A 144,179-nucleotide genomic window follows, 5' to 3' on the forward strand; every position below is an offset into this window, starting at 1 on the left:
TTTTATCCTGTGACCTAACTAAAGGAAATATGGAGATGAGGGAATGCTTGTCCATTCTCAAATAGCAAAGTGTGGCATTGAAATCATGTAGCTTCAGGCACAAAATTTGGGTACTTCATCATCCTGATCATTGCACAAACACACAAGAGATGGAGAAGAGGAGAAAGTTATAATGCTACATATACAAAATTCCTTAAACATTATCTCTATGTACATTTTGCAGTGATTATGATGACCAGTGGGCTATTGAATCTTGCTAGAGACCTCACCTGCCACATTTTAGTAAACTTAATATGCAAGTGTCTCACACAGGAAATCCCTGTAAGATTCTATGCACTCCCTGTGCCCTCTGCCAGTTGGCACCCAACAGTTCCTGGGTCACAGTAGGTCAGTGGGAGACTAAATCCCCCAGCACTCAAAGGGAAACTTGGCAGTGCAACAGGGCAGAGACACTCATCCATACTATTTAGTGCATATAATGCACACAAAGAGATGGGGCGTGGCTTGAGGACATGGAAGTGTGGCCCAGTAAAAAATCCTATGCCCTATGCCCAACACAGACATCTTCAGAGCTTCTGGCCACCCTACAGAGGCAGCAGTGTGGTCCCAGTGGTCATCGGGAATTGCCTCAGCCACTTTTGAAAATGGGATCCAGGTTCCTAAGTCAATAAGGTGCTTAGGATAATTTGATTTTTTTTCCCCCTTACATTTTCAGTGGTGCAAACAAGAGAAGGTGTGTTGAGTAGTTCCTTTGCTGAAACTCCTCTGGTCATTAGACATGACAGAGCTCAGGGAGGGTGTTTGTGAAACAGAAAAATTTACAGGAATTGCTGTTTGCAGGAAAATATCTAAAGCCTTGGCATTGTCTAGTACACACAGAAAGCTTGTGCTGCCCCTGGGAATCCCACCTTTTGGCCACCTGCTTATTTTGTGAGAGAGGAGAATAAACTAAAGCTCATTGCCTCAGTATTTTCCCTTAACAAGCTTCTTTTGCTTCCCCATCTCCCCCTGCATATAATAATGTGGACAGGAATGATTGAGAGCCTGTACCTGCAAGACACTGAATGAGTTTATGGCACTCACTGCCTCAAAGGGAGAGGGCTTGAATTAGTAGAGACCGTATATTCAAAGCCCATGAACAATCAGAATCCCACATTGCATAGGAGAGAGCTCTGGGAGATTATTATTTAGCCATTTCGCAATGGAATAATGAATAGGATTTTTTTTCTCCAAAATTCAGGCACAGTTTCAATAAGAGCAATGTAACCTGACCTGGAGGTTGTTACACATAGCTAGGGCAGAGAGCGTGCCTGGAATAGTCAAGTAATTGCTAGACGCCACAGAAGATTGATCAAGACTGAAAAGGTTAGCTGATGAGTTCTGTACCATCCTAAGAAATTACTAATTTTCTCTGAGTAATTTTTAAAGGTCAGTAATCAGAATTCTGAAAATAAGACCTCACTGTGGATAAGACATACAGAAGCTCCCCAACTTACAAATTCTGCGTAAGTTGGGAACGTATCTCCGACAATTACGCTTAAAAAAAAAAAAGAGCTTTCGGAACTTACGGAACTTTTTCCATAAGTCTGGATTTCCATAAGTCGGGTCTGTGTAACCCCGGGCAGCATCTGTAATCATAAACATATCGATGGCCAATTGCATGAGTTGGATATTCTGCAGAATATTTAGTGAAGTCAGATATATATTTTTAAAAAATCAAATCATTCTTTTGTGACTGCAGCGGGGCAGTTCCCCCACTCTGGTGGAAAAAGGCTACGCTGATTGGGGAAGCAGCCACTGCTGGGGCCACGCCCCAGTCAGGCCACACCTGGAGGAGCTGGGTGAGTTTCTCTCTAGCTGTGGAGAGAGAATAGGGTACCTGGAGCGGAGCAGAGCAGAACTGGGGAAGAGCAAGAGGAGCTGGGGAGCTCCAGCCTGGTAAACCCCCAGGCTGCAGGCCTTGGTGAAGACCTACAGAGAGGTACTGGGACTACAGAGGTGCAGCCCAGGGAATAGGCAGAGGCAGCTGGTCTGACCCCCTTGCCAATGATGAGTGGCCATTACAGACTGCAGTTTGCTCCAGAGAGAGAGGGCCAGGTGATGACTGGCAGTAACCACTGAGGCAAGATGGATATAGGGGTTGGGGGTTCCCCTGGGATGGGAGACCCAGAGAGTGGGTGTACTGTGGGGGGCAGAACTCCAAGGAGAAGGGGCCCTGGGGTCCAGGAGTGACATGGGGGCCTGAGGCAGCTGAGACACTGGCCAGAAGAGGGTGCTTTGAGGCTGAAGAGCTAATTCCCAAGCCAACCAGCAGGAGGCGCCGCACCAGTGAGTTGTTGCTCTGCTACAGTGACATTTAAGTTACTCTGAAAAATACTACTGTATGAATGGCATCATGGGGTTATTGCCTTCCAAGGATTTCCAAATCCAGTTAGAAAACCCACTTGTGAAGTGGACTAAGTATGAGCCGCACAAACTTATCCCAAGATCCGAAAAGACAAATTTGGTTCTTTCCTACTCACACTTTATCACTAGTCATAGCGATTCTGAGGATCACATTCTGCCCTCAATTGCCATTGCATTATCTTCAACAGGCTCATACGGGTGAGCCTGCAGTTGGAACTTAGTGAACTATTCTGTGGATGATACACAAGGAAGAACAGACTCCTACTCACTCTCCGTTGACTCTGCCAGGCTAACACAACAAAGAGCAGTAAAAAATTAATTAAGAAGGTGCCATGTTAACATCGACACTTTTCAGAACACAGTGACACTAAAGTGGCCTGATTTTTCAAGAGTGCTGAGCACCTGCAGTTCCCACTGACCTAATGGGGCCTTAGGTTGCTCAGAATCTCCAATAATCAGGCTATCTGAGTCTAATCAGGGAAAATCTGGCTCCTGAAGCTCTGAGAGCTGCACTGGAATCAAATCATGATTCAAGAACTCAAGTGATCCCTTCTATCCTTAATGCACTTCAGCTGACCACAGAACATGGGGACATACTTTCCAGTGCCTATAAGAGGAGAAACCCCCACATATATTGTTGAAGTTCTCAACTGAGATGTTCAAGAAAGCTGGGACAGCTGTAAAGAACATGCAGGCTCTCAAAAGGTGACTGTTATTGCTATACCCATTTCAATAAAGGACAATTGGAGAAAAAATGATTATAGTTTTAACTCTTAAGCACACAAGGGCCCTAAGAAAAGAGGGGCAAGCTTTTGTAGCCACCTGTTCTAAACTCTGCCCTCTGTTACACCTGCACGTCATTAATTTCAGTGGGGTTATGCCTGGGAGAAACTGAAGTTATACACTAAAGATCCACGGCTTGTCCCTTTAAGAGAATCATGGCAGCCAGTCTCTCAAAAGCGAGCAGAGGTTTTCAGCATCAATCTGTCAGAGCTCTGCTCCCTGGCATTTCTCCAGGCACTTACGCATGATGCTCTCCTCATTCTCTGACCAACGACTCATTGCGGCTAAGAATAAGGTGATCAGTCTTTTCTTGCTATCATCATTGCCTGCATCATTGTTAAAGATCAAGAGTCAGATACTCAGCTGGTGTAACTCAGCATAGCACTAATGACTTCAATGGAGCTGTGCTGTTTGACTAGCTAAAGAACTGGCTCGTGAGCTCATCTTCAGTTCCAGGGCTCCAGTTCAGTTCCTGGAGGTGCTAGCCTGGGACTCAGAGATCGAGATTTGATTCCTTGCTCCACCACAGGCAAGTCAGTTGGTGCCTCATTTCCCCCATAGGGATTAGAACACTTGCCTACCTCACAGGGGTGCTGTGAGAATACAGTGTCTGGTATTTAGATATTACAGTAATGAGGGCCACATATGGACAGCTCTGAGAGCAGTTCACAGCTTGCAGTATCCAGTTCTTCTGAGGAATTACCAAGACACTCTGAAGAAGAAAAGGCTGTACAGAGAGAACCTTGAGTTTCCCCACGCTGACATGAGAAAATGGTCAAATCTCTGCTCTTGTATCGGTTTTAATTTCTTGGGAGTCCTTCAGTCCTTTGGCAGCATACCCAGAGTCATGCAACCAAACTGCAAAGTCATTTCTGCTCCTCTCTCAACAATGGGATAACAATTGGCTCTAACTGGTGCCCCTTTTCTGACAGTCACAGGAAAGGTTAAGGATTTGCTAAATGAACATGGAGACTGAACTACCCTTTCATCCATGGGTACAGTTCTCTGAAACTCTAGCCATCCATGTGGCACCCACCAATCTGTGGGTGAATAGCAGTATGACATTGTCATGTATGTCTAGAGCAGGCTGTAGGCCCACTGAGCCCAGTTTACTAGGGGCGGGAGGTGGAAGCTCCATTGATTTCAGTGGAATTTGCAGTAGGACTTAATATTCTTTGCTAGGTCTTGAACGTTTGATGAGAACTTTGTAAAAAAGTTGAACGATGGGGATTAAACAAACAAAAAACACTTTTGTGCCAGAGGAGTGGGGAAAAAAAACAGATGCAAAAATCCCCCATCCATAGTGGGGCAGGCAAGATCACGGAAAGAGTTGGCTGCTCCCCAAAACAAAAGCTTAGTAATGTTCTTTCAGGGTACTAGTCTCATTCTACTCCCACTTAAGTGAATGGGAAAATTCCTATTGACTTCAACGAGAGCAGCATTAAAATGCTGAGTGCTTTGGAAAATCCCTTCCAGAGTATGTTCAGCTCTGTATAGTTGTCCAGTTTCCAACTTAAATATATTATTACTACATGAGTCTTCCCTTTCAACTGCAAGCTCACACCACTTATTCACCAACTGTTCTATAAACATCTCTCCTGTCATACACTCCTTCATCTAAAATTATTGCCCTGATTCTGGTCTGTCCAGTAACCTCAAATTGATCATCACGGTTGGTTTGATAATAGCCATTAGCAAGGCTAAAATACTCACCAGCCACTTCAATCATTGCTTTCCAAGGCTAGTGAATCCCAGTCTTGTTGCCCTCGATTTATACATAAGCCATTCCAATATTATAGTTCTGTGCTGTCCATTTCCAGCTCTGTCCAACTTAAATTGATGCTTTAACAAGGCCCAAAAAGCAAAATCACAGGGTTCAAAGGCAAACAGTAATCATCTAAATACAGCAGCAGAGCAGAAATCCCTATTTGTGTTAAACATCAGTTCAGTGTTGTCTGGTTCCTGTTCATGATGGAGAGGTGTCAGAAAACCATAACAATTGGCTCTAACTGGTGCCTCTTTGCTGACAGTCACAGGAAAGGTCAAGGATCTGCTAAATGAACACAGAGACTGAACTACCCTTTCATCCATGGGTACAGTTCTCTGAAACTCTAGCCATCCATGCGGCATCCACCAATCTGTGGGTGAATATGAGACTTCAGTTTCCAGGGCAGACAGTCAAGCCCCTTTCACTGCTACTAAATTCATTTTCACCAAACAATTCTCAGCAGCTCACGGACATCCTTCCCATTTAAAAGCACTTCTTGAAAATTTCATACCATGATTCATTCATTAAATGTAGAATTTCATAAGGACATTAACTAAAATGAGATTGGGTCAAAAACAATATTAGAAGTGACAACCCGAGCCTCTTTATACTGTTCCTTCATAACATAATACCGGAAAATGGGATAGAGCATATTTCAGTGCTGTACAACTCAGACAGTGCAATCCATTCATAATAAAAAATGTCTCTGTTAAAGGAACATCTTTTCCGCTGAAAGGAAAGCGGAGCAAGGACTGATCAAATTCAGTTTCACTTCCATGTTATCAGGTTAATATTTTTTATTCTAATATCAGACCTACAATTCTTAGTTTAATTTGAAAACAATATTAAAATCTTTAACATTTAGATAGTGTTTCAACTTAAGTATTTTAAAAACAAGAGATAATTGAGATTTATGCATAACTTTTCAAATATTAATTAATCTCCATGACAACGCTGTGAGATAAGCAAGTTAGTAGTAGCTTAATCTTCCAGTCAGGGAAATGAAGGCAGATAGGTGATGAGACTTGCTCTAAGCCACAAGGTGAGTCAGTTGTAAAGCCATATTTAGAAAACATGATCTCTGGACTTCCAAATCAGTGTGCATTTTTATTTATTTATAGTAGTGACTACAATGTGATGGGTACGTTCCTGACTTTCAAAAGGGGATGGTACTTGCTCTGAGATATTCACAGTTTAAGGAAAGACTAGCAAGTAAACAAGATATTGGGGAAAAAGGAACGATAGGATTTTAAAATGTACGTTAATTAGAACCACTCTAAATAACATGGAATCCAATTAACTTTTATTTTAAAAAAGCCCTATTTGTTGCTTCCCTGTCCTTACCTTCTGTCCACATCTGTCCTTAACCTCTGTCAACCTGTCATCAGAGCATTCCTCCAGACCGGGCTGGCTCCCAGATATAAACCTGGGCTGCAAAACTTGGACTCAGATCTAGATTTTGCACACACTAACAATTTCAGGCTTTTCAGATCTGGGGTTTTGGTTTGGCCCGATACAGAGACAGAGGCCAAGTGCATAATTTAGATCCGGATTTGGACTCTGAACCCCTCTACCCTGATTTCAAGAATGTTTGGAGCCAGGGTTTTGGTTCAGCAACATCTCTTTTAAAATAAAATTAAGAAGGAAATGACCTGACACACTAGAAATATTGATCTGAAGCTACAAAAGGTGATGGGAGGAACTGCCAGTCAACACTCCTTTACCCAGCAAGAATTCATGATGAGCCAGCAATCTTTCTATAATATTCTAATTTTGCTCTTTACCATTAAGTGTTACTTGCTCTGCCAAAAATTACCTCCTTCCTGCCAGCTCCTTGCAGTCTGTGACCTCTTCTATCCCAAAGAATAAGCTGTGATGGTAAAGCACTGCAGGTTTTCTGGATAATGGGAAGCACCACATAGAGTCAGGGTTCTGTGGATCAATTCTTTGTTTTTAAAGTGCCAAAGAGATGCATGCTGGCAACATCAGATTAGTGCATCCTGGACTTCTAATTCTAAAATTTATCTTTCAAGTTAATTTAGGTAGGAGCCAGATTGGCATCAGAGTCTGAAGGCCTCTGAATGGCCAGCAATGGTCCAAGCTTCTTCAGATAGCCAGCAGTGATCCAAAACCATGTCCTGGAAAGATCACCTCTGGTGAGAAAGAGTAATTAATTCTCCACTCTTAGTCTTTATACTAAAACTGACAACAAGGGTGCCAAGCTGCACCACTTCTACTGGTGGGTTTTGTGATTGGGACACCTGTCCACTAGGAAATGGACTGAGGCCATTGGCTCATTTCATGTAGGTCACTAAAAAACACTAAGTGCTAACAATGTTTGCTTATTAGCTGGTGCCTAATCTGAAGCAGACTCAGTTATTTTTAATTGGTTATGAATCGTTTGGTCCCTTTGATAGCAACTTCAGAGATCTTCCTCTGCCACAGCCAGTATTTTAAACAATGTACTTTAAGTTCATTTGCAGTGCTTTTTTAACATGTTATTACTGATGCTGGTTCTCAGGATGTATGGCTCATGTTAACAAACTATGCTAATGAATTTACAATTCTTATTTCACTTAGGGTCAGACCCAAAGCTCATGGAAATCAATGGGAGTCTCCAAATGATTTTATTGGACTCTGGATCAGGTCCTTACAGAACTGAGTACAGAATTCTGCAAGTGATGTACTCTGCTCTCCATGGGCTAGCTCCTCAATATTGAACATACTGGACTTTTGACAGCATGATTTCTTGCAATTTGTTTTTATTCATGCAGTGCCATGATCCTTAAACTTTTTACCCTGCTAGCAAGGCCAGCAATTATGTTTGTAACATTCTTTTTTGGCTGCAATGAGGTCTTCAGTCAAAATTTAAAGTAATGCCTAAAGTATGTTATTTTATGCCAAACATTAAAGGAAAACAAGTGTTATGGGGAAAGGTTTCTACAGCCAATAAAAGCCTTTAGTTCAAAAGGCATATAGAAATGAAGCTTATACAAACAGAAGTGGCTCACAGGCTGGTCACAAAAACATGATTATTATTATTTGTGAAGTGAGTAGTGCAATGAAAGCAAGGGATTGATCCAACTCCCATCACAGTTAATGGAAAGGCTTCCCATGAAGTCAATGGTCTTTGGCTCAGAGTCAAGGGGCTTGCTCCTGCTCCTGTTGAATTCAGTAAGAAAATTCATCAATTTCAGTAGTGCAGACCCTGGACCTCATTGCACGGACTATACTAAGGGCAATTAGGACAAGTGGCAGTGCACGTTTTCCATCATATCTCTGCTAAGACACTTTATCCTGACCTGCATCTCCTTCATTCTTCAAATCCTTTGAAATGCCCCAGTAGGACTGAGGGGGTGAGGGACAGGGGTAGAAGGTAGGCAGTTCAGGAGGCACAGGAGAAAGCAAAGGAGAAGAAACAAAATCCAAATCTCCTTCTAGCCTCTGGCTGAAACTGGGCAGCTCTCCTCTGACCTGGAGGTGTCCAACAGTGACCCAGCTTAGGCAACTGGGGGGCATAGGCTTAAAAAGTGCTTCTATTCCATTCTGCAGTGCTAGTCACTATTTCTTTCTTCTCATGGCCAGACCCTCTCCCTGTTGTTCCTTAGACACCCGTCTCCCTGGTATAAAACTCCTCCTTCCCTGCTCTGGAATTAACTCAGGAGTCCTGGAACACTGAATGTTTGAGCTGCACCCACCAAAGTCAGCAGAAAAACTCTCGTTGCATTTATCAGGGGATCAGGGATAGGGAGACCAACTATCTCATTCCACAGCCTTTCAAGGAGTTTCCAACTATCTTTTGCTTAAATGAGGCAGATCTGAATCTCATCAGGTAAACTTATTTATTGGCTTAACCCTCTCGGTCACTAATATAAAGCCAGAGAGCTTTCAGAATAAGTCTGCCACCTTGCAGCAGGGATGCATGAATGCACTTATATTTTTTGAAACCAAAAACAATTAGTCATTTCATAAAATGTAATTATTTTCCAGAATGGAGCTAATGGTTAAAATGCCGTTGTACAAAAATGGGTGCAGTGAACCCCATGCATCTGTTCAATCAGAAATGCTGTTACAAACCAAAAAAACCCCTGCAAATGTGTGATGACGCCAATAGCAAATTATTAACAAACTATAACAGGGAAGTAATCTCTAACAATGTGCTGTGCTTCATGAGGCTTATTACGTACTGGTGCTGGGTTTTAATATTAACATCCTGCCACAATAAATGATCAGATAGCACACGTGATGAGTGCATCATTTGTTATACTATCCGTCCTTTGGCTGCTAATTTTCCTCCAGTTATTTAGCTAAAAACTACAATTCGACATTTGAGCCAGAATGTTGTCACTAGGGCCCCTAAAGTTAGGCACCCAAATCCATATCTAGGTACCTAAATGCAAGTAGCCTGACTTTCAGAAATGCCATTCCCCTACACTTCCAGCAGAAGTCTAGACAGATTGACCACTAATGTGAAATGAGAACCGGGGATGAGCAGCACTTCCAAAATATCAGGCAACTTCTATTTAACTTTAGTCACCCTAGTATGAAAAGTCTGGTCTCATTGCATGTCTCCCACCCATTTACCCCAATACTAAAATCTACCAGGATGCTGATTTACTTGGGCTTTATGTGCTGCTCCATTCATTTATATTATGCAATCTGTTGTTCAAGGCAACGTGTTTTAAATTAGTGGGTGCAAACTGGTTTTTAGTAGTTTCAGCTAGTACTTACTGTTAGTATAGGTGCTATATAAATATAAATTAGCATCATTACTCAGCAATCCACCTCTGCCCCATTTAGTCATTTATCTAAATATGTCAAAGTAGTCAAGCTTGACTGGGAAGTGGATTGAAACCATCAGCTGATTTCCCATCAGAGCCACTATTTGGTAAGAAGCATGCCATGAGAATGAAAGGGATTCTACTTAAGTGACATTTTACTGGTAAGAATTTTTGAAAGCTCATCTGTCAGCTACTTGCTGAGTCATGTCCTTTCATCATGAACGGTGTGGAGAAAGTGAACAAGAAAGTGTTATTTACCCCTTCACATAACACCAGAACCAGGGGTCACCCAATGACATTAATAGGCAGCAGGTTTAAAACAAACATAAGGAAGTACTTCTTCACAAACACACAATCAACCTGCAGAACTCATTGCCAGGGGATGTTGCAAAGGCCAAAACTATAACTGGGTTCAAAAGAATTAGATAAGTTCATGGAGGATCAGTCCTCAATGGCTCTTAGTTAGGATGGTCCCCTGTTCTGTTCATTCCCTCTGAAGCATCTGGCACTGGCCACAGTAGGAAAACAGAATACTGGGTTAGGTAAACCATTGGTCTGACCAGTATGGTCATTCTTATGTTCTCATTTACGGAAAGATGCTGGAGGTGGCCCAATCAAAAAGAAAAACAAAACATACCTTTCATCTTGAAGATCCCAGAAGTGCTCAACAAACTATATACATAGAAGGATAATTGAAAATGCAGACTTTTCAGTGGCAGAATGCTGCAATTACTTTAATAGTGCTACACAACAATCTGAGAGGAAGAGGAATACCATATCCATTTGAAACAGCAGAGGAAATTAAGGCCTTGTCTACACAGGGACACTTAGGCCTGGGTTACACTATCGGAGGGGGGGGGGGTTCGAACTAAGATATGTAACTTCAGCTATGCTATTTGCGTAGCTGAAGTCAAAGTATCTTAGTTTGGCCATCCTCACTGCGGCGAGTTGACTGGCGCGGCTTCCCCATTGACTCCACTTACTCCTCCTGCTGAGGTGGATTACGGGTGTCGATTAGCAGATCAATTTATCATGTCCAGACGAGACACGATAAATCGATCCCCGATACATCAAACACTAGCCGCTGATCTGGCGGGTAGTATAGACATACCCTTAGAAAAGTTAATCCTAAGTGACTGGAAGTGAATTAAACTAAAATCAAATTAAGGCCACTCTAATTCTGAACAAGAGAGTCCACACAGGAGTTTAAATGCAGTTTAATTTACCCACTTTAAATTCAGACCATTAGTTAACTTGGATTAACTTTCCTGAGTGTCCCCATGTAGACAAGCCCTTAGTAGTAAGAAGGCAGAATGCATTACCCAAACTGGACAACCGGTTAAGATACCAGTGCTATGAAAAAGGTACTCTTACAAAAAGTGTCCTGGAAACAATGACCACACGTATGATCAGGAGGTCCTTGACACCTCATCTAAAAATTGTATCTGTCACCCTCGTCTTTCATACTTATCTAAGAAAATAAGTTGTGCTTTCAACAATTTTGTTTAAATAAAACACATGAAAAGTTAGTTACTAAATGACAGAAGGCTAGACCCCCAGCAAAACTCCTTGGAGATGCCGAGTTAAGCGTAACTGCATGAACAGAATGACCCCCTTACTGCTGGAGCATTGATCTACCACAGATTCAGAAGGCAGAATGCCCCCTGCAGAATAACCAAACTTGCCTCCTGCAGTACAGTGGGCCCAGTTCTCCACTTCTCACATCTTGTATGATCATTTAGACCTTGGTGGGCAAACTACGGCCTGCGGGCCACATCCGGCCCACAGGACCGTCCTGCCTGGCCCCCGAACTCCTGGCCAGGGAGGCTAGCTCCTGGCCCCTCCCCTGCTGTTCCTCCTTGCCCGCAGCTTCAGCTCGCTCACTCCACCGCCGGCGCAATGCTCTGGGAGGCGGGGCTGTGAGCTCCTGGGGCAGCGAGCTCCTGGGGAAGCCCAGCTGCAGAGCCTGGCCTGACCCAGTGCTCGGCGCAGCATGGTGGCAGCAGCATGGCCTGGCTCCAGCCGGACGGCGCGACTGTAGCGCCACCAGCCACCAGTGCTCCAGGCAGCGCAGTAAGGGGGTAGGGAGTGGGGGAGGGGTTGGACAGAGGGCAGGGGAGTTCAGGGTGGTGGTCAGGGGTGTGGATGGTGCTAAGGGAGGAAACGGGTTGAATGGGGGCAGGGGTTCTGGGGGGGCAATCAGGAAGGAGCAGGGATTGGACGGGGCAGCAAGGGGCAGTCAGGGGACAGGGAGTGGGGGTGTGTGGATGGGGCAGAGGACCCAGAGGGGCTGTCAGAGAACAGGGAGGGTTGGATGGGGCAGAGGTCCCTGAGGTTCAGATAGGAGGTGGGGACCAGGCCACGATCTCCTCCCCTAACCGGCCTCCATACAATTTACAAAACCGGATGCAGCCCTCAGGCCAAAAAGTTTGCCCGCCACTGATTTGGACCCAAAGGTCTTACTATTCTTATTTAGTAATGTTTTAGACCCACTTTGCACAGGTGTAGATGATCACACAAAGTGGAGGAGAACCAGGCCCCTTGTGTTTTTTAACTTGTAGATCTTCCTTCTAAGTACTGTACTGACCAGGCCAAATCCTGTTTAGCATTTGCTGTTTGAAATGATCACAGGCTGCAGTGGTATGGCTGCAGGCAAGATGCTTATATGAATACTGTTTATTCTTCCCACGTGAGGGACAAAGTGATGTTTTCAAAAGCGTCCCCAGGGCAGAGGCCCCCCAGAGAGAATTCTTTTATGAACCATTCCTGTTCCTAGTCATTTAAATTTATTTGGCTATTGACATTTTTTTAATTTTTACTTAAAAAATTACAATATACTTCTGTTGTATTTTGTACTCACCAGAATTGTTGCATATGGTAATATTTATGTTCCTCTTGTAGCACAACCCTATATACTGGTGTTGAATTGCAGTAGTAATTGGCAGTCCAATCAGCTGGCTGGTGCAAATCAGCATAGATCAACTGATTTCAATGGAGTTATATTGTATTCTTGAGGATATGGCCCCAAGTCTCCTGTGATTCATTGGATTAAACAACTTCTGAATAATCCAAAGCTCTGTTCCCTCTCATGCAGTCTAAGTCACAGGCACTTTGGTGTTTGGAGATATTTTGCTTGCTTGTATATTATAATGCCTCTGGCGTGAAAGCTAAGGAGAGAGGTTATCACACCAGTTACAAATCCATAGTTAGTGTATCAGAAATAATAGTAGGAGGAGAAAGAAAACCCTTTTAAACCAAGCAACCCCCGCCCCCGCCCCGCTCCCTGGGCTGACTTATAATAGAATTTTAATAGATTTCTACAGTGGTAAATGTGCAAAAATAAATATGTGGTGGATAGGATGATAGGGTTACTGAAGTCTGTAATTATAGAGGGATTAAAATGCACAGCTGTACATTTACATTTTGACAGAAAATTACAACCTCTATTGGGAAAAGGCACAAATAAAACCAAATAGCTCAGCTCTCATTTAAGTGACTACAGCTCCACTGCTTTCAAGGGAGGCAGGTCCGCTTACCCCACAGCTGAATTTGGTCACTTTTTATGTCCTAGCAGATATGAATTACCAGCTAACTTTTCCAGCAGACAATACCAAGTTAGGTATTCCATTGGGAAAGTCAAAGGCCTGGCTCTAATTCAGCAACAACCTTTTGATCCAACCTTAGCAGTGCTCTCAGAGTTCCTCCCCCCTCCTCGCAGATATCTGCTATCTTTTGGATTAGAAGCTAGAGCAGCATCAGTTCCTGACAGCAGTGAATTTACTACCAAGGCATAGCATGGCAGAGAGAACATCACTTATTCATTGCACTTTTCACTCCATGAGATTTGATGTTAATTAACAGAGACTGTCCAGCACTCCCTGCTTTCAAAATCATTAATTACCAGAAGGAAGAATAATTCCGTTAAATCCAAGGTGTAGGATTGTTGTTTAGCTAAAATGCACATTTGTTTTCATAAATACACACACAAGATGCTACACTGATTCTGGTATTCTTGTGCACCAATGCAGCTGACAAGCAACATACCAGGTCTGAATACTCAGACATGTTAAATAGTAAGATATAGCATAGGCTCTGTTTTGTCTCCCAATGCTTCCCTCACAAATACTTAGACAATTCGGCAGCAGATGAGAAGTAATATTTAATAAATGCATATGGCCAAGTTAAACATGGAGGCGCCTCTAGATTTAAAGTGTATGAATGGTAACTCTGGAGGATCAGTGCATTGTACTTAAAAAAAAGCAAAATCCATCCAGCCAAGTGCCAGCATTAGGAAAATTGGACTCAGTCAAATGTTACATTCATGATAAATTAAGGGTAATTTAGTTTAATTTTAGGAACTGCAAATTATCTGTTTTCTGTTCTACAATAACCGGTAGGTCAAAACCTGCTCTGATTTACGCCATTCAACCCAATGGGGTAGCTTGATAAACAGGGAAGAATTTGGCACAGTAGCCTGAAGCTAGAAGTCATGGATGGTGCGTGAACCACACACTGGGAGAGGCTAGCCCCAACCCCGCCCCTTCCACCTGAGACCCTGCCCCTTTACCCCCTGCCAGAGCCTAAAGCGCCCCCCACCACCACCACAGCCACCAGCCCCTGCCCCAGGCTAGCCTATCCCAGCCCTCCGGAGCACTCGGAGAGCGGCTGCACGGCTCCAGCCTCCCCAGCTCCTGAGCACCAGGATGGTGGCCCACATGGCTTAAGCCCCAGCTGGGGCCATCACAAAGAGGGAACTTCAGAGGGGAGCCTGGGGACAGAGCATGGGAAAGGCCATGCCTGGCTGTTTGGGGAAGCACAGCCTCCCCCAGCCTATGATACCCGTAGGGTGACCAGACAGCAAATGTAAAAAATCGGGACGGGGGTTGGGGGGTAATAGGAGTCTATATAAGAAAAAGATCCAACAATCGTGACTGTCCCTATAAAATCAGGACATCTGGTCACCTTAGATACCCGCCACTCATGCTACAAGTCCTCACTCAGGCTAACCTCACATGTCAACCATTAGTTGCTTTGCTTGGATAAGTGCTTTGAAATTGGTCCCTATGTCAGTTATTACAACGAAAGCGCTTTACAAGAGCTGAATCCTCCTTGTTTTCACACTTTGGAAGTCAGCATATGCCAGTGAATAGGGCACTGAGCTGGGGGCCAGGGGACCAGGTTTCTACTCCTGACTTTCCCAATAAAGCTGGGGAGGTATTTCCACCTCACTGTTTCCTCACCTATAAAATAAGAATAATGATACTTTCCTTTATAACGTGTTCTGAGCTCTATGGCAGAAATACTCTCCATGAAAGCAAAGTATTCAATGCATGCTCTGAAATGGACAGACTTTTTCCATTACGAATATCTATAGCTTTGTAAGTGGCCAAATCATGATTCCCTCCCCCACCACTTCCAGTCTTAGGGCCCAATCCTGCAGCCCTTGTCATGTGCTTACCGTAGCATTATTAAAGTCAAGCCAGAAAGGGCTGCAGGATTGGGCTCTTTATTTTATGTAGTGCTTAAAACCAATTAACAAGACATACATTGATGAGTAGAGAAACTCTATATTCCCTACACTGCCTCGCCAACATGCCTTGAAGGATGATGGGTTAGTCCAGTCCCCAGCCCAGCTCAATCTTAGAACTCAACCTTGTTGGCAACCCAGAAGTAAGCTATTCAGATGGTATTTCTTGTGCATTTGAATCAAGAATGAAAAAATCTAATAAACGTCTCACTTTGAACTCTGATTATACATGTAACCCCAGGGGAGATTTGAATGAATGAGTTTATGCAGGACTAGGCACACAGCATATGGTATTGATAGACTTGGGTACAACTCTAATGGTACAGTCCACATCATACCAATAAAAATAATATTCCAATAACATGTTAGTAGAGGATAGTGTTCTGTGCCAAGGGCACATGGCATTTCTGCTCGCTTACTGAAGGTTCGAATAGAGTTACTTTCCAGAGTTACTTTCTTACTGTAGCAAATCCTGAAAATAGATCTTGTTTAGTTTTGTGGCTGTCAACAATATAATCCTGAGACTGGAAGGTTTTCAGTCCACCTACACACAGTGTGTGAAAAAAACAATCAGCAATAACCTCAAGCTAGGAAAGACTCATACATGAAAAGAACAGGATCAATTTCACTGCTTCAAAGACCTAAGAGAATTTTTTCAACTATATGAAATATCAAAACTAAATCTAACCCATCTTCTGTGCAGACAGCAGCTTGCACCCAACTAGAAAAAGGGAGGTTACTCCATGTGTTACTGTTACATACACACAATGATGTTAACCTTATGTCTGTGAGACAGTGTAAACCAGCTTCCCATCAAACCTCCCGTCGGCCTTGACTCTGACCTCCATGTTATGGCTCTAAAAGCTAAAGCTTTGTAGACAGCCCTGGGGTTTAATTCATCTTCAAGATAATAAAATTCTGTCCTTAGATATATGCACATGGAACCTATTTAATTCAACAGTGGATGCTGTAATGGCATGTTTACTTGCATTATGTTATTCAGCCATTACACGTTCCTGTGTGTTGCATAGAGTTTCAGGCAGAATGTAATCCCTGGTAAACAAGACAGAGAAAGCTGGAACTCAAGCTGAGTAGAAGCCTGCTTGTTTGTGTTTATATTTTTAGTTGTTTTCTTTAATAAATGCCACCTGTTAAGAAGGACTGTAGTGCTATAAGTCTTAACATGGTACACATACAATGGCAAATTTTTGGCAAATTGTTACTACTGCTTGTGTTATGAAAACATTAAAGGAAATTAAATACACAAAAAACTAAATGAACTGACAGGCCTGTGTTCAGTTGTTAATTATAATCTATGATCTGGCAACATAAACAGATGATCATAGGAAACTAATGTGATTTTTTTCAGTGTGTCCTTGAAGCACAGTTCTACTGCAAAAAGTGGCTTTGTAAAAATGACAGTGGCATCGCAGAGATCCATATTTATTGTCTCAAAAGATTCTAAATCAAGTATACTCAGTTTATAAGTGAACAGATCTTGTTTCTCACTGCCGGCTCTACAAACTCAACCTGGGGTCTCTGAGTCAAGCTGGGTTCTTTCCATTCCACACCAGTAATAAAGGTTGTACAGAGCAAATTATGCCCCCGCTGTCACTTGTGCCATCATCTTCAGTGGGTTTACACAGGGGTAACCCACTGAAGCTTATTGAACAAGTCTCTTGCTGATACAAAAATAGAAATGGAATTCAGCTCACTCTCCCTTTGCTGTGTTTGTTCTCCAAGGCTAGCAGAAGTAAAAAGTAGTAGGATTCTGAATACTCAGGAGGTCTAATCCCTTATGTATAAGTAGGTGACATTTTTGCATAGTCACTTTTCAGAGGAGGACCATACTTTAAAATGATAGTCATTAAATTACAATAATGCTTTGCCCTTATATAGCACCTTCCATCTAAGGATCTCCAAAATGCCTTACAAATATTAGTGAATTTAGTCTCACAAGACCCCTGTGTTTCGCTACAGGTATTATTAACCCTATTTTGAAGATGAGGAAAGAGACAGTCACTCACTCTTCAGCATAACTGTCCATTTGTACAAGCGAAGGCACACATTTTTCAGGTGCAAGCTAAGCACCAGTGTTTGAAAACATGACCACAACACTTTCATAACAGGACTGTCAAATACAGGGGATGTTACTTCAGAACCGGAGAAGAACAGAGATGTTTGAGTGACAGTTTATAAAAAAGAAATGTCACTTTTGAATAGTGCAGTTATAAAGAGGTCAGTGGCAACCCCTTATATTCTTTGCACTTGATAGGTGCCATTTCCAGATGGTACCATGCAAGTTTTCCCCCTCTGACCTTAATACGCAGAGCAAATCTCTGGCAGGTCTGTTGCACATGAATCTTTCAGATATTAGCTAGAGTGCCGTCATCTAGCACAATACAAGCACACTGATTTTGGATTTATATGTTGTAATCTCCAGTGCTTGCTGTGAAATTTTTATTGTGCGTTGCAGTGAAATACCTCTAACTGTCAGGGATGCAAATAGGGGCCAACACTATACACACTGGCTAAGCATCTACTTTTCACCTATCACAAAGAAGATAGGAACAATTTGGGTAAAAAGAAGTGGGTAAAAGATTAGGAATATTTATAAGGATCTATGATAACAACAGAGCATTACCATATGTTAATTGCTTGTGACAGTGTATGTGTAAGAGATAACGATTAACATTACAAATTAGAGGTTCCACCCATAACTTTGTGGTACACTATGCACCTCCTCAGCTGATTAGATTGTTTTGCTTTTTCTTTACTGCTCCGGTATTTTAAATACCCCGCCCTAGGTTTCTGCACACTGCCCCCACCCCTCAGCACACTGCCATTGATCTCAAGGGGATTCCACATGCCCAGAGGGTTCTCAGAACTCAGATGGCTGACTGGCAGGTCTACTTTTGATGTTGCAAAGGAAGAGCTCAAAAAAGCCATTCAACGTGCCTACCTTTCCTTTACTCTTCTAGCAGGTATATAACAAGGATCTGCTCACTGCACAGCCAGCAGCCACGGAGCTGCTTAGAGAAGAAATGAAGCTTATGTAAATGAACATCATCTTTCTCTCTTCCTCCCACTCCTTGCTGGGTCCTGGAGATTACTGTAGACCTAGGCTACAGAGAGGGATGGAAATTGGGTTCCATCCACCTCTGAGCTGGAGCAATGACAATTTTATGACAAGCAGTTAGTTATACAGACTAAGATAAGAGTAATTGAATCTCATGCTTCATGGTGTAAGCCGATCTTTGAAACAAAGATCTCCTGTTGTTTAGGTTTTCATTCGTGTGTTTTTAAACAGAAGCAGCATTGTGTATGTTTTCGTTTTCTATAGTCAGTGAGAATGCACCAAGGATTAATCTGGCTTGTCTAATTTATGTTTTCATTTCTCATTTACAGACTGAATGCATTAAGAAATTACTCACTCATTCCTCATGGTTTTTAATTGAAACCCATTTTCACTGTACTAAAAAAGTGCCTTTCACTTTTCTACATGCTCCTTTTGGAGAAAGCTGTAGTGGCTGCTTGTTTAACCATGTTTCCAGCTCAATTTGTCACTAGTTTTATGATTTGGAAAACATCATCTGAAACAAAGGTTAACTTTTCACAACAGACATTAACTCATCTGCTGAAAATTCCCAGCTGATTTTTCTTGTGATGTGATTTTTTTAAGAGGCGGCTTTGAAAAGGTGAAAAAGTTAATGCACAGGACACAATAAATAATAAAAATCACAGTGAGTCAAATCCAGCCCTGATGGAAGCAAGTGCAACTCCAGTGACTTCAATGGTTATACCCGGGATAAATTTGACCCATCCTCAGAAAACATTTCTTAAAATACCCTGCACCTTTTTTTTTTCCAAGTATGAGACCTAACTGAAAAGTTTAATTTATTTTGCACACTGGATTATTTCTTACCGCTATTTACACATTATGGGAAAAAATAACTCCCTGACATCCTCAGCATTCCCTTCTTTTTCCACTTGCTTAAATATCAGTGTCTTATCATTAACTGGCAGATGACATACCTAATGTAAGGTAAATTGCACCAAGATCCTCCAAAGTAAAATACCACCCATCCAAAGCCACAGAAGCTCACCTGAAGTATATTTATTTATGATCCGCATCTCTGCTTTAGCATTCTACTGTTTGCCTTATTTGCCTCAATATACAAAAAGAAGAAAAGGCACCATGAGTATGTATTACTTTAAGTTATTAAAAGAAATACAGCAACCTAAGATGTCATTTTTATAGGTAAAATATCTGGCTTATTTAGTTATTTATTCTAAATTATTTTTAAAGCCCCTCCACTGTTTTGGTACTCTCGTGATTATTTAAATGCACACACACACACATAAAAAATCAATACCAGTAATACAACAGTTAGCTCACACAACTTCACATGGTCTGTTTGCCTTTGTCTAGCATCATGGAAATAATCAATATGTCCCAACACAGCCCAATAACCTTTGATCCACTCTCTACCCCAAATACCAGTATAAAGATACCAACTTTACAGAAGAAGGGTAGTTTGGCGACTAAACAACTAGCCTGGCACTTGGGAGATCTGGCTTCAGTCCCTTGTTGTCTGGCTTCAGTCCCCTGTTGTGTCACAGCCTTCCTTGTGTGACTGAGCAGTTATTCAGTCTCTATAGGCTTTCAGTCCCTATCTGTTAAATGGGGATAACATCACCTGCCTAGGCTCAGGTGTGTTGTCAGAATACATTCATTAGGGCTCAGACATTACAGAGCTGAGGGCCTAAGTAGACAGAAATAGCAGGTGTGGACACAAGGGGAAAGCATATTCCAGAGCTGAGGAATCAGCAGCCACTACCTTGTTCAAACTCTGCCTTCATCACTTAACTTTCTTGTTTATTTTAAAATTCATTATAGGTGCCAGACTGATAGAGGTGGAGATTCATTTTCTGCTTATCCCCAACCATATCAAGCAAGGACAGCTGCAGTGTAAGCTTCTCCACCCTGCTGCACTAGTGTGCCACAGCCCTTTTCTACAGGGATCGTCTTCTAGGATAATAGGGCAGATCACTTTTCACTCTCATTCAATCTCTGGCCTTGCAACAAGGGTGACAACTGTGATAATCACAGGGCCGCCCGGGGGGGGGGGCATGTGGAGCAATTTGCCCAAGGCCCTGGGCCCCGCAGGGGCCCCCACAAGAGTTTTTTGGGGCCTCTGGAGTGGGGTCCTTCATTTGCTCCGGGGCCTCCGGAAACCTCTTGCGGGGCCTGGGCCCCCAGAGCATCAGCGGCGGGTCTCACTTCTGCGGTAATTCGGCAGCGGGGGGCCCCCACCACAGGTCTTTGGGGCACTTTGGTGGCAGGTCCCGGAGCGGAAGGATCCCGTTGCCGAATTACCGCCGAAGCGGGGGCCCCCGCCGCCGAAGACCCCAGACCCCCAGAATCCTCTGGGCAGCCCTGGATAATCATACTGCAATGTGGAAACCGATCCAAGAGGAACTAGACAGAGCAGCAATTCATTTCACATAAACCACTGAACACACATCAGATCGTTACTTTTACTCACTACTGACCTGGGCTAGATATTGTCTGAACCAGTGGCCATGTAGTGAAGTGCTCTATAGCCTACCAACCCTTCAGCCACCCTGCTCCCTTATCTCTGATAATGATATAATGAACAGATTAAACATTTTATTAAAGTTAATATTTAAAATTAAATAGACACAAGTTAAGAGGGAAGGTACTGTACATCTGAGGTCAGGCTTGAGTTCTGAGAGATTACAGGTATTGGTTACAAGGATGAAGAGAGACATACATATCACATAACCAGCATAGACCCAGACTGGGATGCGGGAGTTTTTTGAACCTCAGTGGATAAGTGGGCTCAGGTATGCCACCCATGGAATGTATACAGAGTCCAAGTCAGTATCAGTGTAGCGAATAAGTACATGGGTGGGGTGCGTCCCTTGGTTCATCAGGGAAGGAAGTGGGTTATTTCCCTGGTCGGCGGGCTTGATTAAACTTTAAATTAAACTTAAAGCTATGTTGCCAGAGGCTTTGATCTTATCAAGATCTCTCATAAGCTAAGCAGCATCAACCAAGTCAGTTCTTGGATACTAGACCTCAGCCAATATGCTGTGGGTCAGGGCCGGCTCCAGGCACCAGCCCAGCAAGCAGGTGCTTGGGTCGGCCAACGGAGAGGGGCCGCACGTCCTGCTCTTCGGCAGCAATACAGCAGCGGGTCCCTCACTTCCTCTCCAAGCGAAGGACCTGCCACCAAACTGTCACCGAAGACTGAAGCGGCGGCGGTAGAGCAGATCTTTTTTTTCTTTTTGCTGCTTGGAGCAGCAAAAACCCTGGAGCCGGCCCTGCTGTAGGTAATTCAATAGGTGCAACTCTTCTCCTTAATCTGTACTGAGCCCCTGACAGAGAAGTGGAGAGCCCTATGCAGTATGTCCTAGCTGAATTTCAACTGGGAACTTACATTCAGGCTACCCAAAATTCCAAAGTAGTTTCAACTGCATAAAATGTCCTTCATCTTCTGTCCTGAAATGTTGCTGTGCACTGTTTACACACAAGCACATACACCTCCCACTATAGGGAAAGTGATCATTTTACTGGAGCTTGCAAAATTACTAATTACAAATAAACTATCAGATTACAATATAGCCCTTTTAGTCCCCCTTTATTCGCAAACTCATCTTATTTTCTGAAAAGGGATCCAGTATTCTTAAAGACTTGCCAAATAGTTCATGCCAACAAATTTCAGCCTTTGGGCCATTCCCAAAACATTCACTTCTACTATTTTCTATTCATGGTGTGCGATTGGTTACTTCAGTCACATGCTAGTGTTTCTGCTCTCTGATTAGATGTTTGAAATGTTTTAACAGCAAATGACCTCTTGTTTGAAAGCCAAAAACAGGTGTTTGTTCAAACAGGGACTCCCCAAATGCAGATGTTAATATCTCATCTATGTAGGTATTTGTGAATATAACTGTGGCTGAGTCAGCAATTCAAAATTCAAATCAGAGTTCCCAAACACATTTTTTACAGCTTTACCCTGTACAAAAAGTGCTGAATGAGTTTAGTCTTTGTATGAAAGATGAAAAATCAACAATAAGTCTACATTAGTAAAGATATTCATGATAAAATTATTCTAAGACAGAGGTGGGCAAACTACGGCCCACAGGATTGTCCTGCCCAGCCCTTGAGATCCCGGCTGCGGAAGCTAGCCCCCATCCCCTCCCCCACAGCCTCAGCTCGCTGTGTCATCAGCGCTCTGGGCAGCAGGGCTGCGAGCTCCCAAATTGCTCCCCATAGGAATGTGCTACTTATGGTGTACTAATTACGGCTGCCAGTCCTGGTGCTCTGAGCAGCATGGTAAGGGGGGCGGTAGTGGGGGATTGAGTAAGGGGCTGGGAGTCCCAGGGGGCAGTCAGGGGAAAGGGAGCAGGGGGCGTTGGATAAGTGTGGGAGTCCTGGGGGGTGTGGACTGTCAGGGTGCGGGGGTGTGGATAGGGGTTGGGGCAGTCAGGGGACAAGGAGCAGGGGGAGTTGTTTGGGGGTGGGGATTTTGAGGGGGGCATCTGGGGGCGGGAAGTGGGAGGGGTCGGATGGGGGTGAGGGCCAGGCTGTTTGGGGAGGCACAGCTTCCCTACCTAGGTGTAGTGTATGAAATTGCTCCCTGTAGGAATGCACTACTTACAGTGTACTACTAACGGCTGCCAGTCCTGGTGCTCCATAAGTAGCACATTCCTATGGGGAGCAATTTAATACCCTCCATACACTTTCAGAACTCCGATGTGGCCCTCAGGCCAAAAGTCTGCCCACCCCTGTTCTAAGTGCTAGCTTATAAGTTGGATACACACTCGTGCAGGGGAGTAAGAACTCACTTATAGTCTTAGATTTACTACGCAGACTTTGTGTGCAGCTATGCAGGAGTATGGTGAGATACATCCCACTTATTCTGGCCCCAGAGCAGCTAAGCAAGATGTGGGCAAGAATGGGTAGGTAATGGATAGACTCCATGCCCAAAACTCATTGGCCTATACAGATCAACCAATGTGAGGCGAAGGAGTGTAGTAATTTATTGGTAATATAGGCTAGCAGTAAGTTACTAGTGCCAGAAGCAAGGGGGAAGCAGGGGAGAATTGCAACTCACTGAACTACAATTTCTCCTCTGGGAGGCTCCTGGAGTGTGACATCTATATGCTGCCACTTACTATGGAATGAGTCCTTGTGTCAAAATTGAGCCCTAAAGCATTACTACCTTTTTAAACTAAAGGATTTACAGTAGCTACATTATTATCAGAGGGGAAAGATTTTCTCTGAAGTCATTTCTGACATCTGACAAGCTTCTGCTTAAATATCAACTCAAATGGTTCCCTTTAGAATTACGCATGTTTCCGTAAGACATGAAACAATTACTGACTGCAGCAGAGCCATGAGCGGCTTTCACATCACATGCCTGCTAAAAAAGGAAATAGACTAATTTCCCATGCATACTGCAAAGTGGAAATTTGAAGCCAAATTCTCCACCCAGCTTTACTGAATATACAGATAACACTAAAAAGATACACAAAACAATCTTCTTTGGATGGAAAAATCATCAAACCTGCAGTGTACGTAAGTACTTGCAGATAGACACATCGCCTCATTGGATTAGGATAAACACTCAGTCGCCAGAATCCAGTGCTGCCATTAAACAATTACAGAATGTGTTTTACATCAATTCAAATTGGATGTGAACCTCAGATTTTATAATATTTTAAGTAACACATTGATTTGGTATTATGATTAAATTCCTCTCGGCTGTGACTCCAGAGAACTCAATGGCATTACACCCGGATGAATTTAGAACCAAAAACATATCCCATGCATCCTCCACCAAACAAATCCTCTAAGTGACAGATCAATGCAAAGTCATTTAAATAAATATTGCCTGGCAGATTTGATACAACATTTGAAATGTGTTCGTTAAAACAGAAAGAATCTTTAAAAATCAGGGTTTTTTTTAAAAAATTTAAGTGAGAAGTTTTTTTACGTTATTAATGTGTATTACAGTAGTACCTAGGAGTCCCAGTCATGGACTAGGACCCTATTATGCTAGGTGCTAAACAAACACCTCCCTGTGGGGTGTGCAACCCCAATTTTGCAACCGATTATGTTGCGGTGAGGGGGAGAGAGATGAAACCAATGAATCGATTTTAATTGTGCAAAATGTCAAACCAAAAGCAAGAAAATTAAATTAAAGTGAAAATTTTTGCAAATCTATCTAAGATTATTGGTAAGAAAATGTTTGTTTCTTTTTAATATGTCCCTTTAAGCAGATTGTACGGTTCATGAAATCCAAAGCAGATTGCTGGAAGATCATTGCACTGATAATTCCTTTAAAGGCATTATCCGTAGCTACACAATTAGACAGAAGTGAGATCGTTCCTATAAGCTGCAAAAGTTGTGAGGTTTATAGAAATCCTTCTTGCGGTCTGACACCTAAATTGTTAATTCTCAAATCAAATAAATCTAAATAAACAAATTCTGTCCTCAGCTACACACTTGCAGTTCTAACTGAAGTCAGTGGTAGAGGAATACATATATCCAGTGGTAGGATTTAGTCCATGTTTCACTTGATTAAAAAGTCTTCAATTGAAGAAGACAATTTGTCAAGTATATTTGTGGCTGTTTTGACAGGTCATATTATTCTGCTACCATGAACAGAAACAATGGACCAATAAATTAATATCACTAAAGAAAACTGATATGCAACAAATAGACTGCATATTTAAAGCAGTTTTTGTGATTAAGGGGGGAAAACGGTATCTGATCCTTTAAATTACACTCTTCAGCATCATAACATATAATTGTTTAATCCCCCTTAGTTCTCGCTCTCTCTAAGCAGCCACTATATCCTCAAAACATTTATCTGCATCCCTTCTGCACTCTGAGTCTGAATACATGAGGGAGAGTCAAACTGGGAAATATGCTGCTTTTTTACAACCACCAGGCTGCACCAACACCTTTCCTCAACTAACTGGCCCTAAAGATTCTGGTGATAAGTGAGATCACATGTCCCCCCTCACATACACCTCATCCGCCTCACATGATGCAGACATTCAGGTTCATATTGCACTGGCCATTATCTGAACTTACCCTCGGGTTAACTCAGATGTTTATATGCTGAAGGAAGAGCAGTACTGAAGGTGATGGCTATGTTACTCCATGGCCACCATTCATTTAAACATACATCACCGGCTCCCCTCCAGATACTAAAGAGGCCAAAATAAATACTATAGATGGACCTGAGCTGTACATTTGGATTTGAATCTGAAGTTCAGGCTTGTTTGGATGAAGAATCCCTTCTCCAACTAAAGTGGTATGGTGGCTACAGCACAGGAGTGGAGTCAAGGGATCTGGGGTAAAATCCTGGCCAAGATGAAATCAGTGGTAAAATTCCCAATGGGGCCAGGAATTCACCCAGTTTCTATTATTAGCTCTGCCACTTAGTCTCTCTTTCCCTGTCAGTAAAATGGGGGTGACAGTGCTGACCCATGTTTGTAAGGCACTTTGAGATCTACAGATGGATAGTGCTGTATAACAGCTAAATATTATTAACATAGGGAAAGCAATTTAATAGACACTTAACACAGTGCTAACCAACTGTAGCCTCACATGATAAGAGCATAAACCAGCTCATTTTAAACTATCCTGCGCTCAGTCTACAAATCTACAGAGGAGTCCAGCTGCCATAACACTGAATGTAGCATTCTCTCTTTCCTCTTACAGAATACAGTTCATCACTTCATTCGGGTGTGGCAGATAGGCTTTGTCGCTGCCCATCTCCTCAGTCCTATCAGTACTGGTGTCTGTCACACAAACAGCATCTGGTAGTGATTTCTGAGTCCTCATCATTTAAGATAGAATTGATCCCAACCTTTTCTCTGCACAGGTCTGATCTCCATTTCCTCTATGCAGCTGAGCCTCTTGCTATTGCAGGTTTATAATGCACATTTAAAAAAAGGAAACAATCTGTCAAAGATTCTGATCACCAGGGATGGATCAACCCTTTCGTTTGCCTTGAGTCAAACATGTTGACCTGCATCCACCTCAGCTAGGGACAAGTAGGTTAAAAAACAAACAACAAATAAAACCACAAGTCTGTAGCTGAGTAGTTTTTTGCTGCCAAATATAGCATCATAATATACCCGTGCATCGCATAAAGCCACAGAAACAGCATCCAAGTGACCACAGAGTCACAACAAAATTAATGGCAGAGTCAAAGGGAAGCAAAAACCATCTGTGTATTATATGTTTCCTACATCACTCTCTCTCTGATTGCCCCTCTCTCCTTTGTTGGCCTTGACCCTGGCCCCCCCAGAATGGGCCTTCGAGCCACACTCCCCTAGACATGCCCGTAACTAGGCTTGGAAGAATTAGATTCTTCTTGGTAAATGTGGGTGAACGTCAATTTCACTGTGTGCACGCACATACACACACACATACAGTTGAAAAACTTTTTATAATAATCAAAATTTACATACACACAAATAAAAACGTTGCTTGAGAACACAGAGTTTGATTTAAGGTATACACAATATACCTTGCATATTTTGACATGTGATGTTGACAGTTTATGTTTTAATGTTTATAAAGCTTTAACTTTTTGAACCTCAACATCTGCTGCTATTCAATAATTATTGTCTGACCCCCTAATAATTTCCAAAACCTGTGAACATTCAAAATAGATAAAAATAGGAAAATGCTTAAAATGAATGTCAATATTATTCATCAGAATTATATTTAAAAAAATCAAATTCTGCCAAGCCTACCTGGAACACGGCCACATACAGCATACAGCTAGATATTCATTAGTGACCAAAGACTATAATAGAATGAATTTACTCATATTTCTTAAAATCTCACTCCCTCAATGTAACAAATATTTAAAGTGTATAGAATTCAAGATATATACACACTTTCAATCATTCTGCACGAGATATCAACCTCTCCTTTTTAGATTGGGGCAAAAACTGCAAAGCGTATTCTCAGATATTCGTTTCAATGGTATTCATAATCCCTTTTATTTGCTTTCTATGCACACTTATGTGGTGCAAAAGAGTGTGTTAACTCTTGATAAATGAAGATTTCAAAGGTATCCACTGTGAACTATCCAAATAATGGTCTTTCCCTAACACCAGAATTATAGGAAGGTCAAAACTGTCTGAGGATTATGTATATTAGAATAGCACACAGAGGCCCCAATGGAGATCAGGACCCCATGGTGCTAGGCATTGTACAGATGCACAGTAGAAGGCAGTCCTGCCCTGAAGAACTTACAGTCTAAACAGACAAGGTAAACTAAGGGTTGCAAAAAATTAAAAAGACTATCCTCATTTTACAGATGGGGAATATAGGCAGCGAAGTCTGTGGCAGAACCAGGAACTGGACTCAGATCTCTCAAGTCCCAGTCCAGGGGTTTCACCACAAGACCATCTTTCTGCTGCTCTGGTATCCATCACATCCCTCATCAATATAAGAAGATGAGATAGAAAGATTTAATTCCTCTCCTTAATGCTACATGATCATTCCCACAACTACGACCTGGTCCTTCAACAGCACGCCAGGTCCAATCACTCAAGTGGGAGCAATCAGGAGCACTCCAAAGGAGACAGAGTCTCAGCCCTCCAGCCAAGTCCCTCTGGATGCTCACCCTTTCCGGATCACAGGGAACAAACAGTTTAGAAGCAGCAAAATAAATGAAGGAAAAAGAAATATACAGTTAATCTCAGCCAGGTCACGGGTCGCTCTGCTTTTAGAGGGGCCCTGGGCTGGCTGAAGCCTGCTGTTTCACCAGCAGAGGATAGGATATAGCCCCTTTGCCTCAGGGCACTTGGCCTTCTTTCAGGCAAAGGAGCAGATTCTGCCCTCCACAAGGCCTCTCCCTCTTGAATTCCTCCTCCATTCTTGAGATGACTTGCAGGTCATGGGCACCAAGGCAGGGCCACTCCAGCCCATAGCAACACCTTAACCCTTCTGCCTGGCCCAGTGTTTATACATCCGATCACGCTCCTCTGAGGGGAGTCAGGAGTATCTAGTTTTTAACTGACGCATTTTTTTTAATCTGACATAAAACCAGTGGACAAGCATTCTGGCCATGTTTCTAAAAATAACTGCTACTATGAAGGCATCCATCTGGTCTCTATTCAAAGGCATAGCTATCTGGACTTCGCAACAGATGTCCAGAAGCTACTGCTATTCACTGAATTATCCAGCTGAGTAAGTTTTGGGCCAAATTAGTGTAAGAACATTTGTCAAACTAGTGACCTGACTCATCAAACATAAAGAATCAGTCACTGGCATTCTAACTGCTTCTGATCATTTCTTCACAGTGATTGCATAATAAATGATTTCTGCATAAACAGATTGGTGCTCATGAAGTGAAGGCACTGCACTAATAGATAGCGCGCTCTAAAAATGTCACCTTTTCCTCAGAGCGAATCAACAGTAGCCAACCAATAGGGGGCGGGTCCTGTATTTTTTTTTTTAATGAAATGCAAATTAAGAATGTGACTGAATTTGTACCTTCAAGCCTGCTTTTTCTAGTGGTAATTACTTGCAGGACAGCAAATAGTGGATATTTGCAATGAGGTAGCATGATAGATAGCAATTATAAATAATAAGGCATTAACATCATTATTAACAAAAACTCCATGGCTTTCTCATGTTTGTGGCTCGTGGAGCACAGAGGTGAAATCCCGACTCCACTGAAGCCAATGGCAAAACTCCCATTGACTTCAAAGAGGGCAGGATTTCACCCCAGCTGACTGGAGACTATGAATTATGACAACATATATGCTATCTTGGGCTGCTGAAGTTGCTCCCTTAGCTCAATAAGATCAGACCCAATAACACCATAAGAGAGCTGGTAACCTGGTAGTCAGTCTCACTAATAACTCTTTCCATAATATTATTATTAGGTTTTATATTCAGTTTAATTGTAGACCCTTTCAAAGCACTTGAATAGATGAAAAAACATTTAAGATGCCTCTTCCGCTCTTCAGATAAATGTCAACTGGCTTATTAAGGCAGGCAAGAAAAAAAAAATACCAGACCTATACTCTTCACCCATTCAGACAATAAAATGCCCAGAGCAATCTTCCCTCAGATGCTGTTGATTTGCGTATTTATACTACTTAGCATTTATATGGCACTTTATCCATTCACAGCTTGGAACAGTCACTCTCTAACTAATCCTCACAAGGTAATAAAAGAAGTATTCTTCTTCTTCTCATTTTACAGATGAGGAAAGGAGGTGGAGAACGTAATGGCTTGTCTACACAGGGACGTCTTGGAAAATTAAACCAAATTAACTGAAAGTTTGAATTTCAGAATTAAAGTGGCCTTAATTTGTTTTAGTTTAATTTACCCCATGACCACCAATCCACTTACATAGAAGGCCACTTTAATTCTGGATAAATGTTCTAACACCCAGTTTTAATACATTTTAACGAATTCATTTCAAATTCACACCTTTAGTTAATTTGGATTAATTTTCCTGGACATCCCCATGTAGACACGCCCTAAGTGACATGCCCAAGGTCATACAGAGATTCAGTGACAGAGTCAGGACTTGCTACCTCCCAACCTTCTGCTCAGTCCTTCCAATCATGCTCCCTGAATTGCATCCCAACACACACACACACACACCCCTGTAATGATCTGATTACATTTCTGCCTATTGTTTTGTCGTCTTGCCTTCCTCTGTGCTGCAGTCCTGATCCCAAATCGCTCTTTCCCTCGCTATTTCTGCCTTGTCCTCTGCTGTATATTTGCACAGACGCTATTACACAGCATGAATGATTCCTTGTGGCTAAGTGTGCAGGCTTCATTCAAACAGAGTGGATAAATATTTACTATGGCAGCCCTGATATCATTTATATTGAGGACAAAAAGGTTGCACTCAAGCATGGAATAAGTGGCAACCTCTGCAGTGATGTATACACTGCACCACCCTATCAAAATCAGTGGGCTTAGATGGAGTTTAGGCCTGGCTCCATGGTTGAATTTTTCTCTATGCTCATTTAAAATGGCTCATGAGAATATGTTCGAGTGGTGCAAATGTATCTGTGCTGAAACAGATATTATGGGGGTGGGTGGCAGTATAAAAACCAACAGACAGAGAGGGCTCTTCATGGAGCACCTTTCCCCAAGCTACTGTCAAAGCACATGGGGTGATTGCAATTCTGTAGCAGCAGGCCACTTAACTCATTTAGGCTTCTTCGTAACTCCCAACCAAAAAATGCTTTGAGATCTGTAAATGTAAAGAAATCTACATATGCTGAAGATCGGTCTTTTAGAAAACACTGGCACCACGAGTGGGCACCCACAGGAGTAGGTCTCAAATCCCAATGCAAAACTCCCCCAACCTCCAGTTTATTTATAATAAGGTGTAAGAGCATTTCATTCAACCTGGAACTGGGAGTAGAACAGAATTTATGTTATCACTCCATCCTTGCATTGGGCTTCTCCGATAAGAGGCGGGAGGTGAGGCAGGCCAGAATAGTAGCAAAAGGATTATCAAGGCACTGAGTCCTGAGACAGGTCTGGATTATGAATGGTTGCAAGAAAACAACTCTAAGACACATGGAGGAGAGAAGAGCTGTCAGCAAAAGAGAAAAAATATCAGTGGAGTTTAACAGAGAGAGCTCAATGAACAGTGAGCCAATATGGAGCAGCTGGTCAGCTTTGATGATAAGTAACTCAAAGCAACCACTCCAAGGTAGAGAGAACAGACTGAAGTAATCAGAGCTAATCCTTGGATTGAGGAATTGTCTTCAGGGAAAGAGGCTCTGGGAAGAGAGGATATCGAAAGGCCTTGAGGAGCTAACAGGTAAACATGCTAAGATTATTTGTGTGGCCCTAAATTAATAAAACAAGTAAATAATCCAGAGAGTTGATAGTACTGAGAGATGTAAAAGATTAAGATTATTCTGTTACGGAGCAGATAAAAAGGGACATGATAGAGGTAAACAAAATAATGAATGAAGGAGAGAACATTAACTGGATGTTCGGGTTTATCCTTATTCACTGTCACAATATAAGAACAAGGAGGACCCCTCCCCCATGAAATTAAAAAGGCAATATGTTTAAACCTGATAAACAAAATGACAAAATGCTTGGTTAGCCTTTGGAACTCACTGCCACAAGGTGTTATTAAGGCCAACAGCTGAGTAGGCTTCAAAACAAGGATTAGATGTTTTCAGTGAATGGGAAAAATATTATCCACTGTTACAATAGATATGATACAAATGTATAAGAGACATCATGCTTCAGGACATAAACTGCTAACTACCTGGGGTTAAGAGTAAACTTCTGCCATAGGCATATTAGTGCATAATAGGCCATTATGGAAATTCTTGTACCTTCCACTGAAGGATCATTTACTGACCACTCTCTGAGCCAGGAAGCTGGACTAAAGGAACCATTGGTCTGAACTAGCATTGACATTCTTATCTGCCTGACAGAGACAAATATAGTTTACAGACCACTGCAGCCTTGACAGGCAGCCAGAGAAATTCTACCTTCCAATGAAATTTAAAGTTAAGAAACTAGAGGAATTAGAAGTTTTAATTAGAAAGATCTTAACTGGGCCTCGGATCTCAGACAAAGCCCTCGCCCCTTTAACAGCATACGGTGGTGGTCTGGATAGTGAGTCATAGCTAGTGTGGGATGAAACACTGGCAAAGGTACAGGAAACAGACAAGGAACTGAGTTGCAACAGAGAGACTGGAGAACTGCTGTGCAACAGAGTGAAAGCAATGGGAGAGAGCAGGCACAGAAGGACTAGGATTAAAAATGATCAGATATTGGACAATGATCCATAACTCATATGTTATATGGATTTGGCCCTAAAATGTATAGAATGGTCTCTCTTTTTAGACTTCAACCAAACATACCAAGCTGAAATGTACCAAGGGTGCAAAAAATATACTGTTACCAAGGGGCCTTCTGAGGCCATAATTCTGCTCTCTCTTACATCAGCCTAAATCTAGAGAAATTTAGTTAAACTCAGTGGAATTATTCTGGCTTTATACTCAGGGAAACTCAGAGCAGAATGTGGACTGAATTGGTGACAAAAACATAATCTTTGAAGAAATACATATAAAATCATGAATAGTGTGGGAAAAGTGAATAAGAAATTATTTACCCCTTCACATAACACAAGAACCAGGAGTCACCCAATTAATAGGCAGCAGGTTTAAAGCAAACATAAGAAAGTGCTTCTTCTCACTATGCACAATCAACCTGGGGAACTCATTGCCAGGGATGTTGAGAAGGCCAACATGGGTTCAAAAAAGAATTAGGTAAGTTCATGGAGGATAGAGTCCATCAGTGGCTCTTAGCCAAGATGGTCAGAGATGCAACCCCATGCTCTAGGTGTCCCTAAGCCTCTGACTGCCTGATGCTGGGACCAGACAACAGGGGATGGATCACTTGATAACTGTCCTGTTCTGTTCATTCCCTTTGAAGTCTCTGGCATTGTCCTCTGTTGGAAGACAGGATACTGGGCTAGATGGACCATTGGGCTGACTCAGTATGGTTGTTCTTCCTTTCTTCTCCTCTTCCTAGCATCAGCGCTGACCTTCATCTTAGATTTTAGGTCAAAGTGGCAAGACTACGAATAATGGAAAGTAGAGGTCTATGGAGAGACCCAAGGAGTGTGGAGACAACTCAGTACAGAAATTAGATCAAGAAAACTGCAAAAGGAAATATTAGAGATAAGCTTGAGCTATAACCCCAAACACCCCTCAAGTGTTCAAAATATAATTTTGCAGATGGCTCCTATCTTTAAAATAGGCTTAACCAGACCAAAAAGTAACACACTGGCCTAGTGAGTCTTAATCCCCCTCTAGTGCCTAGACCATTTGAAGAGATTTGACTCTGATAGGATTCTGAGGGGTAGAGTTGGCTATGAGTGTGGAGTACCTTTAGCTCAAGCAGCAGCAGACTGCTAAACCCCTTCATGTACTGCAGGCACCAGAGAGGACAGACACATTTGGCAAGTTGTTACACAAATACCAAAAGCAGGGGATAAATCACTTGATCATCTGTTCTTTTCAGTCCCTCAGAAGCACCTGGCATTGGCCACTGTCGGAAGACAGGATACTGGGCTACATGATCCTTTGGTCTGACCCAGTTTGGCCATTCTTATGTTCACCAAACACTTCCCCATGTTTGAGGTGTTCAAAATCTTGATCTGAATTGTCTACTTTTAGCCAATCTCTGGGAAGTACGTTTTATAGCCCTGACCATTTTTCAATTGCAAGTTAATTTGGAAAAATCTCTTTCTGCAGCAGGCTATGGGATTTTCTCTACCGTAGTTGCCATGCCAGACCCATCACGCTTTGGCAGCTACAGAAAACTGCAGTCATTACCCAGGAAATCCTCCATTGATTTCAATGAGTGTTTACACTATACACCTGCAGGATTTAGCCCTAAGTATCTATGTATGTGGAGAAATGTATCAGACATTAGTTCTCATTGGATTTTCAGTAGGATCAGATGCTGTCCAGAAATCTGTGATTGACGGGGGAAATGATGAATGGCCATTTTCGTGAGCAGAGATTATACAGGGGGTACCATTTGCTTCGTGGAGGCAGTGTACAGCACTGAGCTTCACAGCCTATCACAGCAAGAGCGATGACATGGTTCACTCCTGAGGTAGGAGGTCGGCTCACAGAGGGGGTTAGTGGAGAAATCTGAGGTCGGAGCATGATACAGGGACAAGTAAAACTCCTGGACCTGTTCCCTTCTGCTCTCCTCCCAGCCCTAACGCCAGGCTTCCCCCAGGCTGATGGGGTGGGGACAGAGGCAGGATCACACCCCCTTTCAGACTCCCTCCCATTGGGTGGGAATCCACTGGGATTCCCCCCACCATCCCAGCCACCGCCCCCACTGCATGGGAGGCTCAGGCAGGGACTCCCACCCCCAAGCCCCTGTAGATGGGGGGCTAAGCAGGGGACCCCATGGGAGGCTAAGGGGTGCAGGGCCGCCAATGGGGGCAGCAGCTGATCCTCCCCCGCCCCCCCATGGCCAGGGCAGGGCCCCCGGGAACCCGTCACCCAGTGCCGCTGCTGCTGCTCCGCGGGGGCGCCCAGCTGCATCACTCCTGTGGCGGCGGCTCTGCCAGCGCCGCGCGGATCACGTGGCGGCGGCGGGGCTGGGATGGGGAGCGCTGAATAATTGAGGAGCTGCAGCGCCCGGCCTCCCCCGCCCTGCCGGCCAGCTAGAGGCAGACGGGAGCTGCCGGTGCGGTACGCGGACCAGCCCAGCCCGCGGGAGTCAGACTCGGGAGCGGCTAACGCCCCTCTCCAGCCACCAGCAGCTGCTGCTGCAGCCTCCTCCACCCCGGGCGGCGCTTTGCAAGCCTGGCCCCCTCCCCGCCGCTTGCGAGGGCAGCAGGAGCCCGGAGCTGCAAACCTTCCTCTGCCACCCGCCACATCTCCAGCCGAGCTCATCCTCTCCATCCTCAGGATCCTTGGGCTGCCGGTGCTGCAACGCCCGCCCCAGCCGGGCTCAGCTCCTGCAGCCTCCTCCGGAGACAGCCCGGAGCTGCCAACCCTCCCCGCACCAGCTGGGCTGAGTCGAGCTCCTGCGTCCTCCTCCCGTGGGTGAGTGCTGCTGAGCCGCCGTGCATGGCCAGCTCCTTGCCGGCTCTGCTGGGGTCCCACCTCTCCTCCCTCCGCGCCGGCTGCCCTCAACATTGCCTGGGATTAGGATTATACTGGGGGGCGGGGAGACAGGGGATGGAAGGAGCCGGAGCCTGTTCTCCTGGGTGGAGGGGGCAGTCCGGGGGGTGAGGCATCACTTCTCATGCTTTGGTAGTTAGGAGTTGCCCCTTTCACCCTCCATAAGAGGCTCAGAGGCTGTCCATGTCCCTGGAGGGGATGGTGCTGGGGTATTTGGGGGTCCCCTCTCTTTATGCTGTTTCCTCCCTGCCCATGAGACGTTGATGGACAGTCTGATCCCTGGAGGAGGAGCCATTCACAAATGGATTTTTGGGGTGTCTAGGTGTGTATGGGGGGTAGAGGTGATGAGGACAATGTTTGGCTCTTTGCCCTCCTCTTCTGCCCCTACCTGGGTGCTCATTGGCCTGGGAGGGAAACAGGGTCAGTGTATTTGGAAGCGAGGGTACCCCCTCACTTCTCACCCTCCCCATGAGAGCTGACCTAGATACTGCCATGTACTAAAGGGATGCCGAGGCCTTGCACGCCTAGAGCAGAGGAGAAGGCTTTGGATATGAGCTTCCCTAATGCTGAGAAATGAGAATCCAGCACGAGCTGAGAAGTAATGCACCTGGGAGATGGTTTTCCTTGCCTCCCATTCACCTGCATAGCTTTTCCTAGCCTTGGCCAGAACACTAGAGAAGGGGAGGTGCTGCCTTGGTATCTACTCCTGTTACAAGCTAGGAGGAAACAAAAATGAGGAAAACCAAACTGACTTCTTAATGACGTAGCCAGACTGATTCTAGAGGAGAAATCTGTATTTTTAAAAAGTGCTAGGAGCCTGTACTGTAAAGGGAGCAGAAGACATGATGGGTTTAAGTGCGTTGAGTTCAGGATTAATAGGAGACAGAGAGTGAGATAGAGCAAAGTGAAAGAATAAACACAGACTGATGAGAATTAAATAATATGTACCCAGGAAAAGCTTTCTTCTTACAGGTTCTGAGAGAGAGCAGGCTCACAGGGGACTAGTGGGACCGAAGGGAGTGGGGGTGGGGGGTATAAAAGACGCAAATTGGATGAGGGAAAGAAAAAATGTAAGGAAGGAAATTAAGTGAGTGAGTAGCTGGTTGCAGATATCTGGCAGGATCAATGTGATCTCCTTTGCCATCAGACAGGTCTCTACTGTAGAAAGGAACTGGACGTCATCATCACATTAGGTGTTGTTGACGAAACACAGAACCTTAGCCAAAGGGGGCTAATTTTGCTTGTTGTGAAAGTGATTCATCCACTTCTTTAAGAGCCGGTTTTTATTGATGGGTTTAACTCTATGCGCGTCATAGCTGTGAATTGTCTCTGTCTGAGTTTACGGGTGTGTAAAATGGGAACACAATAATTACTTACCTACATTGGAGCAGTGTTATGAGGATTAGCTGATGTTTGCACAGCACTTTGAAGGGGGAAAAGGGCTATCTAAGGGCTAAGTATTATTAACAAACCCCAATGACTGAAAAAAAAACCAGGAGTTCTATACAGTAGTACAGGAAGAAGCACGGGTGCTGTTCGAGGTGCTGAAATCGCCATTCTTGGATCAGAAAAAGGATCAACTAGATAGTGACAATGCAGGCATTAAAAAAACAAAGCAACAACCACCACCACCTTGCATTAAACATTATGACTAAAGCTGGAAAAAGGCAAGGCATCAAAATTATGACTGTCACATTCTATCCCTGATCTGTGGTTGCAAAACCCATTGACATCCCTAAGAGAAGGATATGTCCCCAAATTTAGGTCTTGACCCTCTCATCAATTTTCATAACTCCCATTGACTTTAAGAGCTACAATGGTTCATATTCAAGCCTGGAGTAATTCCATGATTCCATATTATTTAGTACTCATTACCACTTTTCAGGTGGAATTTTCAAAAGCACTTAAACCACTGCTCATAAGTCACTTTGAGCTAATCTATATAGTGGAGTAATGTGCCCTGTGGGGGGGTGATTTCTAAAGCACACTAATATGTTGCACATTAATTGGTACATTAAGACCCTGGTGCACTTTAACATAGTGCTTTTTCAAGCAGTACTACTTTAAAGTGCACTAGAGAACCTTTAGCACACACTAGCAGGGTCTACATGGACCAATTAATGTGCAACACATTAGTGCCCTTTAGAAATCACACCCCTGTAGACCACATTAAATCACCGTGTAGACAAGCCCTTGGGCACTTTTCAATATCCAACCATCTTTAAGCCACTTTACAAGCAGTGGACCACATTCCCCTGCGGTTTTCATTGCCTGTTAAAGGTCAGTTTACATACCATGACTTAGTGCATCCCCACTGAGGTGGTGTCAGCAGGGCTCCTGCAGAACCCACAGTAGGAATTAAAGTTGCTTCCCAAACCCTGCAGAAACTCTAAGAAGGGCAAATAGCAATAGCCCCATCTGTTTTCCCTCCAAGACAAATTAACTGCATTAATCTGGCCCATTAATGAATTAATCTTCTCAATATCCGTCAACAGTATACAAGTACATTATCATGGCAGGATATTTGTTCAATGGGCCAAAATTTGTCATTTGACACTACAAGTTGGGTTGATAAAGATAACTACACCTGGATGTGATATACTTAGACTTTTGTAAGGCATTTGACTTAGTACTGAAGGACTGTCTGATTAAAAAATGAGCATTATCAATATCAACAAAGCATACCTTAAATGGATTAAGACCTGGCTGACAGGTTTCAAAAAATAGATCTCAATTTGGAATCACTGAGTGATAGTGTTTCTAGTGGGTTTCCACAGGGATCAGTACTAGACCCAACACTTCTCAACATTTCAGCAATAGTGTGGAAAACAATATAAAAATCACTGCTTATAGAGTTTGTGGATGACACAAAGATTGGCAGAGAAGTAAATAATGATAAGACTGATGCACTATTCCAGTATCCACTTCTGGTGTCCACATTTTCAAAAGGATGTTGAAAAATTTGAGAGGGTGCAAAAAAGAATGAAAAAAAATGATTCCAGAGCTGGAGAAAATGCCTTATAGTGAAAGACTTAAAGAGCTCAATCTGTTTTGTTTATCAAAAAGAAGATGGAGAGGAGACTTGGTTACAGTGTATAAATGTCTTCACTGAGAGAAAATACTGTGTACTAAAGGGGTCTTTAATCTAGCAGAGAATGGCAGAACAAGAACCAATGGCTGGATGCTGCAGCCAGACAAAGTCAAATTAGAAATAAGGCATAATTTTTTTTTTTATCAGTGAGGGTGATTAACCAGTGGAACAAACTACAAAGAAAAGGAGTGGATTGTCCATCTTTGATTTCTTCATATCATGACTAGATGTCTTTCTGGGAGTTATGCTTTTGTCAAACACAATTTATTGGGGTCAATACAGAAGTAAGTGGAAATGTAAAGGCCTATGATATACAGGAGGCCAGATGACCTAATAGTCCTTTCTAGTCTTAAACTTTGTGAATCAATGAATCAGGCCCCAGGGTAAAAAATCCCTGCTGCGTACACACACACTCAGTTCCCTGCAGGAACTTCAGCACATACTCTGAGAAGGGAATGACTGAGAAGCCACCTCAACTTTGATTGCCTTTTTCCTTCATACTGCCTCAAGACTTAAACTTTGCCTAAAAGGAACTTTTCTTTGTACGCGTCAAAGACAAACAAATCTTACAAGCCTCTTGGGTGAACACACATTTTAAACTGATCTAAATAACTTCTTAGGCTCATCTGACCAATGTGCAAATTCATCCCTAGTCCAGCTTCATTGACTTCAGCGCACCAGGGAAGATTTTGTTTTAAAGGTGTATACACAATCTTATGTTCCTTTTTTTAAAAGCAAAGTTTATTTTGGACACCGCAGATCATAGTGGCCCGAAGTCTATTGTGTAAATCCTGCTCACATTTCAGACTACTGACCCAAGAAACTTCTCCCCTTTTTGGATAAAAAAACTTTTCTTAATCCAGGGATTGCACAGGCCCAATAAGGGCATGATCCTGCTCCCATTGAGGACAAAGGGAGTTTGGTAGTGATTTCAGTGAGAGCGGGGCCAAGCCTGAATGGCCAAATTCTTTGCTCCCTGTAAACTGGTGCAGCTCCCCTGACGTTAGTGGGTTGGCAAAGGGTCACATAGAGTTGGTCTACACAGGGGCGGGGGAGGCGGTCGATCTAAAATACGCAACGTCAGCTATGCTATTTGCGTAGCTGAAGTTGAAGTATCTTAGTTCAACTTACCTGGCCATCCTCACGGCGGCAAGTCGACCGCTGTGGCTCCCCCGTTGACTCCACTTACTCCTCCTGCTGAGGTGGAGTACAGGCATCAATTCAGGGATTGATTTATTATGTCTAGATGAGACACAATAAATCGATCCCCAGTAGATAGACTACTACCTGCCGATCTGGCAGGTAGTGTAGACGTGGCCATAGAGTTGAATATAGCTGTAGGGCTCCATGCTAAAAATCCTTATAACATTTTAATTGAAAAAATTGCAAAAAATAGTTGATAAATAAACTAACTCAGACCCTCCCAGCCCCAACCCTGAAATATCCAAACATATCAGTCCATTGTAAAACAAATTATATGGAAATTTTCCGTTTAAATTATTAAATATTTTCTTTAGTAATAAGAATGCAAACAAGAATCAAGCATTTCTCATTTGGGTGAGGTGATGGGATTTCTCAAGCTAAAGAGCAATTTTTGTGTCTTTCAAACTTGTTAAAGAAATTAACTCCCACACTGGATCCATCACTGTAAAGTTGAAGGCTATGTGTAGGCCTGAACCTACAATCCTTTTATGAGTAAAGCTCTCTTTGCGAGAACCAAGGACATACAAAGGTGCAAAATCAAGAATTATGGCAATTTTTTGGCTAATTTCTCAAAATAAGATTTATAATGGAAAGCCTGGCAAAATCCTAATGATAGTAGACCAGATACTCATCTTAATTACCACAATGTAAACTCAGAGCAACTCCCATGAAATAATTGGAGCTACTCACAAGAACATAAGAACGGCCGTACCAGGTCAGACTACAGGTCCATCTAGCCCAGTACTCCTGTCTACCAACAGTGGCCAATGCCAGGTGGCCCAGAGGGAGTGAATCTAACAGGCAATGATCAAGTGATCTCTCTCCTGTCATCCATCTCCATCCTCTGACAAACAGAGGCTAGAGACACCATTCCTTACCCATCCTGGCTAATAGCCATTTATGGACTTAGCCACCATGAATTTGTCCAGTTCCCTTTTAAACATTGTTATAGTCCCAGCCTTCACAACCTCCTCAGGTAAGGAGTTCCACAAGTTGACTGTGCGCTGCGTGAAGAACTTCCTTTTATTTGTTTTAAACCTGCTGCCTATTAATTTCATTTGGTGACCCCTAGTTCTTGTATTATGGGAATAAGTAAATAACTTTTCCTTATCCACTTTCTCCACATCACTTATGATTTTCAGATCCCCTCTTAGTCTCCTCTTTTCCAAGCTGAAGAGTCCTAGCCTCTTTAATCTTTCCTCATATGAAACCCTCTCCAAACCTCTAATCATTTTAGTTGCCCTTTTCTGAACCTTTTCTAGTGCCAGTATATCCTGTTTGAGATGAAGAGACCATATCTGTACGCAGTATTCAAGATCTGGGCGTACCATCGATTTATATATATGCCTGGTATAAATGAGAGCAGATTCTGACCTAGTGTCACAAAAAGAAGAGATTCATTGAATATTATTCACTCAAGCAGTGAGATACAGCTGAGTTATGAATGTTAATTGAGAACAATGTTGCTAGTATTCAGGAAATGTTTTCATGACATGTTTGGTTCCCGCATCTCACTATTAACCACAACTCTGGGCAATATGGTTATTGAGCAAGATCTCAACACAGGCTGTGAGCCCTGCTAATGCTGACACTTCTCTATTCTATATTGGCTTGACTAGAATATTGTTACTAGATCATTGTTTTTCCCTGCAATAAAACCATCAAAGTGAAGCCCAGGCATTTATAGAAAATAAACAGTGAGATGGAGCCGTGCAGGAGACCAACATTCAGCCACGTGATTCTATTGTTTTATTATCATTCTGCGTTACTTTTTTATCAATAATTTACTGAAAGATATAATACCATAAATTAACTCTACCTGGCAGGTGAACAAAAGAACAGCTTTTACGGCACTATTTTTCAAACACTGCATTCTAATTCATGAGCCTTTCTAAAATTACAGGGCCAAGTAGTTTGTTCTTAGCAGGGAAGTAGTTTATTGCTGAATAAAACAGTTATTGCTATTATGTTACAGGCATGTAGGGGGGATTTAGTTGCTGAATCTTTCACGCAAGTGTTTTTCAAAATGAGTAACTGACCCATAAATAAGCTCAGTAGAGCAGAGCAGGTATATGGAGCGCCAAGACTGATTCTTTAAGGCAGGGGTAGGCAACCTATGGCATGCGAAGGCGGCATGCGAGCTGATTTTCAGTGGCACTCACACTGCCTGGGTCCTGGCCACTGGTCCGGGGGGCTCTGCATTTTAACTGAATTTTAAATGAAGTTTCTTAAACATTTAAAAAACCTTATTTATGTTACATACAACAACAGTTTAGTTATTTATTATAGACTTATAGAAAGAGACTGTCTAAAAATGTTGACATGTATTACTGGCACACAAAACCTTAAATTAGAGTAAATAAATGAAGACTCGGCAACCTTTCAGGAGCGGTGTGCCGAGCCCTGCTTTAAGGGAACATCACTGATCTTAAAATGCAAAGATAACTCTGTGGCATTCTGAATTTGAATAAAATATTAAATTGAAAGCAAAGCTAAATCCTGCTGTCCTTAATGGAGTCAAAATTTCTACTAGATTCAAAAGGATTATTGCCAGAGTAAAGACTGCAAAATTATCCCTATATGTATTAAATTTGCTCAGGTAGTGAGTAATGGGGTATATAAAGCCTCTTATTTCGAGGTTACCAGTTTGAATACAGCCTGTTCTGGAAGTGACTGCAACGTGTTGCCATGTTTAGTGTCCAATATAAAATAAACTGACGGTCTCCATCCTGTTCCCAATGCCATATCACCATCTCTTAGGCACTAATCAGCAGTCTTGTTGGCCAGGATTTGGATCATGGTTCAGCACAGCTCTTTAGACTATTATGGAATCATAGAACTGGGAGGGACCTCGAGAGGCTATTTAGTCCAGTCCCCTGCACTCAAGACAGGACTATGTATTATCTAGACCATCCCTGACAGGTGTTTGTCCAACCTGCTCTTAAAAATCCCCAATGATGGAGATTCCACAACCTCTGTAGGCAATTTATTCCAGTGCTTAACCACCCTGATGTCCAACCTAAACTGCCCTTGCTGCAATTTAAGCCCATTGCTTCTATTCCATAATGACTGCAATAGCTATTATGCGCAACTTCCCCATGTGGACAAGCCCTTATATTTGACCTTCTGCCTCAGTTTCAGAGTCAGCTCATTACTGTATGATGGGATTGAGATAATCAGAGATAATTCAGATGTCATGCGATACTATGGACTTCAGTTCACTTTGTTCACTGAAGTCCTGTTTGTTAAAGAGCCTGCTAAGTACTAGTTCTTACAACATCAGTCCAAGAAATCTCTCATACAATATTGCCAATGGGTAATTCAGATGATGCCTTCCTTGTTCATTAATCAGTTCAGCTGCTGAATTTCCTGCTGCTGTAAAAGGTGCAGCTCCTTTGACTTCAGTAGTTTTCCCTATTTGCATCAGCAATGAATTTAGCCCTAAAACTTTAGAAGTAGACGCTGTTCAGACAGAGACAGACAACCGGTTACTACTGAGTAAGGTATTTACAGTACCTAGGCCATTCTTCTGCTCCCATTAAAGTCAGTGCATGTTTTGTCATTGATTGTCTCAGACAGACACACAATGATTAATAACTGTGCCTGTAACTGCTGAATCCCATAACAGCAGAATAGATGGCTAGTGCAAAAAGCAGTCAAGCAAACATTTATTCAACGTTTTGTGTATCACTGGACATTCGTTTCAAAACCCCATATGGAATTTCAGTGAAGATTTTGTATGTCTTAATGAAACATACAATTTGGGGTTGAGTTTAGCCCAATTTTTAAGCTGTGTAAAAATAAACTTTACATCAATGAAAATGCTTCCATGATTTTTTAAAAAATTCAAATAGAAACACACACATACCCCTCAATCTCTCCCAGCAGTGTTTGCAAACATCTCAGTGCATGAAAGTGAAGTTAATTAGAAACAAAAGTGAAACCGGGTCATCTAATTGAGTTGTCAGAGTTGAATGACTCTGCAAATGCAAAAGGAAACAAATGAATGAAATGCAAAAGGAAACAAAGTCTGAATGAAAAGTAACATAGCTGTCTGAAGCTCTTATAGTTAGAAATTTTTTTCCTAAAATTTAATCTAAATCTACTATGCTGTAGTTTGAACCCATTGCCTCTTATCCTGCCCTCTGTGGCAAGATTCTTTCAGCTTTAATAGAACAAGGAAGGGGTTTTGGTAATACAAGCAAGGAAGTGAAATATGGAGAGCGGTGAAGGCCATGAGATCTTCAGTTTTGAACAACCAATTACATAATCATATATGTAATAACATATAACAGGGAAACATGAGATAACAGACCATGGGAATTTTGTAAATTCATTTGGCTGAAAGTTCCAACAGAAGCAAGAACCTTTATAAGTCATATTTCAGCAGCAATATTCTTTATCATACTTAGAGCTATAGATGGTCCTCTTTCACACATAGAACTCTGCCTGGGGGTTGCTTGCATGGTTTCGAGAAAATAATATTGCTCCTACTTTTTGTGGTATTGTCTTTTGACCAACAATGCTATTGTAGAAACATCCTAGACATCTTAGTCTTAGATATGCAGTCCAACATCCTAGTCTTAAATATGCATTCATAATTAATTTACTGGGAGATGTCACAACACACTCATGCTACTGCCTGAGTGTTACTCATGCTACATACTACGTAGGTATCCATCCCTTAACTTATGAAGATAAATGACTAAAACACAGACAATGTACTATCAGTCATCATCTTTGGCCAACTCCTGTTCACAGTATTCATGTGAATAGTTACATTGAAACCACTCACACTAGGTGAGAGGGCAAGAAGGATTTGGCTAAGCCTGCAGACATATAATACAAGCTCTTGGACCCAATCCTCCTTCCATTCTTCTAGTGGGAGGTTTGCTATTCAGAGTATGTCTACACCACAAGCTGGAGGTGTGCCTGCAGCACACTCTATGCAATACTGAAGGGTCACTCAGCCAGGACACGAGTTCTCAGGCCACTTAATGAAAATCTCCACTGACGTAGGTCATTTTCATTAAATGAGTCTAAGACAGCAGCCACAACCTTCCATCTCAACAATCACCAGGCCAATTAACCCCTTACAGTCTGTGTTGAGGATCCTCCAGTTCTTTTCCAGCCAGCTTTCACTTATTTAAGAATCAAACCTTAACATACCAGTCCCATCTAGAACACTTAAAGAAAAAGATCACCTCTTGGATTGCCTTTGTTCAGAAGCAAGCGGGAACCTCCTGGGGAACAGAGGCAGATGTTTTGGAAACCTCAGTCCTAGGGCAGGTATTCACTCCAGAAGAATGTTGTGCCGTACTTTGGGAAGAAGTCAGCATATGCATCTCATTGATTCAGAGCTAAACACTACCACCTGTATCATTAGAGGTTGCCTTAGCCACACACTAACGTCTAATTGATACGTATTGGCTCATATAGCTCCCTCAAAACTTCACTGAGATGCCATCACCCTTAAAATTGCATAGAGAGCTATGACGGATGAAAACTACCTGCTGCACACAAGGCTGACAATGGTTCCAGTAGGCACAAATAAGCAATGTACACGTCCTGTAAGAAGATCTGCTTGCCTCCAGAAGAAAACTCTTACACCAACAGTTCCTGCTGACTTGCCATGACTAGTGTTGTGATGTCCCTTTGCAGTGGCCGTTCATATACTCATGTCCAGTTCTGCTGGCCCAATGTCAATCTCAGATGAAAAATGGCATATCAGGGCCAACAGCCATGTCCGTGCAGAATGGCAGAATAGAAATAGAGACAGGCTTGCTCTTTCTTGTATGAAATGCATAACCATCAGTAATATAGCATGTATTATATGGTTGCTTTAGAGAAATTAATAGGCTATATATGAAAAAGTGCATTTTCCTATTATGTTTTCAGGAATTTCCTTTCATCAGCCATCTCTTGCATTAATTAGTTGATTAGCAAAAGCATGGAAATAGGGCAGCAAGGCATAATCAATTACAGTTGTATAACCGATGATAGAACATGATAACCAATTAATCAAGCCCCACGCGTGCACAAAAAAAGACTAATGCATTTGAAAACTGAAAGAACAGAACCACTTTTGAAAGGCTCATGTGTTCACAGTTTGAGAAGATTCAGATCATTTACTGAGCAGAGGGGACTTAACAGAGATGGTGAAAAGCTACTGGAAAGTGGGAGCCTTTGTCAAGCAAGGAAGAAAACAAAATACTTAACCTCAAGAAAAGAGAGTCTCAGTTTTTTTAAACAAAAATTTTCAGAGCATTGCATGGGGCTTAAACAGGACATGGTGAGTTTTCAAAATAACTGGTTTCTTTCAATTTTTAGATGATTGAATCTTTCTGTTGAATAGTCATATTTCAACAGCCTGCCAACACTACTATAATGTCTTCAACTCTTGGAGCACAAATTGCTTTCTCCAGATATCACGTGTACTGTAAGCCATAATCTCACGATGATGAATTTCAGGAATACAGGCCACTGTGTATTCAAAACTGTGGGTTTTGAACTGGTGACCTAGAGATGAAAGGGCTGCAATCTGAAGCAGCTGCAATCTGTAGCAGCTGCAATCTGAAGCAGCTCCACTCCTTTCCTTTTTGCAAATAATTTTTTAATGTGTTCTGAAACTGACATGATTATCTTTGTTAAACAGCAACAACTTCAGCTGTTCTAGCATCTTCAGCCTTATCCCACAAACTTTTATTCCTGCCTGAGGCCCGTACTCTCACAAGAAGTCCCATGGAAGCTAATGAAACTACATATGGGAGTAAGGACTATTTGCAGAAGTTATAGTTTGCACACCAATGATAAAGAGTCAGGGGGAAGCAAAAACAAAAGCTGCCAGAGGTAAACATCACTAAGGTAAAGGAGAATGGTATTTTTCCCTTTCACTAATTGCAGACAACTCCTGAATGCGAGGAGCAGGTTTGCATGTGCTTTTTCCACGTATCACCATTGTGGGGTTATTCAGGATGGAATAATCCGCAACAAGTCAACCTTTCCCTTGAATAATGCTGCCTTTCTCCAGCATTCTTGGTCTTCTAGAGCTTGTATAGCCCAGAAGGCCATAGATACAGAGTATTGCCAACCCAGTTGTTCAAAACTCATGAGTCAGGTGCCCCAAATCATGAGATTGGCTTAAAATAAAGGAGCTTTTTAAAGATAATACATTTGGAATACTTTTTATTTGCCTTCTGGGTTGAGGCTTTTGGATGAAGGTGAGTCACATTTTCAAGCTTCTCACAACCACAAGAACTAAAATCTCACTTTTTAAAAAACAGAAAGCTGAGATTATTCACACAATCACATGACTCCAGGAGCTGGGGCTTTAATAAATGGACCAAATATTTCAAGGCTCATGAAAAATCACTCATAAATCACAAGAGTTGGCAACACTGGGTATTTTATATTATATCAGGCCATAACTGCGGGCTATTAATTTCAATAAAGCTACTCAAAGAGTGAGGTCAGCATAAGAAGCGGGGTGGGGGGAGACGACTAGTCATATAGACCAGATTCTAAGAGATGCTGTGCACTTGCAGATCTTATTCATTTCAATGGGAATTGTAGGTATTTGGTCCCTCTTGATATCAGACTTGTGTTTTAAATGCTGATCATTACTTTTCTTGTTTGGAAGGTGTAATGTCAAAGTGTCATGCCAGTTCTTTCCTGAACAAGATAAACTGTGTTGTTGCCACTGAAATTCGCTATATCCAGGAAAGAAATAAGCTGTCATTATGATGTATCAGCCAGCACTGCCAATACAGACTTTGTAAAAGTAGAAATCCACCCCATGTAATTAGAATGCTTCACACATTAATAAACAAACTTTTGTGAATTATGTCAAATGAAACAGCTCTCATGATTAGCCTCAAATAAACTGTAATGGTTTTCATTTGAAGATGAGGAGAAACAAAAGGATCTGCAAAGAAAAGAGCAGCAAAGTAATTATAAAGCCTTCATGCTGCATATTATTAAAGGAAATACTTATTTTTTAAAAAATGAACACTTATGTCCAAGTAATTATTTCTTATTATTAAAATGATTGGATCAGTGCTACCAAATGGTAGCCTGACCACCGTGGCCTAGTGAGATGTGTTATATAAAATTAGCTCTCACCAAGACAATAATTACTAAAAGTATAACCTGACAAATAGCAAAAGGCCCACAGTTCCAAACACACAAAGCTCTAGCTACTCATTCCTAATTAACACTAATGGCAATTGTGCCACTAAAATCGTACACACGTTTAATTGAAAACAGATCGCTTACTATGAAGATACTTCATATGAGAAAATCTTACACATTGATTTTTTTCAGATGTCTCTGCATTACAGGGTACAGAATCTCTAATGCCCCAAGTAGAGCTGGCGAGTTCAAAGTGTAAACCTATCGTCTGAGTCTAGTGCCTCAGAATTTGGGTGACTCACATGTGATAACTTAAACTCTGAAAATCCCATGTCTTTAGCACGTAGAGCCAGATTTTTAAAGGAAATCAATGGGAGTTAGGTGTTTAAATACCTTTAAAAATCTTGCCATTAACACTTTCTGAAAATCAGGCCCCTTTAAGGTATCTCACATTGGGCACCAAACTTGAGGTACTCAAAATCACTAGCTCTTTTGAAAATCTTGACTAGTTCATTTAAATATTATTCTTTTTATACCCCTAACCACAGAGAAGTATAGGGCTGCAGTATTTGACAGTTGTCAATGATAGTAATGTTTACATGTGGAATACAAATTCACTCAACTGTGGCAAAGGAAAATTGGAAAGTATAAAAAATTGTTATAATTATTTCCTAAATAGAGTGTAGTATAAGTGGTAAAGCCTTACAGTGTTTGATATGGTATTGAGATGCTTCAACCTCCTCTGTAAACACTAGCTAATTAATCCTAACTGCACTCCCTGCAAGATAACAATTGTCTCCATTGTACAGATGGCAAAATTGAGGCTGAAAGGTTAAGTGACTTGCCTATGATCAAAGAGGGACTCTGTATCAGAGGTAGCACTGAGAAGTTCCTGGTTCCCAATTCTAAACTCAAACCATTATTCTAGTGCTATTTTATGTGTGTTCATTAGCAGTACTATTACTCTTTTAAGGCTTTTATTTTGCAATCTCAGACACCAATGACATATTAGACTTTTTTAACAAATATGTATATTGACTATCACTGTATCTGTCATTCGGATTCCTTTTTTGTCACTAAATATTCTGTTGCAAATTCAAATGGAATGTTTTAAGCATACTGCATTTCTTAGAACGTATTCAGTCTTCAGACAATCTTTTAAGTCTATCTTAAATACACTATGCATGGTTGTGCACCGCTCTATGTTTTGTGTAGTTATTTATACTTGTGCAAAGGGGGTGTGAACCCCGGTGTAAAATGCAATCAAATCAGAATTTTAAACAAGATTTCCACAAGTGTAAATGACTATACAGTGCTCAGGGTAATAGAGAATCTGGTGCTTAGAGTTATATGGGATGTGTTTTGCTGGGAGGTAAAGATACTATTTGAATGAGCATCACAGAAATGCTTCTAATAAAATGTCAATTTATATTATTGGGCAGATGTAGTAAGAGCTATTAGTTACTGATACCTCAGAATACATCAGGCACATTAGGATAGAATAAAGTAACAAATTGTCCGTCAGTCCAATTCTGAGAGCTGCTTTTTCTTAAGTGTCAGCAGTGGTTAATATAGATGAGCTGGAGAATGTGCCATTGGCTCTTTGTCAGAGTTGTCTGTGCAGATACCACCTTATGCCAATATTCATGCCTATGATGTTCTACTCAGGACACCAGAACTGAGAGCCACTGTGTATAGGAGAGTTTGGCTGGAGATTAGATTGTCAGTCAACTCCTTGCCACCCAACCTCACCTGCAAACTCCTTGAGATTCTGCCAGTCTTTACCTTGCCTTCAAGGCAATGGTCAGTGAACCCCAGTTCCCCAGAGACATCTCTCTGTAGTGTCCAGTCCCTCTCACAGAAATTGTTACGTTTGCTGCCTCCAAAGATACAGTGTGCATATACCAGCCTGTTAGGTTAGCTGCAGCCTCACATGAAACTTCAACAAAGCAGCACTTAGTTTATAATAAAACTAAGAAAAAGTTTATGAATTAAGAACAGAGATTTAAGTGATACTAAGCAAGAGGAGGAAAAAAGACAGGTATGGTTACAAACAAAAAATAAAACATACTTTCTGGTGTCTAAAGCTTAACAGATTACAATCCTGGCCTCAAACAATTTCTAACCTATAGTCAGTTCCCAGACTTCAGCCCACATGGTTGAAGGATCCAACTTTCGCTGCTTCCAAGAGCCCTGGCCTCTTCCGTCAGAATGTCACAATGCCTACCCTCTTTCCGACATGGTATTTTTATTATAGCAATAATGCAAACTATTGTAAAGGACCAATGTAGGCTGGACAAATTGTTTATGACTTGGGCAGCATCTAATTGCATGAAATATTAAACCAGCAATCGATGTAGGTACTTAATGGCCTTCACCACCAAACACCTTACGAAAAATGCCAGTTTTAATCTCGGACATTCTAATTAGTTGCCCAAATTCCCCATTCTAGTGCTCATTTTAGTACTGAGGTGTCTGAAACTGCTTTTTTTTTAATCTGCCTTAATTGGTTAACCCAGCTTCCTTCAAATGGAATAATGATTAACCCAGGCAACCCGCTGGTGGGGCGTGGAGGGAAAAATAAGCGACAGAGAGAGAGAGAGAGAAAAGAATCTGCTAAAGTTAACAATTCATGCATGTTATTTTGACTACTAATGGAATACAGTACAGATTTTGAGGACTTCTGAGTTCTATTTCTGGTTCTGTTGCTGACTTGCCTTGTGACTCTGGTCATGTCACTGAGCCCCTCGGTGCCTCAGTTTCAATGTCTGTAAATGGGAATAATATTCATCCACCTTATAGTGGCATTAACATTGGTAAAACACAAAGATACTGAAATGAAAGGTGCTATAGAAACACAAAGTGTTATTAAGTCCCCCAAAATTTCATTTTACTATTAACAAAAAAAAAAGATTTAGTTGATGGAGAACAAAACTTGACTGAGCTTAAAATAAATCACTAGCTCGATTTCAACCAAAATTTGTATTTTAAAAACAAACAACAACTTCACTCAGGCTGAGAATTTATATGTCAAAATTCAGCCTCACGTCAATGTTTAGCACTCAGGGCCAGATCCTGAAACTGGAACTGTATGGGTGGAGCCCTGCACCTGCCTGGAGCCCCACTGATTTCAAGGATATGTCCTTGGGTGATAAATCCCTTAATTCAGTGGTTTTCAACCTTTTCCCCATTTGTGGACCCCTAAAATATTTCAAATAGAGATGTGGGCCCCTTTGGAAATCTTAGACATAGTCCGCAGACCCGAAGGGGTCTGTGGACCACAGGTTGAAAACCACTGCCTTAATTTAACAGAAAGGTTTATAATGGAAACAAGGACACTACTTTTATTGTTGTATCACAGCGAGGCACTGACATAGTAAAAAAAACCAAACATATTAAACCCCAAATCAGATTACATTTAAAAGGTAGGTAAAAAGGGAAAATACTAGCTTGATGAGCATCTTCACCAGAAGCATTCCACCTTATGTACAGTGGCTCATAACTGCTGTCAGACTCACTTAATTCTATTGTAGGCAAACTGAATTGCATTACTGACGTCATTACTTTCCCTGCTTTAGGAGATGTATTAAAGTCAATAGCTTCTATTCATTCAAACCAGCCTGCATCACAATCAGCAAGCTAATAATTAATGAAGAGGAAAGAAGCCGAGCTGGTGCATTTCTTCCTCTCTGTTTCTCTTGTCTTTCATCTCAGGTTTGAGCTGTGCTTTCAGCAAGCAGTCTGTAGTCCATTCGAGTCTGGTTTAACTTTCAAGCTCGCATTTTAAAGACATGGTACTACATTCTTTGTGCAGTCAATGGTCCACAAAAAAAAAAAAAGAATACCAGATAACGTTGTAAGGGACATCCATGAGAGCAAAACATTCTTCAAGGGAAAAATAAAGCCCTTATTAATATTTATATTATAGTAGCACCCAAAACGTGCTAGGCACGTAGACAAGCAGACAGGCAGTACAATGCTAAAGGAAAGGTCTTGTCCTAAAGAGCTTACAATCGAAAGAGACCAAGGGTGGTGTAGTGTTGCAACATACAAGCAAAGGGATTGGGGTAATACCTCTCAGCAGTTCCATTTTTGCAATCCTGCCAGGTGCTAAGGGGCTATCCTTAAATTTCATAATATATTAGGGGTGGGTGGGTCCTCCATTACTTACATTTGACAAGGGGGTAGGTCTTGAAAAATCACCAAAAAATGTGTTATGTAATTTATGGACAGCCCCTAGCCAGTGTCAACTCCCAGCTAAGCCCAGGGAGAAGGTTTGAGGTGAACTTTGTTATTTTAGTGTTAATCTCTGTTAATAAAACTAGGGTCCAGGAAAAGGGCAAGGTTGAATTCAACAGACTGTGTAGGCTCTGTCTGAGAGCAGGTTGGGAAAAGCATCGGCCTTGCTCCTATAGTCCTAAAGCAGGCAAAACGCCCATTGGCAGGAGCCAATGTTTTCCCCGTGTCAGGATGTTAGGGGCACGCCCAGAGTCTGTGATTATCGACTCCAGCTAATTCCATTTGCTGTGTTCTGATGCGCCTCATTTCAGGGCTAATGCTTTCGTAGCAACTGAGGGTCCATTGTGTCTTAATGCTGCACCATCTGCTTCATCCAAATGCGGTCAGCTGCTGCTAGCACCAGAGATCAACATAGCCTCAAGATACTGACATGGTGTTTTGTGCAAATTCTTCAGAGCTGCCTTTCTGAATTTTTTAGATTAGTTTTGCAAACCCCCACACATGACAAAATGGCATTTGTTTAAAACATATCTTGGTGCAGAGCACATCTCTCTCTGATGCTAGGTAGTCTGAAGATTACAGGTAATATTTGTGGCATAGCTGTCTCTTTAAAAAAGCACTCGGTGTGCGGGGTGATTATCGCACTACAGTGTCGTGTAATTAAGATTTTTATAATTACTTTTTAATAACATGATTGGTAGTGCAAAACCAGGGGAAATCCAACCCGTTTTATCTTAAGGAGAGCCCCTGGTTGGCTCTCTGCTAGGATTAGTGGGGAAATCGCAATGGGAGTTGTCATTTTTAATTTATCATCAGTGGGTTTCTTTTTGGTGCTTTGTTTTTGCATCCCTGATACTTTTCACTTAAAAAACAACAAAATGTCCTCTTAAAGCCCCTTTACTTCAGTGCCTGTTGTGACTGGAACTAACGGGAATCATTAACCAGACAAACCTTGTCTGCACTATTCTTTTTCCCCCTTAAAATCTCCCCTTGTTGCAGCTCCATTCATGTTAATAACAAAAGAAGCGCTAGTATGGATGGGCGGTGGCTGTAGTTGTGGCATTTAAACCTGCTGAGGGGAGGCTTAGATGGCCTGGTCTATACTAGTGCTTCCACCAATGCTACCATTGGTGGCGCTGAACCAATACTAGTGCAACAGTGGAAGAGTTGAAGTAAAATACCAGCAGAGACCCAGCCTTAAAGAGCTCTCATCAGTCTCTTGCTATTAGCCAGCAGCGAGGCACTGAAGACTCTCTCAGTTGCATCATATTTATAGACCACTAGACCAGATGGTAACTTGAAAATATCGGGACCACCGCAGCCCTCAGGGGGAGCGCCTTTGGCGGCAATTTGGCGGAGGGTCCTTCAGTCACTGACGGTCTTCGGTGGCATTTCAGCAGCAGGTAATAAATCTTGCCACCAAAGACAGAAGTACCCACCGACAGATTGCTGCCAAAGACCCGGACAGGTGAGTGTTTTAAAAACCCCAGGCTCCCCTCACCCTGCCCCAGTCTTTACATTGACCTATTAGCACATGTTAAAACTGCAAGCTGCCTAGGATTTTACCTCATGAGAGTTATCAAGGTGGTGAGAAAACCACCCTTTTTCCTAGTGTGGACATACCCTGGGAAGAAGCCCAGAACAAAAGAAATAGAGCCCCAGGCTTCATTATCTTTCCTGGGAATCTCCAAAGGGCCAGATGGAGAATATGCATCCCTGCCCCAACCCCTTCATCTCTGCCCCCAACTCATCCCCACCTCATCCCACAGGGCACATCCCAGAGCACTCTCCATGTGGTTTGCAGAGGAAGAGAGTGGTAGAGGGGAAGGTGTCTTGGAGGTAACTGAGCCCCACTTCTGCACAAGACGGGGAGGAGAGATGTGCAGAGGATTCCTTCCATTCATGGAAGCAACAGGGAGGAAAATAAACCCACCTTCTAACATTACTCAGGCAAACTCAAAATTGGCTTCAGTGTAAAAAACTTGAGTAAGGCTCCTATGATTTGGCCTTTCGATGTTTTTATTGCTGTTGAGTTTCTCCTTTTTAGACTCATTCTGTACCAGTTCCTTTGAAACTGTTCGTTACACAGGATCAGACTGACTCCCCTCCCATAAGCAAAATGCATGGGGCTAGGCCAGGGCCATGGAAAGAGGAAGACTCCAAGTTTCAGCTCATGGTATGGTCCTTAAAGCATCCCCTCTGGTGGGAGAGGTTTGAGGCTGCAGGTTTTGGTGGCTTCTCCACGTCCCAACCCTCAATGTAAGGGATCTATGAGAAAGGAAAATCCCTTCCATGCTGTAACAAGAGACCCCAGGCAGGGATGGCTGCTGCTGCCTCCTCTGCTCATTGGCACTACAGTCCCTTTCAGCAGACTGCTACCATTGGATGGGTCACCTTGACCCTGGGCAATACCAGCTCCAGAAGGGACCTTATGGGAGGTTCTACGGCTCTCACCTGATTTTCATGCACAAATACAGGGGGCCTTCAAAAAGAGCAGCCTCCCCTGAAACACCCCATACTCCTTCACCCAATCCTCTGAACTGTCAGGAACTCTGTCTGCACAGAGCTCCAAGGGAGGCATGTTGGCATGGGGCAAAGGTGGGAGTGGTGCTGTGAAAGCAGCAACTCCCTTCTGCCAGAGAGGGGCAGACCTATATGTAGAGGGGGTCCACAGGGGCACAATCCACCCCATTGATAAGATTAAAAGGACAGATAAGACAGTGAATGAGGTTATCAATGAGATTTGCATTATGAATAATTCAGCAAATGTATCCATGAGGTAAAGAAGATTTGTGCCTGTAAATTCCTAGACCGATAGTGCTGATTTGATTGCTGTTTTAGTCAATTTACCCTAATGAAGAAGAGTGTTGCAGTACAAACACCACTTGCTAATAAGCGTGTGGTTGCAGCAGTAAATGTTAGCTCATAAGAATGCAGACTGGAAGAATTGACTCAGACTGGTTGGCAATGCAGACATTCTGCTTAATGGCTATGGCTTAGCAATCCAGTTAGAACTCACTGAATGAGAGTTTGCTTTCTCCTGCAAGTTATTGGTGTTGACACTGAAACAGGCTCTCCTGAGCTTTCAGGTTTTATAATTAAAAGAGAGGATGATAGCCAGGAGTAAAATCCTGCCCTCTGAGCATCTTCCTTATTGGCTGTGGATGAAGAGAAGTCTCTTAAGACCTACAGCTTTATATACCCAAGATACGTAGTATGCTGATCTGCCTTATTTGGAGGTAGGGGATTCTGCCAGTCAGAAATGATCAAAGCACAACACAGAGCAAAGCAAACCTTCCCAGACTATCTGTTATTTTAACTGTGTATAGCAGGCTATAAGAAATTAGTGGGGCAGAGCAGAAATGAGCTACTTGTCACTGCTTCATATAGTGTTTTACGTCCATGAGATTTTTTTTCTAGGCTTTCAAGTGGGACAAAGGGAAGCTTTTAAGTCTGCAAAGGAACAACGTACTGATATAGTTTAATTAAAGTGCTTATCTGAAACGCTTCCAGATGTTTCAATATCATAACTGCAGTTATCAAAAGTTAGTCTCAAAGTACTGAAATGCACTTTCTTCCTTAATCATTCTTAAAAGGATTATAAAAAAACCTGATGTTGCATAGAACTTCATGGCTGATACTTAGTAATAGCAATGAAAGAATTTAGGAGAATCTCTATTAGCTGAAATCACTATGGGCCTATGAAACACAGTGGAGAAGTTCTGATTCCACCCAGGAAAAGCCAGGGGTAGACATACAAACACAACATAGATACACTAGATAGTTAATTATAGTGTCTGTATATTATATCACTTGAATATAATTTTATCAGGACTTTCATTATAGTAACAACAGAAAACACTTACTGGACAAGATCATTGTCTCCACCTAGGAGATCATTGCAACATTAGTATGTAACAAATTTCTTTGGAATTCTCTTTGACATACGTTGAGTATGAAAGGGACTACCTACAGCTATATTCACTCACAGCCCCCTTTAAATTTTCAGCCACGGAAGGAACTGCCCCTAACATTAGCAGCATGCTCACTATGTCTCCAGGGACATTCCCAAGAACCCATTTGCAATATACAGTGCCTGGGATGGGGTCTGTGATTCTGTCCAGCCCAAACAAGGAGGCATTTTGTGTCAGTTAGAAAGGGGATTCTTGCACCTTGGAATGAAGAGCAGCCTATGCAGCTGCACTTCACAGCTTAGGGGCTTTGAATAGCCCAAACAGATACATTCTAACATTCAGAAATGTTAAGGCCAGAAGGGAACATTAGATCATCTGACCTCCTGTATAAGACACGCCACATAATTTCACCCAGTTATCTCTGTATTGAGCCCTATAATCTGTGTTTGACTAAAGTATTTCTTCCAGAAAGGCATCCAGTCTTGATCTGAAAACATCAAGGAATGAAGAAATCACCACTTTGCTTGGTACTTCATTCCAATGGTTAATCACCCTCACCATTAAAAATGTGTGCCTTGTTTCCAGTTTGAATTTGTCTAGCTTTAACTTCCAGCCACTAGTTCTTGTTTGTGCCTTTCTTTGCTGGTATCCCCTAAAGGTGAAGGGACTTTATACTGTGGTCAAGTCACCCCTCCATCTTTTTTTGATTACCTCCCCAGATTGAACTATCATGGTGCAGTATTTTTTCCAGCCCTCAGATCTTTTTTGTGGCTCTTCTCTTCACCCTCTCCAATTTTTGTCCAAGTCATTGTACAATCCTTTGCTCATATCCCAGGAAGTTCTGTGACCTTGAATCAGTCTCTCCTGTACTTTACCTTCAGGTAATGATTGGCCTGTCTGCAAGTTGGGATCAAGATCCAAACATTTCTACAAATTGAAGATATTGTCTCAGGGTTTTTTCATTCAGCCCGAGAGAGAGACAAGTCAGCCACTAAGGGCAAGATTCTGCCATCCTTACTCATGTTGAATAGCACCTTCTTCTGAAGTCAATGGGACTCTTCATGGAGCAAGGTGCCACTCAACATGAATAAGAGTTGCACAGGCTGACTCTCAGGTTGGATCCAAACTTCCTCAGAGTTTTACAGGGTGGGGTTCAGATCCAAAACTTTAGTTCAGGCCCAACTGTACTTTCCCAGTCTATTACTGAATATCCCTGTAGTCTCTTTGGCTTCAGCATAGGCTATAGCATGAAAGCAGCAAGGCATTAGAGAAAGAGAAAACTAAATTTAACTAGAGCTGGAGGCAATGCTTGTTGACTTTAAAAATTCTTGAGCTAATTATTCCTCATTTTTTTCCCTCTAGAAGGCTACCAAAGCATATTGATTGGAAATCCAAACTGTGCATTAAGTGGGAAAAAAATAAAAACATCAATATATTTATCCAGCAGAAAATTAACTAATCAGGGCACAGAAAGAGTTGCTTTTTCATGGAGAACCAAATGTGTGTCCTGTAAAGGAACTAAGCTCTCATGGGCAAAAGGAAGTAAAAATTAAAGTCTATGTGAAGATTTATAAACCATCGAGAAGGAAGACTTTTGCAGAAATATTAAAAACAGCCACTTCGGCAACTAAACCCAACTACATTGTTATAAAAAGGAAACAAAATCAGTTACCATTGATTCTCTTTTCACTCTTTTTCTTACTAAACCTTTGTGTTTCCAAAAACCCAAAAAAACCAACCCAACCCTTTGAAAAATATTCTTAAAACAATTCACATGCAGAATCTATGTATTTTGAGCAATTAATTTTCTACTGTTAGCAGTGCTTTTGATTATTAAGGCAGGGAAAATTGAAGCCTAGCTCCTGGGTTCTACTCCCTCCTCTGCCACTGGTTTGAAGTACAACCTTGAGCCAAGTCACTTTGGCCAAGCAGTTCAAAAGTGGCCTTTGATTTTGAATGGCTTCATTTCTGAGTACCCAACTTGGGAAACTTCTAGTTTGATGCCTAAAACTGAGTCACACAGAATGAGTGGTCACTTTTGAAAATATAACCATTCTGTGTTTCAATCTGCCGCTCCGTAAAATGGGCATAGCGGTATTTACTTACACAGAGGGGATTTTTTTAAGGCTGAGGGCTTGTCTGCCTGAGAAAATTGCATCAGTTTAACCTAAAGGACAGATTTAAACCAAACTAAAACCCTGTATGGACACCCTTATTTCAGTTTAAGAGTGGCTCTTTTTCATTATTGCTATTATAAGCTAATTAGGAATAGGCATAAACTAAACCAAAATAAGCCACTCTTAAGCTAAAATACAGTTGTCCACGCAGAAGGGTTTGCACCAGTTTGAAAAACGATTCAGTTAAAACTATTTCAATTTGAATAAAAGGCTTGGAGAGCAGTGGACTGACTGAGCTGTACAAAAACCATCAGAACATTCATTTGAAGAGTGACAAATACCCAGTTCAGCTTTTAAAAGAGACATAGACTATTAGGGTTGTAAGAGACCTCAAGAGGTCATTTGGTCCAATCCCCTGCTCAGAACAGGACCAACACAGACTAAACCATCCCAGCCAGGGCTTTGTCAAGACGGGCCTATAAAAACCTCTAATGATGGAGATTCCACCACCTCCCTAGATAACCCATTCCAGTTCTTGACCACCTACTTAGTGAAATAGTGTTTCCTAATATCCAACCTAGACCTCCTGCACTGCAACTTGAGAACATTGCTTCTTGTTCGTTCATCTGCCACCACTGAGAACAGCCAAGCTCCATTCTCTTTGGAACCCCCCTTCAGGTAGTTGAAGGCTGCTATCAAATCCCCTCTCATTCTTCTCTTCTGCAGACTAAACAAGCTCAGTTCCCTTAGCCTCTCCTCGTAATTCATGTGCCCTAGCCTCCAATCATTTTCATTGCCCTCCGCTGGACTCTCTCCAATTTGTCCACATCCCTTCTGTAGTGGGGGGACCAAAACTGGACGCAATACTCCAGGTGTGGCCTCACCAGTGCCAAATAAAGGGGAATAATCACTTCCCTTGATCTGCTGGCAATGCTTCTACTAATACAGCCCAATATGCCATCGGCCTTCTTGGCAACAAGGGCACGCTGCTGACTCATATCCAGCTTCTCATCCACTGTAATCCCCAGGTCCTTTTCTGCACAACTGCTGCTTAGCCAGTCGGTCCCCAGCCTGTATCAGTCCATGGGATTCTTCCGTCCTAAGTGCAGAACTCTGCACTTGTCCTTGTTGAACCTCATCAGATTTCTTTTGGCTCAATCCTCCAATTTATCTAGGTCACTCCAGACCCTATCTTTACACTCCAGCTTATCTACCTCTCCCCACAGCTTAGTGTCATCCACGAACTTGCTGAGGGTGCAATTAATCCCATCATCCAGATCATTAATAAAGATGTTGAACAAAACCGGCCCCAGGACCGACCTCTGGGGCACTCCACTTGTTACTGACTGCCAGCTAGACATCAAACCATTGATCACTACCTGTTGAGCTCGACAATCTAGCCAGCTTTCTAGCCACCTTATAGTCCATTCATCCAATCCATACTTTAACTTGTTGGCAAGAATATTGTGGGAGTCCGTATCAAAAGCTTTGCTAATGTCAAGATATATCCCATCCACTGCTTTCCCCATATCCACAGAGCCAGTTATCTCATCACAGAAGGCAATCAGGTTGGTCAGGCATGACTTGCCCTTGGTGAATCTATGCTGACTCTTCCTGATCACCTTCCGCTCCTCCAAGTGCTTCAAAATAGATTCTTTGAGGACCTGCTCCATGATTTTGCTCGGGATTGAAGTGAGGCTGACCAGTCTAGTTCTCCGGGTTCTCATTCTTCCCTTTTTAAAATATGGTGATGTTTCACAGCGCAAAGGACACAGATTCTCCCAACTGCAATACAGTCAACTCTGGCATTGTGGATTACAAAATGGGGCCTCATCCAGTGAAGTGATGAGCTCCTGAGGGGTGCTGAGTGATCTCAACCCCTCTTACTTCAATAGATACCAAGAGTGCTCAGCACTCTGCCTGGCTGGGCCTCAAGTCAGGCAGGAGGTGGCAGCAACTGGGTATATAAAACAAAGCCTCTATTTATACAAAGGTAGCTTGATAAACAGTGAAAATGGGAGAAGAGAAGTGCAGAAAAAATACCTGATGGTATAACTGGATTTAAGATCCATGTGTGTATACGCTTATAATAGCAGCACTTTTCCACCATGAGGATCCCAAAGCACTTCACCAACTAGGCATCACTTCCCCCACGCCATACAAGTGCAGCATTTTCTGGGGTGGAACATGGCATTTATTCTGAGCCAAGAACAGCATTCAAAAGTCTGGCCAGGAAAAATTACATAAACATCATAACTTAGATGTACACAGTGTTCTTACACAAGTTACTGGGCTCACTCAGTACAGGGGTAACTGGATGAAATTGTATGGCCTGTGTTATACAGGAAGTCAGACTAAATGATCTAATGGTCTCTTCTGGCCTTAAAACCAATGAGTCTATAAGCCCAAAGGAGCCCAGATGGCTAAAGACGGGCTAATAGGGTGGGACATTACAGGACATTGTTCCTGAGCCTGATGGGAAAACTTGGAGGCAATGGCCTCTATAAGTGGGGCTGAACTGCAGCATGCCTGGGCTGTGTTTGCCTATGTGCAAAAGCAACAATCACTATGTGTACCAGCTTCAGCAGCAGGTCCAGCTAGCGTCTCAGAGTGAAACTAGCAAGTGGAAGAGCTATATAAAGCACTGCAAGGACCCCTGAGCAGCCTCCATGCTCCTGAGAAACAATGACATGGTAAGGGGGCAGAGTGGAGAAGAAAGCAGGATACGGGACAAAGTGAATAGAGGGCAGCAAAAATGGTGGGTCCACTGTTGTCTAATGAAAATGGGAAGGCGACGGCAAAATCAGGGCATAGGGAGGCAGTGTGAGACAAAGGACCATGGGAAGAAGGAGCATGAGAAAAATTGGCTCTGGGTGGAGACAAGGAGGACCCACAGGGCAGGGTTACAGGACTTGCTTCTGCAGCTTGTGCCAGGCAGACATGGTAAATCCTGGGAGAAGCACTCTACAAGCCACAGATTGTAGTTGTAATTAACAAGTCAGTACTATACCAGTATCCGAGATGGTGCTACATATTGCTGTACTTATAGGCTATTACTGCTGTGTCTCTGAGAAAGCTGAGTGGTGATTTTTGATAAATGATTTTTTAACAGCAATTACTGTATTTACAGGAATAATTTCACCCATGGCTGAAATGCAGGCCTGGTGGAACACAGAGCTGTTCCATGGCACACAGCAACATTTTAGTTCAGGAGCCCATTCCTGAAAGAAGACCTGAAGGTTCTCAGCAGTTTCAGGATCAAACCATGGGACAACAAGGAAAGAAGAAAACTACACCTGATCCTCAGATGGTAGAATCCATCTAGCTTCAGTGAAGTCAGTGGAGCTATGCTGACTTACACCAGCTGAGGATCTATCCCATCATTTCCAACTGAAACTGAAGGGGAAATTCAGATAGAATGTAATGAGCTAGCCTGGAATTTGGCCAACACAGAGTAGCGGACAGCTTCTTTAATAACCAGGGCCAGAACCTCAATTTTAACTCCCATCCCAAAGACACAAATTTCCTCAAGTGGGGGACGGGTGATTTTTTAAATATAATTTATTTAGATTGTATAGAGTTCTTTTCAGGTCACTATTGCTTGGAGGGAAAATTTGAGGAAATTCTGAATTTAGATCAACCAAAAACTAAAATGAATGCTGGGTTAAGTTTATTAAATAAGCCATGTGGTGTTAAGCAGGCTGTCTAACGTTTATTTTGGATATGTAGATGAAAACACAATTGCTTTGTCTCCCAAGCACATTTAAGGACACTATCAAATTAAAATTCATATTTATAAAAAGATTTCCTACCACACCTTAGATTACCAAACCTAGTTGCCAACACTCACAAGTTTATCATGAGCCTCATGACGTGTGGTGTTTTTCTGAAAGTCCTAGCTTTTAGAATTAAGAAATTGCATGCAAAAATCAGCTTTAAAAAATTAATATTATATGTAAAATAAAATACACGTGCGCACACACACACACACACACACACACACACACACACACACACACACACACACACACACACACACACACACACACACACAGAGTTGTGGAAAAGAGCTTTAAATTGCAACCTGAGGCTCAGAAAAGACATGGAAACAAGTGACAGATTTTGTAAAAACTTGTTTTACAAAACCTAAATTTTGGGCCTAAACTGATCCAGCAGTGTCCACTTAAAATATTTTCTTCTTAGGCTCAGTAAGGATGCTGCAGCAGGTAAATCTGAGTGAAGCTGACCATACAAGAATTCTCATGCCTAGATAGAGGTCTGACCTCTAGGAGCAGTTCCTTATTTTAAGGGAAACAAAATCATGTTCTGTCCATTTAAGGCTCAGACACATATTACTAAGCTTCAGCCAGTCACATAACAGTATAAAATATGGCATACATGGAGCAAAGCTACCTCTTGCCCATCTCCAGTCTTACAGGGTCATGAGCACAGGGTATTGAATCTCACCCTATGAGATGATCAAAGACACAACAGCATAATGTTCAGATTCAGCATTTATTAATCCTCTTCACCACCTAGTGAATGGTGTACCAAATCCATGGCCAGCTACACTGTCTCGGTTATCATTCTGTGGCTGATGGGAATTTCCAGTGATTACACGGATGAAAACACCTGCTTCCAAAGCACAACCTCTTGGGGTAAGAGAGAATCTCCATTAACTGTTAGCAGAACTGGATCTAGGAAACACAGCTGAGCAGGTCTTTTCCCATCCACTGGAAGGCAGCGGTACACAAATATAGTCTCAGGCACTGACTAGTGTGTATTACAGTTGTAGTTAGAGGTCCCAAATGAGATCAATGCCCCATTGCATTAGGTGCTTTGCAAATACACAGTAAGAGCATACAATCTAAATAGACAGGGCAGATAAAGGGGGTAGCATTGTCCCCATTTTGCAATTAGGGAAACCAAGACAGAGGCATTAAGGGTGGGATCTGTAGAAATGCTCGGTTTAACTCTGCTCCCATGAAAGTCAACTATAAAACTCCCACTGAGTTCCATGGGAGCACAGTTCGGCTAACACAGAGCACTTCTGAAATCTCCCTCTAAATGAGTTTCCCCAGGTCACAGAGGAAATCTATAGCACAGCTTCGAGTTGATCCCCGACTTCTTCAGTCCTAATCTGACTCCTAGAGAAGCTGATCCTGTTTTTCTATGAGCACCCCTAAACTTTTGTGTGAGTGGGTACATGTTTCTTCTCTTTTACAGACCCAAAAAGCGAACTAAAAGCTTTGAATGCAAGAATGTGGCTTCAAGTTGTGCTACACCTTCTCTGAAAAGGGCTGTTACTAGCTGAAGTTGCTGCTGTTGAAGTTTGTTGTTGAACCCTCGTGTCTTGTCTCAATACTCCACCATTACAATGAGCTTCTTCTCCTATTTGGACCCCAGGAGGATCCAGTGGGGTGCCACATGGTATGCCATGCACTCCAGGATCCTACGCACCAAACCTGTGGAGTCAATGCTGGAGGGGACAGGCACCACCACCTCTCATGGGACCAAGCTGGCCCAGGTGCTCACAACAATGGACCTGGTTTCCCTTGGAGTTGGAAGCTGTGTTGGCACGGGAATGTATGTAGTGTCTGGACTGGTTGCTAAGGAGATGGCTGGGCCTGGAGTCATTGTTTCCTTCATAATTGCAGCAGTTGCCTCCATTTTGTCAGGTGAGTCATTCAGATCAGTTGTAAGAGATAAAAATAAATGGTGGCTTCTACTTAGGACTTTATTCTGCAGCCCTTACTCCTTTGTATAGCCCCACTGAAGTCAGTCAGGGAGAGCTGAGCTCCTAATTTAATGGTGCATGTTTTGCCTTCTGCTTTAAGGATGCAATTATTTTTAATAATCGAGGGTCTAAGCTTGCAAGGTGCTGAGCCTAGGCAACTCTGACTGAAGCCACTGGCAAATGACGGCATCCATTTAACCTTGTAGGATCAGGTCACCAAGAGACAAAGACCCAGATTGTCAGAATTCATACGGGGGGGGGGGGAGGGGGAAACCCTTTCCATGCATTTGTCTGTGCAGTTGCTATGAGTGTGGGCCTATCTTGGCAACTGCCCAACCCTATGGGTTGTTTGGGGGAGTATCTGCATGCCCATTTACCTCAGGTGTGCATGCAAATTAGGCACACAGTTGTGAAAATCTGACCCAAAACATCCATTGTCTCACCATATGTGTGACAAGAACCACATGAAAACAACAAATTAGCCATTGTGTTTAGACTTTTTCTGTAATAAACAGACTTTCAAGCTGAAAGTATTTTAGAGTGCCTGAAGAGCTAGGGGAATTGCAAGGAGGAGATAAAGCCTCTCATCTAATCTCTAGGTTGCTGGGGTGTATCCTGAATAAGATGATAGTGACCAAACTTAATTCCCTTTTGATATGTGGCTGGTTGCCTGTATACGGTAGACTTGAAGTGCTCGGCCATTACATTTAAAAGACCAGCTGGAATTTTACATGTCATAATTCATAAACCAGGCACAGACTAATGACAAAGCAGCACCCTAAGCCTCTCATAAGTCATTTAAACACTTCTAGAGAAGGCTGGATAGTTTCAAGGAGGAAGAGAAGTGAATGAATCCAGCCAAGTATATGGATTGATCTGTGCTTTCTACATGATCTCATTATTTTTGGCATTTGTCCTTGTCTGTTCACTACCACTGAATTGTAAAGATGGTCTAACACTAGCTGTTAAGAGAAGTCTCTGTACTATATAGCAGAATCAAATATTGATGGATTTGTTTTTATATGGGTGTTGAGTAAGATGTTTAGTAAGAGTTGGCAGTTTTTCAAAGGGACGCTATTAAGGGCCCAAAAGCAAGCTATTCCGATGGTTAGGAAAGATAGAAAATGTGGCAAAAGACCATCTTGGCTTAACGATGAGATCTTGCGTGACCTACAAAATAAAAAGGCGTCATATAAAAAATGGAAACTAGGTCAGATCACGAAGGATGAATATAGGCAACTAACACAGGAATGCAGAGGCAAGATTAGAAAAGCAAAGGCACAAAATGAACTCAAACTAGCTATGGGAATAAAGGGAAACAAGAAGACTTTTTATCAATACATTAGAAGCAAGAGGAAGACTAAGGACAGGATAGGCCCACTGCTCAATGAGGAGGGGGAAACAGTAACGGGAGACTTGGAAATGGCAGAGATGCTTAATGACTTCTTTGTTTCAGTCTTCACTGAAAAGTCTGAAGGAATGTCTAGTATAGTGAATGCTTACGGGAAGAGGGTAGGTTTAGAAGATAAAATAAAAAAAGAGCAAGTAAAAAATCCCTTAGAAAAGTTAGATGCCTGCAAGTCACCAGGGCCTGATGAAATGCATCCTAGAATACTCAAGGAGTTAATAGAGGAGGTATCTGAGCCTCTAGCTATTATCTTTGGGAAATCATGGGAGACGGGGGAGATTCCAGAAGACTGGAAGGGGGCAAATATAGTGCCCATCTATTAAAAGGGAAATAAAAACAACCTAGGAAACTACAGACCATTTAGTTTAACTTCTGTGCCAGGGAAGCTAATGGAGCAGGTAATTAAAGAAATCATCTGCAAACACTTGGAAGGTGGTAAGGTGATAGGGAATAGCCAGCATGGATTTGTAAAGAACAAATCGTGTCTAATCTGATAACATTCTTTGATAGGATAACGAGCCTTGTGGATAAGGGAGAAGCGGTGGATGTGATATACCTAGACTTTAGTAAGGCATTTGATACGGTCTTGCATGATATTCTTATAGATAAACTAGGAAAGTACAATTTAGATGGGGCTACTATAAGGTGGGTGCATAACCGGCTGGATAACCGTACTCAGAGAGTAGTTATTAATGGCTCCCAATCCTGCTGGAAAGGTATAACAAATGGGGTTCCGCAGGGGTCTGTTTTGGGACCGGCTCTGTTCAATATCTTCATCAACGATTTAGATGTTGGCATAGAAAGTACGCTTATTAAGTTTGCGGACGATACCAAACTGGGAGGGATTGCAACTGCTTTGGAGGACAGGGTCAAAATTCAAAATGATCTAGACAAATTGGAGAAATGGTCTGAGGTAAACAGGATGAAGTTCAATAAAGATAAATGCAAAGTGCTCCACTTAGGAAGGAACAATCAGTTTCACACATACAGAATGGGAAGAGACTGTCTAGGAAGGAGTATGGCAGAAAGAGATCTAGGGGTCATAGCTTAATATGAGTCAACAGTGCGATAGTGCTGCAAAAAAAGCAAACGTGATTCTGGGATGCATTAACAAGTGTGTTGTAAACAAGACACAAGAAGTCATTCTTCCGCTTTACTCTGCGCTGGTTAGGCCTCAACTGGAGTATTGTGTCCTGTTCTGGGCACTGCATTTCAAGAAAGATGTGGAGAAATTGGAGAGGGTCCAGAGAAGAGCAACAAGAATGATTAAAGGTCTTGAGAACATGACCTATGAAGGAAGGCTGAAGGAATTGGGTTTGTTTAGTTTGGAAAAGAGAAGACTGAGAGGGGACATGATAGCAGTTTTCAAGTATCTAAAAGGGTGTCATCAGGAGGGAGAAAACTTGTTCACCTTAGCCTCCAATGATAGAACAAGAAGCAATGGGCTTAAACTGCAGCAAGGGAGATTTAGGTTGGACATTAGGAAAAAGTTCCTAACTGTCATGGTAGTTAAACACTGGAATAGATTGCCTAGGGAAGTTGTGCGATCCCCATCTCTGGAGATATTTAAGAGTAGGTTAGATAAATGTCTATTAGGGGTGGTCTAGACAGTATTTGGTCCTGCCATGAGGGCAGGGGACTGGACTCGATGACCTCTCGAGGTCCCTTCCAGTTCTAGAGTCTATGAGTCTATGAGTCTCTGTGAAAGCAACGACAGACAATCATTTCATACCCTTTTTCCCTGGATTGCCCTGGCAGACGCCATAGCATGGCAACCACGGAGCCTGTTTTGCCTTTTGTCACTGTATGTATACTGGATGCTGTTGACAGACGCGGTACTGCAGTGCTACACAGCAGCATTCATTAGCCTTTGCAAGGTAGCAGAGACAGTTACCATCCCTATTGCACTGTCTGCCATTGTAAATTGGCGATGACATGATGGTTGTCAAGGTTTTTTTCCCCCACTTTGAACTTTAGGGTCCAAAAAGTAGGGACCTGCATGGACCCTTCTAAACTTAGTTCCTAGCTTAGATCTGATAACGCTGCCACCAGCCAAAATATAGTGTTTGGCACACTTTTTGTTCCCCCAAAACCTTCCCTGGGGAACCCAAGACCCAACCCCTTGGGTCTTAAAAAAAGGAGAAATAAACCATCTCCCCTCCTTTCCCCTCCCTGGGTTACCCTGAGAGGCTACACTGATCCAAACTCCTTGAATCCTGAAACAAAGAGGAATCAAACTTTCCCCCCCTCTTTTCCCCCCACCAATCCCTGCTGAGTTCAGACCCAATCCCCTGGGGTCTTAAAACAAGGGAAAAAAATCACTCAGGATCTTAAAAAAGAAAGCTTTTAATTAAAGAAAGAAAAAGTAAAAATTATCTCTGTAAAATCAGGATGGTAAATGCTTACAGGGTATTCAGATTCATATAAACTAGAGGGACTTCCCCGCCCCCCAGCCTGAGATTCAAAATTACAGCAAACAGAGGTAAAAATCCTTCCAGCAAAATACACATTTACAAGTTAAGAAAACAAGCATAAGACTAATCTGCCTTTCCTGGCTATACTTACTATTTTGAAACATGAGAGACTGATTCAGAAAGATTGGAGAAAACCTGGGTGCACGTCTGGTTCCTCTTAGCCCCAAGAGCGAACAACGAACAACACAAACAGCACAAACAAAGAGTTCCCTCCACCAAGATTTGAAAGTATCTTGTTCCCCGATTGGTCCTCTGGTCAGGTGTCAGCCAGGTTCACTGAGCTTCTTAACCCTTTACAGGTAAGAGACATATCCCTTAACTATCTGTTTATGACAATGGTTATCAGTCATTTTGCACCGTTTGCAATTGGAAATTGACGATGACGGTTATCAATCCTTTTGTACATCTGCTGCTGTCATGGGTGCTCCTGGCTGGCCTCGCTGAGGTCAGCCGGGGCGCATGGACAAAAATGGGAATGACTCCCTGGGTCATTCCCTTCTTTATGTCTTGTCTAAAAATAGAGTCAGTCCTGCCTAGAATATGGGGCAAGTGTACTAGAGAACCAGAGAGCACAGCTGCTCCAGGTCAGAGCCCCAGAGATCCCGCAGAAATGATGAGCTGCATGCCATTCCAGGGGGTGCCTCTGCAACAGCCCCACCTGTTGCTTCCCTCTTTCTAACCCTCCTGGGCTATCGTGCAGTGTCCCCCCCCCCATTTGTGTGATGAAGTAATAAAGAATGCAGGAATAAGAAACACTGAGTTTTTAGTGAGATAAAATGAGGGGGAGGCAGCCTCCAGTTGCTATGATAGTCCACGGAGTACAGAATCTTTTCTTTAGACATGAAATGGGGCGGGGGCTGATGGAGCTCAGCCTCCAGTTGCTATGATAAGGACGGTTACCAAGCGTTTTGTACCATCTGCCGGAAATGACCGGGAGTCATTCCCATTTTTACCAAGGCGCCCCCGGCCGACCTCACCTAGCCCAGCCAGGAGCACTCATGGGCTGATGATGACAATGGATACCAGTCATTTTGCACCATCTGCCACTGGGAACAGGATGCTGGTGTTCAGTGCTGCAGCACCCCGTCTACCAGCAACATGCAGTAGACATAGGGTGACACTGAAACAAGGCACGAAACGATTTTTTTCCCTTTTATTTCGGCGAGGGGGGAAAGGTATAAATTGACGACATACCCTGAAACATCCTGGAAAATGTTTTTGACCCTTCAGGCATTGGGAGCTCAGCCAAGAATGCAAATGCTTTTCGGAGACTGTAGGGACTGTGGGATAGCTGGAGTCCTCAGTCCCTCTTCCCTCTCTCCATGAACGTCCATTTGATTCTTTGTCTTTCCATTATGCTTATCACACAGCACTGTGCTGAGTCCCTGCTGTGGCCTCTGTCTATCATAGCCTGGAGATTTTTTCAAATGCTTTGTCATTTCATCTTCTGTAATGCAGCTCTGATAGAACAGATTTGTCTCCCCATACAGCTATCAGATCCAGTATCTCCCATATGGTCCATGCTGGAGCTCTTTTTGGATTTGGGACTGCATGGCCACCCATGCTGATCAGAGCTCCACACTGGGCAAACAGGAAATGAAATTCAAAAGTTCGCGGGGCTTTTCCTGTCTACCTGGCCAGTGCATCCGAGTTCAGATTGCTTTCCAGAGCAGTCACAATGGTGCACTGTGGGATACCGCCTGGAGGCCAATACCGTCGAATTGCGGCCACACTAACCCTAATCTGACATGGCAATACCGATTTCAGCGCTACTCCCCTCGTCGGGGAGGAGTACAGAAATCAGTTTAAAGAGCCCTTTATATCGCTATAAAGGGCTTCGTTGTGTGGACGGGTGCAGGGTTAATTCGTTTTAACTCTGCTAAATTCGGTTTAAATGCATAGTGTAGACCAGGCCTCTGTCACATTGATTCAATTTGCCTATAACATGCTGAGTTTGAACTGCATGTGTCTTCTTAGCACCCTCCCCTTGTATTGTTAGTGAAATACCCTTCTGGCTGACCTCTGCTACTCTCCAGCTGAGAAGATTACCCAACGCCTACCTGCGAAGTGCAAGTTTAAATAAATTTAAAAAAAAAAAGCCTTCTCTCCCCTTGGAAAGGGGCCTAATGTGCCACAAAACCAAAACCTTCAGCTTTACACCAGTCATACAGCTAGTGGTTCATCTCCAGTATTTTCTGCTTTCCTCTCTTGCTGATGGAACTGGAAAGATCTCTGAAAAATCTCATGAGCTTTCTTCTTCTTAAGCTCCCTTCCAAAGTCCCTGAAGGCTTCCATAATCAGTGTAATTCCGCTTGATAAAAAATCATTGGTTCAGCTTCAGAATGAGCAAATGGTGGAATCTGAACTTTTCCAGAGGCTGAGGCTGGTCATATCAGATACAAGGGATTTGGTTGAGGTCTCTCTAGACAGAGAGGGCTGATTTGGTTTTGAACCCAGTCCCATCTAGCAGAACCCCTAAAGTTCATGGGTACTATATTATAGTAGTAGTTTGCCTTTATGTAGCAGTATTATCCAGGGACCTCAAGGCACTTCACAAACATGGTGTGTGCTAGTGAAGTGGATCAGCTGGCTTAGCAATGAACAGTACTTCATCATCTAGTCAGCAGGCTGCTCCCTGCTGGGTTTTGAGTGCATTTGTTTCCAAGTGATGCTAAATGGTTTCCTATAACCAACAGGAACTCAAGTTACAACCCAGTCCAGCAACAACAGGTGCAGGTTCTCCCTTACTAAAATAAGTCACACCCATGCAAGGCCTATTTTTCACCAATGCAGTGCATCTATACTAGGCGTCTATATTAGTGCAGCTGCACTTGTGCAACAATCTCTAGTTTAGACAAGCCCTTAGTTTGCAAAGCCTGCTACAGCAATTGGTTCAGCCTTTTGCTTATACAAAAGAAGACTCCCACACTGACTGGTAAGTACATTAGAAGTAAATGTATCAACATCCCGTGTGTTACTGTGGATTTAAACGAGGAAGACAGAGCAGAACTTGGTTCTAATGATGCTAAGAAGCCAGAAGCCAAATCTGTTATTCCTCTCTGGTGGTTCTAGGAACACCTTACAATATAGGGTGAAACTTCTCAGTTCCCAGGAGTTACACCAGTGACTTCATTCGAGAATATAAGGGAGAGCAGAATTTAGCTCAAAATTCAATTGCACTTGAAGAGAATAATTGATGCTTTTTTTTTAAGGCCTTCGTTTTTAAAAAGCTGAGTGAGATTATTTTATTGTATCTGCAGTCAGTGTGTCATACTAAAGTCCTCCCCCGCTATGCAGGTTCCTACCCAGTACCCCCATAAAAGCAAACCCCATCATAAAGCTGCATAATGCAAAGACTTCTAACAGCTGGTGTTGCCTCGACACACAGCTGGGTGCTTTGCTGTGTTCAGAAGTAAGGAAGAGTTCCATACTTCCTCAGTGCCACTTTACCTGCAGGTAAAGCATGATACAGCCTGCTAGAGCCAGTTATCCAACATTGGTGTTAATAGCTAGCAACACTTGTCCTGTCTTTGCAGGATGGAGTTCTCCCTTCTATGCTTGTCTTATTTATAGAGTTCCCTCTTGGGAATCCGAGTGCAGTGACCATTTGGATAGGAGTAAGCTAGGAGTCGCTCAAGTGGATCCGTGTGGCAGGAATTCAGTGTCTAGCCAGCCATATGTACCAGGATTGCACTCGCTTGATGAAAAGACATACCACAAATATTGTAGCATAAATGCTTTAGTGCTTCCTCCATCACTGCTGGTAAGAAATTCATACTGAACCGTGAGTGTCTGTGGCTGGTATTCCCATTTGTCAGGATGAGTAAGCATCAGGTGAGCAAAAGCAGAAGTTCTAAAAGCATTCACATGCCCAACATTGTCCAAAACATCACTTTCTTCATATCAAAATAGTCAGCGCCCTGCCTCCGAGCTAATGTGTTTGTCTTAGGTTTTCTATACACTAGAAAAATCAGTACTCATATCACAGCCGCCATCAGCAATGGTGCAGTCAGGGGCAGCTCCAGGCCCCAGCATGCCAAGCCGTGGGGCGGCAAGCCTCGGGGGGCACTCTGCTGGCGCCACGAGGGCGGCAGGCAGGCTGCCCTCAGCGGCTTGCCTGCGGAGGGTCCACTGGTCCCACGGCTTCGGACCGCAGGCAAGCTGTGGAAGGCAGCCTGCCTGCCGTGCTTGGGGCGGCAAAATTCCTAGAGCTGCCCCTGGGTGTAGTTACACTGATAGTAGCAACCAGATAAATACTGCTATATACAGAGCATAGATATTTTTGCCACTGTCTCATGGAATCCAGGAGCCTCTTCTACTGCTAGGGCTCCCACCAATGTTAACATGGGATCAGCTGAACCAGCAATAGCTTCCATGGGATTTGTGTGTATATAAAATCCCCTACTATGAACATCACCTAGAAAGTGTGCACACACACACACACCAGTCCACCCCCCTTAACTAGCACTAACAGAGGCCACCACCTGCTGATAAGCAAGCTAAAAAACTCAAAAAGAATTAGGTTCCTAACTTTAAATAGAAGTTAGGAGCCTAATTCCTTTTGAGCATTCAGCCCTCAACATCCAGACCAGTTAAAATCAAGCGAGTCTCAGTTATGATGCTATTTGGTGACTTCTTCAGCACGCTTAGATCTGAATGAATGTTTAACTCAAATTGTCTCAGGCCATCCCCCATATGAAAGCAAGGAAGGAGGACAACACATTCCAAAGGCAGCAGGATCCGTGGGCATCATCTGCTTGTCTAGCCCCCAAGCCAGCTAAACACGTGTTTGTTTCCAGTAGTTACATGGAATAGCTAGCAACAGAAGCTGGGAGTCAAACTGCTTTAACTCAGAGAAGCAGGAAAGCACTTTAGCAGAGTGCTGAGACAGCCCATCCTGAGCCATTCTGTGTGCAAAGCGGGAAGTCACCTGTGCCAGACACGCCCTGCCCCCAGGACCGGAGCTTCCATTAGGCGACCGCCTAGGGTCGCCTAGGGCGCCAGGATTCGGGGGGCAGCATTTTGTGCGCTCCCCATGGGAGCTTCCGGTTCCGCTCCCGTCGTGCCGCCGAAGAAGGACCTTCTGCCGAAATGCCGCGGAAAACAGCGGCAGGCAACTGAGCAGCTCAATGACTGCCGCTGTTGCCTGCGGCATTTCGGCAGAGGGTCCTTCTTTGGCGGCGCGACGGGAGCGGAAACTGAAGCTCCCACGCGCCCCGTGGGGAGCGCACAAAATGCCACCCCTAGAATTCTGCCTAGGGTGCCAGAAACCCTGGCGCCGCTCCTGCCTGCCCCAACATCTCAGATCCATCCTGAGCTACTGTTTACTGCAAGGCAGGGTACCTCTGATGCTCGATGTGAAGCTGCTGGCTGCCTCATCTAAGGTTTAGCCCAAACAAGAAGTCAAAGAATGAAGATTTAAAATAAAGCTATAAAATAGGCTGTTTAAATAGTCAGGAACTATCTGCTGAAAACCCAAACTACTCAGCTGTGTTTATTTGCTCCTGAATAATATCAGTAACAATATAGTTATACCAGTGTAATGATTGTTATACTAATTACACACTGCAGCTGAGATTCAAGGGGGGTGGGGGGAATAATGGATGGAAGAAAATGGTTTTCTGTGAAAAGATTGTTCTCCCAACCAGCTGTTTTGTGGGTATGTTTTCGGTAGAAAGCCAGCAATCACTCCTCATTGGAAAAAAATCTAATTCAGAATTCAAAGAAATATTGCAGGGAGATGTACCGTGTCTTCTGTTTGCAAACACTCCATTTACAAATTTGGAGCACGACTTTGTCTGCATGAATGTTTCCTGCGCACTAAACAAGGAACTGTATTCCTGCCACATACACAAAATGGCTTAGGGGCAAAATAATTGTATTCTGTGGAAAAAGTCTATAATCCACAAGTACTGGGAACCCCTCTGAAACTTGTTTAGCAATGAGAAGGTAAACAGCATCTGATGGAGATACTAGGTTGCTTTCAGGGAGGTGTTTTGCAAAGGGCAGTTTTTTTATTTTAGGAACTGAGTAATTTTTGTAAATCAAAACAAAAGCCAAAACAACAAGGTCCCAATCCTGCAAACACTTACACTTGGGAATCAGTTTTAAGAGTCCTATTGAATTCAAGTAAAGTAAACCATATGCCAACTGTCTGGAGGACTGGGGCATACGTGATCCTCTCTTTTTGACTATATTTATGGAAAACACGATCTAAAAGGATTTTTGTTTTTAGTTAGTTGTACTTTCTGGGTCTCCTGCATTAGAAAGATGTTGCAATGTCAAGGTTAAGTACAATAAAACAAAAAAACCAACCTAATTTCTACAAATACTTTCATGATTAAGAGACCCTGATTTTACTAAACAGAAGTGGTAGGCTTAAGTTGTCCTGATAGAATGCTTCTAACACAACATTCATGACCTCACACAAAATGAGAGACCACCACTAAGGAAGGCTGGGAAACCAATCTCCTCATACACCATTTTTGCACCAGTGTAATTCAAGTAGCTTCAGAAGTGTTATTCTTGATTTACATTGGGGGAAGAACACCACTGCATGGTGTTTAACTGGCAGACGCAGCTCCTATGTAAAACACTTCTGCTTGCATAGATTTTGGAAAGCTGAAGTAGCATGTTTGGGTCACTTGACTTCTCAGCTCTTCCCAGTCACTGGGAGCTTTAGAGGGATGAGAACCCCAACAATTCCTAACAAATCTGGTGACATTCCCTGATTTGGCTTCCTCATCCTTTTCTTCCCCTCCCCTCCTGATCTTCTTGCCAAGCCTCAGAGCCTTTCACTTACCTGTTGCTGTCTTCTGGGTTGCCTATGTCTTGAATCCTTTCCTTCCAAGATCTTCTGGAGGTGGCCAACTGACCCACTCCATCTGCTAAGGGAGCCAGCAGAGAAGCCTACCGTGACCTCATCTCCCCTGGGCATCATTGGAAGGGGGAAGGACAACCTGTAGAGAAGCATGGTTTTCGCAGTTGTGCTTTCCTAGTGGAAACTAAATTGATGTGGGTGTTAAGGACTTTTGCACAGCACTTCTCTTGAGAAGCTTATTAGAAACAATTTTATTAGCTGGTCCCCAGTCAGGCCACTCCTTAAACATCAGTCATTGCAGCCAGCCTCTTCTAGAGCACAGCAGCATTCATTGGTTCCCCTCACTCCAGCCACCACTACAAAGGTTCCCCTGTGCACTAGTTCCACTTCCTCTGGAACAGCCAGTGCTCACACCCGACATTCTAGTGGCAAGAACAGTGTGTTTGGAGTCATGCACATATTGTGTTCCCCATCATTTTTCGTATATTTCAGATATGGTCAAACATATTAGCTACTTTGCTGCTGACACCTATCTGTGCATCAAGTGACACACAATATTGTCAACTGTTGAAGTTTTCCTTGAATAATGGGGTTTCAGCGGGTGCTAGAACTCATCTGGTGATGACGCGAGATGCTCCATGCCCATCACAAAGTTGAGCCCTGCTGGAAGCCAGCAGGCATCTCCCCTTCAGTCACCATTCTCACAGGGGAAGAAAGCAAAGAGCCCAGCGCAGCTCTGCTCCCTCCTTCCCCTCCTATGAGCAACAACCACAGGGCAGCTCTGCTGCTCCTCCCCCCTTCCACATCTGCCTTGGATGAAGGCAGAGGGGGATGAAGTGCCCCTGGAACTGCCACCCCCAGCCTACGAAGGGAGAGGGGACCATGCTGCAACCCCAGCCTCAGAAAGGGTATGAAGAACCCTAGGAAGAGCAGAGGTGGGGATTGAACTGGTGAGGGTTACAGGGGACAGGATCAATTCCTAGGCAGGTGGATGGACAGATGTGAAGGTGAGGGCTTCTGCAACAGGGGCCAAAGGCATCTTACCCCGTAGATTTTGGAGAGTGATCAATACTAATTGTCACACAGATGCTGCGGATGGCAGGGCTGGGAAGAGGTTTCCAAAAAAAAAACCACCAAAAGAAAAGTATGATTTTTTTTTAAAAAAATCTTGATTCTTGGGGCTAAAATCATGATTTTAGGGGGCCTGACTTGTGATTTTTGATCTCTTGAAGTTGGCAGTAGCCAACAGATCACTCTGATGCTGCCTCATCTACCTACCAGGCGAGCTCTGAAGAGCTGACATTCTGTACCCAATCAGGACTTTGAACATTTCCAGTCTGCTGCACACCAGAGTTAGAGATCAGACCATCCTGCTCCCAACACACAGGATTCTACCTCTCAAGCCAAAGAGAAGCCTCGGGCTTTTGATGCCTGTTTGATCCATTCCTATTCTATCCAGTGGAAGGTAGAGGCACAAAATCATAATAGAAAGTTAATTCTTTTCCTCCACTGATTTCTGAGCACTATATAGAAGGCAGTAAATATATCATTTGCCTTATTTTATATACAGAGAAACTGAAGCATAGAGCGGTGAAGGAATTTCCTAAGATCGCCCAGAAAGCCAATGGCAAAGCCAAGTCTTGTATCCCACTCCACTACCTTATCCGCTAGATCATATCCTATAAACTTAGGTCCAGTCCTGCTCCCACTGAAATCAATGAGTGTGTGTGGGGGGGGGTGTATTTATGAATGGCAGTATGTTTATGTAAACGCAGCAAAGAATCCTGTGGCACCTTATAGACTAACAGACGTTTTGGAGCATGAGCTTTCGTGGGTGAATACCCACTTCGTCGGATGCATGTAATGGATGCATCCAATGAAGTGGATATTCACCCACAAAAGCTCATGCTCCAAAACGTCTGTTAGTCTATAAGGTGCCACAGGACTCTTTGCTGCTTTTACAGAGCCAGACTAACACAGCTACCCCTCTGATACTTGAGTATATTTATGATGCATACAACCAATGCATAGAATAATATATTATCATCCCATATGGCAACTCTAGTGGAACAATTAAAACCTCAGATCACCTAGTAGTCATATTAATAAGTCATCACTCTTGTTGATACATACTGGCACAATCTTCTTTGAACTTTGTCTTTTCATTGGCTAACCTCAAAGAAGGATGATAATTTTTAAAGCCATCAGAGAGTGAAACAGAATACCTGCCCCCCATTAAGTCATCTGTTTCATAAACCTTTCAGGCATGTAGTAGTCTGTTAATGTCTTATGTTTGCAGTTTGCATGCATTTTTAATCAGCTTTGAATAATGACTTTTTGTATATGGCTAGATGATTTGGTTTCTCATTGCTCTTGCAGCTTGGACTGCATGTCAGAAAAACTCAAGTATCATTTTCAAAAGCACTATTATCTCTGCAAGTTAAAAAGTGTGTGAAACATACAAAAACTCCAACAACAAGAATACAAGTGCTATTGCATTTAATGTAAAGAATCAACAGTTTTCCATTTACACTGAATGTTTAAAAGCTACACTTATTATAGAGCATTGAATTTGTAATTTTATAAAGCCACTTTCCTTCAGATACCAAAACTGATTAAAAACAAAACACTGTTCTGAATTTGCAAAGAAAAGTAATTTCTGGTAAAACATTAAATACATTTTCCTACACAATGCTCAATAATGGCTATACGTCATGTTTTACTTGTTAAACCCCTCAAGGAAAACACAGTACTATGGTTATTATGGAAGCACAGATGGCAGTTACATGTTAAGGAGGAGATGAATTTTACATTTAAAGCAGCAACTCGGTTTGTTAAATATGAAGAATACAGCATATCCCTCCTAAAATTACAACACTTACTCTGCGTACAGAATGAATGTTCTAAGAATTTACAAGTTAATCTGTTAATTAGAGTTACAAATTTTAAAGGAGTTCTTTACAAAGTTTAGCACCCTGGATCAGGCCTCTCATTTTTTTGGTCCCCAATGATCTTAATGTAACAATAATATGGGAAGCCTGAAGAGTATGTGAAAGATCACTGAAGTCTCCTACACCGACTACATATGGAGACTTTTTTTTGCTTTTTGTGGTTAGTGGCCGTTTGTCACGATTGTTTTTCATACTGAAAGCTTATTGTTCCTCAGCCTCTGTTAACAGATAATGTTCTTCTGTGGAAAACATAACTGCCCTCTTTCACAATGGCCACTGGCTCCTAGTGATCATAATGGGAGTGAAGCCAAGCTGCCCGCAGGGAAGACAGAGTTCCCATCTGTACCAACTTTTGGACTATGGACACCAAGGGTAGATTCCTTCTTGTGAAAGGTGTTAACCTTTCGTTTTAGCAGTGGTTCTCCCATGCCAACAAAGGCATTCCAGCTGTCTCAGCACCAGTCAGACAAAAAGCCCCCAGACCCTGCCACTCTTATGTAGGGTGTCCAGATGTCCTGATTTTATAGGGACAGTCCTGATATTTGGGTCTTTTTCTTATATAGGCTCCTATTACCCCCCACCCCTTGTCCTGATTTTTCACACTTGCTGTCTGGTCACCCTACCCATATGGAACCTTCCAGAGCCCACGGTATCACATCACAGTTGTGACATTAAAGAGACACGGGAAATCCCTAAAAATGATTCTGTGTAATTTGGATGGTCATTTGGGGCCTGATCCTATAAGCCCTCAGAACTCCAATTCTAGTCAACAAGAAATGTTTGAGCTGAGGGCTTGCAAGATTGGGCTGTCATTGGATATGCAGAGTGTGGCGAGCTGTTCTAGTGGGGTGGACTTGGAAATTCATTCCTTGTTAAAAGCAGTCACTTGCGCTTGATTTGCCAACATTTCCACATGCCCCTTTATGCAACTGGCCTTAGCCAAAAATTATTCAACTTCCTGGCATTGTGGAGGCCTCAGGCAGTGATGCACCTTTGTCCCTCCTGTTCTCTGCCTGTGGCACACAATAGTTTAATCTCCTGAGAGCTGCAATATTTTGCTCTACAATTCTGGTTGAGAGGCTGCATGCAGGAGTAGTATTTAATGGCCTGTGATATATAGGAGGCCCAGCTAGATCTAATTGTCCTTTCTGCTGTGGTGCTGGAACAGTTTGTATAGTGGGAGTGCTGAAAGCCATTGAACCAAACTACAAATCTTGTATATGATGGAAACTACTTCAAACCATGGGGTGCAACAGCACCCCCAGAACCCCTAGTTCCAGCACCTGTGCCTTTCTGGCTTTAAATGCTATGACTCTGCATGGAGGTAGCTCTGTTTCCATTCACAGAGGTGATGGATGAAAGTCATAAAATATTCCTTCCAAGAGATTTCTTTCAAATGAATCACTGCTGGAAGAAGCAGCAGCACACCTGGCAGGGTCTATGTAGGAAAGTTCATGCTAAATGGAAATAAAGTCATAGCTCAAATGTTAAGTTGGTACAAATTACTTCGGGGGGGAAAGCTGTAAATTGCAGGTAAATCCCTTCTGATCACTGGAAAAGGTCCCCACTGCACTGGAGTGTGACCCTGGCCCTTGACACAACTATGCCACTCCCATTGAACAGAGAGCAGAACAGAAATATAAATAAAATAATAAATAATAAGTGGTGTCCTTGGGTCTAGACACTTTGGGAAGATGCTGAAGAGAGTTCCCACCAAATCAGCATCCAGCTACCTTAGCCATTCTAAGGACTACACAGGTCAGTCCTGCAGACAATTTGCCAGATTCTGGTCTGTGGGGAATGGGGACTTTTTTTCCCCAGTGGATGTAGCTTTGGTGCACTTGAGAGACCTTTGTTCACTGATCTTAACTACGGTTGTGTCAGACTTGAAGAACACTCATGCAAATGCCCTGTTAAGGGTCTAGTTAGTACTATTAGTTGTAGTATAGCATTAGAAGGCCCAGCTGAGATTGGGATCCATTTCCATGAGGCACTGTATAAGCACACAGACAGTCCCTACCCAGAAGAGCAGACAGTCAAATTAGATATAACAGATGGGGGGAGGGGAACAAAAGCAGAGAGAGGTGAAATGATAATATTGGTGAGAAGGAAGAGACAAGCTAAATAAAGCAGGGAAAGAACAGGTTAAAGAGTGTTATTATTTAGATAAGTTAGATATGTTCAACTCAGGAGGGCCTGACAAAATTCATCCTGGGATACTTAAGCAATCTCAGAACCATTAGCAACGATCTTTTATTGTAGCATGAAGCACAACAGAACACAACCCAACACAACCCTGCAAAAGCAGCATTATTGTACACCCATCTCACACACAGCTCCAGCCTGATCAGATTCTTGTTCCAAATAGAAATAATTGCCTGCCTGGATGTGAGGCACACAGTGGTTATTGCCAGGTCCTGGGCATACACAAGGTCATACACCATGCCCCCTAATCTCAGCCTCTCTCCTCTGGCTCCCAGTACAGGGCACTCTTTGGCGTGGCCTTTCTGTAAGCTTGGAGAAAACTCAGAAGTGGAGCAGAAAGCTGCTGGGTGGGATTCTGAAGACAGCCTGCAGACCATTGAAACAAGACTTGTGCTCCTAACTAGCTTAGGCACTTTAGAATATCCCAGCCTCTGTCCCCATGCTGACTTTCCAGTGGCTGAGGTCTCTGGCAGGTGCCCAAAGTGTGGTGCTATCTCATCAGCTCCCCAGTGAGGAGCACTGCCTGGCCTGTTACAAGCACACTCTGTTTCTTTTCTACCATAGGTACCTTTAATCCTGAGTTTCCAAGTAGGATTTAGCACAGGTACACAGCAAGAGGAACCTGCCACACAATTTTCTTCCTCTAAATATCCCCCTTTACTGCCTGTTCCTTCTAGTTGTATCTTCTCCCAATTACTGAATCATTTGTCTCATTAGCCCAGCAACTACCACCCAGGTGTCAGCAATGCCAAGAGAAACTGGTCAATTAATTTCACTCAAGCTTGAAGTCTTCCCAGTATTGCAGCCTCATCAGTGCCCCAGATGCTACGGAGAGTACCCCGTGACAGACAGCTTGGCCAGGATTTCACCAAGGGCGTGTGACTGCTTATGAAACAGTAAACACTGGAATAAAACAGTAGAGTTGGAAGCATGTTCTGCAGCAGTAAGGTTCTGACAAGAAGAGTGGCACCAGTGCTGCTAGTCTAAGTGGGGTTAATAACAGCTTGTCCATCGTAAGAGAGAGAGAATAGCACTGAATCAGTGATAGCGCCAGTAATCTGCTGCCACAGAGAATGCACATGCACCTTCGGTGTCTGCCTGTACACGTATTTGAGGGGGATGTCTGTGCTCAGAGTTCCATCGGTGGCTGACATTTAAACCCTTCCATTGATATTCAAGGTTCTGGTCACCACCTACAAAGCCCTAAATGTCAGAGACCACCACTCAACCTGTGTTTGTCTGGATGGGGCTAAGGCATTATCAGCAGCAAGCCCTCTTCTCTGGAATTTGCTCCCTGCAGAAACGGTCCTGAGCCCAAACCTGGCCACTTTCAGACAGAACCATAAAGTTCACTGCTTTGTCTAGGCTTTTTCCTAATTTCTGAATCTGCCTCCCCTCTCACCTAGCTTGCTGGCAATGGCATTCCTCTTCCTCCTTCTGAAGCGGATGTTGATTCTCACGGGATATTGATCTGTCCAAGGCCTTGGTCTCTGTTTAACTGTGCACAGGGCACCCCCAATACTGTATGGTCAGGGCCTGTAAGAAATACAAATAAACCATTTCTGCCCTCCTGTGTACAAACAGGACATTAGCTTGACTAGTATTTATGCACACATCTAAGGCCAACAGGTACTGGTGGCATTGCAGTATATTGCTAAGGTTAGTAATATGCAGAAAAGAACTTAGGAAATAGAGGCTAGGAATAAGACTTTTTAGGGGGGAAGTAGAATCCACATTGTTTTGGGCTGGATGAAGAAGGGAGAATTCTATCTCCGCCAATTCTACTACACTGTCATACAGTTCATGCATTGAGACGCTTTTTATATATATATAAGCACTTCCCATTCCTGGTTACAAGGCAGCTGGTCTTTAAACCTCTGTTTTCTTTGGCATGGTACATGGTTCATCTGAGATAACCCACAATTAACATCAGGGCTGCAGCATATAAAGTGCAGCATGTCAGTAATATCTTACCCCCATTAGAGGAACCGAAGAACAACCCTCCACAAGCCTCAGAGTGTCTCAATCTTTGTTAGAATGCCACGTGATCAAAGTCTGGCAACATGTCTGCATGCCTCATGTGCTTGTGGAGGAGTCTATGGGTTTCCTGAAGGTGTTTTGAACTGTTTATGAGGGCTGGCTGAACATTTGCCATTGACTTTCCCTCCCCCTTTTTTAAAAAAAAATGGAAAATGGATTTTCAACTAAAAATGCTTACATCCCTTGGAGACAGTCTTTCCTTGTCTCTGTTACACCATCCTGACTGAATACAGATAGTTAGGGGTAAGGGCAAGGATTCTCTTAAAGAGCCTGCCCCTGCAGTGCCAGAGTCATCATCACCACAGAAGCTGCATGGAAAGCGAGTAAAATGGTTCCTTATTCTCACTCATTGTTTTTTACAGATGCTCATAAATAAGCACAAAAGGGAGTCACAGCTGCTTAGCAGGGAGCCCAGCCCTATTGACATCATCAGGCCCAAGGTGCTCAGCACTTCTGAGGATCAGGCCCTTAGACTGGAAGCTTCTGGGCAGGGACCCTGTCCTCTGCTGGTTTTGGTCATCGCTAGCACTCAGTCATCACTCAATAAATAACAGGAATACACTGTCATTCAGTCCTAGCATGACTTGCTCAGTTGCTCTCACTGCCCTCTTCGCCCCACCGTCTCTCTCTTATTTACAACATAATTATTAGTCCTCTTGAGACACGGCAAGAAATGTTTGACTGACTGATCCCTATTATACCCAAAGCTGCATGAGCAGCATCTTACCTAAGAAGCCTAATGCTATTATCCTCTAACAGCAGCAGCTAAGATCTGGGCTTGGCAAAAGTCTGACTTTCCATATCTTCTTTCAGCTCCTTGCAGATATCACGGGTGGATGACGGTTCCTCGGACCTGTATCCCAGATACTCATTCTCAGTACAAGCAATAGACAGCATAGTAAATTACTACCCAGCTCTCAGAGCTGTCGTAGCCCACAGATAAAGGGAGCAGCAGATGGTTAACATTGAATTTCTTCTTTTTTTTTAATCTAATTTTGCCTGGTTGAATAACATGTGTGGAAATATTTATCTATCACAGGAGCCAACCAAAGACCCTGGCCCTCCATGCTGTGTGTTTACCAGCAGTACTTATGGATGGACTCCCTTCTGAGCTCCCAGGGGAGAGGCCACATTTGGCATGCACATATACATGCGGGATATGTATGCACAGATTGCATTTGCAAGTGTTCAGCTGCTGCCAGCCTCCTGCTTTGCCCACACAAATTCACATTCATGTGCCCTTGAGATCATGACTAGCTGGGTGGAGATCTCTGGTCTGTGTTAGGAGCAGGTCAGGTTGGATTGTCCCTTCTGGTCTTAAAGCCTGCTGAGAGTGTGCACACAAAATTCCACCTAACCCTTCCAGACTGAGCTGCCTAGGAGGATTATTTCTGTTATATTAGTAGCGTGTGGTCATGCCCAGAACATGCTAAGCATGTTCCTGCTCTGCAGGCCAGCAGCTGTGGCCCAACCTTCTTCCCACTCCTTTCTGTACCTATGGGAAATTAGGGAAGGAGTAGGCCCTGCACTCCCCAGAGCAGAGGGACTGTAACTGCGCCCAGGGTCTTTATGCGGGCCATGCAATGTGAGGAAAACTCATTGCCCTCCCCTAGTCTGAACACCCATGTATGAGCCAGGCACAGCCCAGCCCATACTTAGCCGCCTCCTTGTCCAGCACTCTGCATTTTCTCATGGCCATTTCTGCTTTCTAAACAGGTGTTTGTTATGCTGAGTTCGGAGTGCGTGTCCCAAAAACCACAGGCTCTGCCTACACCTACAGCTATGTGACAGTTGGGGAGTTTGTGGCATTCTTCATTGGCTGGAACCTGATCCTGGAGTACCTGATTGGCACAGCAGCTGGCGCAAGTGCCCTGAGCAGCATGTTTGACTCCCTGGCAAATCACACCATCAGCCGCTGGATGGTTGACAGTGTTGGAACATTAAATGGACTGGGTGAGAATTAGATTAATACTCTTGTCATGTAATGTGTCGGTACGTGTGTTAATCGGGGCCTGAAAGGCAAGTGGAACCTCCTTGGAAATCAGACAAGGATTGCATGCTCTGTTCACTATTTACCACCCGGTCACCTCTGCCAATGGCAGTCTTACCACTGTAGTTACTTGCGGGCATCCCAGTAGAGTAGGAGTGAGGCAGCAGCTTACCTTTCTGACATCAGATGTGCTGCCATGCCCAAGGTCCCCTCCTTCTGTGGTTCTGACTCTCTCCTCTGGAGGGAGCCCTCCTCTGGCTGTTTTGGGGGCTTTGGCCCCATAGCTAAAGGACAAGTCTTTCAAAAGAAAGCCCAGTTAATAGCTTTCCAAAACAAGTCCCACCCCTTCCTTGGGTAGCAGCCCTCTGCCTAGGGTCTGTGCGACCTGCAAGTCGTATTCCTTTATTATAGGAATCACTTTCTCCTCTTGTACCAGGGGCCGACCCATCCTTCACGAGGCCATGACTTCTCTCTGAATCCTTTCCCTTCATTTCAGGGGCTTCCCATCACCCCAAGGGCACTGTAAGGGAGCCCAGGCTCTTCACTAATCCAGACTCAGGCTCTCTGACCCTGTACCATGCAGTGGTTGTCCGCCTGTCCGCTCTAAACTGCCCTGCTCACAATTCCCACTGCGTCTTCCATACAACTTCCCCTACCTCACTCTGAACCTTCTCAGAATCTTTCCTGGACTCCCTTCCCAGCTTCTTCTCAGCAGGGAATGACACCAGCACTGACCAGGCCTCCAGCCTTGGAGAGCTTCCTTACCCCACTGCTGTCCTTCCCTTGACTCTCCTCACCTTCCTATCAGCCGGGGACCACCAGGCCCTAACTACGGGGGAGCCACCCAAGTCCCATTCCCACTTTACACCAGGAAGGAGGTCTTTTACCCTGTCTCACTCTTCCCATCAGGCCTTGCTGTAGCATATAGTCACCTAGGAGAAAAACCAGGCATAGATGGGGCCTGAGTCTGAGCCTGACTTTGGCCCATGCCTGGTTTTGCTTCTAGGTGAGATGTGACAGGTGGGTTTTCAGGAGGGATGTCTGAAACTGCCAATCCTGGTGAGTCCTCCCTTCTCACCTAAAGCCTAACCCTGCATGGTGTTGAGCTCCCTCAACTTCCACTGAAATCTGCATTTTGTGAGATCAGGCCCTTACTGATTAATGCAGATAAACAGGCGGAAGTGGGAGCCTGTTGTTTCCTCACTGGCTTATGATGAAGAAACCTTAATCCATGAGTTAAAGACCTTTGTGAGTGACTATGTCAAAATACTGCTGCTAATTCCTTCATTCACACAGTTGACTCTCCCCTGCTGATACACACGGGAAGCTGCTCAGACACAGGGAAGTTTAAAAACTCACAAAAGGCAGTATAAAAGTGGAGACAGTATTTAAAAAGCCACAGAATCTGGGGTCCTACACAACGCACAATCCAAGTGCCACTCATCCTGGATCCTTCTCACTGCCCCGTTTGATCAATAGCTGATGTTTGCTCACCGTTCCACTCTTTCCACAGCATTTTGTAGGCTGCTTTGCCCTGCGCTAGTGACAGAATTTGTAGCATGGCTCACTCACCCCTGAGGAGTTCTCCATCTGGTGACACAACTGGAAAACATTCGTTGGCTGGAGGGAGCATTCTTTGATGCAGTCAGAGGGGCCAGAATAAATCATTTTATTGGTGCTAGCAATGGGTTTGAAGCAGCATGTTTTGCTCCAAATGCAAACAGTCTCAAAGCTTGGCTTGTTCCAATCCAGTGTTCTAGTTCAACTTGGTTTAGAGACAGGCTCAAGAAGTGAAGCCGGAAACTGCATTTTTGGAGTGGAACTTCCTGCAATTTGGGTGGAGAACAAGTCTGGGGCTTGTGTCTGAGCCCATCTCTAATTTATACCCATCACCTGGAAAACAACCTGTGTTTTGTTCTCTGCGTTTGCTAAAGTTCTCTCTGACTATTGGGGTATAAGGACACTGCATGGTTTCAGGGGGGTGCCTATCACACATACACACATGTTGATGAAGATAACTGCTAGCTGAAGCAGTGTGCTTCCACTCTAGTACAGCAGCAGGTGAGAAAGTGCATGCACGGATGCTGTGTTAGTAAACTGGCAATCAAAGCAACTTCTCCAGACCCCAATTCCTGGTTAATCAGATGGGCTGCATCTGTAATGTAATGAAAACAAACATTTCTGAGCACCTAGCCGATGGCAGTTTTAGAGCCAAATCATAATATATACATTATGCTGTTTAATTTTACATTCTCTCATTATCATGAATGCCGAGCAACTCGCCAGATGCAGATGGCAGTCTGTGAGCCAGTGGAGGGCTTTCAGGGTTCAGGGATTCAGCAACATGGCTTCCGCAGACAGGGACCGTGCTGCAGAGCCACTTTTAATCATTACCATCTAGATTTCCTTCTACAGGGACTAACCAGCTGCCTTGAGCACAAACATCTAGTAATTGCTTGCTAATTTCTGTGATTTCCCTATTTGTCTAGCAGCCCCAGTGCTACTCTGTGGCTGATGCTAATGAGTAGCAATAAATCATAGTTCTGATAAATGTTTCATACAAATTTTAATGTTTGATTCATTTATAATTGGAGGCCGGCAAAGTGGATGACTAGGTGATTTTGGGAAATGGAGGCATGTCATACAGTTTAGGACCTGATCTTTCGTTCTTTGCTCACCCAAAATTCCCTTTGACTTCAGGGCAAGGAATGGAGGGTGGGTCCTTTATCCTGAATGAAAAATGGCAATCCATTCACAGTAAACAATTTGACGCACAACTGAAAGCACTGGGAAATGCCGTACTTAGAAGAGACCATTAGTCTAGTATCCTGTTTCTTACAAGGAAAGTGCTAAAATGTTGTAAGGCACCTGGTTGTTGTGCCATTCTATGAAATGGGAGTAAATGTCTTCCTGACCCTAGCTAATAATCATTTTGTGCTTAAAGCCTGGGATTGAACATCTTTGAAATGTATCGCAGCTAATGTAAGCGGAGGTGCTTTGATTTGTGCCTCCTAAACCAGGGCTTGCTGCACATCAGCTATTGATAACTGTTAATCCTTTGCATTAGGATCAGAGCAGTTCTACAAGTTTTTATATTGCTCCAGAATCCAGAAGGCAGGGGAGGGGATTTTCCTGAGGTTCTTTCTTTCTCTCTCTTGCTGTGCATGAAAAGTTACACACGTGTTTTGTTTTGTTTGTCCAGGGAATGGAGAGGAATCATATCCAGATCTTCTTGCTCTGGTTATTGCTGTCATTGTAACCATCATTGTGGCCATGGGGGTGAAGAACTCTGTGGGATTTAACAACGTGCTCAATGCAATTAACCTGGTAGTGTGGCTCTTCATCATGATCGCGGGGCTTTTCTTTGTCAATGGCAACAACTGGTCTGAAGGGCAGTTCTTGCCATTTGGATGGTCTGGGGTAAGTAAGTGTCTTACACACAATCTGGTATGCTATGGGCAGCAGCAGCCTTTAACTGAAGCATCCTAGCTGGTCACATAGGGCCCACACCTTAGAAGCCACACCACTCCAATTCCCATCTGCTGTGCTAGCAGGTCATCATTATTTATTTGTATTACATAGCACATTGAGGCCCCAACTGAGATCAGAGCCTCCAGTGTGCTGGACACCCTCTGTACACATCCATAGCAAGAGATAGATTATCAGCTCTTCTCAGCAGGGACTAACAAAACATAACAGACAAAGGGTGAGAGAGGAAACTGAGGTGAAGCAACTTGCTCAAGGTCACACACAACAGGTCAGTGGCAGAACAGGGAACAGAACCCAGGTGCCCTGACAACTAGTCCAGGGCCCTAGTCACTGGCCCATATTGCCCCTCAGGTTATGTAACAATGGAAGTCTTTAGCCACCATGCTTCCTTCTTAGAAAGCACCACTTTGGTTTCATCTCCTGACTCCTTGGCCATGTAGAGAGGTCATAGGGCCTGATAAACAGGGGAGTCTGGGGAGGGCCACCACAGCCTGAGGGGGTGGAGCACAGGTAAACAGGAGCAGTTGAGGTAGTTTCTGTGCACTGTGGGTACATCTAAGAAAGAGGGGAAGTCTGGTCAGCGGTAGGGAGGGAGCTGTCTGAGCTCTCTAAAGGGAAGGCCAGTGCTGCTGTATACTGAACTCCCAGAGACAGATTTACAGGGCAATAATTGGCACTATCTGGCACCATTCTTCCAAACCCCCTCAAACCATGAGAGTCCAAACCATACGGAATCCAGATCCCAGCTCTGATCCAGAGACCAAACCCTGACCCACCTCAAACAACTAGACTGACAGTAATAAGCTGAAGAGTAAGATTTTCCAAAGTGCCTAAGTGATTTAGGAACCTACATCCTATTGATTTTTTTTCAATAGAAATCAGGCTCCTGAGTGACTTAAGTGCTTTTGAACCTTTTACACAAGGTGTTTTACTGAAGCCTTGCTCTCTCCCAGCTGACCATAGTGAGTTGGGTTATACTGAGATCTGGATCCAAACCCCCTTTGCATCTGCATAACCAAATCCCAAATGACAACCTTTGCCCATCTTTGAAAAAGTCATTTGTGGTCCAGTCTTCCCGCACTCCATCTGAATAAGCTTAGAACTTTTTCATAACTCTAAGCTCGAGAGCCAAATATTTGAAGTGATATGTTGTTATAACGTTATACCAAAATACAGTAGCCATGGATAAAAAAGAAGTTAAGGGAGGGCTAGTGCAGTTTCTATAAAGAGGGGGAAACATACTGATATTTGTTTGGGTTGGTCTTCAGTAAAAATATTCTAAACTGTTTGTTTTGTGCATTTCATAAAGCCACCTGCCAGTGCTTATTTTCTGGATGTTAGCTCACAGCTTACTGAGAATTTGGACAGATTTGGCTTTTTCAGCCTGCTTGAACTGGTTTTTATCCAAGGATGAGCAGAGACTCGGCTGGACTAAGGCCAAGATAATTTCTTAGATTTACATTGCTCAACTCTACAAGGTTTTGTACAGAAAAATAAGCAGGAAAGTAAAGTAAACCAAGGTTCTTGGTTATCAGAACAGATCCTGGGCTGTCTGATGTTTTTCCTTCCTCTTCTCTTAAATAAATCAATATTTTCTGCTACATAAAACCTAAAGAGAAGAAAGAAGCCCCCTTGAGAGCATATATTACATTTATCTTTCGAAACTGCTTGGCCTTTTTATGCCACATATTAGGAACAATAAACAAAGAGAAATAGGAAAAAAAAACAACACAGCCATTTCTCTTGTATCGAAACCTACAAAAGACTCAAGGTAAAAGTACAGAATTTAAAGTTTAAGGGGCTTGATCTAAGCCCATTGATGTCAATGGGAGCCTTCCCATTAATTTAAATGGGTTTTGGATTAACTTAAATTTGGCTCCAAAATTTAGCTTTTGTAAAAATAATCACGCAGTCTCTGTGTTTAGGGTGAAATTCACTCTTGTGCAGAGGGTCACCATGAGGCATCTGCACCAGCTAAGTCCTTTAAAATAGGATTTAAATGAGGCTTAAGTGGTGCAGAGGTCCTCTGCAGAGTGGTGAATTTTACTGTCTAGTGCACTGCTAAATAGACAGATAATATAGATTAATATTATACACACACTGCAAACTAACCCACTTCTTGTGTCTTTCTGAGATACCAACACTTTAAAATCACTACCTTTTTTTGTCTGTCTTGCATAAAATACCTTACAGAAAGCCAAGGCCAATTCTTTCCATCTCTGTATTTAAATAAAGAATTGCTTTCAGTTTGACTCACAACTTGCCATTTATGTAATCTTCAGCCATTGCACATGCTTCAGTGTTTGTTTCCTCAGTTTGATAACTGTCCTTGATAATATTGTATATTTAAAGAACATAAACACAATAAAATATTTAAACAGTACAAGGATTCCCAGTGGGTGCTGCTAGCCCATCTGCAGTTTCCATACAAAACAGAAGTTATTTTGAAAGCTCCACACATCTGATTATACCTATTCTGGTCCTTCTATTAGCACATTTTGCGGTCACATTAAAAAGTTTGCTAATATGTAATGTGTGAGAATGTTACAAATCCTTATTAATTTAATCAGATTTGGATTCTAATAGCATGAAAGCAAGTGACTATATCAAACTGGTTAATTGTCTTATCTGTTACTGTCAGGATCTGTCAACAGATTCAGGGGCTGCATAACTACAGATCTGTGTCAAGCATTAGTAAGTTGCAAATGACCCTCTTTTAGTGAAAACCCAAGCCCCACCAGCCTGAAAACCCAAGCCCGACTCCTGCCTCAAAGGGTGGAGTACAAGCTGAGTATTCTCAAATCCAGTGGATCTCCTAGCTTTGGTTTAACATTTTTGTTTTAATGTTATTGAATGCTCTTTTATTTCTAGATATTTCATTGTATGGCATGATGTTCAAGTGGCATGTTGAAATAGAAGCACTAGATTATATCACTGGATTCTTGGTTCTCCCAGGTGCAGGCCCCAAATCAGAATGCTCAGTTTGGGCACTCAGATCAGCCTTTAAGTGTCCAAAAGACCAGCTGAAATTGGAACCAGGTTCCTTAGCTTAAGCATCCGTGTTTGAAAACTTAGAGACACTCTGAGCCACATCTGCCTTGCTTTACATAGGCTTATTGACTTCCACTCACGTTAAAGGGGGGTAGGATTTGGTCCAATAGGCACTGATTTCAGTGTTCTCACAGAAGCCAAAATCCACTCCCCAGCAGGAATAATTTGGCTTCGCATTAGGAAACTCTGTAGGAGGAAGTACTAGGGGAAAGCCACCCTTTAGGCCACCAAGTTGGTAATGGAACTTCTCCGTGGCTGCTACTGGATGCCTCCACGGCTGTGGTGTCCCTTCTCTCCTAACCCTCATGTAAGATTAAAGTGGGTCTTCCAGCCCTTGATGGAGGTGGGGCAGGAGAATACAAGGAGGCATCTCTCATTCTACTAGTTTTCCTTCATGTATCTGATTACGTCAATTATTTGTGCAGGTGCTAAAAGGTGCAGCCACTTGTTTCTATGCGTTCATTGGCTTTGACATAATCGCCACCACAGGAGAAGAAGCTAAGAGTCCCAACACCTCCATTCCCTATGCGATCACAGCTTCTTTGGTCACATGCCTGACGGCGTATGTATCTGTAAGTACCAAATACATACAACATTTCTCTACTGTAGCTTCTGTGCTGCTTTCTTTAGTAAGATAATGTGCCAGTGAGATCATGTAACAAATGTTTCCTTCTCTGGTGGATGTGCACGACTACTTCAGCTGTGGATGTGTTTGACTACTTCAATGTTTTTCTGTGGCTGCCCTTTAACCTCCCAGTCTGTTGTTTCCAGGCAGAGGATTCAGATAGTTTCATTCTGATAGGGATCCCATTTTCTGTGCCAGCTACATGGAGCATGTGACAGCATGTGACAGCCTGTCTTTTCCCCATGCATAATCTATATCCTCCGATACAAAGGGGAGGTCAGTGTTTAAGACTGCAGCAAACAAAGAAGAGCACCAGAGATGAAGGACACATTTCCCGAGCTGCATCTTTGGAAGAAGAACCACTTACACTGCTGCAAATTTGGGACGCTGCCCAAGGTAGCAAGGATCATAGCTCATAGGCAGTAACAGGTGTGGGTGGCAAGCATAGAAATGGCAGAAGCATTGTTCTGCTTCTCTGCATCCAAATAAATACACATCTGTCTTCAGGATAATGGAACAAAATTGAGTGAGTCATAGGGGGAAAATGTTGTTCTGACTGTTTTATCCAAAACCTATTCAAAGGCTATCAGGCTATCCTCTTTCTTTAATCATGGCAGTTACCAGCCAAGTCCCTTCATTTATTTTTCATTTAGATAATTGTTCTTCAGTGAAGACCATATTTTGTCCTTTGCAAATAATGGTTTAAGTATGCTATATAAGAAATATAGGACGCGTGGCCATTTCTGAAACCACATTTTAAATATTTCTGACTTTCATCAATGAGAAACTGATCTCGTCCATTGTGAGTCCATGGCAGAAATATATGCTGCAGTCAAGAACAACCCTCTGTACTCCTCCACTCCTATCTTGGTGTCTTCTTTTGTCTTTGATAGGTGAGTGTAATCTTAACTCTGATGGTGCCATACTCCGCCATTGATTCTGAATCCCCTTTGATGGAAATGTTTGTAGCCCACGGATTCTATACCGCTAAATTCATTGTTGCCATTGGATCTGTAGCAGGATTGACAGTGAGCTTGCTGGGCTCCCTTTTCCCAATGCCAAGAGTCATTTATGCCATGGCTGGTGATGGGCTGCTCTTCAGGTGAGTCATGCTTTTGCTGTCATTTATTTTTGCCCCCTGATGCTTTGTGACTGGAGGTCAAGTTAAAAATGATTGATTCAAAGTCAGTCATTTCATCTTCGCTATGGAAACCTCTCAGTTTAATGGCTGCATTTGTCCTTTAGCACGTGTAGGATCAAATAGCCAGAGAGCTGCAAAGTCAGAGGAGCAGTGATACCTTGAAAAGGCTTCACAGCAGCACAGGCCTGCTAGGAATCCTCAGAAGGTCTAAGAGAGGAAAGGAAACATGTGGGATACCCTCTCTCCACACTTCACCAGGCTCTGAGAGCCATAACCTGCCATTGGTTGGAACATGGGGGCAATGGGAGCTTAGCTTAAAAATCAGCAGCTGGGAATGCAAGCACAAATCAGAGCCTATAATCTGGGAAATCAGGAGGGATCTACAAGTGCAATAACTGATGTCAGAGTTTACACAGGGAATGTGTGTCTGCATGTCTGAGGGCGGGGTGAATAGTCTAAACAAAGTAACTCATGCCTATGTCTTTCAGAATGATCGCATCCTATTCACACACACAGGAGTGAAAGTGCAATAACTCACCTATCAAAAAAACCAACCAACCAAACACACACCTCTCAAAGTAAAAATATCAAGGCCAAAGTCACACTTTGGTTTAAGACTTTTGCTTTTCCCAAAAAGTCATTTTTAAAACTGCCTGAGATGTTCCTGGTTCATTACTCAGCACAGTGAACTAAATTATACCAACATCATTACACATACCTTTCCCCACTGAGAAATGCACTCTGGGTTTTTTCATAGGAAAAAGAGTAAAAGAAACAGCCAGAATTGTACAGAAATTAAATCTAAATATTTTCCCTAGAATAAACTCAAAACTAGAGTGTAAACCTACTGAACTTTGTGTTTTCTTGTTTTATAAAAGAAAAGGAGTATTACTTCTACTGTAACTTAGAATTAAATATACTCCATTTGTCACAGCACCTTTACTGTAAAACACTTGCACGGCAGAGCTCTGAATTACCACTTTGAATTTACAAGTAGTTAGGGCCCAATCCAAATCTCAGTGAAGTCAATAGGAGTCCTTCCATGGGCTTCAGTGAGTTTTGGATCAAGCTCTTAGACTATTAACTCCTGGTGCTATATAAATACCATAGGCCGGCAGACAGGTGTAGGCCTTGGCATGTTAAACACATATGGACATGTTTGTAAATGTGTTTGTAAAAGGCCCAATCCTACAAACATTACTAAGCTTGGTAGGTTCTACCATGAGAATCCCAGATGTGGTCAATGAGGCTACCCATATTAGCAAACTCAATAGTGGTTATAACCATAGTCGGTATGACTGTGAGTTCTCTCCTCTGTGCTATGTGCATCTAAAGCTTCTAGTGAACTAATTGGAGTTGGGGTGTGCAAAGAATGCATGATCAAGTCCTATGGGGGGGATGTACAAAAACACTCCATCATTGGCCCAACTCTGCTCTCATTGAAGTCAATGGGAGTTTCACCCTAAATGATCTGATGTGCACTTCAGATCATACTGAGATGCCTGGAGCTACAAGCTACCCAAAATTTAGGGTGGGCTCCCTTGTCATTATAGTCATTTCTTTGGTAGGGTCAGATACTGGAGTTTTACCCAGAGAAGCAATTATACTAGATCTTAGTCTAGTTCCAAACCCTAGTACCACGGCTTTGCATCCAGGTAAGTGTTACTGTCACAGGGGAGCCTCCACTGGGTGCAGTTTTAATGTTCTGTGACTGTTTCACACTCTAGATTCTTGTCCCATGTGAGTTCTTACACGGAGACTCCAGTGGTGGCTTGTATTGTCTCAGGATTTCTAGCAGCACTGCTCTCCTTGCTGGTCAGCCTAAGGGACCTGATAGAAATGATGTCCATCGGCACACTCCTGGCCTATACTTTGGTCTCTGTTTGTGTCTTGCTTCTCCGATACCAGCCAGAGAGTGACATTGATGGTTTTGTCAAATTCCTCTCTGAGGAACACACCAAGAAGAAGGAAGGAATTCTAGCGGACTGTGAGAAGGAGGTTTGCTCTCCAGGGAGCGAGGGGGAGGAGTTTGCTGGCCCACTCACCAACACGTGCGGTGCAAAAAATCTGCCGTCGTTGGGTGACAATGAGATGCTCATTGGGAAAGCAGATAAACCCACCTACAACATCAACCACCCCAACTATGGCACAGTCGACATGACCTCAGGAATCGAGGCAGATGAGTCTGAAAACATTTATCTCATCAAGCTGAAGAAGTTAATAGGGCCACGTTATTACACAATGAGGATTCACCTGGGACTGCCAGGGAAAATGGATCGCCCAACTGCAGCTACTGGCCGCACTGTCACCACCTGTGTACTCCTGCTTTTCGTCCTGATGTTCATCTTCTGCTCTTTCATCATTTTCGGTGCAGACTATATCTATGATGAGAGCTGGTGGGCTATTCTCCTGGTGGTTTTAATGGTCCTGCTCATCATTGCATTGGTATTTGTGATCTTGCAACAGCCAGAAAACCCCAAAAAGCTGCCATATATGGCACCTTGTCTCCCTTTTGTCCCTGCATTTGCCATGTTGGTGAATATTTATCTCATGCTGAAACTCTCCACGATCACATGGGTCCGATTTGCTGTCTGGTGTTTTGTGGGTAAGTCTTGGATTTTTTAAGTTAGTCTGTTGTAAAAGTAACTTCTCTAGCAGATGGAAACCTAGATGTCACTCTCCTTTTTCCCCCTCTCCCCCACTTCCTACCCCTCCCCTCCTTTTCTTTACTTCTGTTCTTCTGCCCCCTCTTTTTTTCTTTTTTCATATTCTCCCCTTATTTGGGGGAGATTTTTTGAATATAATATAAATTCCAAAATAAAGGGGGAGGGGAGAACTTTACTAATTAGAACAATTGGACCATGCTGTCACTGTCACTGGTGTGAGTTGTCAGCTAAGGTATATCACAATCCTCCTCCCTTCTGCAGCATCTTCAGCTGTAATCCCAAGCACATTTAAAAACTCAAATTAATTCAGCACCCCTGGGAAGTGGCCTAGCATCATTATCCTCACATTGCAAACAGAGACACTGAAGCACAGAGGGGTGAAGTGCCTTGCCCCTGGTCTCCCTGCAGGACAGAGGCACAATCAAGAATAGAATCCAGGCCTTACTTGCAATCTGACCATCTATGCAGCCAACCACAGTGAAACTCCAGCTGCGCAGGCTGTAGGGTGAGCCAGTGTCAGGCTGGAGACTAGAAGGCAGGAAACCTGGTTCACAGTCTCCCATTTTAACTGTCATACAACACCATCTCTTAAAGCCAGCACTTAACGGTTAGCATTCATGTTCATGTAGGTGTGTATTTATTTCTGGTTGCTTTTTTCCCCATCTCCCACCCTGCTGTCCGGGCACGTCTACAAACATTCAGACAGTCGATATCAACATTAAAATGATCATCTCTGCCATAAACTCCTCTCCCACCACTGAAACATTTACATTTCTCCTCCCCCCACATAACTACCCCCCACTAGCATCACAATCGTAATAACAGTCCCACATCTACCAACACACCCTCTCCAAATGCCCAGGGGAAAAAATGGACCTTGTAGCATGTCCAGAAGATCAACAAATCTGGGCCATAGAGAACTAAAGCAGGACAAGGACACCAGAGTCAAGGATCCCTCATGGGGAATATTATTATTTGTATCATGGTAGGGCCTAGGAGACCCAGTCATGGACCCCATAGTGCTAGGGTGCTGTACAGACTCAGAACAAAAAGACTGTTCCTGCCCCAAATGTCCTGCCAACAGCCCCTTCCCAATCCAACCAGAGCTCAGAATCCTCCTCTGATTGCAACTGTGGCCACATGGCACAGGGTGAGAGCTGGGAAGCTGTATGCTCAGTGGTATTCTGCTTACAAGATAAAGCCTTTTTTAAAGAGGAACAGTGATTGACATCTGAGCTGACTGTTTGTCCGCCATGTGTCAGCCTGATCCAAATTCAAGCAGTTTTCTTCTCATCATCAGCATCCCTACCAGGGGTTGTGATGAGAGAGAAGAGCAGCTCAGCATTTACCACAGTGATGCTGCTGGATTCCACTCGAACATTTCCATTCCAACTGGCAGCTGCAAAGTCTGGCCTTGTCAATGGCTCTTATTGGTAGAAATTTATTCCATTTGACTAAAAGTGAAAAACAATCAACAATGAAAAACCAGTCCATATATGTTATCAGCAGCAGGCAGGTTTTCCTGTTTATAAAAGAATCCAGAGGGACCGGTTATCCCACCCACCATGAAAGCTGCCTGCCTCTCACTCTCTTATCTGTCATCACAGAACTGCAGGGCAGATTTCAGCAGCTGCTCTTTCACCTGCACTGCATAGTTTGGGGACTGCTTTCCCTAGCAAGCAAATTGCCTGTTTTATGAGTTAGACATTGCACTAAATCCCGTTTTTAATAGTTTTTTCCCATAACTAATTTGGGTGCCTGTTCAGATTTTGGTTTCTTGTAAATGAACCCTGAAGTTGTTTGATGGAACGTCCTCCAGGAGAAGAGCATCAGAGTGATAGCTAGAGATAAATCGGTTTATTCAGTTAAATGAATTATTCTCCCTTCCATAGTTGCTGAAGGGCACAGCCAAATTAAACTGGCTCTAAGCACTGTCCTGATCTCTTCATTGCAGACTAGCCGGGTAAGTCACATAGCTGAAGTGATAAGCTTGTGTTTCTTAGTGTAACAGCTCATTTCCAACATTTCTAGTCATAGTCCCCGATCCACATGGATGGGCCCCTGTGCGCCTGCAAAGTCTTATTGATTTCAGTGGGATTCTCCTTAGGCATAAGGGATCATGTGGGTCAAATTGCAAGATCAGGACCATAGTCAGCATTATTGTTACTGAACCCACATTTGGATTCAATTTTTCCAAAAGGTCTAAGTAGCAAGCCAAAGAATGAGCTTCACCAATAGCATATTCTGCCCACTCCCAGGCTATCAGGAGTTGATTGAACATTCCTGGTCTCAGGTCAGACTTCATGCTAACTGCACCATTTAGGGTACATCTTGCAGAGTTAATGGGAGATAGCTACGCTCGAGTCTCTCCTCTTGAGTTAGCCTGGCTCACGGGAATGCAGCCACAGTGCAAAATAACGCTCACGCTGCTGTGTTTTCACTGATGCTGCAATCACTTGTACATGGCACTAAGACTCCTAGGGGCACATCCCATGGTTCTGCAGGAACCTGAGCCTTTCCTGGTGAATCTGGGAAGAACCTTGTTGAAAGGCATTGGAGGACTAGCAGCACTCAAATGGAGCTAAGCTGCATCCATGCTATAAAGGAGTCAAGTTAGCAGTAAGACATTTTAGCCTATACCCGCTGACAGGCCAGCCAGCTAGAGCTGAAAGCATCACCACACTCAATCTAAGGAGTTTTGTGTATGGACAGGACTCGAGTGAGGAGTAACATTCCATTCAACTTACAACTCAAGTTACCTCTGCAATGAAGCCCTTCTGCTCTTGATATAGGAAAATGCTGTGTTCTGTTCTGGTCACTCATTTCTAAAAGGTTATAACAGAAACAGGATGGGTACAGAGAAGTGCAGCAGAAATGGCTAGAGGAATAGAAAGACCTCCATGTGCAGATGTGTAGTTTAGAAAGCAGACAAATAAAAGGTAATATGATAGAAATGTTTAACGAGTGGTGCAGAGAAGGGCATTAGATGCTTCCTATTTGCCCCTGCATAACGCTAAAACAAGGGGACATCAATGAAATAATTGACAACACATTTAAAACCAGGAAAGGAAATAACTGAAGCCAAGAACTTAACAGTATCTAAGAAGAATGAGACATTGGTATGAATAACAAGAACAGCCACATTTACTTTACATTAAAATAAAATAAGCATAAAGGATATAACTCGTTATGCTCTAGGGCATAACACAGTCATTAACTGCCTGGGGCTTGCAAAGTACTTCTCCTATGTGCAGGTTATTCCATGATTTGTCTGTAACGGGGTATCTTGCACCTTCCTCTGAAGCATCTCTAATAGGATACAAGGACCACTCGTCTTATCCAATATGGCAGTGCCTATGGCTTCTATGTTCCTAACTGCAATGTTAGACTTTATTCACTTTCACTGGAAAGTGAGCCAATGGAGCATTGATCCGTGCTCTCAGCTTCTGGATAGGAATTCCAGCTGAGCTCTGGTTTAAAAAAAAAAAAAAAAGACCTCAGCTTTAAAGCCGAAAAGAGGGCAGGTGGCAATCCTAAAACCTCAACACTTCCTTAAGCGCTTGAGTGTATTGTGCAGAGAGAGCACCCTCTTGCTCTGTACTCTTCAGAAAGGGGGAACTATACAAACTCTTTGGAAAAGAGGTCAATTACGTACAATCCCAGAGGTTCCCCTGAGTCCTGAGAGCCCTGAGAACCGAGCAGTCCTGTCCCAAAGGTGCTCTCTCTCTCCCTACTTCCCAATCAGGCACACTTGCATAATTGTTGCACTCCAGAAATAGTGCAGTACATTCTGTAGCTCCACAGAACTCACCCAGAATCTAAATAGTGGTAAACAATGTAATTTGTTTTGCTTTGGCTTTTTTATTTCAAAGCAGCCCTATCCAGCTGAGCAGTAAAGTAAGCAGAGGGCTTCACAAAAGAGTTTCACAAGATGTATTTTTAGGATTTAATTGGACTGAGTGCAGACTAGCACTTCCCAGGGCTCAGAACTGCAGCTTCATTAAATTTCTATGAACAGACAGACCATCTGGCGGTGCAGGATCCATAATTTTCAACCATATCAGGAGATATCTAGGACCCTGGCTCATCTATTTTTTAATATTCCAGGCTGACTGGGGATGAGGAACTCATTGGCAGGAACAGAAATCCTTATTGCTTCATGTGAGCCTATTAGTAAAAACAGCCAAATTTGGAGCTTATGCAAGCAGGAGTCAGTGGAGTTTTCAGTATTTTAAGTATTGCAAACTCCAAGCATTCAAAAATCATGCGTCAGGCTCTCTAAAATTAAGAGATTGGCTTAAAAACCATGAGATTTAAGAAAAATAATATATTCTGGGCTCTTTCTAGTTGCCTTCTAGTCAGGGGTGAAAGTGAGCCAGTACGGGCTGGTATAGCATACCGGTAAGAAGCCAGTACCGGCCCGGAGCAGCGCTTTAAGGAGGGTCCTTTGCTGCAGCAGTGCTTTAACATTGCTGCCCCTTCCCCCTGTCAGTGGCCCTGCCGGTAGGGACCCTACCAGCAGGGCCACCAAAGGGAGAGGGGCAAAAGGGGCAGCTGCCCTGGGACTGGCAATTTAAAAGGGCCGGGGGCTCCTGGTCATTGCTACCGTGGCAGTGGCCGGAGCCCAGGGCCTTTTAAATCGCTGCCGGACCCCGGGCGGCAGGGATCAGGCAGCTCAGATGGGCTGGCTGGGGGAAGCTGACCCCCCCCAGCCCCGCCCCTTCTACCCAAGGCACCAGCCCCCGTACTAGTAAGAATTTATTATTACTTTCACCCCTGCTTGTAGTGCTGGAGCCTTTAGAGTTCACATTATCAAGCTTCCCTTCACAGTCATGATGGCTAGAAACTTTATTTTTTTTAAATGAAAGCTGAGCTTTTCACATAATCACCTGATTCCAGAAGCTGGGGCTTTAAGGAAAAAAACACTAAATAGCACAAGACTTATGATTCTAGCCTCAGAGTTGCAGAGAAAAGCTTGAAAATATGACACCTAAAGATTCAAAAATTATAAGGTAAAAGGCAAATAAAAAGAACCCCCAAATTAATTATTTTGTAAGTCTAGTGATGTTTGTCAATCGTATGATTTCTTCTCTTTTCTTTTTTTGTGGACCTGACTCCATGTTTTTGAACACTTATGATTGGCAATCCTCTACTCTACTCTGGAGCGCTACCAGCTTTTTTGCCACCCTAGGCGGCAGAAGTTCCCACCCCTGAAATTCTGCCCCTCACAGAGGTGGCGGAAGGTCCTGCCCCGTAATGCCACCCCTGACAGAGGCGACAGAAGGTCCCACCCCCAAAATACCGTCGATGACCGGGCGGCCGAAGATCTGGCCACCGCGGTCGCCGCCCCCCAAATGTTAGCCCCCTAGGCAACCGCCTAGGTCACCTAATGGGTTGCACTGGCCTTGACTCTACTGTGCTTTACTTCTGGCAGTGGCCAACACCCAGTTGCTTCAGAAATTCTGTGATCATATTCAGTTGTTCATGGGAAATCATTTATTCCTGACCTTTGCAGGCAGTTCACACCCTGGAGCATGAGACGTCTATCTTGGAGGAGCCTGTTTTACAAAATATAGCTCTTTTGCAGTAGCTTCTACACATGCTTTTGAGGCTGGAGGTCACACACACAAATGTTTATTGACTCTCAGGAGAAATAGCCATACACTATACCCTGTCACTTAAGAAGCTGCGGCTCCAGTCAAATATAATGACTTCCTCTTGCAGCTTTAAATCAAGGGTGACTTCAAAGCAGCAACAAAGTCTGCTAGATTTAATTAACTTTCCCCTGTGGCTTACATGGCATCAGTTCAGTTACCAGCCACAGGCAATTACTAAAGAAAGGCAGCTTCTCTTAAATTTAATTATTTCTCCTGCAGCTTCTGAGGTAAAGAGCTGAAGTGGGTACAGTTTGTTTTACCATTGCGGTTTTGTGAGACTTGCAGTAGTGCTGTGTGAATTTTTTGTTATCTCACATGATGATGTCAACCACTGCCAGAGCTGAGACAGACCCGAGCTAATGAAATTCCTGCAGGAACACATCTGCAGTAGATGGATTCTTGAATCCATTACCAATTAAGAATCTTAAATCTCCATATACCTTGGCTTCTGGAAAAAAACATTCATAGTAGGTGGGAGGGAGAGATTGTGTACTGTCACATGAGAAGAGAGTGAGAAAGAAAAGCTTAAAAAGAAACTAACAGCAACAGGAGGGCAGGATTTCTGTATCATTTTAGCATCAAACATATTTAACCTTATGACTGGGAAGCACATTGGCTCTGTGCAACGAACAGTATGAGAGAGAGAGAGTGGGAATGCAGGGAACACCGAATAGACTGAAGAGAAAGGGTGGCTGGGGAGGATAAAGGTATGAAAATGCAATTTGGGGATTTTATCGTGAGCCTGATGATATTTGATGTTTTTCTTCAAGTCCCAGATCCTGGAGTCATGTGTTTATGTGAGAACTTCACCTGCAGAGAGAAACTTCATAACGTTAGCCCCAAAGGTTAAAAAACCAGAAGGCAAATGAAAAGAATGCAAATTGTATTATTTTAAAATCTCATGATGATTTATAAACCCATCTCATGATTTTGGAGGTCTGATATTGCATAGACCAGATCCTCAGCTGGTGCAAATCAGTGTCATTCCATTGACTTCAATGACGTCCCTTGAGCTAGACCGATTTACAGTGGCTGGGATCTGGCCCAAATATGTGACCCATATATCCCAGGAGGAGCAATGGTACCTAACTCCAGTAACTGTGTATTTCTTATTCTTCTCTTCCTGCCACTCTAAAATATATGTATTCCATGTATTCTAATAGAGAGACAAACAGCTGTGCAGTAACATCACACTATCAATTTTATAAGATCATTGTGTTTAATTGTTTTATCTTTGACTAACTAGAACACACTATTTATTTATTCCAAAGTGTTTCCTTTCTCAGATAGTTAACAGTTGTACCCTTTGATGTCTCCCCCCACCTCCCTCTCAGGCTTGCTCATTTACTTTGGCTACGGCATGTGGAACAGCACACTTGAGATCAGCGCCCGGGAAGAGGTCCTTCATCAGAGCACATACCAGCGCTATGATGTGGATGTTGACCCATTTTCAGTCGAAGAAGGCTTTTCCTACGCTAATGAGAGTGACAACTACCAGGACTTGGAGCCTTCAGAAGACAAAGGATTCTCTTACCAGCAGATGTCGGAGGCAAAGGAAAGCAGTCGGACGAGTAGCAAATCGAAAAGCAAAGGCAAACACAAACAGAACTTCGAGGCCCTGATTGCAAATGATGAGCTTGACTACTCACCAGAATAGGCATAACACAAACAAAACCACAATGCTATTTCTCACTAACCTAACCCTTGGGCTAGAATGTGAAGGCTTCTTTGGCTCTCATTTTAAATTCCATCCTTCCTAAAATTTCAGTCCCCAGAATCACGTCACTTACTCACTCACTTTTTTGCTCTTCAGGATAGTTTTATAAAAAAGTTTATCCTGAATTCTGAGATTGTCACATTGAACAAAACAAGCAAGTGACCCATTTGGAGTCCACCAGCATGGCCTATCTTGGTGCATGTTACCAAGTGGGCCAGCACATGGATGGATTGGGTGACTGGAAGATTCTTTCTATGTCTATTAAGCATCCTATTGACCTCTTTTGGCAGCACTGACAATGTGATTTAAATGAGACATGTGCCAAATAGGGTGGGTTTCATGTGAGCAGTTACAGGACCAGCTGAATTGGTGGGGGCATGAGATATATTCTCTGTGCTTCCAGAGAGAATATTTACCCCGTGACTATACTGGTGTGAAGCAACATATCTGGCATTTTCTTAGCAAGTATATTTTTTCGTTGAACTTATAGAAAGAAAACCTTTGCTAGCTAGGTGTAAGCATACTGAAGCAGTAAAATGTTTCCCAAGGGAATCTCAGGAGTAGATTGAAAGGAGATCCAGGGATCTTGGCCTCACAGAGCAACATTTTCATCCTCCATTTCAGCACCATGGCTCTCACTGCAAACACCATGGCTAGGGATGAGCCTGAACCAAACTTCCTGAATCCAAACACTCCAAGCTTTGGGATTAAAATGCAATCTTCATGGCTTGCACCATGCTCTAGGACAGACCAGATCAAAACTTCAGATCCCAGCACATCTGAATTTCTCAGATCTGGATCTAAGCTTTCTGGTTTGGGCCCATCTTTAATCATGATGAGGATCACTCCTCATCTAGGCTTAATTCATTCCTCTATAAATACTCCTAAATATCAAACTCCATTTCTCTTGGTACCATTGGTACTAAGGCTTGGACTCCATTTCCATCACTGTGTGTCTTCTACTGATTCACTGATCCATAATAATTCCTGCTGGGCACAGTCCAGATTGTCATTCAGATTTCAGTTCTTCAGATGAAGTTTCTATTTATTACTTTATGTCACATGGGTCATTAACTTTAAGTCGTCACTGGACAATATTTGTGGCAACTGTAGATAACCAAGCCACTGAAATCTCATTCCTTGCCATAAACTATACTTTGTATTAAGGATCCTTACCTTGTATATGTTTTTGAGATATTTAACCACTGGACTGTTGAGTGCTACTATGAAAAATACTGAAGTGCAACTAGCTACTGTAGTTAATGAAATTCCATAGTATCACACCTCACTTTGAAACCAAATGGAATAGGCAAAGGGAGAGGGGAGTTCATGTAACATAAGGCAGGGATTCTTAGGCGATGAATGTTTATTGATAGTTAATCCACTGGCTACTAGTAGAGAACTGGCCCAATCGTCCCCCTCTCACCTGAGCAAAACTCCCAGTAATGTGAATGGGAGTTTTGCCTGAGTGAGAACTGCAGGATCAGACCCAATAGGAATAACACAGCTTCCACATATCTAATCATAAGCACACTGAGCCAAACTCACCTGTGGTGTAACTCCACTGAAGCCAATAGAGTTAGCCAGGGATGACTTTGGCCCACTATGTCTTTTCCTTTCAATATATAAAAGAAACATAGTTAACTAAACTCTGGTAGGAATTGGCCTGATAAAGAAATTGGACATTTCTGAGTCACTTTCTCCAATCTATGTTTTTGTTTATTTAGTAACTTAACTGCAATATGCTAAATGCACCTATCAGCACTACTGGGCACATATACAGAATATTCCATCACATTAAACCCTGAAGCGATACTGAGTCATCATGAAACACCACTCGCCCAAACTGGCACTCACCTCACCAGGACAAAGCCGGAGATAAATATTTTCAAAGCAGCCTTGGGGATTTAAATGCACAAATCATATTAAAATTAATGGGCTGTGTCTCTCAATCCCTTAGGCAGGTTTGAAAATCTCAGAGAGGGTATGTAGCAGGCCTTGCAGCCTGACCTGATAGCCAGCAGACTTGGGTTCTACTAGACCAGCAGAGGGGTACATTCCGGGGCTGAGAGCCCCCTTTCTGAGAACAATCTGCCACCAGCCCCCTGTATTACAAAACTATCAGCTGGAGGGTCCTGGCTGTCTTTGAGTTTTGGAATGCAGAAGCAGAGAGTCTGGCTGAAAATCCTGGCCCTATTGAACTCAATGGGAGCATTGCTATTGACTTCAGTGGCATTAGGATTTCACTCATTTGTCTCTGATGTAGCTCACACCCAGACCATATAGCACATTTGAATTCTAATAACTTTCAGAGTGAAGGAGAAATGTTTTATTGTCTCTTCCCTTTAAAAAGCATCTGTTATGGTTCTTATCACACTGTGTATTTACATAAGAACGGCCATATTGGATCAATTGGTCCTGTCTTCCGACACTGGCCAATGCTAGGTGCCTCAGAGGGAATGCACAGCACAGTCAATCACAGAGTGACCAATTCCCTGTCGTCCACTCCCAGCTTCTGGCAAACAGGCTTGTGACACTCAGAGCACGGGGTGGCATCTCTAGTGTAAATTATTGATCAGCAGCTTCCACACAGATGATCCGTTCCTAGCTCAATGGCCTATATAGAAGATCTGGTTTTAAATTATTGCAATACATGAAAAAAGATTTTTATCCAAAACCTATTTTTAATGAACAGAGATCATATCAAATACATGAGACTGACTAGTCTCTGCTGAAAGCTACAGGGCTAATTTCTGCCCCCTTAGTTGCACCAGGGTAATCTAGCAAACTCTACTGACCTCATTAGCATTGCTCCAGATGTACACTGGTGTAATCAAGAACAGAATCAAGACCACAGTTCCCCCAGACATTCCCTACCAATGCTTAGCAAAGTCAGACTCCATGGTGCATATTCAGGTGAAATTTACTTGTGTCACTTTGTCATTTGAATAGGAAGATGTTTGCACTACATTAGCATGAACGTGGTGCATTTAGCAAGTTTTCGCTTACAGGGACTCAGAGTAAATAATGCTGGGGCTTGAGAGATACAGTAATTCAGACAAGTAAGGGCTTGATACCACAACACACATGTGAATGGTCTTTACTTACATGGATAGTTCCATGGAAATCAGGGAGGTTCCTGGGGTGAGTTTAGGAGCAGGCCATCCAGATTGTGTGAAGTTTGGCCTGAGCCCAGACCCAGAGCACCCTCTGGATCAAGATAAAGCTGTGCCCAGTTCCACCCTCTCCTTCTGGGGGCAAGGCCTGTGACTCCACTGCCCTCCTGCCATGTAAGGCAGTACGGGTGCTAGGAAGAGGCCATGTCCTTGCATAAGGGGCAGGTCTCACTTGCTGACCAACAGTTGGGGAGCTCAGCCAGAGGGCACTAAGCACGCTTTCACCTCCCCACACATACAGGAGATGGCCGACATCTCCAAAAGGAAGGATGCTCATCAGCAAAAAACCCAAAATATTCCCCCAGGTGGTTGGGGAGGGGAGGGGGGCAGGAGGCAGCACAGAGCCCTTCATCCCCCACCCAGTAGCTCAAGGGGTCTGACTGAGTCCTCCTCACTTTCACTGGTACAGACCATTTTGCAAACCCAGGTCTGCAGCAGGATGTGCAGACCATGTGCAGGGGAGATAAAAGATCCACAAGTGACCAGTGAGGGATAATGGGTAGAACTCATTTGTGGAGGCTAGTGGCTCCAGGGCTCCAAACCATGTATCAGTTGCTCCTTGTGCCTGATCTCCCAGACCTAATCCAAGGCAGATCTCCCTTGAAGGAGAGAGAGAGAAGTATCTAGTATTATAGCCTTTGCATTATTATTTATTAGTAGTATTGCCATAGCATCTAGGATCCCCAGTCATGGAGCAGTACTCTACTGTGCTAGGCACTGTACAAACGCAGAACAAAATCCATACCCTAAATAGCTTACAGCCTAAATACTTATGCAGCTGTGAAGGTTCTTTCTACTTATTATAGGATTTAAATAATCTTCCTTACCATTTTCATGCTGGTTAATATTGATTTGTTGAGGACCAGCTATGCTCAGCTCTCTATGAGGCATAGTCCCTGCCCCAGAAAGCGTGCAGCTGGAAAAGATGAACAACACAGAACACTTGGAAAAGCCAGAGGAAGGGTCTAATTAGAGTGTCCCGCCCCTTCAAAAAATTACACATGCAGGAAAAAAAGGAACATTGTAAAATCTGGACACTAACACCAGTCCCTTTTTCTGTCAAGGAAGATGGAGTTCTAGACAGAGGCAGAGGAATTGCTACAATCACTCAGCAAATCCTGGAGCTAGATTTACATCACTTGTCTCAGCTCCAACACAAGAGCAGATGACGGGTTCCATGCAGTGCAATAGGGCGGCACAGTCTCAATGCAGCACAAGTCACAAAAGTTCTTGATCAGCAACTGTATGGCACAAACACTAAACCCATTCCTGATCGACCTTAGCCAGCTAACTAGTCACACTTGTCCTCCTTGAATTTGTCTTTTGTGGAGCATGTGGTTTGCTTCCACTCCTCCAAGTTAAACTGCAATAATTCTCTCTCTTTTCCCTCGGAGATGAAAACCCAACCGGACGCAGATTGTAGTCACCATTATGACTTTCTAATATCAGCACACAGCTAAGCTAAAATTTAAATGGGACACCTTGGCATGCCACCGGCCGTCACATTTAAAAACTTAAGACACATGGCAAGAAACTGCAAAGAGGAATAGATCCTTTCCTGATGGCTGCACAAGAAATCAAACAACACTAGAATTCTCTATAAACAAGAACACATTTATTTATACCGTGACTCCCAGCCAATGTGCTCAGGATGCTATACAAACAATTTATATACTGTAATAATAAACTCTGTGGTGCTGGAACCCTGCAGAACACCCACTGGCTTCCACAAGGTCATGGGGAGAGGCAGGGAGGTTACGTCCCTTAGTTTACACACAGAAAAAACACTGATGTCAGTGGGAGTTTTCTTGGCATAAGGACTTAATGAGAACTGAGGAAGGTTTTCAGGGTTTGGTCCATTAGTTATAAGTGGCTGATCAAACAGTACGGAGTAGAGCTGGGTAAATTTTTTCAAGCAAATAGTTTTTTCCGCTGAAAAATGCGGCTTCAGGTCAACCAAATCGATTCACAAATTTGGCCTGAACTAGGTGAATAGTTTTGGCTTCCAAAAATGGAATTTTGAAGTCAAAACATTTTGTTTCAACATTTTCATTTGGGTGGAATTTGAATGTTACAGCTTCTGTGTTAATCCCCTATTTCAATAATTGGTCATAAAAATGTCTCTGGGTGGCATCTCTGGGGCACAACAGTTATTTTTATTTTCTTTGTTTTAGTTGCTTTACTACTTTTTAGCAAAAAAAAAAAAATCTGGGGGCAAAACTGACTACCTGATCTTTCCAAAACTTTTACTCACACTTTAAAACTTTTCACCTACCAGTTCAGAGAGGCCTTTAAAAATGAATGATGTATGTGATTTTCCAATATAACAGACTCTTACTATCAACTTGTCAATTTCAACTACCTGGTGAATGACAAAGCTTTGGTGGAATAGCTGAATTCGAGATACAGATTTTGATGCTCCTGCCGTAATGTGGGTTAGTGCCTTTGAGTAACCACACTGCAGTGGTGGTGATGTTCTTTAAATCATAGTTAGTGGGGGAGAGAGAGTGTGTATGCCAGAAAGATTGAAATGGTACAGTGGATTAATGCACTAGCCTTCACACAATGCCCTGTCAGCCTGGTAAACTGATTGCCAGGGGATGTTGCGAAGGCCAAAACTATATAATTCTCAGAAGAGAATTAGATAAGTTCATGGAGGATAGATCCTCAATGGCTATTAGCCAAGATAGTCAGGGATGCAACCCCATGTTCTGAGTGTCCCTGAGCCACTGACTGCCAGATGCTGGGAATGGACGACAGGGGATGGATCTCTTGACAATTGCCCTGTTCTGTTCATTCTCTTTAAAGCATTTGGCACTGGCCACTGTCAGAGACAGGATATTGGGCTAGATGGACCATTGGTCTGACCCAATATGACCAATCTTATGTTCTAGCCTTTATCCTCCTGAGACCTAGGTTCAAATCCTGGAATAGGTAGCAAATAAAAGTGAATGTTGTGGTCTCATCCAAGTCCCTGTTCAGCATCTGTCCACAGCCCAACTGGCAAACTGCTGGAGAGAGGTTCCCAGAGCTAGAATGCCAGGACGGGCAGGATTGAGGTTCAAAGGCAGATCTGTGTGAAGGCTGTACAGCACTTGCCCATACTATCCCAGGCTCAGTTCAGTGCTATATCCTGTACCAAATTCACCTATGCAATTAAAAGTTGCTGTATATGCACTGTAAAAAAATTCATATAAAAACTCTGATGGATTTTGGATACGTGCACTCGAAGTGCATGGGAACCATGTTTTAATACACACATACACATTCATTCCAAACAGCTTCCTCAATGAAACCAACGGGATCAACCCTGCAATCCTTACATCCCTGATACAGGGGATGGATCACTTGATGATTACCTGTTCTGTTCATTCCCTCTGAGGCACCAGGCATTGGCCACTGTCGGTAGACAGGATATTGGGCTAGATAGACCTTTGGTCTGACCCAGTATGGCCGTTCTTATGTTCTTACTCACATGAGTAGCCCCTGGAAGCCAGATTCTGCTTTCAGTTACACCAGTAAATATCCAGAATAATGATCTCAGTAGAGTTCCTGCCAGTTAAGTTACATACTGGTGTAGCTGCAATAAGAGTCTAGCCCTTCATATCAACAGAACTGCTTATGTGTGTAAGAATTACTCATGTGACTAATTATTAGAGGACTGGGTTCAACAGAATGTATTTAATTCTAACTGATTTTACAAACACCTGAGTTCATACAGAAAATCTAAAAGTACCTTCAATTTATGAGAAATAAATAGTAAAAGCAAGGAAGTGAAGGATGGAATGTTCTGTGTATAATTTCATCTGTTGTGGCCCCAGTTTTACCCCAGATACTCATTGACTTAACAGGAGTTGCAAAGCTGTATCAGAGAGTGGAGCTAGTCCCAATGTGACCTCAGCTAGACTCAAACACATTTATATTTAGATTTGGGAGGAAGGATGTAGGCTCTGAATCTCCTAGTTTTTACTTGTTTTTCACCATGCTTTTAAAATTCTGTGTAAGTTACTGTGTGCATCTGTACACGCATATACGTAGTATAGTCTATTAGAAAGAGAGAGAGAGAGAGACTATATACACTTCTTAAATGATAAATGGCTGTATCTTCATCCAGGATTTCTGATCTGAATATAAGCAAGAGTAAAGCTTGCATGATTTGTATGTCACCAGAGTCCTGTGATAAAAACAGCCTCCGAATATATAGTGGTTGGGTGTATTTTTTTAAAAATTGAAGTATCAACAAAATCACATTCTTAATGTAAACTCACATTTTTATTCAACTCTTTACCTCATTAACTTAATGTATTTGTGTTTGTTTGATCTTCCACAATGTTCTTCCCTGTCCAAAAGAAAATCTGAGTACATTACCAAAGGGCCTTCGTATAGAGCACCCACAAAATGCAGCCCTTACATAGGCAAACATCCCAATGGGAGTTTTACTCTTAATAAAGATGACAGGATCTGAGACAGAATTTTCACATGCACCTTTTTGTATGCATACAACATGCATGTGCCACTGTTGGTGCCTGTGGCATGAGCACCTAATCAGTGTTTGTATTTGCAGATGCGGCTCAGATGCATAGTGGGGTAGGCGGTACATTTTGCAGGTGCAGTTTGAGGTGCCGTTGAAAATACAACCCCATAAATCTACATCAGGTACCCACTTTATATATATATATAGTAATAAATATATATATATATTACAATTTACACAAAGGAATCCTGGGCTCCCACCCACTGAGAATCTGTGTTTGTCTATTTAATCAGCACTGATATCCTCTCTGTGGGTCTGATCCTGAACCGTGCTGAGCATCTCCTGAAAAGATCATCTCTCACTGAAATCTGGTGCTTAGATATCATGGTGATAAATGTGTTTGAAATATCTAAGACAGATAGATGGCACCTAAGCAGGTCTGGCCCAACATTTTCCAGGAGAAAGAATATGCCTTATTCTCCTACCAGCTCCTGTACTAGATAATATTTTAAAATAGTCATTGTAGCCCCAGTTCTGCAAGGTACTTAAGCATGTGCCTAGCCATAAACACATGCCAACGTTCCTTGCTGAATCAAGGCCTATATTCCCATGCAGTCTAAATAGCTTGTACCAGAGTAGTCACCAGTAACAATACCTGTTATCATGCAATCACTAATAATACTTGGGTAACTGATCCAGGGCCCATTGGATACAACCCTGTGGCTATTAATCTTGCTATATAGGAATGCTAGAGTCAAATATCCACCATCCCTTCTTTTTCCAGGCAGATTTGTGGATTTCTGTAAATTCTGAACATTTTGTTCACAATCACCTCTTATGTCATGGGCTATTAGAGGGAATCATCCACTTTACTCTCATCTAAAAAAGAAAAGAAAAGAAAAGAGCCTATGCAGGAGGAAAATTTGTGCTGCAGTATTGACTTTGGTAGCATTAGGGATAATGAAACCATATTTATGTGTCTGGAAATCATAAAACACATATAAAACTGTAATGAAAGAACTGGAGGGCAGTGTTCCATAAGAATAGGCTCCTTCTAAAGATATTACACAGATTAATAAGATTTATAGTCTCCTGGATAACTCCTAGGAGCAGATTAAGAAACAATTAGCATAGTCCAATGTCAAGCCGAAAACAGCCTAGATATTAGCCTAGGGTTTATAATATTTTCCCTTATTCAAACAATTAAAACTACCAATGGACAGGTGTCTAAGCAAGTGTGGAAATTAGCAATTTGCAGCAGAGATGGGCCTCAGTGCAAACCCTAGATCCAACTACCACAAATTTGGAGGAAAGTTCAGAACCTCTGAAAGTTGGGGTCCAGGTCCATCTCTGGTTGCAGGTCATCCACGTTTCCCTTAGTAAAAATCTTGGGGCTCTTTGATGTGTAGGGAGAAAATCAAGGCCAAAATGTTCTGAAGTCTCCACTAATTCTGGGTGCCTCCATTTTTGGGTGGCCAATTTAAGGTACTTAAAGGTCCTAACTTTCAGTGGTTCCTGAGCACACTCAACATGTGAAATCAATGGGAGATGCGGGTGTCCAGCACTTCCGTAATTCCATGTACAGTGTCTCAGATTGGGCCCTCAGAAATGGGGGCATCCAAACATAATGGGCACTTTTAGAAAATGCAAACCTATACATACCCTATAATTCCAATTAACATTAATGGAAATTACACACTTCATTCCCTTTGTTCAAGTGGTGACTACATCCTGATGATAATAATCCCTCCCTTTCAAAGGAACCAGAATATTATACTGATGAAGCATAAATACTTCAACTTTTGTTGGCCCACTTCAGATTTCAGTCCCTTTTTCACAGCACGTGGTTACAATTTGATTACAAGACCCAGCATTCTAGCATCCTCACTGCAGAAAATAAATCACACACTGACATCAGATGTTATAAATTCAGCTTGTAAACGATGGTTACTTTTTTCATTTTGTTTGGTCTTATGATGTATAACTTGCTTTTATGCAGATGGTATTTTCTGGTGTAACAATTCTCTACAGTTCTGGTATGAATTGATGTATTTGTTAACAAGTTTGTTATATTATTATTTTATTTTATTTGTGGTTTCCAAAACCCCATTGGTGCACTGTACAATGGGAACTTGTGGTGTGTCATGAAGAAAGAAAAAAATATGCAGATGTGTTATGGAGTGATTTTTATTTTCAAATGAGTGTTGTTGATACTAATATATATATATATTATATATAGAGACTTATCAAAATACTAAGAAAAGAAATCTAAATTTACCAAAATGTGTATATTTTAATAAATGCATAAAGCTTTATTGTGTGCCTTTACATTTAAAAAATGAATTTATAAAGGAAGCCAGAGAAAACTGTGTCTTAGTATAAATTTCCATAATAATGTAAAGCTTTTAAATGAAAGACTACACCAAAAAAGGAACGAAAAAAAATCCCATAGAAATTTTGTTAAACTGATCAGTATCTGAAGGTCTGATATTTTTTTCAATGCTAAATTGAAGTTAAATATAGACAAACTTTGCCTTAAGTGCTCCAAAATTTCCTTTGTAGAAGAAACATTTACATGGGCTGATTTTGGAATTTACTTGCATTGTTGTGAAAAAATGGTTATTAGTTTACACAATAAAATGACAGCAGGTTGACTATTAAAATTTTAAGTATCAAACAGTCAGTGTCATATTCTGCCTCTTAGACTAGTTCTTTTAACCTCTCCTCCAGCAACCAAGACCAATTGCATCAGCCCTGATTCAGACCAGTAAATTCAAAGTGGCAGTTGTGGGTCCCACCCCTTCCTCTTCACAGCTGGGAGCATGCAGGATTAGAAGATACACAAAAAGCCTTGTCAGGATTTGTGTTTGCAAGAGAAACACACCACTCTGGGTGTTTTGCCCTTTGCTCACTGAGTTTATAGTGTCTGTCTCTTTCCATTCTGCCTCCCTTTCAAACCATATGCTATCAGCAGATTCACAAGCTCAGATAAAGGCCTTGTCAAGGTACTTGGGGCCTGGGCTGTTGAGAACCCCAGGCTTGCCCCAAGACCCCACCTCACTCACCAGGGGAGAGACCCCTCCCACCCTGAGACCTCCCCCCTCCCTCTGAGACCCCACCTCACCCGCCGGGGGAGAACTAGGGTGACCAGACAGCAAATGTGAAAAATCGGGACGGGGTAGGGCGTAATAGGAGCCTATATAAGAAAAAGACCCCAAAATCAGGACTGTCCCTCCTATGAAATCAGGACATCTGGTCACCCTAGCTGTTGTATTAATAAGTGGTGGGTGTAAAAGGCCCAAAGGGCTGCTGGTTCTCTGTCTTTTCCATTCTGTGACCCCATGTTACAACAGAAAATCTGTTTCACACTCTCCTCTAGCCATAAGGATGGTTGCAACTGCTGAAATCTGCTCATGATGCTCCCTGGTCATCATGACCCACCGGTTCAGAACTTGTGGGTTAAGGTGCTCCTGCAGGCCATGGGACCATGTTCTACTTTTGAATTGTTCTGCCCAGAATCAGTCCCCATTTTTCTCATTTCATTTTAACAAAAATAAAGATAAAATCCTGAACATTCCTATAATCAAGCAGTTTTTGTCTTGAAGCAGCTCTAGAGTTGGCTGGAATTTGTTGAAACTGAAAAATTCATCAATATCTTAAACCTAAATTCATAAAATGTTCCTGAAATATTTCACTGGTTTTCCAACCTGCCTGAGCTCTGTTATGTACCTGACTCTTCTGTTGCTTTTTCATTTCAGCTGGAGCCTCATCCTTGCATCTACTTTCTAGACTGATAACTGCATGTCAGTTCTTTATAGGTCATCCTCCCCTACTTGGGTTTGTCATCTCTACTGTTCGTTACACAGCACCTCTCAGCCTGCACTGACATAGTCCCACTAGTTGGGTCCAAGTTAGTTCACTAAAAATAACGTTGTAGTTCAGGCTGTCAAGCCCATCACTCCCTAGGCTTGAAACCTTGAGATCCAGCCTGAGCTACAATATCCACACTGCTATTTTTAGCATGCTAACTCAAGCCCTGCTGGTGCAAGTCACTCTACTCAGGCCAGGAGACATACCCAATAGGTAATGGTTTGCATCTGGCACAATCTCAGAGAAACCCTGGCGTGGAGTTTTGTGTTCTGCAAAGAGAGATGCTTGCTGTGTAGGTCATACTGCGTCTCTGACCTCCCAGCTGCACCGAGAATCATTAATTGTGTGATGAGGGCAGCCTCGACCACGTGAATAACACAACTGCCTAGCTCTTAGGCCGATATTACATCCAATATGGAGCTCTTCCACCCAGGAAAATTATACGTTGAGGTGTTAGGTCAGTAAATAAGAGCCAAGAGATGAGAATGTTTCTTAAAGGCAATCTTTGGCCCATGCAGCCCAGATGTATGTAGGAGCTGGAGATCCTGACAGGACAGATGGAGGCTTTGGAAGTGTGAAAAACAGGTATTTTTGCTCTGATCCTTTGTGGTGACTCCAATAGCTATCCCTTTACCTCAGCCACCACTAATATCCTGCTTTCCACTTGGCAGGACACTGGAGTTTACAGAGAGTCACATTTTTTGCTTTGACTATGTCTGTTTCTTCCCTGTAGTAAACTTTATTCTTGCATCAGAACTGTCTCCCTGGGGCTTCTGTGGATTAGATTTGGGATCAAACACCATTAACCTATAAACCAAGAAAATGCAAATACAGCCCTTTGCAATGACTGGATCATGCCCGGAAAGAGGACAGTAGTTCCACCTTGTGTGACCTTCTCTTTCCATTCTGGTGCCTGTTGATTCACTAGCCAGGGTACATCTACTGTATGCCACCATCACCACCATCAGAGGAACTGACTCCAAGTTTTAATGTGAGTTTGTGTTTGAATTAACCTAATTTTCAATGTCAAACTCAGATGAAGCAGCAAAGTGTTTCATGGTTTCCTCCCCAAACAGTAAATTGGCCTTCAACACTTGAAACCGGGCCCAAACTCATCCCTTTCCACCTATCCATTCACTCTAAAACTCAGCGAAGGCTTTCCCTAAAACTCGGCCTACAAAGGTTTGTGCAACTGGTGAATATGGCCTGACATTTGTGTTTGTAATAAAACTTCAAACCAAACCAGATGGTCTGTGCTTTGAGTATGAAAGTTTTACGCAGCCCTAATGGAAATAGCCACACCCAAAAATATGGATCCAGACAGCTCTGCAGCTGGGGGATTCAGAAGCCAAATCCACATCTAGAGGTTTTGCTCCAGCTTTGCAATCAGTCAAATCAAAAATTCTGGATTTAAAATCCTGATGTTCCAAAACAAACTTAAGCATCCATCAGCCAAGAAACATCTTTTAATTGAAATCATCCCTTTAACAGTTCTAAACTGCAATAGAAGTTAAAAGCCTGAGCTGCTCCCTCTCGCTGCACATGATGAACACAAGGTAAAAAGAAAGGTAAAGATATGTGAGGCAGGATTCATGAAAATAAATACCCACTTTTATGCTGTGACCAATAACACTTTTGCACTTTGCAGTCTGGGACTGCAATGGAATAGTTGCCTTTGAGCAGTTCAGTTGGATGAGAGATTGAAGCCTTCAGCAGAACTGAAGCCCAAAGCAGAAATGACACTTGCATTTATGCAAAGCAGATACTTACAGGGTATGCAGATCACGCCAGTGAGAGCAAGGAGGATCCAAGGGAACCATCTGACTGCATGGGTCTCCTGTATATTTTACTAAGAGGACTAAGAAGGTGTTACTAATTGACTTATAGTCTAGTATAAGTAAAGAAAGCTGGACAACATTCAACAGCCACTAAATTAAATTAGCACTTGCTGTGGGCCATAAGCCTTTGCATGCAAGGTATTTCTGATTCTGAGTTTTGCAAGGAACAAGTCTCATTTTCCTCTGCTGGTTTGGCTCTATCTTGTGAAAAATTAGAGTAGATGAAATGCACAGGTGCTTTTCAAAGCAAACTGTTGTAGTACTAACGACATGCATTTAGGTTTACTAAAAACAAAGGCCAAGACAAAACTGAACTGAAGAGATGCCCTGTACTCGAATGGAATAAAGATACTTAGCACTTTATACTTTTCATCCACACCTTACATTCTCTCCAACTTACAGGCAAGGAATTTTGCCCAGGTTCAAACAAGAAGCTAGTAGCAGGGCCAGGAATAGAAAGTGGATCTCTTGACTGTCAGACAGCTGCACCCACTATCCTGGACCACAATTGGCTACAGAGTAAAACTGTTGCCAGTGTGTGCTTTCCCCAGGTGCCCATAAAAAAGAAGCAGTAAAGATGTGGCAGGGCGTTAATGTGGAGGATGAAGCAAAGTGAGGTCACTGACTGAGCTCCAAACCAAACAAAGACATTTCAGGCCAGACTATGACCAACCCGTGTGAGTGAGCAATGAGACACATGCATCTTCCCCATGCCCTTGTGCCACCCACATGGGGGGAGCTGAAATTGCAGACCCTAAGCACAAGGACTGTTGCAATCTAACACTAGTAGCTGGCTGTGGAGGAACAGCGCAGCAGCTAATGTCCCTGCCACTCAAGATACTGGGAGGCCCTTGCTGTGAGGAACCATGCCTCTCAGCGCTCCACCTGGAATGATGAGCCCAACCCTCAATGGGATGCTTTTGCTGAATGTCCCTATTCAGCTTTTACATTTCACTATTCATATTTGTGCTGCAATTTGTGTCACCTAATAGAGAGACACTCCTCCTGCCCCAGGATGTAGCTGCGTAACCCTGTGTTCTATTCCTCAATTTACTTTTCAACAACTCGAGACACATTTTTATTCACAGAAAAAATACAATTTGAATGGGAGCTTGGTTAAAGCTTTGGGAATCAACAGGTCTCTGGTTTGTAGCTTGGTGTTCCACCAGTCTTTGCTGTGGGAATTCTCCAAGAGGCAATCACCTCCTTTGGCTCTCTGAAGAGGAGCTATTCAGCATAAAGCAGCATTCCCCAATGCACAGTCCACAATCACAGGCCAGTCTCCACAACACTGCACAACTGTGTGTTGCACATTCTTTCATGGTGCCCACATATCAAAGACAGCACTTATTGCTCCTCTTGAGTGTATACAACAACTAACTGTGTCCGGCCTGTGATGTAATGAGCACAAGTGTTCTGCCAAAGAACTGGGGCGTTACAGTTCACATTGTGTACATTGTATAGAACAATACAACACAACAAAATGCCGTGAGAGAAAACCACATTTGGATCTGCTTGGCCCCAAAGGCAGCTCAGTACCAACATTATTTGTGTTGAGTCAGCCCCGGAGAGGAGGCTAAAATAGAGCTCTGGATCTGAACTCCCCAGCCTCCCCACCCCCAAAGCTTGTGGGAATTCCGCCCCAGCCTGTGTGTCATGGCTTCAGCCTCATTCTAATCAATACATTAAAAAAAACATTTAAAGTCTGAGAGTGGTAACAGTACATTCACCTGGTAATGCCATGCCCCATTTTCAATTCTTTTAAGCCTTCCAGCATGGCTTTCTGCAGGAAAGGAGAAGGGGGAAAGAGAGCTGAAGAGGCCAGTGCCCCATCCTCGTGAGCTGTGTTGTTCTAAGTACCTTGGAAGAAAAGGATTAAGGCACAGCAAGGCCCAAAACTTTAATGGCACATGAACAACCTTTCCTCCTAATCGTCCCCACTTCCAACCCTACCTCCTCTGAACATTCTTCCCCCATTCTGTCATATAACCTCCCCCCCCAGATGGACACTCCAATTTCTCCCCTTCTTGAGTCTTCAGCTGAGACAAGTTCAGTCATTTTGACCCCCATCTGTGCAAACAACTGGCCAAGATTAGCCATTGCTTTCTGTTCTGCTTTCTTTGACTGCAGGGCCTGGATCCTAAGGCTTGTGCCTTAGTTCACCCACACTCCACCCCCAGGACCATTCAGTGTTTAAATATCAGGTGATGTCTAGTCCCCATTCACTACCTTTGCCAATAGCTACCATTTGTTTTCATTACTATGTAGACTATGCATGATTTCTTTAGTGCTCTTCCCTATTGACAGATCTGTTCCTGAGGTCAGTTAGGAAGCACCAGTTGCCTTTCAATCTCCACTGTCAACACTAGTGAATAATAAATAAATTACTGTAATAATATTTACTTCTACAGTGCCTCACGCCAGAGTATCATAAACATGAATTAAGCCTCACAGCAACTCTATGAGGAAGGATTATTTTTCCCATTTCATAGACAGGGAAACTGAGGTACAGAGTGGTTAAGTGACATACCCAAAGCCATAAAGAAAGCAAGTGTCTGAGTAGGGATTGGAATTCAGGAGTTTCTGGCTCCCAGACCTGTGCTCTGATCAATCCCCTCCCTTCTATTTTTAATGTCTTCCCAAGCAAGTCAAATGCCATCATAGACCAGACAGTGCATTTGTCCTTCCTCATCATTCTTCAGAAGTAAATTTTTAGCAGTGTGTACGTCAGTCAACCTAGGCTGGAGTCAGGAATGCAGATCTGTAAAAGGGGAGCAGTAAGTGAAATCGCCTGAGTCAAAGATTATCCAGTAATGAGCAAAACAGAAATTAACAGTGTGCTCTAAAAGGAAGGCACCTCACATTGTTAACATTCCAATCAATGTTTAGCCTTATACCACGTATGAAATAAATGGCTTGGAAAAGTGTTGCCTGTTATTATCTTAAAGTTATTAGTAAAAAATATTAGAGTAAATTGGTGCTCAAGAAAATTCTTATTGCTCTCACCTATTTGCTTGAAATAGTTAGGATTTCTTGTCCCCCAGTAAAATAATTCTGTTTCATTCTCCGTGTTCTGTTTAATATATACCAGTCAAAAGAGAAAAAAAAGCCCAAAATGTTTGATTTGATTTCCCTGAGTACTTCAAAAAGGCATTTCCTTTGCACTGGAGTCTCAGGAACATGAAGAAAGGTGTTGCTGCCAATGGGTACATTAATAAAACATGAAGGGCCAACACTCTCTAATCTTCGCTCAGTCAAAACTTCCTTGATTTCAGTCTGGATTTTTCCTTAGCACACTAAGAACTGCAGCATTAGGCCCTCCGGAAATGTTTAGACACACATAGGGGGAGAGATTCTCCTGTTACTGACACAGGGATGAACTGGGAATAACTTTGCTGAAATCAGTGGAGTCATTTTGGGGTGTAAGAAAACAATCCAGCTCAAGGTCTTTATCTACGGCATCATCCAAAGTTCATGGCAGTCAGTGGGAGCCATAACTGAAGTTAACTTCAATGGGCTTTGACTCAGACCCTCAATCACTAAGGGTATGTCTACACTACTGAAAAAGTATGTTCTTAATTCTGTTTAAAACAGGCATGAAGACAACAAGTTGGTGTTTAATTTAGATTAGCAGCTCAAGTTAAAGCCAATAGTGGAGCTGGGACTGAACTTGAGCTGCTAACCTAAATTAAAAGCAAAGTTGCCATATCTTCACTACCATTTTAACTCAAGATAGGTAATTTGAGTTAAGAACACACTACTGCTTTTGCTAGTATCAGAGCTATTCCCTTTTCAAGATCCAAGATTTGGTCTACACAGTTTTTGAATTGTTTCAACTATTTCAGATAAGGATGTGATTTAACAAAATAGTTAAATCAGCACAGCCTCCAGTGCGAACGCAATTAGGGCTTAATCATGCACCATTTAAATCAATGAGAGCTATAACATTGACTTCTATGGGCCCAAGTTCATGCCTTACTCTGTTCTACATGTGCTTTTACTGGTATAGCTTATAAACCATATCCGTGTAAGCACTTCTATAATGGTATAACTATGTCCACAGTACTGTGTTGTATCACTTTAACAATATTGATTTCTATGTTTTCCAGACATAGAAAAGATTATTGATAATTATGCTGACTCAAGCTACCATTTGGAACGGTAATACAAGGAATGAACGGTACTGTAAATATCCTCTGCACAGGAAGTATGATACTTACTTTGTTTTGCTAATTATAACACAGCGTCAAAACGATACTGAGCAGTACAGACCAACTACAGAGTAGAATTACTCTCCCTGAATCACCAAGAAAATCCTTCAGAATCACTGGAAAAACTGAATAAAAACGTAACAGGGAGTAGATATTTGCAGACACACAGGGAGGAAGAAAAAGCCAGTGTTTGCACATACTTCATTGTTTATTGTACAATATTTTATTTAAAGTACAAAGGCATCATCAGTATTCACTGGAATTTACTGTGTTTGTAACTGATACAATATACTGCATGTTAAAAAAACCTTCCACTTTAAGGATGCAAGTCAGAACACAAATTAATTGGAATAAAGAAAAGAAAGTTTTTAAAAGAAATCAATGTAAAAATACATTTTTTTAGTAACCGATCTGTACCAAAAAAATAAAATGGATAGTGGGGATTAGAGCCCCCTCATGTAATTTAAAGCTATATACAAATGCACCATTTACCTTGTAATTCAAACCTTTGGGTTTCATTTCCTTCATACTGATGAATTTAGAAAAACATTGTTACTAAAATGATCAAATTCCAAAAGAAGTATTTACAGAGAAAGGCAAACAACCTTCCCTCCACCCCCAATCTTACAAAAGAGAAACATTTGTGTGCCTGGAATGCACAGAGTCTCTCCCTGTCCCTGCCCTTTCCATCCTAATTTTGCCAAAGAAGTGACCTTGAATGGGGGAGAAGCCTATGGTAATGCATTCAGAGAAGCTATCTGAGTCACTTCAACAGTGGGAAAGTGTCTCTTTTGTTCAACACTCCCATAATCAGGGGAGCTGGAAAAAAAAAATAACTAAACAACCAACAGCTAACGTGGAACTATCCAAAAGCATCATGAATGCAAGAGCTTAGGACAGATAATCAGCAAGAAGTAAATGGGGAATGGCCTGGTCTGAGTTGCTAGAGGTTTCTTTTAAGGCAAAAGTGGGGATTTCACGCTTTATCAGGCACTCATGATGGTTTTTTAAAAATCCTCTACTGTGGAGCTTGGCAATGGTGTGTGACAGTACAAGCAAACCCAAAGCACCCAAGTCCACCAGTAAAAGCATGTGATGATGAAGACTCTGGGAGTCCCAAGGTTGCTTATACATGAGCACTCTTAGCATGGGTAGGAGAGCTGGATCCCGACGCGTAGTAGAAACGGTTTTCACCAAACGACTGAGCATCTCCTGAGCAACAGACGATGACGGAGCCACCAAAGAGGCAAAGGGCAGACCCAATCCAGCCTGTGTAAAGGGAGTATCCAAAACTCACAATTGTGGTCTCACGGTGAGCAGCCACAGGGAACCAGATAGTTGCGACGATACCACACAATGCTGGGGAGACATTAAAAACAATAGTAATTGCAGCACATAAATCCAGTCCAATCACAGATGTAGTCATGTGAACTACGTCAAACAAATGCAGCTAGCCTGATTACAAGACAGACTGAGCAAATGCAGTTCCCACCAAAGTCAGTAAAAATGGCAAGGTACTTAGCACTTCAAGCATTGAGTCTTGATCCCGTATGGTACCTCCTGGGAGACAGAAAGGGCCCTTTGCTGCCACTGACATTAGTGACCTTCCAGGATGGTACGGAAGATTGGAAGGATTCTGTTTTCCGTCCTTTAGGGACCCGGCAGATCATAGTAGATTTTACTGCTAGAGATCTTTATCCATTGGCACATTTTTGCAGGAGACTTAAGACCTCAGGGTCACTCACCATTGTTTAACAATCAACATTCAATGAATGTCAAAATGTGCAACAGATTCAGGAATAAACTTATAGATCACAATATTTCACGATATTCACTTCTTAATATTTTGGTTTTAAGCAGGATAGAATAGCAACTTCCTTTTCAGGTCCTCACTCTCTTCCTATCATTTAATGCTGCTTCCTCTATCTATTTTGACAGTTAACAATGAAACTCAGGTTATGATCCAGTGGGGCGGACAGACATTACCAATACTTATCAGTTTAAATTTAACCCTGTCAAGCCTATCTACAAACCATTAAGTGCCAATAATGAAAGTCACTTGCCAGTAAGTTTAAAAAGCACAATACAAGAAGAAGAAACAGAGGGTATGAAATCCTGGCCCCACAGAAGTCAATGACTTCTGACTTTAATGACTTCTTGCAATTGACTCCAATAACACCTAAAGACAAGCAGTGAAGTTGGGATTGGTCTAGTTGAGGCACGTGACGGTATGAATTATGCAGGGAGTTTCCAATTGGTGTGGATCATAGCCAGTAAATAAGTATGATTTTCTAAACTATTATCCATATCAACAAATAAAGTGTAACTAGCCTGAATATTTTACAGTTAGTGCACATAGAATACATTTGTGCATAAACTCCATGGGCTATTGACAGGGTAGGCAAATTAATTCTCCCTTTGCTTCCCTTCCTTTATCTACTCCAAGCTAAGGCTATGTTTAAGATTTTAAAGATCACATTCAATAGTTCAGTTACTTTCCAAGGTCTAGCTCCCAATGAAGTCCAGGGAAAGACTCCCATTGACTTCAGTGAGAGCAGGATCACACAGAATGCAAAATGACACTGTTGTGATATATACAGATGTTAAAAACCACTGCTACCAATTAGAAAAGAAGATAAATGGGACCTTTTCATAAACGCACCATAGATGTTAGAGTATGTAGATACTTCATAGTCCTTTTATATTGCATTGTAGAAGGAATATTTTTCACTTGCACTATGCACTTGCATAACAGAAACCTGTTGATATTCACCCCTTCTTGTCAATTGTTGGGAATAGGCCACATCCACCTTGATTGAATTGGCCTCCTTAGCACTGACCCCCGACTTGGTAAGGAACTCCCATCTTTTCATGTGCTGTAATATATATACCCGCCTACTCTATTTTTCACTCTATGCATCTAATGAAGTGGGGTCTAGCCCACAAAAGCTTGTGCCCAAATAAATTTGTTAGTCTCTAAGATGCCACAAAGACTCCTCGTCATTTTTGCAGAAACCAGAGACTTGCACTGTCTGTGTATTCAGTGTGCGTAGTTCAGATGTGACAGGAGCAGCCTATTTTTCCTTGAGAAAACAGTGAGTGTGCCCTCCCTCCCCCATTGTCCTTCAGTCCCTCTGTGGGTTCTCATGAACCTTATCTTCAGTATTTGAACTAAGTAACTGGCAGAAGGGGTGGGAAACTGAAGGTGGGAGGATAAAAGCTTTCTAGGAGAGATCTGAGCAGAGTGGAAGAGAGACAGTAGGAATATCCTCACAGACATTTAAAGAACACCAAAAAAAACACTTGCCATTTGGTGCAATCTGATGCATTCTAAAGGCAACATATAGAAGTTTAATTAGAACTGCAGGGATTATGTATTTATTGGTAAATGTCAGTTTCACCATAAATACACAAATTGAGGAAAAGTATGAAAAATGCAGCTTGATAATATATTAGAGTTTGATTTAAGGATATTTACTTTGTATATTTTGATGTGATATTGACAATTTGTGTATTAACAGTTATAAAGCTTTAACTTTTTTAATCTCAAGGTCTATTGTTATTAAATAGTATGGTCTGACCCCACATTGTCTGAGCCTCCCATAATTTCCCACAACTGTGAACATTTAAATAGATAAAAATTGAAAAAATGCTTAAAACACATCATTTTGCAATTACTGTGAAAATTGTAATTGAAAATAATATTTAAAAATAAACATTGATTTGCCCATTAAAATGATTTAAAATAAAAATTAAATTCTGCAAAACCTAAGTATAGTTATGGCCCAAGGACAAAAGTCATCCCTGGAATGGATGATTTGAAGGTATTCAGAAATAAGTAAAATTCCATAGGAGGCAGAGAAAACCCATCTCCAGTTCAAACATAAAAGCAGTATCTACTAGTAAGCAAGTAAAATGTGTGTGTCAGATCCTCAGCTGAAATAAATCAACTATGCAGGTTAGGCCTGATTCTCTTCTTGTTTGTACTAGGAGCAATTACAGGGAAGTCAATAGAGTCACCCCAGAGTAAGTGAGCAGAGACTCAGGCCCCTTTCTCATTATTATTATAATATTCTCCCTTGAAAGGTCCTACATGCATTTAGGAAGTGCCTCACCACTCAGGGCACCATAAAACATACTTCAACATAAACATAATATAGGCAAATTAAAAACACTCTCAGAAAAATCAGAATAAGCAACAAGAAGGAATCAGCTGTAAGAGAGAAAGTCCAAAAAAGGAATGGAGATGGGAAAGATAAGAGAAGAGATGGACAACAATATTCAGGTTAAAAAATAGCTTGAGGGGGAAAAAAGCTCAGACTTCTTTTTAAGAGGTCAGAGAAAGGTGAGACAGATTTTAACTGGGGAGCAAATTGCACTTCCCTGTGGGGTAAGAATTTAGTAGGGACAGAACCAACAGGGATCTATAGAAGTTACTCTCAAAACCTATAGAATTAAACAGAAAATGAGATTCTTTTTCTGGGCTTTTGAACCATCCTGTAGGATTCTATAATAAGGATTGAAATCTATTAAATTCTACTGCAGAGGGGTGTTTTAAAATTAAATTCTATAGGATTTCTTCATAAAGTTGCAGGCATGGTAAAATGGCTTTCCAGCCTACAGCACGATTGTGATGCCTATGAAGCAGTTGGTGTGTGAACACAGATGTCCCCAAGTTATAGAGGAAGTTTCACATGCAGCCAGAGACCACACACTTAAGGACTTTAAAAGCCAGCAGTGACCAACTGAAAAACAATGCAGCACTATGACAGATCCAAACCAGTGGGGTACAGGAATCTGGTAGAGGGCAAATATACTGGTCACTAGGTGAGTAGTTTTCTGTTCCCTGAGTGACCAGAGCAGGGGCTGCACTAGAGTCATCAGGAACCTGCTAGAACCAATTAAGGCAGACAGGCTGATTAGAACACCTGCAGCCAATCAAGGCAGGTTAATCAGGGCACCTGGGTTTAAAAAGGAGCTCACTCCAGTCAGGCGAGGGGGAGCCAGAGGAGAGGAAGTGCGTGTGAGGAGCTGGGAGCAAGAGGCGCAAGGAGCTGAGAGTGAGAGGCTGTGCTGCTGGAGGACTAAGGAGTACAAGCATTATCAGACACCAGGAGGAAGGTCCTATGGTGAGGATAAAGAAGGTATTTGGAGGAAGCCATGGGGAAGTAGCCCAGGGAGTTGTAGCTGTCATGCAGCTGTTACAGGAGGCACTATAGACAGCTGCAATCCACAGGGCCCTGGGCTGGAATCCGGAGTGGAGGGCGGGCCCGGCTTCCCCCCAAACCTCCCAACTCCTGATCAGACACAGGAGAAGTTGACCCAGACTGTGGGGAAGATCACTGAGGTGAGCAAATCTGCCAAATAAGCGCAGGACCCACCAAGGTAGAGGAGGAACTTTGTCACAACTGGTGTCAAAAGTGGGATCTGGTGCACACAGCGCGGCAGAAGGAGGGTGATTTAAAAAAAAATGGTAGAGGGTTTATTTTTTTTTCATCACAATGCATGACTTAGTGCGGGCATTGATACAAGCTACGGTGGCCCAGCAGGAGGCTACACGTGTCCAGGCAGTCACCCAACAGGAAGCAGTGCAGCTGTAGCAAGCGATTAATCGCCTGCTGATGGACCAGGCTTCTCAAGACCGAGCTATGTTGCGGGAACTGGTAAACCAGGTAAAGACCCTTACAGAGCTGAACCACAGCCATGATGGGACGCAGATCATATGGGCCAGCCATTGGCTGCAGAAAATGACATGGGAGGATGATGTAGAAGCATACCTCCTGACCGTTGAGAGGACAGCCCTACGGGAGGCCTGGCCTCGAGATCAGTGGTCTGGCATCCTTGCCTCATTCCTGTGTGGGGAGGCCCAGAAGGCCTGCTATGATCTGCCTGAAGAGGCTGCAGCAGACTACCCCCAGCTGAAAGCAGAGATCCTGGCCAGATCTGGGGTAATGACCGCAGTGCGGGCCCAGCGGTATCATGAGTGGAGGTACCAGAAATACAAAACCCCACCATCCCAGTAAAAATCGAGATTCAGGGGAACACTACTGAGGTAGCATCAGGTGTAGTCCCTAAACTCCCATACCCAGTGCTCATAGGGAGGGACTTCCCATGGTTTGGAGACTTACTCCCGGTAGGAGGATTGGAGGAAGTAGGGAACCCTGAAGTTAGTGAGGCATCCATAGTAGACTGTCAACCCCCAGTCTTCTCTGAAATATCCCCAGATTTATTTTTCATACCCAGACAGGGTAGAAAGTCAAAAAGGGAAAGGAGGGCAGCTAAGGCCTTGGGAACCCAAATACTGACTCAAAGCCAGAGGGTCGCTCCCGTAGATAGGCGGACCAGAGAAGCTGAAAAGGAGGCCACCCAGAAGGGAGAAGCACCTGAGTCTGACCCCGACCCTAATGCTTCTGAACCAGTAGAGGCAACAAAGACTGGGCCCCTAGTTTTTGGGCAGATTAGCCCCGGGAGAGGAAATTTTAGACGAGACCAGGCTGAAGACCCAAGGTACGACGACATTAGGAAGGAGGTGACTGAAATAGATGGGGTCCCCATGGAAGGGAAAACCCAGGGACCAAGACCCTACTTCATAATGAAGAAGAATCTCTTATACCGGGTTGCACCAGTACAAGGGCAGAAGGTACAGCAGATCCTAGTACCTCAAAAACACCAGAATGCTGTATTAAATCTTGCTCATAGTCATCTTTTTGGGGGGCATTTGGGGGTAGAGAAGACCCTGGCATGAGTCCTACGATGGTTCTTCTGGCCCGGAGTACATGAAGAAGTGCGGAGGTACTGTGCATCCTGCCCAGAGTGTCAGCTGCACAGTCCCTGTCCCCACCTGAGGGCACCTTTACTACCCCTTCCCATCATAGAGGTCCCCTTTGAGCGAATAGCCATGGTCCTAGTGGGACCCCTGGAGAAGACAGCTCAGGACCACCAATATATACTTGTTGTTTTGGACTATGCTACTCATTACCCAGAAGCTGTCCCCCTGAGGAACACAGCCTCTAAAACGATAGCCAAAGAGCTAGTGGGGATCTTTGCCCCAGTGGGGCTACCAAAGGAGATATTAACAGACCAAGGAACCCCATTTATGTCAAAGCTAATGAAGGACCTCTGTACGCTGCTTCATATACATACCCTGAGAACATCAGTCTACCATCCGCAGACTGATGGGTTGGTAGAAAGGTTTAACCGAACCCTCAAGGCTATGATACTGAAGGTGGTAAGTCGGGACGCGAAGGATTGGGATACCCTACTATCCTATCTTATGTTCCCTATCTGGGAGGTACCTCAGGCCTCAACTGGGTTTTCTCCCTTCGAGTTATTATACGAGCGTCACCCCCGTGGCATACTAGATATCGCCAAAGAGATCTGGGAAGAGGAACCCAATGAGGGGAGAAATATAATAGAACATGTAATACAGATGCGAGACTGGATAGCCCGAGTCACCCCTATTGTATGGGAACATTTGGAAAAGGCACGAGAGGCCCAGAGAATCCATTACAATCACCAGGCAAAAGTCTGACAGTTCCAACCAGGGGATCGGGTGATGGTGTTGGTACCCATTGCAGAAAGCAAGCTTCTGGCCCAATGGCAGGGGCCCTATGAGGTGGTTGAACCCGTGGGGGAAGTAACCTACAAGGTACGGCAGCCAGGATGCCGAAAACACGAACAGATTTATCACATCAACCTTCTGAAACCCTGGCATGCACAAGAGGCATGCATAACTGTCCGAAAAGACCTAACCCAGGAAAGCAAGCCTTCCGAACAGGTGAGAGTGTCTCCTGATTTAACACCAGACCAGAAGAATTAGGTGTCTGAGATGATCTTCCGGAACCAAGATGTGTTCTCGACAAAACCGGGTCGAACAACCGAGGCATATCACCACATCATCACGAACCCTGGGGCCAGAATAACAATGAGGCCCTATCAGGTACCAGCAGCCAAAAGGGAGGAAATAAAAGCAGAAGTGAAAAAAATGCTGGAGTTGGGGATCATTGAAGAATCCCATAGTCAGTGGTCCAGCCCAATTGTGCTAGTGCCAAAACCTGATGACACCACAAGGTTTTGCAATGACTTCCAGCGACTAAACGAAGTATCTCAGTTCGACGCATACCCCATACCTCGCATAGATGAGCTAGTGGACCGTCTGGGTAATGCCCGGTACTTGACTATCCTAGACTTGACAAAGAGGCACTGGCAGATTCCCCTTGCAGAAGACGCAAAGGAAAAGACTGCATTGTCTACACCAGAAGGTCTTTTCCAATATACTGTCCTCCCTTTTGGACTACATGGGGCCCTGGCTACTTTCCAGCGCCTCATGGACAAGCTGTTATGCCCGCATACCAGTTACGCTGCTGCCTACTTGGACGATGTGGTCATTCATATCCCAGACTGGGAAACCCACCTAGAGAAGGTGGAGGCAGTCCTTGATACCTTCAGGTGAGCTGGCCTTACAGCAAACCCTGCCAAGTGCACTGTGGGGTTTACAGAGGCCAAATATCTTGGCTACATTGTGGGAAAAGGTCTGGTGAAACCCCAAGTGAACAAATTGGAGGCCATCCAAAATTGGCCCCAACCACATCGCAAGAAACAAGTCCGGGTGTTCCTAGGTGTACTGAGGTATTACTGACGATTTATCCCCCACTTTGCCACAAGGGCAAGCCCCCTGACAGACCTAGTAAAAGCCCGTGGACCTGATCTGGTAAGATGGTCTGACACAGCAGAGGAAGCATTCACAGACTTAAGGACTGTCCTCTGCAGTAACCCTGTATTGATAGCCCCTGATTTCACCAAGGAATTTATCCTGCAGACAGATGCATCGGAAGTAGGATTGGGGGCCGTTCTATCACGGATGGTTGGGGAGGAAGAACACCTGATTCTCTACCTCAGTAGGAAACTCCTTTCGAGGGAACAAAAATATGCAGTGGTGGAGAGAGAGTGCCTCGCCGTAAAATGGGCCATGGAAGCATTGAGCTACTACTTGCTCGGGCGCAGATTTGTCCATGTGACCGACAATGCCCCTCTTCAGTGGAAGCAGCGGAACAAGGAGAAGAACATAAGGGTGACCAGGTGGTTCTTATCCCTCCAACCTTTCCAGTTCTCTGTGCAACACAGAGCAGGGAGCCATCACGGCAATGCTGATGGCTTGTCACGTGTGCACTGTCTGGCATCCCAAGCTGCCCAAGTCCTTGGTGTTGAGCAGGGGGGAGGGATATGTGACAGATCCAAACCAGTGGGGTACAGGAGTCTGGTAGAGGGCAAATATACTGGTCACTGGCTGAGTAGTTTTCTGTTCCCTGAGTGACCAGAGCAGGGGCTGCACTAGAGTCATCAGGAATCTGCTAGAACCAATTAAGGCAGACAGGCTGATCAGGACACCTGCAGCCAATCAAGGCAGGCTAATCAGGGCACCTGGGTTTAAAAAGGAGCTCACTCCAATCAGGTGAGGGGGAGCCAGAGGAGAGGAAGTCCGTGTGAGGAGCTGGGAGCAAGAGGTGCAAGGAGCTGAGAGTGAGAGGGTGTGCTGCTGGAGGACTAAGGAGTACAAGTGTTATCAGACACGAGGAGGAAGGTCCTGTGGTGAGGATAAAGACGGTATTTGGAGGAGGCCATGGGGAAGTAGCCCAGGGAGTTGTAGCTGTCATGCAGCTGTTACAGAAGGCACTATAGACAGCTGCAATCCACAGTGCCCTGGGCTGGAACCCGGAGTAGAAGACGGGCCCAGGTTCCCCCCAAACCTCCCAACTCCTGATCAGACACAGGAGAAGTTGACCCAGACTGTAGGGAAAGATCACTGTGGTGAGCAAATCTGCCAGATAAGCACAGGACCCACCAAGGTAGAGGAGGAACTTTGTTACAGCACTTTATAGGCAACCAAGGTCAAAAAATACAGTTTGGCATAATATGATCATGGCTGTTGAGAGCAGTGAGAAAACATGCCCCTGCATTCTGACCATGCTCATTTCTAGGAGAGTTCATAATAATCACTCTCACTAAGAATCTATCATTGATCCTGCAAACACTGAGTGCTCTTAACACCCATTGAAGGCAATAGGAGTTGATAGTACAAGGCACTCACAGGATTGGACCCTAAAACAATATTTCTTTATGGCTCATACATCTGAGAAGAATCAATCTGCTAATATTTTATTTCTTGCAGGAGCAAGCTGTGCTGGACTCGGTCCATGTGGCTATCAGGGAATCAGAGCAAAACAATAACAAGACTATGGCAGAGTTACAGATTTCCACCAACCTTGTTAAAAGATATCTTGAGGCTGTGTCAAAAATTAAAGTTGCAAGGGGAAAGATGGAGGGAAAGAAAAAGGAAAACTGTTTGGTTAAAACAGAGAACTAATGAATGATTCTGTCTAGGGAAGCAGAAACTGCAACCCCAATCGCTGCAGTTATTATTAGAGAAAATATTTGTTTATGGAAAAGAAAGGAACATTTGAAGGATGCTAATAAAGCCAATAATAATTTTGAGCCTCCCCAAAGAGAAAGACCCAGTGGATTTTAAAGGACATTTTTTGGGGGAAAAAATGGAATTTGTCCTGCATGTAGGTCAGCTTTATCTGATTCTTATAAACAAGAAAATCCATGAGTTTCTAATGTTTTCAAACATGAATGTTTCAGCTGAGAATCTGCAAAGCCAGCTGATGGCTCATGTAAAAAGCTTCTTTGTTGCCCACAAAGGGTACAAGCATCTTTTCTTTTCTGTCGGCACTGGGTAAAAAAAATATATATTTATGTCCATAGACTATAAGAGCCTTATCCTTCCAGACCTCTCCCCCACAACACAGGACAGAAGAAAACGCTTGCTCTGATATGAGAAGAGCTCTCAGGGTCATCAAAACAATAACATCTCTTGTATATGTGGCTAAACTGTGTGCAAATCACCTTATTTTGATGTTGACAACATTGGGAAACTCTGTGCAACACAAGCCAATCAAAGACACTCTATGGGTCAGTTTCACCTCCCCCCATTTGGTTGTCACCAGCTGCCACCAGTTCTAAATGAGTCTGTTGATCCTGATGAGTGATGTGCTTAAACTCTGCTGAATTTCCAATACTTGGCATGGGTAACATTTCAATTTAAATCCCACAAGAAATATTGGGAAAGTACATGGCACAATTTCAATATTTCTACAAGTCAGCGGGCTCTGATTTTACTCTGGAAGTGACAAAGAGTAGGTTTCAAGAAAACTTGCTCTGTATAGCAATGAAAGGAAAAGGCAGGAGCTTTTGGAGGTAATTTTTAGGCAGGATTCAGGGTTTACTGAAATAGGTTTCCCTACAAGCTGTCTGAATATAAACTGCCCCTACTGCTCTTTTCCTGCTAATATTGCCTAGGATTTTGACTAAGCCAGCCCCTGACACCTCACAAATGAGACTGGGCATTGACACACAATACATTTATACTTGTTCCATCATGCTATTATAAATTCACATTGTCATATCCTCCACATTAAAACCCAACCATGCCATCAATGACAATTGGACATGTATCTGCAGGGGTTCAGACTACGGCACTGAAACTCTTAATCTTCTTTATTATAAACTTAATTTAATTGGGTAGTACATTCATCTAAACAAGAAGCATAAAAGGGGGTTGGGGAGTGGTGTGAAGGATAGAGCAGTGTGAATCTAGCTTGATATATTGTCAAGGGGAGTGAATCCCCACTACCTGCCTTACTCTAAAAGCACTGGAAAGTATCTGCAGAAGAAATAAGTAAAGACAGTGTATATTAAAACAGTGTTATACTTGAGGGGGGAGCGTGTCACTACACAAGGAAATTTCCCTGAAATCTGCCTCAATATGTCTCCTGTTCTCTCCTATTCAGGGTTATACAGAGCGAGTTTCCATGATCCTCATTCTACCCAAATGCAGCTTCCCAGTTCTTTAACAGAATTTTGGGGTTTCTTTTTATATTAAACACTTCTTTTAAAACAAAATGAAATGATTCTGGATTCCCAAAGGGGAAACAATCTGGAGTTTTCCTTTAGCATGTGTGAGGATTAGCAGAAATTTGAGATTAAAAAATAAAAGGCACTCTTTCCTTCTTGACTGTGATAATTTTATTTTAAATGTGACTTTATAACATTCAAAATTATCAGATTTCCAAGAATGGGGCTATTATGAGAGAACTGGCTGACCCCAATGTAATCTTTTGCAGACTTTCCATTATTCAATGTATAAAACAACCAATGTGGTTTTCAGTTGTCTATATTTTCAATATCAGAAGAGTAGGTTTGGGATTTTTTTTCAGAATCCTTTATTTCACACTCCATCCAATGTACACTAGGAAATTGACCTTTTGTTATCAGCAATGGGTCCCCACAAAACAAGTGTCAACAGTTTGGCTGCTAGTCTGTTTTTTGTTCCATCAACGCTAGCAGTTTAACTGTTTTCAGCACTGAATCAGAGGGAATCACTTCTGACAGCTGTTTGCAGCAATAGATCAATTCCCTAGTACAGACAAGATTAAAGCAGACATAAAAATATACGTCAGCACACAAGATAGAGAGGTGTGCACATGTACAATTGTTCTTACTGCAGCCTTGCTATTTTCAGTGGATATTAAATCAATGGAATATCTGAGCCCATCATTTTCCTGGCAAGTTTTCAGTAGTTATTTTAAATTCCATAATGTGTATCACAACCTCTGTTTTTCCTTTTAACAATTTCAGTGCTAAACGCACATCAATTTCTTAAATTAATAGGGATATTTACAGTGTTGGCAACTCTTGTGATTTCAGCTCAAGTTTCACCATATTTGGTATTATTCTTTAAGGCTTTGTTCCAGGAGTCATGTGACTAAGTGAGATTTTTCTGCCTTCATTTAAGAAAAAAGTAAGTTTTTAGTCCTCATGGTTGTTTAAAAAAGTTTGAAAACATGAACCACAAAGTTTCAATAATCTGACAGCAAATAAAAACAACCATTTTAATCCAATCTCATGATTTTTGGGGCCTGACTCATGACTGTTGAATGCTATGGGTTGGCAACACCATATTTGTTTTTCAGAGGACAAATCATTAAACTGCAGTAGTATCAAAGTCATGGACTGGTGTCCAATATTCACATTCCAAGGACACTGCCTGGCCAAATTTAGGTGTTGTAAAAATTAATGTTAAAAAGCTTATGATGCATTCATGATTTTTGTAATCTAACTGAAGCAGTTTTATTTTAAGCATTTCCCTGCAATGCCCACAATTTAAACATTGCAGCACTGTGCTACTGCAGAAGAGCCAGAAAGTGAGAGTGATTTGAAATGGATTAGAATAAAAAGCAAAACTGACTATAGTAATGTATTTTCATTGTTGGAACAGTGAAATGCACAGAGTAAGCAACGTTGTACTGTAAGGTGCTATACTAGGGCCAAAGGGATTAGAGCAGACAACATGAGAAGTAGAAAGCAAATACGTTCGGTTTTAATCAGCTCTAGTATTATTGGTAACATGGGTTAGGAAATTCGTTTATTTTTATGTATACAGCACCAAACATCTGCTAGGCACTTCAGGGCTGGATCCTCCTGAACACACTCCACTCCCATTGACATGGTTAGTCAACACCTTGCAGGACTGAGCCCTTACAGACAGTGAGACTGATTTTGATCTCACGTACACGAGTGTGTATAAGGAGTTATTCCATTGGTCTCAATGGAGAAAAGTCAGTGAGCGATCAGAATTATGCCTAATGAGTATTAACTGATCCATGTCATTTGAAAATTAACACTTTCTTTTCTCAAAGGAGTTGCTAGGTTGGAAGTTTACAGTATGTCTACACTGCAGCTGGGAGTGTACTTCCCAGACAGGGTAGATAACACATGCTAGTTCAGCTCAAGCTAGCATCCTTAAAAATAGCAGTGAGGACAATGAGGATGGCATAGGCTAGTCACCTGACTACAAGCCCACCCCACCCCCTGGGTCTGTGTTTAGGTGGCTAGTCTGTGCTACTGCCCATGCTGCAAAATCCACAGTTATTGTTAGAGCACTAGCTCAACACAATTAGCCTGTGTCTGTCTACCCTGGCTGGAAGCCACCCCCCAGCTGCAGTGTAGACATACCCTTACTGTGACTGAGAGTGTGGTATCACGGTGGGTGCTTCTATGGCTATGTATTTTGCTTTTCTCTGGATTTAAGGAGCCAGGTTCTCCTCTCATTTATATTGGTATGAATCGAGTGGAATTATACCAATGTAAAACCAGTACCAGTGAGTAGCAATTTGGGCACGAAAAGCCTACCTATGAGCACATGGCACAGCACTGTTTACAATAAGAGATTTCAGTTCTTTGTATCATAGGCTAACATAACATTGTCATTGTAATTTGTTACCTGCTTGTCTGTCCCCTGCTCTCTGAGTGAAATCCTATCACTCAGTCAGCTGGCGTAAGCTACTCAGCTGGAACATACTCCTCACAAATAATAAGAAAGTAACTGAAATCTCGAGAAGAAAAGAATTATAAGTCAGACCCTTTTTCATTATCTGCAGCTCCAGAGGATCCTGATACAGCCACAGGATTTCTGGAACCTACCCAATCATTCACATCCAGCTCTGCTTGGACTCCTGTGTCCCAATGAGAGTGAGGCTAAATTTTTCAACCAAAACTTTTTAGGTGAAAAATGCAGATTGGTGACACCAAAACATTTCACAAATTTGTGTCAACTTTGCCAAATTGTTTTGGTCAAAAAAAAATTCTGAAAAAATTGAAATGTTTTGTTTTAGCATTTTCAAAATGAAGTGTTTTGATTTTTCAATACAAAATGACTTTTTGTTTTGAGATTTTCCTTTAATTTATTTTTTAAAATCTAAAAACATTAGAAAATGTTCCAGTCTAAACAAAACATTTTGTTTCAGGTCAGGAAAACATCTGCTTGATCCCAAACAAATTTTTGTGCTGACTTTTTGGAATTGGTAGTGAACCAAAAAATCCATTATTCAGACCTCTCTCGTCCCGATTTTATGGTATGGCTAGCGGATCCATCTCTACTCAGATCAACCAACCACTGCACCCCACAGAGCTGGGACACACAAGCCAGGACTATTTCGCCCCTCTTGCCTCTCCTCCACCAGGACCCCCCACTGCCAAGCTTGGCTATTTCGGTGCTCAAGGTTTTAGGTTTTAGACTGTGGTCAGTGATAAGTTCACACATTACATTAACCCTCTATTTTGACTGCCTACAATAGGGATGGTCTGGGCCAGGGCCTCTATATCTGATTTTAGGGACACGAGTCATGACAATATCCTTTTAAAATCCAGATGCACTGCCACAGAGCCCAGTAGCACAGGCATGGAATCAGTCTCACTATACATTATTACCCTCTGACCAGTGGCCTGTTAAATGACTCTGGGGACTCATCCCCGTTCCCAGTGTGCCACACGGGGGCAAAACCTACCATCATACCCTTGTTGGAAATCTCAGGAGAGAGCCCAAGGACTGAGCAGGCATGGAGACTCAGTCTAGTTATGGAAGGGATCCCCTCCAGGTCAGGGATGAGAGGAGCTGCCCCTCTTCCAAGGACTTCAAAAGGACTTCTCCAGAGTGCTCTTGAAAAACATGAAATCACATAGTGTTTTTATAGGTGCTTAGTTTTTGTTTAGTTTTAGTTGCTGGAACGATTTACAGAATGAACAGCAAACTAAAGGCTAACCTCAGAACTGGAGGGGCCTGTGACTGGAGCTGTTCTGCTGTGCTCATTCCTCTTTAACTGACTAACCCTTGTGCTCAAATCCCCAGTCCTGGCATGTGCTGCAGCCGTTCATCAGTTCCCAAGCCCCAGCACTGACTACCTCTGCTGTGGCAACTACACCCAGTGTTCACTTTAATAAAAAAAACCTCAACAACTGCATGATGTCAGTGCTGGCTGCCATGCTGAGAAAGCCAATGACAAGGCAGAGCTTGCACAAAGAGGCCACTTTCCCTCGCCCCGCCTCCTCTGCTAAACAAACTGATAAAAACAAGGCACCAAGGCTGTTGTTGAGATGACGAGGCCTCAAGAATACACAGGTGTTACACTTGGGACAATGAGCTTTACAGTCTGATTCTGGTCAAAACAATCTCCCACTCAGTTACAGAGAAAGGGAGGAAAATTGTGACAGTAACCCAGAGTCAAGGGGAAAAGGGCAAGACTGACGGGGCACATAGAAAAGAGCTGCTGAGGTTATGCGGGCACATGTCCTTGCCCTCAACTCTATACCCTATCCTGTTATTGAAGCCAGTATGTCTGCAAGACTTGTACCTTCTTAATCCTGCTTTCCTCACCCTTGCACCTCAACTTATTTTTATGTGATTGCACCTGTGAAGCTTCACAGGCACTGAGCTAGGACAAGGAGAATTTGGGACTAGTCTTTTTCTCTAGGCAACTTTGGGGCAATGGGCAGGGGTGCTGGAACAATTTTTACAGTGCGGGCACTGATGATGAAAACCAGGCATTTGGTGTTTGTTATTACTACTTGAAGCTGAGGGTGCAGCAGCACCCCCAGTTCCAGCACCTCTGGCAATGAGAATCTAATTCATGTCTCCCTCTCTCCCCTCCCTTATCCCACAAACATAGTAACACTACTGCAGGCTAGCTAGCCAAATCAATCACCCATGGGGAGCTGTGTGTCTGTCACTACTGATCACCCTACTGTAGACTTGTGCTGGGTGCTTTCCTTGGAGCAAGATGCCAAAGGACTCCTTAAGACAATGCACAGTAGGGTTTAGAAACCCTTCTCCTCCCGCCGCCATCATTCATTGCTTCTTTTATTTGTTCTCCTCCTCATGTTTATGCATTTGTTTTCTCCAACAGACTATGTAGTTAGTCCACTTGTCCAGACTGTGGTTAGGCCAAGCCCAGACAGCCATGTCTTCTGAGCGATGGATCAGGTAATCTCCTGCCTATTCAGTTTGTACAACATGTTATCCTTAAATCAAAAGAAGGGAAGTATGTCCAGGGGCCAGATGTGCACCTTACCCAAGAGAATGAGCAGGACTCCTCCCAGCTGGGAACGCCGGTACTTGGCAGCTCCAGGCTCATGGCCCATCCGAATACAGGGCAGAACAGTCAGCAGCAAGAAAACAGCAGGGAGGCCCAGCACTGTGGCGGCAATCATCAGTGCTCGGCATGCCTGGACATAGCCTGTTGACAAGGACAGGAAGCAGAGTCTCAATTAATAAACAAAAACAACAGGAGGAGATATTCAGCCAAACACTCCTATACAACTAACTACCAAGAAGCTGGGGAGCAGAGGAGAGGACAGCAAGGGAAGAATTTGGTGTGGGAGGAGTTATCCTAGGTTCCCAATCCCTAACACAGAAATAAACCTGGTTAACAGCGGAAATTTAAAATGGAGGTTCTCAGACAGTAGTCCATGGTCCACACTACAAAGCCCATCCGGGTGGTCTGCAAAATGAGCGCATTCAGGGTCATTTACATTCTTCTAACTTAGGGATATAAAACCACCCCGACATAGCTGAGATATGGGATAAAACCCAATAGATCCTGAAAGGAGCATAAAGTGAGGAAATGATCAACTCTGTAACATCAAACCTCTTTCTCATAACCCTATGGTAGCCTCTCCTAGGAGGCATCTAGGGGGGTTGGACTTCCAGCAGTGAGGACGGGCACTGACCCCCCACCAAATCAATGGAACTTCAGTAGATAACTCCACTCTGTACTTCATTGTATAATATTCCAGTGCTGTTGAAGCCCACACACACACACACACACACACACACACACACACACACACACACACACTGGAGGCAAACGTCTAGAGGCTTTGATCAGCCAGGCTAGATGGTGGATTGAGAGATGGGCACCAGTTCTAACAAATAGGAATTCCACAAATCCCTAAGGCCAATATGGATATCACGGGATTCAAGGGTTTAAAAGGCTGAACCCCCTTTCACTTCAGCAGGCAGGTAAACCATGTCCTCTACTGAGCTTCCTGTCACCTAGGCAACAACAGCCCAACACAAGACAGCAGGAGATCACAGAGCTCTTGTGAATGTAAGCGTCCCAGGACAAGGCACTTGTCATTCATATTTGTCTGTGAAGTGCCATACGCTCCTATTATAACTAACAAAATAATTACATACATAATAATAATGCTAAAATTTGCTTTCGTTAAAAGGGTCACCTGTTTGGCTTTGGTACAAAGTTTGTTCCTATTGTTGGGACGTCTCTTATCTGCTCCAGACACACTCTTAATGGGATAGGGAGGTTCTGCGGGAAATGCACATATATTCCCAGCTCCCATTCCCATCCTGCCCAACAGAAGGAAATGACAGCACTGCCATAGGAGAGAGGATTCCTGAGTTCAGGAATTCTGATTATACCACACAGTATATCTGCAAATAGTGCCTTGAATCAAGAGTCACAGAATTAATTATCATGCAGATGAGAAACCAGGGTTCAAGCATTTTCCTCTTCTTGGACATGTAGATTCTGTGTACATTTGAACATCTGCTTGAAAACAAACTCTTTAAAAAGCACATGGTAAATGTGACTGAAAAGCCCTGTGTGGTTTCAGTAGAATCGATCCCAGTTAAACATATGTACACACACATTCATTTTAAATCCTTTTAACTCATTCAGTAATAGGTACTGTGTGGATTTCAGCTACTAGACAAATCAGGATAAATTAGTCCCTGATATATACCCACTGGTATTAAAGAAGTTACTGCAAGAAGTATTTTGAGCTGTGATATGCTATTTTTGTTGAAGGGGGCACTGTTTTCTGCTGCTAAAAGATGTATTTATCTATAAATGAAAATTATTGTACAACTTTTTTTCTTCAAGATGGGTTTTCTTAGTGTCTTCTACAGCAGCAAGCATATTGTTGGCAGTTTGGCACTATACTAGCAATAAACAAGCAGTAAAATTTACTAAAAACTAAGGCACAGGAAAATAAACAGAAATATAAGCTGAGTCTAATTAGTTACTATAGTGGTGGACACTACAAGAAACCCTGTGATCAACAAAATTTAGAGTCCTGCAACATTGACTGACTGACAATATCTGAAACAAATCCAGAGCCTTTCCACCTTTACTGAAACCCTCTTCAGAGCACCTTTTAAAAATGTGAACAAATTAGGAAAAACAATTCACTAAAAAGTGGCTGGCAGACCTCCTCCTACCTCTCCAGAATTGTAGGAAGGAGGTGTCTGAGAGTAGCTACACACAGTACAGCCAAAGTCACAGAACAACAAAGAAGTATTACAAAATTGATGATGATGGAAATGGATAACGCTACCAGCTAGCTAAACTATTTACAGATGCCAAGATTGTACGAAGAATCCATATGCTGAGGTCCAGAAGTTTGGTTGGCACAAAAAGGACATATTCAAACATAGTGACACATCGTGTTTAAGTTGGACTTTAGCGTGAAATTAGTTTAGCAAATTACACAATTAGCAAATATCAACAGTAATTAAATATAGCAAATAGGCCTAACTGTATAATTAAAAGTTCTAGATTGTATAGTCTTAATAGGAGCAGAAACCGCTTGAATATCAAGACTTAGTCTTCTAAATTAAAATCAATTGTGTTAAGCTAGTATTAAAAATTAATTATACTCATCAATATGTTAATACAGTAGATCTATATTTGTAAGAACAGCTTATTTATTTTTTAAAAAACTTTAGTTTTTGACTTCAGATAATAAAGTTAATAGAAATAATTGTATAATTCAAAACTCTAGGCCATATCCTATTATTATAATGTATCGTTTGTAAGGTAGTAGCACTCAGAAGACTCATTTGTAGAGAGAGCAAGAAAGAGAGAGAGAGAATTAGTGTATCAAGAATGATAGCAAATAAGAATAAAAAATAAAATAGATAATTGATAGTGTAATAAAATAGAATCATACCTAAGACATAATTAAAATATTAGCCATAATCTATCTTTAATATTAGCTGTAACTATGGGATAGTATCAATCTAATAGAATTTTGAAGTCTATGTGTATTATAATTAGTGGGTGAGATCCTGCACTGTTGAAATCAATTGGAGTTTTGCCATGGTCTCACTCTGGAGCAGGACTTGTCCCTTCACCTTTGTATCAAAAGGAAGACAGCAAGGAGCCCATACCTGGCAATATGAGGATGTCCACTAGTGGCTTGCAGTGATAGAGCCCTGTTGCCATGACACAATCTGCCCACAGCCCTTTGGATCCCAGCTCGTCCATCTTCCTGCAAGTGGTGATGGTGTAACCACAAGTTACGACCCACTCATTGGTGGCTGTTGCCACGATCACACCAATCCAGCCGACAAAACTAGAGACAAATCCAACTAGGTGCAAGCAGGTGGCAACCATGTTAAGCTGTCAAGCCAGGCAGCTGAAAGGAAAAGCACAAAAAGAAAAGAGTAAAGGAGATGACTGGGCTTTGTAAGCTGGAGCAGCCTTGGTGCTGAAGAAAACAAGTGCTGGGACCTGCCCTAAGCTATCAGCAGATAGGACTGGAGTTTGGTGTAAGCAGATCCTGAGTGGTGCTCTAGTGGCAGGGATGCCTCTGATCAGTTCAGCTTATGGGAGTGGTTGGAACTCCTGCCAACCCCACTAACAGAGAGGGGAGGAGTAACACAGGGAGCCCTACTTCTTCCAGCTAATCAAGAAGGAGCTGAAAGACTAACTAGCCAATCAGCACACAGGAAGGGGTGGTGAAGAGAAGGGTACGGAAATGTAAACTTATCTCATTCGTATTACCTTCCCTTTGGGGGCCCTATGTTACTGTCAGAGAGCTAAACCATCAGAATGTAATAGAGTTGAGTGTGGCTTTGCATTTTGATAAATACATTCTCTCTCGCTCGCTCACTAACTGAACTAATAAAAGGAAAGGCCAGAGCTTTAATTTAAAAAAAAAAATCAAATTGTTGGACTATTGGAAATGCAGAAAAAGTGGAGGTTACGTAACATTGTGGGGCTGATTACAGGTCATCACACTAAGACACTCCCAGTGGAATGGAGTGGGGAGGGAGGAAGGGAATAGAGTTGGCAGATAAAGTTACTGGAAAGAAGAAATTGATCCTCTTACCAAAACAGAAGCTGTCTTTAGTAAGCAGCCTAGTGAAGATCAGTCATATTTTCCTTGGGCTCTTTTCTGATGCCTTCTCTGTAGATGGAAAGTGCAGGAACTTGTCTGTTCATCCTACCTCTACTGTGCCCCAGTTGTCAAAGTACTTTGTAATTCAGACTCAAAATGACTCACTGATCCACTTTACAGCATCTTCTTATTTCTGCTTCTGAATCATGACACCCAGAATAACTGATTTTTCTCTCATAATTACTTAAGTTTGTGCATTTCAGATTATTTATTCTGTAAAGAGAGAAGCAATACATTTTTTTAATGTCAAAGAAATAAAAATTCACTTTTCCTTCTTAGTCTGAACCAGGGTAAAAAAGGGTTGAGAGACACAAAAGATCTTCCTATTCTTATACTTATTTGTAAAAAAGCAAAGTATTTCCAATGCCAGCAGAGTTCTAGAAAACTGTATAGTGCTGCAGTATCCAAAGTTTGGAATCTGTCAAAGAGATTTGAGTGTAATTGCAATGCTTTGTGTCTGTACAAATAAAACGTGCCTGTGGAGACCACTAGTGGAATTCTTTTACCAGTGCACTGTGTAAGGGAAGAATCTAATGTGAAGTAAGGTTACATCAAATGCTTTCTCATCTTAATTTGTGTTTGGAGCTGTTAAAGGAAAGCATTGGAAGCTGCTCCCTACCATTAAGATACTGATAATAAATAGCAGCCATAGGCTGCTCATCACTGTCATTCCAGTGGAGAAATCAGATTCATCTAATTGATCAGATTGATCAGAGAAGGTCTTACTTGGCATATAGTTTGTTAAAGTGTTTGCAAACTTGTGAGAAATCATTCCCGTGGCTATAAAAAGAAATGAACTAGTCAACTGCTAACAAGAATCTCACCTCCAAAATCTTCATTTTTCAAATCTTAGAAATAAGTATAAAAAGAGAGAAAACATGAATTTGATAATTATTTTAGATAGAATTAAAATGAAATGTTTTCCCTGTCAGATATAGTTATTTTTCAGCTTTGAAAAATATTAGAACTTCAAGTCTTCTTCTAAAAGTTATTTCAGCCTTACACCTCAGCAAATGAACTACACAAAAGCACAAGAACTAAAAAGACACGAGCTAATCTTCTCCTGTCATTCACTTTACTTTTCATTGCATCCCAGCTCCTATTTGTATGTTATTTAGATTTAAAGCTCATTGGGTCAGGGGCTTTGTCTGTAAAACAGCTGCTAGCACATTGTGGGCACTATATAAACAATAATATAAGGTTCAGAATGAGGGGGGCTTAGTAAAAATAATTTTTTTTGTGGTATGTTTAAATTAACAAAGCTGTTGCATATGGATTTCTGTGTTGTTTGGTTTGACATGGCTAAGTATGAATTCTTGTTTGTATGCTGTCCAGAATTTGTGGTAGATTTCATAAAAAAAATAAGGATTTGAGAAAAAAATATTGGTTACAAAGAAGTCAGAGCACAAGAAGACCACACCTTCTAAAAGAATCCTTCTGTCATGGCGATCTCTTTATTAGATGGGACTTGTGAAACTACAGGAAAATTAACCTGAAAACTATAGACTTCAATTAAAATATGCATAGGTTTCTTTGATCTGTTATGAAAGTGAGTAAACTCTAAAAAATGGAAAGTCCCATTAGGAGATGAGCAGCCCAGAATTTCAGACAACAATAAAAATACACCTTTATGCCCTGATCCTGCAAAAGCTTCAGTGAGTAGACCTATGAGTACTCATGGTAGGAACTGCATGTTTGTAAATATTCGCAGGATATGGTCCTTAGCGTGTATATAGCCTTCCTATATACTACAGTCTTCCTGGTATGAGTAGTTGCCATTTCTGAGACTACTGTTGCTAGTGGTTACCTTGCTGAGAAAGGCTGGTAATGTGGAAGCTTCAGTGATCAACACGTTTCTGACTCAATAGCTAACAGGATTAATTTCTCTGGGTTTTTGTCCTTCCTATTTAGTTTCCCAAGGCTGTCTTTAAATTCTCCTAAAGTGTGTTAAAAGGTAGGAGATACCAAAGACATTTTTGATAGGACATCTTTTTAACTTCTTCTGAGATCATAAAGAAAGGATAACATACTTCTCATTTTAAAGTAGCTTTCACATAGTCAAGGCTCTAGCACTGAAACACTTATTATGTGTATTATGACCTAGAGTCCCCAGCGGAGATCCGTGTCTCATTGTGCTAGCCACCATATAAATGCATAGTAAGAGACAGTCCATCTTGGAAGAATTTACCATCTAATTAGACAAAGGATAGGAGGGGAAGGAGTCAGAGAGGTGAAGTTGTCATAAACAGATAGTTGAGGGTTAATGTCTCTTTTACCTGTAAAGGGTTAACAAACAGGGAACCAAACACCTGACCAGGGGACCAATCAGGAGACAAGATACTTTCAAATCTCGGTGGAGGGAAGCCTTTGTTTGTGTTTTTTGGGTTTTGCTTTGTTCTCTGTCTGGGCTCTGAGAGTGACCACACGTACCTACAGGCTCTCTAATCTTCCATTCCAATTTTGTAAGTACAAAGGCGGTATAGTCTTTTTATTTGTTTTTCTTTATTTGCAAATGTGTATTTGGCTGGAAGTATTTTAAATTGTATTTCTGCTGGAGGAGGCTTTTTCTCCAGTTTCTATAAGCTAACAGACCCTGTAATATTCCATCTTGAATTTACAGTGATTTTATTTATTTTTAATTAAAAGTTTTGCTTTTAAGACCTGTCTGATTTTTCCCCTTGTTAAGGCTCAAGGGAATTGAGTCTGTACTTAACAGGGAAGGAGAAGGGAGGGGGAGAGAAAGGGGGGGAACCCACCTGATTTCTCTGTGTTGTGATTCAAGGAGTTTGAATCACGGTGATCTCCTAGTGTACCCAGGGCGGGAAAGATCTGGGAGGAAGAAAGGAGAAGGGGGAATCCCTTTGTTTAGATTCACGGAGCTTGAATCTGTATCTCTCTTCAGGAGCCCAGGGAGGGAACACCTGGAGGGGAGGAGGGGGAAGGGAAATAGTTTATTCCCCTTTGTTGTGAGACTCAAGGAATTTGGGTCTTGGGGGTCCCCAGGGAAGGTTTTGGGGGAGACCAGAGTTTATCAGGCACTCTACTCTAAGTACTGATTAGTGGCAGCACTACAGGATCTAAGCTGGTAATTAAGCTTAGGGGAATTCATGCTAGTACCCATATTTTGGACGCTAAGGTTCAGAATTGGGAATTATACTATGACAGAAGTGACTTGCCCACAGTCACATAGCAGGCCATTGGCACAGCCTTGGGTAGAACCCAGGTCTGATACTATTCCAGATCCATAATATGGTTCCTTATTGGGTGCAGTACAAACCTGCTTTTATAAGAAGCAGCTGCAGGTTACCATATGCAGATCTCTAAAGATTTTGACAAGACAATCTTCTGTAGCTATTAACATCCCTTCATTTACTCCCACTGATAGAAGGGCATGATGCAAGATAACAGGAGTCTTTTCAGAGTACAGAATAATCCCTTACATGGAGAAAGCCATGCAAGGGTACATGGAAGCAGGAAAATTCTATGGAATCCTGCAAAACATTCCTTCAAAGGAATTAGCTAGCCAAAAGACCTAGTGCTCCAAGAAACACTGTGTCCATCTTCTAACTATTTCCTGCATGGGTGTGGGAAAAACTGCCCTGAGCTCCTTCCCACAATGACTCTGCAACTGCTCAAGGGCAGCCACAGCATCTATGGAAATGTCAAGATATTATTTTGGCCACTGAAGAGAGCTCTTAACTAATCCAGGAATACAACAGAAACATATTGACATTACTATTGAAACACTGATGAAAAGTAGGTTGACTGGCTTTGGGGTTTAGAAACCAAACAAAAGCAAAAGCATGCAACAGGTATATTGACTGCTCACAAGATGCAAAAACACAAACCTAGTCTA

General features: G+C 42.8%; 2 protein-coding genes across 3 annotated transcripts; one reads left to right on the top strand and one right to left on the bottom strand.

Moving 5' to 3' along the window:
* Positions 1-34,531: 34,531 nt before the first annotated feature.
* Positions 34,532-105,668, top strand: SLC7A14 (solute carrier family 7 member 14). Its single transcript, XM_030576020.1, has 8 exons — positions 34,532-34,915; positions 62,914-63,365; positions 83,039-83,275; positions 86,515-86,732; positions 90,278-90,424; positions 91,371-91,579; positions 93,346-94,223; positions 101,276-105,668. The coding sequence occupies exons 2-8, from the start codon at positions 63,065-63,067 to the stop codon at positions 101,596-101,598; spliced, it is 2,313 nt and encodes a 770-aa protein (XP_030431880.1). The 5' UTR covers positions 34,532-34,915; positions 62,914-63,064; the 3' UTR covers positions 101,599-105,668.
* A 13,759-nt stretch (positions 105,669-119,427) lies between these two features.
* On the bottom strand, positions 119,428-139,753 carry CLDN11 (claudin 11). Of its 2 annotated transcripts, XM_030576517.1 has the most exons (4): positions 139,665-139,748; positions 139,311-139,560; positions 136,192-136,356; positions 119,428-120,586 (listed from the first exon to the last, which is right to left on the bottom strand). In XM_030576517.1, the coding sequence occupies exons 2-4, from the start codon at positions 139,534-139,536 to the stop codon at positions 120,354-120,356; spliced, it is 624 nt and encodes a 207-aa protein (XP_030432377.1). In that variant the 5' UTR covers positions 139,537-139,560; positions 139,665-139,748; the 3' UTR covers positions 119,428-120,353. The 2 variants fall into 2 exon arrangements, with proteins under 2 accessions (XP_030432377.1, XP_030432376.1); XM_030576516.1 differs by having other exon boundaries at positions 139,311-139,753.
* Between the last annotated feature and the right edge of the window lie 4,426 nt (positions 139,754-144,179).

This window comes from Gopherus evgoodei, chromosome 9, assembly GCF_007399415.2.
Source record: "Gopherus evgoodei ecotype Sinaloan lineage chromosome 9, rGopEvg1_v1.p, whole genome shotgun sequence".
Classification (NCBI taxonomy): Eukaryota; Metazoa; Chordata; order Testudines; family Testudinidae; genus Gopherus; species Gopherus evgoodei.

Bases quoted from the DNA above. Each gene is read 5' to 3' on its own strand.
- CLDN11 (XM_030576516.1), bottom strand. From the start codon at position 139,536: ATGGTTGCCACCTGCTTGCACCTAGTTGGATTTGTCTCTAGTTTTGTC. The intron at 136,357-139,310 runs GTATGGGCTCCT...CCTTGTCAACAG, and splicing joins GGACATCCTCATATTGCCAG to GCTATGTCCAGGCATGCCGA. The intron at 120,587-136,191 runs GTAAGGTGCACA...ATGTCTCCCCAG, and splicing joins AGTCCTGCTCATTCTCTTGG to CATTGTGTGGTATCGTCGCA.
- SLC7A14 (XM_030576020.1), top strand. From the start codon at position 63,065: ATGAGCTTCTTCTCCTATTTGGACCCCAGGAGGATCCAGTGGGGTGCC. The intron at 86,733-90,277 runs GTAAGTAAGTGT...TTATTTGTGCAG, and splicing joins TGCCATTTGGATGGTCTGGG to GTGCTAAAAGGTGCAGCCAC. The intron at 90,425-91,370 runs GTAAGTACCAAA...TGTCTTTGATAG, and splicing joins GCCTGACGGCGTATGTATCT to GTGAGTGTAATCTTAACTCT.